Genomic DNA, 144,179 nt, shown 5'->3' with positions numbered 1-144,179 from the left:
AAAAACATGAAGACGACTTTCCTGGCCTGGGATTTTAACTGATGACCTTAAAAATATTCTGCAGTAGATCAAAAATGAAAGAAAGTTATTAATCAACACATGAACATTACCTGATGCTGCTGAAGTGAAGCAGAGCAAAGTTACAGAGGTTTTATTAGAGACACAGCTGAGCGTTTTGCAATTTTGCATAATTTTAAAAAGTTTAAATTTGTTCAGTATTGAACAGCAGAAATGAGGCTCTCTTTTCGGAAGTAAGTAAAAGGAAAAAAACACCAGCCAACAACCATAACAAGTAAGCGAATAATGCAGAAAACAGATTTTTAGACGGGAAACTGTTCTTGAAGTACAGAGAGAGAGAGAGAGCTGTGCATGAAGTGTGATTTTATCATGGTGGAAGCAAAACAGCAAAAGTCAGAGTGAATTCATGAGAACGTTCATCAGAATCAGCGAGCTGTCGGCTTTCAGCCCCGACCGTGTCAGTGCTGTCGGGTGAGAAAGGCGACATCTCACTGATTCTGATGCGTCGGCGGGTCCGAGCTTTGTGTTTACATCTTTGTGCAGAATCCATGTTCCTGCTCTCATTTACTGTTTTAGCTGTTTGGTGGTTGTTGAAATTTTGTGAAGTTTAACTTGAGATTCTGGCATTTCGGGCAAAATAAAATTATATTTAAAAATTGATTCAGGATTTTAATGAATCGATTTTACGTTATCCAAGCCAGAATTGATTTTAATCGATAAATCGATAATCAAAACCTACCCCTACTCTGTAGTGTCCACCAAACCATTGTTGGAGCTTTCTGTTAGAGCTAAACATCCCCAGACCTTTCATGTTCTTCTTGTATTTCTTATCCAGTGTGTAACATGTCATCTGTAAGTTTATTTATGTATTTATGTACCAACCACCAGCAGCCTAGCCTCCAAGCTGAGCCATCAGAGGCTCAGCCACTAGGCCAAGCCCAGACCTCCACCTCTAATTAGCTAGGCTAGGCATTGGGGACATAATGGGACCAAAGAATGGAAACAGTTTCATGGAAGACGAACTGGAAGACATAAAGAGATCACTTAACTTGATGTTACAGGAAATCTCGACAACCTCCAAGGACCAACAGAAAATAATGGACCTGATAAAAAATGTTGAAGAACTGAAAAGACTGAAAGATGAAAAAGACAAACTAATATCCTTGGTGGAAAACTCGGGTAGCCAACATGGGACAATACTCCAGGATAAATGATGTAATAATTACTGGTTTGGACATCAACACATATGACAGAGCAGTGGCTTCAGTGGGGGAGCCCACAGAGTCAGAGTTAGACTCCACTGAAGGGATTATAGAGCTAAATAGGCCACCCTCTAACCCATGAAGAAAAACAAAGGCTGAGGGTTTTTGAACAGAAAGCAGAAAATGCTGTACTAAAGCAAGGGAGAAAACTGAACGAGACTAACATACTCATCAACGCCCATCTTACAAAAAAAAAAAAAAAGCTGACATCACAAGAAAAACAAACAAGAACAGGATCCGAGCAGCATGAATATAAAACTGTAAGATATACATCAAATAAATGGATACCAGAAGAAGATGAACATGAACTGGGCAGGTCCAAGTAAAAGTACAACTCAATATGAATAATTTCATGTGCGTTCACTGACATACTTCAGGATTCAGCTCTAATTATCCTCGCTCATTAATAGTGAAGACATGAAAATAAATGCATTACGAGAACTGGAAATTTTTTGGACCCATTGTCAGCGACCACAAGATGTCCTGGGTGATATCTATCGAGACGGCAACTTTTTCAATCATATCAACAATAGCTGTATTTATTACTAGGAAAAGCAGCTAAATGAAATTACAAATACAGATCAGATGCTGTCAAAAAGTAAAAGTCTTTATGCCAACTTTGATCATATTAAAGATTTTTAAGACCCTGTTTAGGATTATAGCCATCTCAGAAACCTGGATTAATGACATGAGACACATGAGATGTAAATCCAGAACAGTAATGAAAAAAAATTGTGGTGGTGGTTGGGGGGGGGGGGGGCACTCTATGTTTAACAACTAAAATTATAATGGACAAAAGACAGAATATGATTCTAAGTTGCATTTATGGAGCACCTGGATATGAACATTTTCAAAGATGGAGGAAATGTACAGAAAAACTAGTCCTGAGGTAACTAGTCCTCTGCGGGAAACACAAACCAACCCAAGGTTTTTAAACACGATCTTTAGTTTAATCTTATTTCCAAAAAACCCATGAGAATAATTTCATACTGTGCAACTTTAATAGACAACATCTTTACAAATGTCATTAGACACAGTTCAGTAGTGCTATACTAATAAATGATATTATTTGTTTCAGTGGAGGCGTAGGCATGAAACTAATGAGGCCAAAATGTATACAAGCTGTTTATAAACAAGCAGAAGGAACAATTACAGCATTATGAGACAATTTAATACTTTCAGACTAGGACGAGGTCTATAGAGAGACAGACGTGGATATAGCCTACAATAAATATATAGAGCTATTTAAATTATTACACAATAAAAATGACCTAATTCAAATGATTAATACAAATAATAAATATAAAAATGGTCCATATTTAATCAAAGGGCTACAAGCTGTGTGTGAAAAGAAAAGCAATCTTTATGGAAATGTTATCAAATTAAAAAACTAAAATTCTACAAAAACAATTGAACTGTCACGGCTGCGGCGGCAGACGTGTGGAGGGTGTGAGAGAGGACCCAGATGCTGGCACTGGCTTGGACGGGAGCTTTATTTACACACACCGGCGGCACAAACAGAAACACAGCGAGCAAAAACAAAACTTAAAGGTGACCTAAACTGGGAATGACTAACAAAACGAACCTGAACAGGCGACTCTAGGAGAAAACGCAGGGAAGAAACACAGACCCAGAGACGTGGGCTTTACACAGAGACATGACTACACTAGAGGGGATACACAGGCAGGGATGACACAGAACCGAGGGAGTGCAGAATTAACACTGGGAGGTCAAATAACAAAACTGAAATAGTAAAGGAGATTAAACTCTCCTTTACTAAAAAGATTGATACTTGACAATAAAATCAGACATGTACAATACAAAGTGTCCAAAGGTATCTCAGTCATGAACAAAATTCACTCTATGCTCTTTATTGTTCTCTAATTCTTCCATATCTTGCACTGAAATAATTATAAAAATACACTAAATTCACTTTTCATACTACAAAAGGGGCAGTTCTCATTTTTACAATTAAATTAAAACTTCATGACCTGGTTAATTACAGTAAAGCACAGATACTGTTTAGAGCTCAAAGTAATCTATTGCCAGTCTAAATCTTTTCAACCACAGAGATGGGGGCTACAGTATGAAGGGGACTGAAAATTTTAAAGTGCACGTGGTAAGGACTACTAGGAAAGGTTTGTGTGTGTCTATGTGTGGGGTTATATTGTTGAGTGGGTTAGGGGCTCAGCACAAGCATCGTCCAAATATCCACAAACTTAAATCAGTGTATAAGCTTGTGTTTTCATGCAGTACAGGGATGAGAGCAGCATTAAGCTACATTATTGTTCTTAAACAGTGTTTTAAATAGTCAGGAAGGAGCAGCACAACCACATGACTGAGCTTTAAATATGTGAATGGGGTGGGACTACATGTCCCACTCCTTTTTGACTGCCGTGCTCTGTTTTGTATATATGTACACAAATCCTCGAAATAAACCATCAATCAATCAGTCAGTATTTTTATTGTTATTACCTGTTTGAATTTTTTTCGTGTTTAGGTTCATTAATGTTTGTTCATTTTTATTCTCCCTTGTCTCCCCTGAAACACTCATGAAAATATGATCTGTTTGTGTGGTATGATACAAACTGTCCCACTTTTACAGTCCAAATGTAGAATTGAATGAATTCCAACAGGAAGGGCGTTTCATGTGACACGTGTTGGAGACATTACCTGCTCTGTTTCTAACATAAATAGGTACTTTTCGTAACTTTCATACTTAGAAAATATTATTCTAACAGGTTTCCCGCGTCAGTGTGGTTTGAGCACAGTCACCTGACCAGGTGAAGTTGTTGGAGCGTTTGAAGTCGTCCTGATCAGATAATCGACTGTGTGATCAGCTGGCTGTTAGTAAACAACACAGAGGATAGATGGAGGTGAGACGGCAACATGGGTGCAACCAAACCTGCAAGACCTACAGACGAAGACAGAGAACGCAGTTAAAAACACAGAAAAGACATGAAAGACATACCAGGAAGGGATAGTGAAAGAAATCCTTCCTGTCTGTAATTCAGTTTCCTGATGTTGAACGCGATGACGTAAAGATGTCACAGGAAAAGAGAAGCGTGGTGCTGAGAAGGTCCAGCTGCTTTCACACACTCTGTTTCATTATGTGCAGCTGGATGTTGCTGACATCAGTCAGGTGTGAAGAGACTACAGCGCAGTCGACATAAGACTTTGTTACCAGATCTTAAATCTCAGAAACAGTCCATTTCTGTCACTCACCCACACAGAGCTATCCTCCACAATATGAGAGCAGCTGGTTTATTTGGTTTCATACATGTTAATGAAGTCATGTTAACAGTGTTTCAGCTGTGCTTTTAACAAAAACATCAGAGTCCCCCAAAGCAGGAATTTAGGCCCTTTTTGAAGGTTTGTTTCCATGAACAGTCTCGTTTCCTTTCAGAAAGCACACTTCTTTTTTATTCCTCTGCTAGAGGAACTAAAAAGGCAGAGGTGAAGGCCGGATCTTATTATGTCTGCAGATACTTCAGGGTCACTTCACTCAGGTAGGAACCTTCCTGAGAAAAAAGGACCACTCGACCACAACCTGTCCTCCATCCTTATGTCCTTTCTACCTGGTGTGTAGTTGGAGTTAATGAGGCGATGGAAACAGACAACAAGCAGAGAGTGTTTGATCCAAACAGGACGAACGTTCCCCAAGGTAACCTGAGACGCACCTGGACGCTCACCTGTCCTCACGCTGTTGGCTGTAAACACAGGAGGTGCGAAGGTGTCACTTTCTCCTGCAGTGTGACTGAGGAGGACGTCGTTAAACTCCCATGGTGCACAGCGGTCGGAAGATGCTGAACTATCTGCCCTTTCTGATGGGGGTCTGTTCCGTGGATCAATGCAAACACTGACTGCCAATAACAGGAAGTGATTAGCTGTTGATGTAGAAAATGTAGCCATGAATAAAGTCTGCGTTCACCTTCACGATGGACCATCTCATCCTGACCAAAGTCAGCCAAGCAGGAACCTTCATGCTGACGTTGTTGATCTGGAACCAACTGGAGGTTAATTTCTCTGCAGACTTCAGACTTTAGAGTTTTTGTAGGTTACCTTTTTTATTTTCTAGCCTTTGATACGTTTTTCATTTCCTCATGTCTTCATCTGCATATGAATAACTTTGTTTTATCACTCTATTTTATTTTACAGTGATTCCTGAGATTAGGGACCAAACAGGTTTTAATTTTCTCAAATATATTTTTGGATTTTTCAAAAACATAATTGTTACACAAAGTTTTGGGTGTTTCACCATGTTTTGGTCTCCCAGGTGTAACATTTTTTTTTTTAAACTTATGTTTTTGCTGGAGAAGTGCAAGGTTTTTGTCAACACCATCAGAGACAAACAAATGCAAAAATATATATTTTAAATTAAGTTGTTTCAGCTATTTTGACTGTGAGCACTGTTCTATTGTTTATGCACATATGTTTTCAAACTAATTATACTATGTTTAAAAGTAAGATTGTTTTGGCTTTTTATTATTAGTGTTACAGTCATACATATTTTCAGAAGCTTGTATTTAATCTCTAAAAGAAACAATCATATTTAGCAGCATGCAAATGACACATTTATTGAGAAAATTACATATTTTTATTGGAAGATCATGAGGGAGGAAAATATGTGGTTCTTCAAAAGAGAAAAATAAACAAGAAAATCCATATTATGGAGTTGAGAAGGTGTTGACGGTGGTGACACAAATCCGACGGTGGTGAAACAAGATATTATTTCTTTCAAAATGACCATTAAAGTTTAACAACTTATGTAATATCACAAGACACTTCATAACAATTCTGTTTTTGCACATGTCAAGTTCTACATCTTAATAGTTCACCAGCAAGTAGCTGCCTGCTCCTTGATTCCTCAGAATTAATGTCTAAATTACTCTGTGGTTGTGTGTTTATACCCCGCTGTACTTTCTCTCCTTTTTTCCTTCGATGTCTCGAGTCTCCCTGTGCTTGTTTCCAAAACCTTCTCTTCTGCCTTTTTTCTCTTTCTTTCAGATCACTGATGTTCTTTATTTTTCCCTCTTTCATTCTAGTTCTCCATCTTTGGCTTTCCTTGATGAGGAACTCTTTCTTCAACTCAGGCTGGCTGTTAATTTTTTTCTCCTTTTTTGATCCTCTCTTTCGTTCCTCTACTGACAGCTTCCCCTTTGGCATTCTAGCCTGAAATGTACCATTTTGTAATTACTATAATTTTTCTGAACCATATGCATTTATACAGATTAAGGATGAATATTCACAACACAATTGTATTAAGCAACAGAGATGCTATCCAGTCTTTAAGTCTGACGTCATTAGCTGTTTCCAGGTCCAAACTCCGCTGCAGATCCCAAAGTCAAAGGAACTCTGCGGCATCACTGAGAGTTACAAACTGTCTAAATTCTTTCATCTTTAATAAAATGATCAGTGTGGCTGAGTTAGAAGTTAGCTCGCTGGTTTCCTCCTACATTCCAACATAAATGGAGACAGAAAACTAAAGAGCAGTGACTTTTGTCGGGTTACTGAAGTTGGGCTAGCTGGTATATAATGATGTGCTACGTGATCGGTAGCGACACAGCTATGTTAGCATAACATAAACACAGTGAAGCTGAAGGATGAACGCTAACTTTTTTCCACTCGATAAAAGGTAATGCAAGGGTTTCTGATTATTGTGCCGACAGTGATCACTGACTGTTTTTAGGGGCTTGTTCAGATTAAATAGAACACAATAAAAAGCATTAAAACATTTTAACAACACAACAGGCTTAATAAACACAGAGTAGTTTGGGCCTGGAAGCAGGATTCATACATTAACACTTAAAGACCAGCTCTCGGGGCAGAGATAGCAGTAGATGCCACATAATCGGAAGGTTGGACGTTCAAATCCAACGAACAGAGGCTATCCTGGATTGGTAGCTGCCCACTGCATCACTGAGTGAATGGGTTAAATGCAGAGAACTAAGCAGTTTCCTACAGGATTAATAAAGTATACATAAACAATGAGATTCAAGATAAGGCAAATTCGATAATATTCGACACATCTGTAAAGCAGAAATATCAGTAAAATACACAGAAAGTAATATAACTGGAATATTAATAAAAAACAACTTAATATGAATGAATGAATGATGAATAGCACACTTTCTGTCAACACCATTAGAAAAAGGATCAACACCGTCAGACAAAAATCCTGATGGTGTTGACATCTGATGATGTTGACAAAATACCCGACTTTCTCTCATAACACATGTTTTTCTGACAGAAGCCATCTTGTTTTTCATCATTTGCTTATGGTCTCAACAATCTACCTAAATGAAGCTCTTTTTACAAAAAAAAAAATAAAATCTTGGATTACATCGACTTTGGTGTTGGCGCACTATGGATGTGACACAGAGTTTTATCAGAAAGGTATGCAATAAATGAAATAAAATTAAAAAAAACTTATCAGAGCAGTGACCTCATGGCATGTGTATCAAACAGGAAGTGGTAAAGGGGTCCTCAGAGTGTAAGCTGCCCACAATAATTCCTGATTTTTTTGTACTTTTAAAAAAATCTGATGGTATTGACAAAAACTCTGGACACGATTTTAATCACTTAAAAAATATGTAAAAATAAATTTTCAATTGCATATTTTGATATTATATAAGGTATTGACTTAAATACTTAGTGACGAGAGCCATGATGTTTAATTTTACATTACTTTAAAAATTTTTTCTGTATTTTAATATTATCACACCTGCTTCTGGACAATGGAGTTTTAAGGTACTGGTGATCTATTGTACCATTTAAAATAAATATATATGTATAAAAAATGCAAAATCATACTTTTGTTGTATAAAAATTGCATTGGTTTGTCTTTTAGTCAGTTGGGTTAACACTTGTATGCATATTTTTAACCCCAAAATTGGGTTTTATCTGGCGGACATGTTTTGTCCCTTATCTCAAGAATCACTGTTTAACACTGTGGTTTATTGGACTTGCTCTTCTGTTTCTCTTTCACATTTATTGATTTCATTGATTATTATGAAATGTTGTTAAATTGTCTGGGTTTTACTTCTTTACTGTATTAATACAATAATTAGATTTTATGTATAACTTTATTCCTGCATATTATTTTATAATATATAGTTAATTTAGGCTTTAAAGTCATTTTGTCCTGCTTATGAACAAATCAGCTACAACGGTGGTCAGCGTTTTGTAAGTGTGGTGTAACACAAAAATTTAGACTTCCACTAAACAGGGTATTTTTTGTTGTTGCAATTTTTATACATATCTTTACATATACACCTTAATGCTGCACTCTGTATATAATCACTGTGACAGTGTTTCAAAAACTTGCACTTTAAATTCTTTACAACCACATATAAGCTACAAGACCTACAAAGCACTGTTTTACTGTTTTTCTTACTATTACTTTCTTTTAGTTGTGTGAAGGGAACCTGCAAAGTAATAATTTCATTGCTCTGCATAACCGTTTGTGTTTTGCAGTGTACATGACAATAAACTTCTTGAATCTTAATTATGTGCTTAACAGCTGTACTTACATGCATGTTCAACACAACACTTTGTCAAAGTACAGAAAGAAAAGGATATACTATAGGTTACAGTGTATATCTGCCTAGAGACATATGAGAATAATACTATTATTTATGTCTCATTTTCATTACAACTAAAACATATTTAAAAAGTATCACAATACATAACCATAAATACCAAGCTGTATGAGGAAGTGATTCCTTTTATTCTTACACATCTTACACATTTTACATTTATAATAAATGTGGACCTTAAAGGCGTATGCATTTGTGTTTATTCTCACTGAAAAGGCAGAAGAAACGTAAAAAAATTAAAAGTGAGTTATTAAAATCAGGTTTCAGTCTCAAATCTTCAGATTGTGTTAAGACCTCTGAAAATGTGTCTGCTCTCAAATATGAAAGAAAAGGAGAACCAGGAGAAGAAGAAGGAGGAGGAGATGAAAAGGTGAAGTGGAGGTAAGCAGGTGGCCTGTAAGCACTGAGACAAAACAAGAGGGCATTAGGAGGAGAGGGAGAGAAGTGAAGGAGCTGAGAGTGAAGATGAAAGCTGAGCTGAGAGAAAACAACAGGAGCTCAAGTACAGAGGAGGGAAAACCAGGAGGAGTGATGAACTGCAGATCTTTTGGTTCACAAGGACCAGAAACTCTGACGATAATTTGCAACTCAAAACCTGAGCTGCAATGTGAGCAACAAGGCCAAAAAGCTGAGCATTAATGTGATCAAAAAGGCCAGAAACCTGAGCAACAACGCAGAAACAACATTTGTCCAGACACCTTGTTGTGCTTGTTCTTGGTCTTTCATACAGACAGTTTTGTTCATACTGTATTCTCTTTCATATCCAGATATAATAACATAATAATAAAACAGTTTCTTTACAGTTTTAACCTCAAAAACTTAACGAAATTCTACAAAGTTGATTCTGTAAATTTTCAGTTGGAGAAACATTTAGTTGTTCGTCCTTCAGTAGCTCGACCATGCATGGAGACATTTGGCGACCTTGTTAAATGTGACATTACTGTCCACAGATTTCTGACCCCGTGCTTATTTTGATATCATTATTATTTGATATCGTCTGCATAGTTTTGGCCCAGCCGATTTTAATTCTGTGTTCTCTAACTGGAGTGTTGTTTGGATTGATCCCAGGAGGATGTTTGCTCCTGTTGTTGTCTGTCCTGTGGATAATGTTTTACATCATGTTTTTAATTCTTTTCTTAGTTTTGATTCTTTAGTGTTTATGCTTACTGGGGGCGACTGTGGTTCAGGGGGTTGGGAAGCTCAACCGAAAGGTTGCTGGTTCGATCCCCAGCTCTGTCTGTCTTGGTCGTTGTGTCCTTGGGCAAGACACTTCACCCGACTGGTGATGGCCAGAGGGGCTGATGGCGTGATATGGCAGCCTCGCTTCTGTCAGTCTGCCCCAGGGCAGCTGTGGCTACAACTGTAGCTTGCCTCCACCAGTGTGTGAATGAATAGTGGAATTATAAAGCGCTTTGAGGGTCTCGAAAAGCGCTATATAAATGCAATCCATTATTATTATTGTCAAACTTTAAACATATTTTTTAGACATTCTTTTCTTCTGTCACTGAACACAAACCTGAGCATTAAAATGTTTTTAAATAAAATAAAATTAAAAAAAAAAAATTAACAACAGTCAAATAAATAAATAAATAAATAAATAAATAAAGGTTCTTCAGATGAATTTTCCTGTTGAAAGAACCCCCCCACCCCCTACCCTCCTAATTTGGTTGGAGATGAAAGGAGCAGAGTGATGGAGCTAAAGGGCCACGGACATCAGCTGGTTCTCCTGAGTTAAAATCCCTAAAATCCCTCAGGAGCTGAAACACACATCTTCATCCTCCTCTGCTATCCATTAAGCCCGTTCCCCAGCAGACTGGTTATGTAAGGTCCTGATGGGCCACTCTGTTTTTACTGTGAATGCACGTAGCTCAGTGACACATTGTGTAAGTTCTTGCTCAGTGAGGAAACAAAATGACCATGTTTAACTTGAGCTGTGTTACATTCAGTCACCTGCGTGCCATACTCAGCGTTCAAAGCCATTATATTCATGTTTAGTTCATGGTATTAGATCAGATATAGCTGGAACAGCTACATTTGTAAAATGTGATGTCACTGTCCCTGACCTTTGATCTTTGTCTGATTAGTGTTAGTGTTACTGTATTGAACTGTTTATATCAACCCGACACTTCCTGTGTTATTTTCAAACTAAAAGTCTTTTGTTAGGCCTTCATTGTTAAATGGAAAAAAATGATTTATTTGAAGATCTGCAGTAAATATGATTATCTGTGATCACGATATTAACCCCATGTTCCACGACAGCAGAGAATGCCCAAGAAGCCATCCTACAGGTCAACAAGAGGAGGTCTACACATACAGGTGGAGACGTGGAGATGGTGCAGAGGACAGTGCAGATGGTCAAACGGGTGACGATGTGGCTGACTTTACAGTTTACTGGCTGCATCATTTTAACACTGAATCAGTAACTGGAAACCTGTGGGTACATAACTGAGCTGTTCACACCATGTCCTCTTTCCTGGGAAACCAAGCGAGTATTTAAACGTGTAGAAAGGAGTTAACATACAGACTAATGGAAACATCCATGCACCCATTCTCTGGAGCCTGTGCTTCTAGCTGCCAGAGGGCCAGAGGTGGATGGAACAGAGTTATGATTTGATGAGGAGGAACTGTGTTCCCGACAGGATTCACACTGACAGAAAGCAAATAGATGAAGTGTTTGTCCCTCAGTGTTTGTCTCCCCCTGATGGTCGCTGTCTGCAGGCGCATTCAAATCATCTAAGGCAGTGGTCGCCAAACCCTGGGCCATGGACCGGTTTATGGTTTTCAGGGTTTTTACTCATTTTTATTGTTAATACTTATTGTTTTTATCATTACCTCAGCTTCCCTGTGTCTTTTCCCGTGTGTTACATATATATATATATATATATATATATATATATATATATATATATATATATATGTATATGTGTGTGTGTGTGTGTGTGTGTGTACTTTTTGGTACCGGTACTGGTTTTATTTTGTTGTATTTATCTGCAACACCTTAAAGACCGGTCTGTAAAAATATTGTCGGACTTAAACCAGTCCGTGCCGCAAAAAAGGTTGGGGACCGCGGATCTAAAGCACATCAAACTGGACAAAAAACAGATGATACTTGCAGTTACTGAATGAAAAATAACAAACTGAAATATTATTTATTTATTTTAAAAACATTTAAAAAACATGTGGTAAACTAAGCTACTTTTAGTCTTTACATGATCGTGTGACTCAGTTTGGCCAGAGTGTTTAAGAGCGTTTAATCACTAAAGCCCACTGTGTATAGAGACTAGACTTTATTGCTTTGTGCTTTTAACACATGCTGTGTTTGTGTAGTAAATTCTGGTCTAAGCTCTTAAAAATATCCCTGACAAATTATAAGAAAATCTAAAAGTGCTGAAACAACCAAAACAAAAGTCTAATAAAACAAAAAGGGATACAGGATATAAAAGTATAATAAGCTGTAGTTTTTCTGCTGGGCTCTGTCTCCTCCTCGTCCACCCATTTCTCTGGATAAATGGACCACTGGGACATAGTTGCTGAGAGCAGATACCAGGAGTACATCACCACATTTAAAATCAGCATGTGGTCCATCTGGAAAAATGTACTTTTTAAGCAAGTAACCACCTGGGAGTTGGCACATGGCTGCCACTAGAGGGGGCTGTGAAGTGACCCACAGAAAAGGCCTGTGCTGTCAGCTGTTTGTTTCTCACCCAAAGGGAGGGAGTATTTCATTGGTTCTGTGTCTGGCAGAAGTGTAGGGTCAAGGGCATAGATTTGGTTTTGGCATTGGTGGGGACGGATGATTCAGCCACCGAACCCTGCCCTGTTTCTTTTTCTTTTTTCTTTTTGTCTTTGCTTCTTGATAATAAAAAAAAAGGAGAAACATACTTGCTTACATATGCTATTCTACATGCTTTTAAACCATTTAAAATTACAATTCATAGTTTTATATGTGAATTATATAATGTTATATTGCTATTAAACAAATGACTAAGTATTTTAGACTTTAGTTTACTTCAGCCATATTCCATATATATCAGGTATCATACAAAAATAAAAATAGCTTCAAATAAGTCATTACAATAAAAGAATATGACTTTAAGGACTTAACAACATTACTTCAGTTACACCAATATCTGTTATACTTTGGCACTAAGGGAACACTGAATGACCTGGTGGGTTTTGTCCATAAAACTACTCATCTAAGATTACCGCAAAGTAAAAGATCTCTCAGCAAAATTATGCAACATTTTAGGCACTATTGCCCCTATCAACTCAGTGAGCTGGGATTTCTTATTCTAAACATGAACTACTGTTACAGCAACAGACATGGACTACTGGTGCCCACACTACAACCAATGTCCACTATGTGAAGGAGCCAAACACATGCCTGCTCCTCTCGTTAACTGAGATAAACTGCTGATATATTTGTTTTACATCTATACTGTCCAGTCTCTCCTGGTGGACATGGCAACACGTTATTCATAGTTACATACAATTTTAGACTGATGTGGGCCAAAGCCTAAAACGATGTGCCCGGGATTCTCCCGGAAAAATCAGGAGGGTTGGTATGTATGGCCTAGCATAGCCTGTAACGTTATTATGACGGACACATTTCATGAGTGAACTTGACTTTAGGTGACTTACAGGTTTCTTTGAAAAATACTTTCTTATATCCAGGTTCTTCCTTTTTTGCTGCCATCCTCCTCTCCTCCCTGCAGGTCCTCGCAGCGCAGGATTGCCGCTGCTAAAATTAAACAGAGCTCCCTGAAAGGCACAGCCAATCACATTGGCCATATTTGTCACATGAGGACTCCAGTAGAGAAGTAATTTAACTCTTTCTGCACCGCTGGGTGAATGAGACGTTGACAGATCGTTTTTTTCTTTCTATCGGTTTTGTTTTTCTTTACTCGAAGAGATCAAATTATTGGTGGGGACAATTCAATAATCGCTGGATATTGGTGGGGACATGTCCCTTCCGTCCATGCCAAATCTACGCCCTTGTGTAGGGTCCACGGTGTGAAGGTAGATACCAACAACAGCTTGAGCTGATTGAATTTAGGTGAAAAACAGGTCAGAGTCACACCAAATGTCATGAGGTGGAATGGACAAGTTAACTTGGTGTTTTTAATCATCTTGCATGTGTTGTTGTGTTTGTGTTTTGCTATTTTAATGTTAAGTGTTTTTATTTTTCCACTATTGAATGCTTTGACTATACTTATTGTTGACTTGTCCCCAGTGTTGGGAAGGTTACTTTTAAAATGTATTCCACTACAGATTACAGATTACATGGCCCAAAATGTATTTTGTAATGTATTCTGTTACGTTACTCAATGAGAGTAAGGTTTTCTTAATACTTTGGATTACTTAATATATTATCATGCTTTTTCCAACTACATGAATGTACTATTGCTGTGTGATTTATTACTATTACTGAAGGTTACTCGCCATACCAACTAGATTTTTAAATCTTAATATAAATAAGTAACAGTAGGGAGACATTAGTTTCAGTTTCAGTTTGAGTCTTATTTGTCACATGCAAGTTAGCACAGGGTCAACATTGCAATGAAATTTATTTGACGAGCAGCAGACAGTCACTCAGCAGTATAGTAAGTAAAAAATAGTAAAAGCAAAATGATTATAACATATAGTAAAAAGGAAAAAGTTAACAGGCTCTCTCATATATATATATATATATATATATATATATATATATGACTCGCCCCTGTGGGCGGTCAATCCTTCAAGCTCGGGTCCTCTACCAGAGGCCTGGGAGGACTGCGCTCTTCTGGTCAGAGATCTCCGCTGTTGTTCCCAGGATCTGCTGGAGCCACTCGCCTAGCTTGGGAGTCACTGCACCTAGTGCTCCGATTACCACTGGGACCACCGTCACCTTCACCCTCCACATCTTCTCGAGCTCTTCTCTGAGCCCTTGGTATTTCTCCAGCTTCTCGTGTCCCTTCTTCCTGATGTTGCTGTCATTCGGAACCGCTACATCGATCACTACGGCCGTCTTCTCATGTTTGTCTACCACCACTATGTCCGGTTGGTTAGCCACCACCATTTTGTCCGTCTGTATCTGGAAGTCCCACAGGATCTTAGCTCGGTCATTCTCCACCACCCTTGGGGGCATCTCCCATTTTGACCTTGGCACTTCCAGGCCATATTCGGCACAGATGTTTCTGTATACTATGCCGGCCACTTGGTTATGGCGTTCCATGTATGCCCTGCCTGCTAGCATCTTGCACCCTGCTGTTATGTGCTGGATTGTCTCAGGGGCATCTTTACACAGCCTGCACCTGGGGTCTTGCCTGGTGTGATAGACCCCAGCCTCTATGGATCTTGTACTCAGAGCTTGTTCTTGTGCTGCCATGATTAGTGCCTCTGTGCTGTCTTTCAGTCCAGCTTTGTCCAGCCACTGGTAGGATTTCTGGATATCAGCCACCTCCTCTATCTGCCGGTGGTACATACCATGCAGGGGCCTGTCCTTCCGTGATGGTTCCTCACCTTTGTCAGATTATAATATTATTTTATGCCATGTTAGACCCTTAATTAAAGATGGTGAATTATTATGTAGTTTTAGTTTGCATTATTCTCCTGAATTAGAAGAAGGTGATAACTATTGCATTTGTTAAACTGATTTGCATTACATTAGACTGCTGATTTATTGTGAATGAATGATATTGTTTTATGATGCATTATACTGCTGAGTTATGAGAAATACTGTTTGCAGAAAGTCATCGCCTTATTTGTCTGATTAGAAGAGAACAGAACACACTGGAGTTTTCTGCCCCATCTCAGCAGGAGCAGATAAACAGGGAGCCAAGGTTGTAGCTTAGGCACTGTGTGAGAGAAAGAATGTGAATGTTTAGGCTTTTATGATTAGGTGGGGCCACTAGAGGCTATAAGAGTTTGATCAATGCTCCACCATTTTGAGATCTGATGCTGTCTGCGTACGGTGTCCATCTCCCACGCGTGTGATCATTAAAATCATCGTTTGACTCAACCTGGCCGGACCAGTGTTGTTATTGTGGTTTTTCCTCTTGTATCCATCCCCAATATTTGAATCCATAACACCTTCCTCCACTTTCTTGGGTTTCTGCTGCCTGAGGTATTCACTGAGCACGCTGTCAGTTGGGGCCATCTTCGTGATGTATTCGTGGATGTTCGTTGTCTCATCCTGGACTGTGGTGCTGACACTCACGAGTCCCCGGCCCCTTTCCTTCTGCTTAGCGTACAGCCTCAGGGTGCTGGACTTGGGGTGAAACCCTCCATGCATGGTAAGGAGCTTTCTTGTCTTGATGTCAGTGGCTTCTATCTCCTCCTTTGGCCAGCCTATTACCCCAGCAGGGTACCTGATCACGGGCAGGGCGTAGGTGTTGATAGCCCGGATCTTGTTCTTACCGTTCAGCTGACTCCTCAGGACTTGCCTGACCCTCTGCAGGTACTTGGTGGTTGCAGCTTTCCTAGCGGCCTCTTCATGGTTCCCATTCGCCTGCGGGATCCCCAGGTTCTTGTAACTGTCCTCTATGTCTGCAATGTTGCCTTCTGGTAGCTCAATCCCCTCAGTTCTGACTACCTTCCCTCTCTTTGTTATCATCCGACTACACTTCTCCAGCCCGAATGACATCCCGATGTCATTGCTGTATATCCTGGTAGTGTGGATCAGTGAATCGATGTCTCGTTCACTCTTGGCATACAGCTTGATGTCATCCATGTACAGGAGGTGGCTGACAACTGCTCCATTCCGTAGTCGGTATCCGTAGCCAGTCTTGTTAATGACCTCACTGAGGGGGTTAAGGCCTATGCAGAACAGCAGTGGGGACAGAGCATCTCCTTGGTAGATCCCGCACTTGATGGTGACTTGTGCTATGGGCTTGAGGTTGGCCTCCAGTGTTGTCCGCCACATTCCCATTGAGTTCCTGATGAAGGCTCTCAGGGTCCTGTTGTTCTTGTATAGTTCTAGGCATTCCAGGATCCAGCTGTGGGGCATTGAGTCATAGGCCTTCTTGTAATCAATCCAGGCAGTGCACAGGTTGGTCAGTCTGGTCCTGCAGTCTCGGCTGACTGCTTGGTCTGCCAGTAGCTGGTGTTTTGCACCTCTGGTATTCTTGCCCATCCCTTTCTGTGCCCCGCTCATGTATTGACCCATGTGCCTGTTCATCTTAGCCGCTATGATGCCTGACAGGAGCTTCCACGTGGTGCTGAGGCAGGTTATTGGTCGGTAGTTGGAGGGGACCGGTCCCTTCTGGGGGTCCTTGAGAATCAGGACCGTCCGGCCTTCGGTTAGCCATTCCAGGTGTCTCTCGTCAACTAGCAGCTGGTTCATTTGTGCTGCCAGGCGCTCGTGGAGTGCTGTCAGCTTCTTCAGCTAGTAGGCGTGAACCATGTCAGGGCCTGGTGCTGTCCAACTCTTCATACTGGAGACCCTTTCTTGGATATCTGCCACTGTGATGGTTACTGGACCCTGTTCGGGGAGGTCGCTGTGGTCTGCCCTCAGATCCACTAGCCACTGAGCATTGCCATTATGGGTTGCGTCCTTCTCCCATATGCTCTTCCAGTATTGCTCCGTCTCCAGCCTTGGTGGTGCCTTGGTCATATTGTTCCCCTGCCACTGAGAGTACACCTTGGCTGGTTCCGTGGAGAACAGCTGGTTTATTCTCTTGCCTTCTACATATATATATATATATATATATATTCGTCTTGCAATCGGAAGGTTGCTGGTTCAAGCCTCGGCTCGGACAGTCTTGGTCGTTGTGTCCTTGGGCAAGACACTTCACCTACTGCCTACTGGTGATGGCCAGAGGGGCCGACGGCGCGATAGTACAGTATTGCACGGAGTAAGGTTTTTATTTGTTTAAATACTAATAAGAGTGAAGTGACCAGCGCAAAGTGTACAGTGTACCTGTGAAGCTGCAGGGTAGCTTCTGAGTGCGTCCTGTGGAGTGCGTTGTGTGTGTTTAATTGTTGTGGTTGAGGTGTCGTATGGCTTGATGGTAGAAACTGTTTTTAAGTCTTGTAGTCCGAGCAGACAGACTCCTGTAACATCTGCCAGATGGAAACAAGGAGAAGAGCTGATGTGCTGGGTGGCTGTGGTCCTTGATGATGCTGTGGGCTCTACGGAGGCATCGCTGGAGATAAATGTCCTGAATGGCAGGAAGCCTCATGCCAGTGATGTGCTCTGCTGCCTTCACCACCCTCTGTAGTGATTTACGGCTGCTGGCAGAGCAACTTCCGTACCAAAATGTAATGCAGCTCGTCAGCAAGCTCTCAATTGCACACCTGTAGAAATTTGAGGTGATGTTAGCATTCATGCCAAACTTCCTCAGCCTCCTCAGGAAGTAGAGTCGCTGGCGAGCTTTCCTGATAGCGGTGTCTGTGTGAAGGGTCCAGGAGAGATCCTTGGTGATATTGACTCCAAGGAATTTGAAGCTGCTGACCCCTTTGACCTTGACACCGTTGATGTGGATGGGCTGGTGTTCCCTGACTGGTCGTTTCCGGTAGTCCACTATCATTTCTCTAGTTTTGCTGATTTTGAGAGACAGGTTATTTTCCAGGCACCACTCGTACAGTGCCATCACCTCCTCTCTATAGGCTGTCTCATTATTGCCTGTGATGAGGCCTATAATGGTTGTGTCATCCGCAAACTTGATGATGATGTTGGACTCATGTTTAGCAACACAGTCGTGTGAGAACAGAGAATAAAGGAGGGGGCTAAGCACACAACCCTGTGGTGTACCTGTGTTTAGGATGAGTGGTGAGGAGGTGTGCTCACCAACTCTCACCACCTGGGGCCTGTTTGTGAGGAAGTTTAGAATCCATCTGCAGACTGGTGTTCCCAGCCCAAGGTCGACGAGCTACGAGGCAAGTTTTGAGGGGATGATGGTGTTAAATGCCGAGCTGTAGTCGATGAAGAGCATCCGTGCATATGTATTCCCTTTTTCCAGGTGAGTGAGGGTGGTGTGCGTTGCCAGGGCGATGGCATCCTCTGTGGCTCTGTTTGTCCGATAGGCAAACTGAAGAGGGTCCAGTGTGTCAGGGAGGGAGGAGCAGATGTGACCTTTGACCAGCCGCTCCAGGCACTTCATGATGACGGATGTCAGTGCAACAGGGTGGTAGTCATTCAGACAAGAGACCATTGATTTTTGGGGAACAGGAATGATGGTGGATGTTTTGAGGGACGTGGGGACCACTGACTGCCTCAGGGAGAGGTTGAAGATGTTGGTGAACACCTCTACCAGCTGGTCGGCACACGCTCTGAGAAGCCGGCCTGGGATGCTGTCTGATCCCGGAGCTTTGTGAGGATTGACCTTTTTGAAAGACCATCTCACAGCTTCTGTTTTCAGAGTTAAAGTTACAGCCTCACTGTCCTCCTGAGGGTAGAGGATCTGCTCTCTGTTATCTGCATCAAAACGAGCATAGAAGTTGTTGAGCTCATCTGCGAGAGATGCTGCTTTATATGCATCAGCATCCCCGGAGTTAAAGGCAGAGGTCCGCACTTTTAGCTTGGCACGAATGTCTTTATTCACCCAGGGTTTCTGATTTGGATATATGTGCACGGTGGTTTTAGTGATGGTATCATCCATGCACTTTCCAATATATCCAATGACAGAGTCTGTGAGTTCATTGATGTTGCCATCAGCTGCATCCACAAATATCTGCCAGTCAGTTGTGTCAAAGCAGTCCAGTAGGACCTGAAGACCTGAGAACTGAACGGAACTCCCTCGGGAGGTAAAAAGGCCTGACTTTAATGGTCAGCAGCTCGAGGCTCTGAGAACAGTACGTTTTTAAGATACACACATCTCTAGCCCACAAAGAGTTAACCATAAAGCACACCCCTCCTCCCCTTTTCTTGCCTGAGTCCTTCGTTCGGTCTCCCCGATAAACAGAAAATCCATCCAGCGTGATGGCGCAGCCTTCTGTGAAGGCCAGAACACAGCAGTTTCTGATGTCTTTTTAATGTTTAATCCGTGCACACAGCTCATCAAGTTTGTTCTCCAGAGACTTAAGATTCGCCAGCAGAATGTTGGGCAGAGGTGGCTTGTTGTTTATCTGTCGGGTTCGGCTCAAAAGCATGTTTGCCCCTCTTTGCTTTCCCTCTGCGTCGCACGAGTAAACAAAGGATCCCAGGCAGCAGAGCGTCCCCGGTGTCAAAACCTGCTGTAAAGTCCGAACTGGCTGACGAATGTAGCTCCAAAAGGGTTTGTCTGTCATACCGAGTATATGATAGCGCTGTGCACACAGAAATAGCAAGCAGTACAAAATTAATAATAATAATAAAAAAATAATTAAAAAAAATAAAACAAAATAAGGAAATTTTTGCTGTGATGACTTGGAGCTCTCGTCGGTGCGGCTAACTTACGGCGCAACTGGAAGTTGTACTGTTGTTATATACAAAATATGAGTAACTGTGATACATATATATAATAACCTTAACTGTTATATTTTCCTATTGCCTTGGCTCCCCCACTGCTCAGTGTTGGGAATAAATAATTTTTCAGTGCTTCAATAATGCTATGCTTTTTTATTAATATGTGTTATAAAGTTATATAGTGTAGTATTAAGTGGACACAGCCCTGAAAAATAAAGGCATGAGACCATGTGTCCTTGGGGAGTAGAAAGCTGCAGACTCTCTTTTACACTTGTCTGGGAAAATGCAGATAAGAGGGGACCATCTCTAGTGGAAAGTTACTGAGACACTGTTGTTTAGACTAGAATGAGAGAGCTTCTGTAATAAAACTGTTAGGGCACACCACCATTTGGAGATCTGTGGCAGCGTGTCATCTCGATTCTAGAGGTAATAAAATGTTAAATGGTCTACTGAGCAGTGTGTTGTCTTCCATTGGATGCCTCTGAGGAATCAAAAGAACTCGGTGAAGTGTTGATATTTACATCAGTCTGTTTTTTGAAGGGTTTTCCTTCTCAGAATAACACCTACTGTCCACATATATCTGTCAAAATCAATAAAAACTTTATATTAGCTAGCCTAAGGAGCTTGGAAAGAAAAGCATCTGGACTTCTTTAAGTTGCTTGAAGATGTTTCACCTCTCATCCGAGAAGCTTCTTCAGTTCTAGACACCTGTCTTCAAGCAACTTAAAGAAGTCCAGACACTTTTCTTTCCAAGCTCTTTAGACTACGATGACCTGGATAAAAGTTTTAGTATTGCACCCGCCATTCGGGGGAGTTCTGCTATTGAATGCTCTTGTTTCTTTCGTGTGTTTTGTTGTATATCTTTATAATCTAATTTTTATATCTTATATCTTATATCTTTTATACTGATGATTACTAAAAAAAAAAAAAGTAATACAAAAACTCATAATTTTTAGCATTTTTTAGGTAGTTTGAATCTTCTGAATCAGTAGATCTCCATGTGCTGGTCTGAATCTTTATGTGAGCTCAGTCTATTTTAGACAGTCAGCAATCCCAGTACTGAACTTTAGAACTGGGTACAGTAGTTACTCAGCGTGAGTAAATTACTCCTATCAGGTCTCTGAGCCTGCTTGATCTGTTCCCAGGACATGGCTCGATCAGAATCACAGCAGCAGATTCCTAGACCTGGATTGGTGTTTGGGTTTGTGCATGTGAATGGAAACCTTAGACACTGCTACACTGTTGAGTAAAATATTTGGATCGATTGGATTTAGCTTGTTAAGTTTGCATTATCAGAGTTCAACCAAAAAGAAAGAAAATAGTCGGTGATGTTTTCAAGTATTTTTCTAATTATGTTTTAATAAAGATATTAATTGATCATTACCATCGCTAAATGTTTAATACACACCTGCATCTGCTTCATGTTTATTTTATTTTCTATTTTTAAATGTAGATCAAAAATAGAAATGACATTTGTGTAAAATATATTCTGTGTGTTGGTTTGTTGCATTTGAATAATGCAGACAGTATTTGGTGGGTTTACAACAGCAGAGGGAGACAGAGTTTAAACACAAACACCTCTTTCTGTGTCCAGGACTGCAGCAGAAACAGCTTTAAACTAGCTAACAGGAACACGCTTCAAACATGTCGTTCAGTTTCCCATTTACTGTATATGCTGTGCCACGGGTCATCCTGTCATCTAAGACCAGGGTCCAAGGTTCCACAATAAACTCTGATTTATTTTACACAATCAGATCATCAAATGAAAAGATCAAATAAAAAGCTTTTACTGTGACTTAGCTGCTTCAGCTTCAATGTTTATGGGTTATTGTAGATAAAGATAGATTTTTATGGTGCGATTCAAAGCTCAGGAAGTGCAGAAACAGCTCAGCAGTTAGTGACAGAGGAACTCTGAAATTCATCTTGACTTAAATATTGACACCACATGTATACTGAAGCTCAACAAACTCAGCAGATCCAGAAATATCTACCCAGAGTCCAGCATGTAGGGGCTGAGTGAAGGTGGTCTGGACTCTGTGAATGAGAGTCATGGTTTCAGAGACACTGTAGAAGCACAGAATACCATCACTGTGATCGAGGTACACCCCAACTCTGGAGCACTGAGGAACTGAGAGGAAAGTAACAATGTTGTTGTGCCGGAACTTATAACTATTGCAGTCACACTCTAATGACCAGGATTTGTCATTGTATCCAAATTCACTATCACTTCCTGTTCTGCTAATACACTTGTATGCGACAGCTATTGAAACAAATCTTTTCCATTTCACCTCCCAGTAACAACAACCAGTCAGAATCTCTCTGCTCAGAACCTGAGCGCACTCTCTAAATCTCTCTGGATTATCTGAATATGACAGTATGGTATACCCAAATGTTACTCTCCTGTGCCTCTCAGATAATAACAGCTCTCTGTGTGCTGTGTTTGGGTCCATGGTGATTATCTTTGAATACTGGAGGAACTCAGCTCTGGTTGTGGGCTCTACTGGTGACAGAAAAGATTGTGGTGGTGGCACCAACCGTGGTTGTTGATTCACCAAAGTTCTGGACTCTGTTGGAGGCTGGAGGGATGGTGGTGGTGGTGGTGGAACCAAGTGCATTTGTTGCTTGACTAAAGTCTTGTGCTGCTCTGGTCTCAGCAAAGTCTCCCCCTTCAGTCAGTGAGACCTCAAACCAGTCCTGACTCAGGATGCGCTGCAGTTTATTTACAAGCTCTGCCACAGCTGCCATCACCTCTTGGAAGTAGCTCTGAGGATGGATGTTGATGCTGACTGAATGTGTGGATTCACTGAGTCCTGACAGTAAGTCGTAGCTGAGGAGAAACTGGCCATGATCCTCTGTTCGTGAGAGCTGCTCCAGTTCAGCATCTCTCCTTCGGAGGTCAGTTACCTCCTGCTGGAGCTTTTTCTGAAGCTCTTTGGCCCGGCTCAGTTCAGTTTGTTGCTGGAATCTGATCTCCTGCTGCACGTCAGAGCTTCTTTTCTCCACTAATTGGTGCAATTGGTTGAACATGATCTGGGTGTCCCTCATGGCCTTATCAGCAGAGCTATCGATGGCCTCCATCTGCTGCTGAAGGAGCTTCATGTGTTTTTCTCTGTCCTGGATTCTTTGCTGGATTTTTTGCCATCTCGGCCCGAGCTCTTTCTGCCTCTTGGCCCTCTCTGCTATTGCTGACACTGTGTCGTGGCCACTATGTTCCTGCATAGCACAGACAGAGCAGATGCACTGCTGATCGCTGCAACAGAAGATCTCTTTCACTTTACTGTGAACAGAGCACAAGTTCTCCTGGAGCTTTGCCAAGGCTTCCACCAGCTTGTGTCTCTGAAAATTTGATGATTCATAGTGAGGTTGAAGGTGAAACTCACAGTAAGAGGCCATGCACTGCAGACAGGATTTGGAGGCTTTAAGCTTTCTTTCTGTGCACACGTCACAGGCCACATCTCCAGGTTCAGCATAATGCTGAGGATGAGGAGCAGCTTGGAGTACATCTTTCTTCAGCTCCTCCACTAACTCTGCTAACATGGTGTTCTTCCCCAAGACTGGCCTCAACATGAAGGCTTGTCTGCACTGAGGACAAGTGTAGGATTCCTTCTGATCCTCTGCATCCCAGTGGCTCCAAATACAGGTCTTACAGAAACTGTGTCCACAGGAAGTAGTCACTGGTTTGTTCAGTAGATCCAAACAGATTGAACAGGAAAACCTCTCCTTGTCAAGCTGAAGTCCTCGCTCAGCCATTTTCTCCTTTTTACAGCAGACAAAATGTGAGTCTGTTCCCTGTGCTCTGGTTTAGATATGCAGTGGACAGGACTGTTCAGCACCTCATCACAGCAAACAGATGTAGGATCTCTGAGAGAAAACGGCACCAATAAGTTTACAGCAAGGGGAGTAAACAGAATTTATTGCCTTCCAGTAAGAGGAGCGGCTTCAGCTCTGACTGTTAATAATAAACTTGTACTGAAAAAGTTTCTAGACAGATTTCTTTGTGTAGCAAACTAAGAAATCATTCTTAAAAACATAGTGCTCTAATCTGGTCAGGAACTGATGTAAATTTCAAGCACTGAATAGTGGTGTTGGGTAGGGAAAAGATTTTATTGCACCTTAGAGACAACCTTTGCTCAGTATCATTAGAGGACTAACGTCATGATGAATGTTAAAAAAGTGACATTGGAATAACTCTGACCCTTTCATTCTGGTGCAGTTATAGATAGACTGACTATTGCCTTATTGTCTGGTACCCGTACTCTCAAACCATACAGGACACCTGAAGGAATGCAGTTCTACAAGCTGTCAGTCTACAAGCACACGTGGAAAGTCCCATGCAACTCCAGGTGACTTCCTCACAATATTCCACCCAGGATAATATCGACAGTATCAATTCATGTTGAATGACTGTCATCCACATCTTTATGTGGTGGATGGTGATAGAACCATATACATAGTGTGTATGGGTCAACCAGCATGCAGTCTGTTTCAGTTGCACCTGCTTTTTCCTCCTTACCTTCTTTTTTGTCTTAAATTTGGTATTTTAGAGTGTTTGTTTGTTTTAATACCTTTCTTTTTTCTTTCTCCAAGATGGTGGCACTGACTGCTGCAGTGGCTCACGGCTCTCCATCTCAGTACTCCTTTCTTTTGCTTCGCTTGTACATCTTTCTTGTTTGTTTGTGCACTATTAGCCACAAAAGCCACAAAAGTTCATAGCTAAGGAGGCTGGCTGTTCACAGAGTGCTGTGTCCAAGCATATCAATGGAAAGTCTAATGTAAGGGCAAAATGTGGCAGGAGAAGACACACCAGCAGAAGAGATGACTGTGGCCTTCAGTGGATTAGCATACATAAAGTTCAAGAATCTGGCAGAGATCCAGAAAGAGTGGAATGAGGCAGCAGTCAAAGCTTCAAAACCACTTCTGAGCCTGAGCCAACGCAGGAAGCAACTCAATTGGGCCAAGAGAGAAGATGGACTGGACTGTTGGCCAGTGGTCAAAGGTCCTCTTTTCCGATGAAAGTAAAGTGTGCCTTTCATTCAGGAATCAAGGTCCAAGTGTTTGGAAGAAGACAGGTGAGAAACAGAACCCAAGCTGCTTGAGGTCCAGTGTGAAATATCCACAGTCAGTCATGATTTCGGGTGCAATGTCCGGTGCAGGTGTTGGTAAACTCCTTTCTTAAATCCAAGGTCACCGCAACAGTGAACCAGAATGTTTTAGAGGGCTTCATGATTCCTTCTGCTGAGGATCTGTATGGAGATGCAGATTTCATCTTCCAGTAGGACCTGGCCTCTCCCCCTACTGCCAGAAGCACCAAAACTTGGTTTGGTTGCCATGCCATCCCAGTGCTTGACTGGCCAGCCAACTCGCCAGACCTAAACCCCACTGAGAATCTATGGGGTATCAAGAGGAAAATGAGGTCCACCAGACCCAAAAACAAAGAAGAGCTGACAGCAAGCATCAAAGAAATCTGGGCTTCCATAACTACCAGGCAGTGCCACAGGCTGATTGCCTCAACGCCACAGTGCATTGAAGCAGTGATTAAGGCGAAGGGATTCCCAACCAAGTATTGAAGATTGATATATCATTTTGAAAATACCACATTTTGATTGATTTGATGTCATCCTAATTTCTTTCTTTTTTTTCCTGTAAAAACTGAGAAGTAAATGTTGATGTCTTCACAGTATTCTAACTTTTTGAAATCCTGTTTTCGTTGGTTTGGGCTGGAAGCCCAAATTATATACAAATAAACAAATAAGTACTTAAAATCGTTTAAGTTGTGGGCCCTGAATCTATAATCTATGAAAGTTTAACATTTTGAATGGAATTATGGAAATAAATGAACTTTTCCATGATATTCTAAATTTTTTGGAAAGGGTTTGTATATTCCAATGTAAACACGGCACTCTCTATCCTGCTGAACACCATTAACGAACCGCAGCAGGCCTACCCGGACGGTGTTCACATAGTTGCAGGTGACTTTAATAAGGCCGACATAAAGACTGTCCTACCAAATTTTTATAAGCATGTCAAATGTCCCACCAGGGGAGAGAACACCCTAGGTCATCTTTACTCCAACATTAAGCATGCATATAGAGCTATACCCCCTCCCCCACCTCGGCAGTCCAACCACCTGTCCCTCCTGCTCTCACCAAACCACACCCCCCTCAGACGCAGTGCCAGGCCCACCACAAAAACTGTTACAACCTGGCCTGAAAATGCTCTCTCCAAACTACAGGACCACTTCACACAGACAGACTGGGACATAGTTGAACACCAGGATCAGACTCTTTCACAGGATCAGTACTGGACTATATCAAGTTCTTCACGTGCTTCATCCGAAGCACACTTTCTGTGTACTCACTACCTAATTTATAGCCAAAGTATTCACTCACTGTCTCTGTACTGTTTCGCTAGCTTAGCTTAGCTCGTAGCCGACTCGTTAGCACCATGGCTACTTCACCTGTCCCTCCTGCACTTTCTTGCTCATTGTGTCAGATGTTTAGTTACTCCTCGGCCTCCTTTAGCAGTAATGATATCTGCAACAAATGTAGCATATTTGCAGCTCTGGAGGCCAGGATTACTGAATTGGAGACTCGGCTTCGCACCCTTCATTCACCCGTAGCTAGCCAGGCCCCTGTAGCTGGTGCAGCCGAAGATAGCGTAGGCCCCGCTAGCTGTTCCCCGGCAGACCCCAAGCAGCTGGGGAAAGAGGGCGGCTGGGTCACGGTGAGGAGGAAGCATAGTCCTAAACAGAAGCCCCAGGTACACCACCAACCCGTTCATGTGTCTAACCATTTTTCCCCACTCGGTGACACACCCGCCGGGGGTCAAACTCTGGTAATTGGTGATTCTGTTCTCAGACATGTGAAGCTAGAGACACCGGCAACCATAGTCAATTGTCTTCCAGGGGCCAGAGCAGGCGACATTGAAGGAAATTTAAAACTGCTGGCTAAGGGTAAACGTAAATTCAGTAAAATCATAATTCACGTCGGCAGTAATGACACCCGGTTACGCCAATCGGAGGTCACTAAAATCAATATTGAATCGATGTGCAACTTTGCTAAAACAATGTCGGACTCTGTAGTTTTCTCTGGTCCCCTCCCCAATCAGACCAGGAGTGACATGTTTAGCCGCATGTTCTCCTTAAATTGCTGGCTGTCTGAGTGGTGTCCCAGAAACGATGTGGGCTTCATAGATAATTGGCAAACCTTCTGGAGGAAACCTGGTCTTGTTAGGAGAGACGGCATCCATCCCACTTTGGATGGAGCAGCTCTCATTTCTAGAAATATGGACAAATTTATTAAACCCCCCAAAATATGACTATCCAGAGTTGGGACCAGGAAGCAGAGTTGCAGTCTTACACGCCTCTCTGCAGATTCTCTCCTCCTGCTACCCCCCCAAAAGCCCATCTCCATAGAAACTGTGTTAGCTTCCAAAAAGACAAAAAACAAACTAAAAACCAGCAACAAACAACTTAAACATAAACAATTACAAAGAAAGAACAGTACAGTATCCACATCTGAACCAAAGAGTAAAACAGTGAAATGTGGATTATTAAATATTAGGTCTCTCTCCTCCAAGTCTCTGTTAGTACATGACTTAATAATTGATCAACAAATTGATTTACTCTGCCTTACAGAAACCTGGTTGCAGCAGGATGATTATGTTAGTTTAAATGAATCAACACCCCCGAGTCATTCTAACTACCAGAAACCTCGAAGCACAGGCCGAGGGGGCGGTGTGGCAGCAATTTTTCACACCAGCCTATTAATTAATGAAAGACCAAGATAGACTTTTAATTCATTTGAAAGCCTGATGCTTAACATTGTCCACCCCAGCTGTGAAACTCAGAAACCAGTCTTACTTGTTATCATCTATCGTCCACCTGGGCCTTACACAGAGTTTCTGTCTGATTTCTCAGACTTTATATCTAATTTAGTTCTGAGCTCAAATAAAATAATTATTGTGGGTGATTTTAACATCCATGTAGATGCTAAAAATGACAGCCTCAACATGGCATTTAGTCTGTTATTAGACTCAATCGGCTTCTCTCAAAATGTAAAAGAACCCACCCACCACTTTAATCACACTCTAGATCTTGTTTTAACATATGGCATAGAAACTGAACATTTAACAGTGTTTCCTGAAAACCCTCTCCTGTCTGATCATTTCCTGATAACATTTACATTTACAATAATTGATTACACAGCGGTGGAGAGTAGATTTTATCAAAGTAGATGTCTTTCTGAAAGCGCTGTAACTAAGTTTAAGAATATAATCCACCCACTGTTATCATCTTCAATGCCCTGTACCAACACAGAGCAGAGCAGCTATCTGAACGCTACCCCAACAGAGGTCGATTATCTTGTTAATAATTTCACCTACTCACTACGTACGACTCTGGATACTGTAGCTCCAGTGAAAACTAAGGTCTCTAATCAGAAGTACCTGACTCCGTGGTATAATTCTCAAACACGTACCCTAAAGCAGATGACTCGTAATCTGGAGAGGAAATGGCGTGTCACAAATTTAGAGGATCATCATTTAGCCTGGAGAAATAGTTTGCTGCTTTATAAGAAAGCCCTCCGCAAAGCCAGAACATCTTACTATTCATCACTGATTGAAGAAAATAAGAACAACCCCAGGTTTCTCTTCAGCACTGTAGCCAGGCTGACAAAGAGTCAGAGCTCTGTTGAGCCAACCATCCCTTTAACGTTAACTAGTAATGACTTCATGAACTTCTTCACAAATAAAATTTTTATCATTAGAGAAAAAATTACCAGTAATCATCCCACAGATGTAATATTATCTACAGCTACTCTTAGTACCATTGATGTTAAGTTAGACTCTTTTTCTCCAATTGATCTTTCTGAGTTAACTTCAATAATTACTTCCTCCAAACCATCAACGTGTCTTTTAGACCCCATTCCTACAAAACTGCTCAAAGAAGTCCTGCCATTAATTAATTCTTCGATCTTAAATATGATCAACCTATCTCTAATAATCGGCTATGTACCACAGGCCTTCAAGCTGGCTGTAGTTAAACCTTTACTCAAAAAGCCATCTCTAGACCCAGCAGTCTTAGCTAATTATAGGCCAATCTCCAACCTTCCTTTCATATCAAAAATCCTTGAAAGAGTAGTTGTCAAACAGCTAACAGATCATCTGCAGAGGAATGGTTTATTTGAAGAGTTTCAGTCAGGTTTCAGAGCTCATCACAGCACAGAAACAGCTTTAGTGAAGGTTACAAATGATCTTCTTATGGCCTCTGACAGTGGACTCATCTCTGTGCTTGTCCTGCTAGACCTCAGTGCAGCGTTCGATACTGTTGACCATAATATCCTATTAGAGCGATTAGAACATGCTGTAGGTATTACAGGTACTGCACTGCAGTGGTTTGTATCATATCTATCTAATAGACTCCAATTTGTGCATGTAAATGGAGAGTCCTCTTCACACACTGAGGTTAATTATGGAGTTCCACAGGGTTCAGTGCTAGGACCAATTCTGTTTACATTATACATGCTTCCCTTAGGCAGCATCATTAGAAGACATAGCATACATTTTCACTGCTATGCCGATGACACCCAGCTCTATCTGTCCATGAAGCCAGATAACACACACCAATTAGTTAAACTGCAGGAATGTCTTAAAGACATAAAGACCTGGATGGCCGCTAACTTTCTGCTTCTTAATTCAGATAAAACTGAGGTTATTGTACTCGGCCCTGAAAATCTTAGAAATATGGTATCTAACCAGATTCATACTCTGGATGGCATTACCTTGGCCTCCAGTAACGCTGTGAGGAACCTTGGAGTCATTTTTGACCAGGACATGTCCTTCAACGGACATATTAAACAAATATGTAAGACTGCTTTCTTCCATTTGCGCAACATCTCTAAAATTAGAAATATCCTGTCTCAGAGTGACGCTGAAAAACTAGTTCATGCATTTATTACTTCCAGGCTGGACTACTGTAATTCATTATTATCAGGATGTCCAAAAAACTCCCTGAAAAGCCTTCAGCTAATCCAAAATGCTGCAGCAAGAGTCCTGACAGGGACTAGAAAGAGAGAGCATATTTCTCCTGTTTTGGCTTCCCTTCATTGGCTTCCTGTTAAATCCAGAATTGAATTCAAAATCCTGCTCCTCACATACAAGGTCTTAAACAATCAGGCCCCATCTTATCTTAATGACCTTGTAGTACCATATCACCCTATTAGAGCACTTCGCTCTCGCTCTGCAGGCCTACTTGTTGTTCCTAGAGTATTTAAAAGTAGAATGGGAGGCAGAGCCTTCAGTTTTCAGGCCCCTCTTCTGTGAAACCAGCTTCCAGTTTGGATTCGGGAGACAGACACTATCTCTACTTTTAAGATTAGGCTTAAAACTTTCCTTTTTGCTAAAGCATATAGTTAGGGCTGGACCAGGTGACCCTGAATCCTCCCTTAGTTATGCTGCAATAGACGTAGGCTGCCGGGGATTCCCATGATGCATTGAGTTTTTCCTTTCCAGTCACCTTTCTCACTCACTATGTATTAATAGACCTCTCTGCATTGAATCATATCTGTTATTAACCTCTGTCTCTCTTCCACAGCATGTCTTTTATCCTGTCTTCCTTCTCTCACCCCAACCGGTCGCAGCAGATGGCCGCCCCTCCCTGAGCCTGGTTCTGCCGGAGGTTTCTTCCTGTTAAAAGGGAGTTTTTCCTTCCCACTGTCGCCAAAGTGCTTGCTCATAGGGGGTCATATGATTGTTGGGTTTTTCTCTGTATCTATGAAGCGCCTTGAGGCGACTTTTGTTGTGATTTGGTGCTATATAAATAAAATTGAATTTAATTGAATTGAAAAAGTTCCTTATTGGAAATGTGACTGTGGACAAAAGAATTTGGGTTTTCCCAAACCAAAAACCCTGGATGACCAGCCCCCTCAAAGCCCACAAAATCGCCTTCAGTTCAAGTGACATAGCTCTGTACAGGGCTGTTCAAGCTGATCTGACCCTCATGCTGGTAATCATGAAATACTTCAAGAGACTAGTCCTGCAGCACATCAAGGACTACCTCCTCCCAGACTTCCACCCCTACCAGTTAACATACCGTGCAAACAGATCCACAGAAGACGCCATCGCCATAGCCCTCTACTCTGTGCTGAATCACCTTGAACAGCGGCAAAGCTATGTCCAAATGCTCTTTGTGGACTACAGCTCAGCCTTCAACACAATCATCCCGGACATCCTCATTACCCAACTGGCCACTCTTGGCCTTCCTCCTCTCACATGTGCCTGGATAAAGGACTTTCTTACAAACCAGCCCCAGACTGTAAGGCTCCGCCCTCATCACTCCTCCACTCGCACACTGAGCACCGATGTTCACCGATGAAAACACCCTACCTATCAAGCTGTGCTATTTGTTGTTACTGTGCATGCACACAACTCAAAACGGCCATGTTTCTGGTGTTAATAGTACACACCTATTATTTGATCCTACCCCGATCCCGTGCCAATCTCGTGCGTGCGAAAAAAGGTTTGTATTAAAAGTTTTACTTCTTTATTACAGTTGATAATTGTTTTCTTTAAGCTGTTGTCAATTTCTTAACTTTTCAAGCTAACATGCATTTTGTATTTTGTGCACAAATACTTATATTTTGAGTCTCAATCGAAGTCATATTCCAAGTCTTGATTTAGTGCTTCTAAGCTTCTGTAAGCTGGCGTACAGCGTAAACCTTCTCAATTAATTTAGGTCCTCCTGTAGTTAGTGGACACCACGCTCCGTTGTTATTTAGAAGGAAGTAATATTGCACCACATACTTGTTAATTGAGTGATAACGTTGTTTAATCGTTCTATTGTCCAGTAATGTCCTTATCAGGTTAGAGTGTGTGCTTCCAATTTAAATAGTGCTTTTCAAACACTTTATGATAAGACCTTTCTTAAAGTCTACCTAGAATATAAATGCAAAAAATATGAGGAAAACATGTAACAACTTCTAATAAAAGCAGCTGTCCAAAGCGGAAAACCAAAGCGGTCATTGTTGACTTCAGGAGGCACAGCACTGACATAGCCCCCCTTTACATCAACGGGGAGTGTGGAGAGGGTCCACTTTCTGGTTCCTTGGCATCAATAAAACGTGAAAATAAAAGGCATTGTATTATATTCATTGAGGAATTGGACCATGATGCAGCAGCTACACACAGCACATCTTGATGCATGTCAGGGTTCCTGGGTGTTCACCCAGGGTTTTCAGTTTCATGTTCAGTTTATTCACCTGTTCACATTTCATGTTTGCTTCCTGTGTGTTATTAGTTCAGTTATGTTCAGCTTTCTTCTCACCGGTCCCTAATCATCATAATTAGCCAGTGTATTTAAACCCTCGGTTTCTCTCTGTTCAGCGTCGTGTCATTGATGTTGATGTTAATGTGGTCTACTCTGTACTTGTGTTCCGTTCAGCCAGTCATCCTATGTTCGGTTCACCTGCTCATGATAATAAACACGAGCCTTCACCTACCTGTGAGTCCAGCATTTGCGTCCTCCTTTTCTCACCCACACAGCAACCACTGACCCCGTGTTGTGGACCCAGCGGACTCGGAACATTTTGAGCGGCAGGAGGCAGCGCTCCTTTGCTGGACAAAGGCGCTTAGGGCAAAACAGCAGCTCTTCGCAAGGCCGTCTTCGCAGGGACTCGTCTGGCTCTGGGCAGGCCTCGGGGACGCCGCATTCTTCCGCCTGCTGCCTCTCCTGCATCGGAGCATTCACCGCGGAGAGTGGGCGTCACTGGCCAATCTTCGGCCACTCACTCTCTCGCCGCTTCGCTCCTCGCTTGCCCGCCATCCGCTTCACTCCCCAGCCTCTCCGCCATGGCACAGCGACTCTGCCTCCCCCCTCAGCTCAACGGAGGCTCCCGCGCCAGAGGCTCAGCTGTTTACCCCGCCCGCTTCCTCTTCCCAGAGAAAGCGGCGCTGACGCCGCCATAAACTGGACTCTGCTGACCAAATCCCCATGGTGAGTGAAGACTGTTTTTCTCCTGCTTCTCTGAACATAAAAAACAATACACTCACCGCCGATCCCTTCGGTGCTTCTCTACTGGACGATGACATAGACTGGGAAAACTGTTTCTGTTCAGCTCCCTCTGAGCTGGGATTTATGAAGAACAATCACTGCACTTCAACACCTCCAAAGACTTAAGTTAAAGACTGCGGCAGAAGGGCCAAAACAATTTCTGATAAATCTGTTATTACGGTTCCTGTGTATGTAAACCCTAGGTCTGCTCATTCCAAGACTGTTTTATCTGAGCCTGCTCTTTCATTGACCGGTGTTCCTGCTCCAAGGGCAGCTCGGGCCCGGCTTTTCTCCGCACCTGTTTCAGTTCCTCGGGTGGGGAAAGCAGAGGTTCAGCTGGTCCCTACTCGGGCTCCCAGGCCGGCTGAGGCACTGTCAGTCCCTGCACCCGTACCAGCTCCTCGGGTGGGGACGGCAGCTCCATTGATGGAGAATTGATTGAAAGAGTTACTGAATTTCGTTTTTTGGGTGTAATAGTAGATGAAAATTTGACGTGGAAATCTCATATTGAGTATATTAGAAAGAAGATGGTTAAAAGCATTTATATTTTGGGAAATGTAAGAGATTTATTAGATTATAAAACAATGCGCATTTTATATTTTTCATTGTTTTTCTCATATTTTAGTTACTGTGTTGAAGTTTGGGGGAATACATATGAGAATACTATAAAACCTCTAAACTTATTACAGAAGAAAGTGATACGAATGATTCATAATGTTAAATATAGAGAACATACAAATAAATTATTTATAAAATCAAAATTATTAAAATTAGGAGATTTAGTGAAATTACGGACACTATTAATTATGTTTAAGGCTAAAAATAATATTTTGCCCTTTAAGTTACAAAGAGTATTTTTAATGTGTTCAGGGGGAGAAGATAGCAGAAGGAAATTTTATTTTAAGCATCAGTTAGCTAGGACTACACAAAGATTAATGAGTCCAACGGTTAGGGGTATACGACTGTGGAACTCTCTTCATTATAATTTAAAGAATTGTATAAGTTTACATTGTTTTAAAAAGTGTTACATGCTTAAAACGATAACTCAATATGAAGAATGCGAATGAAATTGGAGTTCATTGAAAAAGGATCCATTATAATTTTTTGTTTTATTTATGTTAATTTTATTTTTCTCCTTGTTACTATGTGGCGTGGTATATTCTGATTGTAAATTTGTTGTTTGGTTTGGGTTAGGACCGGAGATAAATGTTAATATTAGTTTGTTCCCTGATTTTTGGTGCCCACTTGTAATATAAGTTGGATTGTAGATAGGGGGCAGGGTTTAATAAGAATATTTTCTTCTTCCTGCTCCTTTTCACACATGGTTGTAGTGCTTTACTGATAGAAAGTGTGGTTGGTTTGTTTGATCTGTTGTACCAAGTGTGAAATAAATAAATAAATGAAATGAAAATCTAAGAATGTACCAGACTGTACCACATGGCTGTTTACGGTCCTCATTCTGCCATTCCCAAAGCTGTCATAGCCCGGTTACAGACTCAGCAATGAAGTCACTTGGGTGCTATCTCGGGTGACTTCAACCATGTCACCTTGGACAATACCCTGCCAAAGCTCACACAGTATGTAGCCTGTCCCACCAGGAGGGAGAGAAACTTAGATCTACTGTATGCTAATGTCAAAGATGGATACAGCTCCTCCTCCCTCTCCCCACTGACTAGGTCAGATCACAACCTGACTCACCTCATTCCCGCCTATGTGCCGATTGAGATGAGGGAACCTGTGACCACGAGGAGCATTAGGAGGTGGTCAGAGGAGGCCTGAGTGGAACTAAGGGGCTGTTTTGAGGTGCCAGACTGGGAGAAACTTTCTGCACCCACTCCACTGTTCCAGCTCAGACTGTTCATTGCTACCCAAAAAACAAGCTGTGAGTGAGTAAGGACATCAAAGCTCTGATTTGACACTGCAGTGAATGCTCAGACCCCTACAGCCTTACCTGTCATCAGCATGAAATCCACAGCCACACCATAGTCTCTCCCTCTCTCTCCACATTGCACCGTGGCCTCCTATGAAAGTCAAGAACCCCTCCCCCACTTATCACTTTCATCCATGAACAGGATCAAAGACTAATGAGAAACCTCCACTCAGGCATGTCTGTCGGACCAGACGGGGTGAGTCCCCATGTCCTCGAGGCCTGTGCCCTCCAGCTTTGTGGAGTCTTAAATAAACTTTACATGATCAGTCTGCAGAGTCTGCAGAGGGTCCCAGTGATGTGGAAGACAAACTGAGAAGAACACAGGAGCTGGGAGTTGTGCTAATGCTGGCCTAACAGTACTGCCCTGAAGCTGGTGCTTTTTGCCTCGCTTGAACAGCTGCAGATTTTAAGGCTACATCTGATGTGAACGTGAATGTAAGCAGAAAGCTTGACAAGATCCAAGTTGAAGTTGTAAACCAAGAAGTACACATTGATGAGCTTGAAACAAATGTATTCATATTAGTTAATTTAGTTCAGCCTGTTATTGTTTTCTTTGACATGAGATGAAATTCATCAGCAACAACTACAGTAGTATTTACCTGCTTGAAACCATTGAGACAGTTAGGAAAAAAAACCCTGAGATCTTTAAAAACACAATTAAGTTGTGGACAGTTGACTGACTCAACAAAGAAGCAGGAGGCGAAAGCTTCATAAAAAAAACCCACTTATTTATTTGGTATACACCAACACACAGCCGCAGCATTTCAGCCGACAGCTACACACACAACAACAACAACCTCAGGTCTGCACACTCTTTATGCAGGGGAGACTTGATGAGCTAATGGAGCTCCGATCTGTCTCAGCCTCCCCTGCAGCCGCGCCCAAGCCACACCCAGCAACAGATATAAATTACAAGGACCCAGGGATTAATTCAGGATATAAACAAGAACAACAAAGAAAATCCAGGATTGTTTGTATCAGTGTTGGGCAAGTTACTTTGAAAACATAAGTAATTATAGTTACTAGTTACTTCTTCAAAAAACTCAGTTAGTAACTGAGTTACAATATTCTAAAAGTAATTAATTACTTGAAAAGTAACTATTGGGTTACTTCAGAAAAAACGTTTAACCCTCTGGGGTCCAGGGTATAATTGGCCATTTTTAACCACTTTTGATTTGACCTCTACATTTTACCTTTAAAAGCTATTTACTTTACCTTGTTTGGTATCATCCTTTTCAGCACAACCTCACGTGTCGGAATTCACAGTTATGTTTTCATTTTGACATACTGTATTAACACAATTGATCTAAAATCAGACAAAAAAAACATAAAATCAGAGTAGAAAAAGTTATTTTTTTACTGTAACAACCACAAACATGTTTAATGAATCATATTTCATAACTTTAAATGCAAATATAACATGTCAATTTAAAATCCTATGCACAAGTTTTGCAAACAACAACGTTATTTGCATGTTCTGCATTCATTAAGATGCCACACAAATTATTTGTGCCACTCCAAAGAAATAATTTCTGTCCACTATAAAGGAGAACATCTCAGCTTGATACCTGCAGGTCTGACAGCAGCAGGTGTATCACTCCTGTTTCTACCTGGAGACAGCAGTCACCTCATTGTTCTGACACACAACACAAAACTATCCACAACACTACACACTAACTACACAAGACACAACTACACACTCCAAACACGCTAAACGTCACAAATCTCTCATATCTCAAAACTCACTCTCTCTCTTTTTCTGCTGTATTTGAAAAGTGCTATACAAATACAGGCCATTTACCATTTACCATTATCTCTCTCTCTCTCGCTCTCTCTCTTTCCATCACTCCTAAACCTTCCCCTGTTTTTTTTTGTTTGTTTGCTTTTTGTGGGTCATAAGCAGAGAGTGCTTGCTAGCGCTGTCCTTAGACAGTATTCGTGACGAAACTATTGAGGAAAAAAAACGCTGCGTATATATTGTTTATTATGACTCTGGTTTTACGTGGCCTATCAACACAATTTAAAAACTGGTATATATCACCTTTTTGCTTTGTCTTTAAGTGGTCATGTGATCGGCTTACCACGACTAGTTTATTCTTCCTCAGTCAAACAGCAGCACTCATGCGATTGTTTTGCCCCTTTAGCTCCAGGTGTTGTACTAGACAGTGATTGTGATTGCCGTTCGCGGGAGCGCACGCAACTGCTTAAAGCTGTAGCATCCAGATTACTTACAGCTACTTCTGTGCAACTGATATAAGATGCGGTAAGCTGAACACAGCATCAACCATCTGTTTGTTGAAAAATAGTAACGGACCGCATTTTCTTGTTAGTAACTGTAACGGCGTTGTAATGATAGGAATAGTAGTTAGTTAGATTACTTGTTACTGAAAAAAGTAACGCCGTTACTTGTAACGCCGTTATTCCCATCACTGGTTTGTACACACATATATATTGAGGGAAGGGGAAACATCTATGAAAAAGTGCCCGTAAACAATCAAGGCGATCACAAGTAAAACTCAAAGAAAGACAACAGATAATCAACTACTAAAGTAAAACAGGAAATAACTGAAAAGAAAACTATAAAGCACAATGATAAGAAACTGAACATGATACAAAAGGAACACTGGGAAAAGTAAACACAAATGTCAAATTCCATAAACACTAAACAGTAACTAGAACCTAAATATGACAAAAACTAAAGGCTCAAGATACTAGAATATAAATAAAAACTCCGACCTAATAGTCAAAAAATAATAAGACAGTGGTATCAAAAAGAAAAAGACAACATTTTCAGAACTCACAAATAAAAATCATGTAACAGTATGCTAGCAGTACAGCTGTAATAAGCCCTTTCACAACGGTTCAGCATAATGAATGTAGCAGTATAAGTGGACGTCTTTCTTTGCATAGACCACTTACAGAAATGTTGTGCTTGTTCTCTTAAAACATAAGATTTCCTCCTTAAATACTTGACTTTAAGTTATTATTTGACTTCAAAGATTTCATTCACACTTGAAACTATTTTCGACCAATCTCAGCATCCTTTTCTTTAATCATGCAGCTTCATTTGAAGCTTTTCATATATTTTAGTATTCATATCAACATCTAATTAGATCCATAGCATTACATTTTAACCTCAACTCAAGTCAAGTCAAGTCAAGTTGGCTTTATTGTCACTTCAACCATATACAGTTAGTACACAGTGAAGCGAAACAGCGTTCCTCCAGGAACCAAGGTGCTACATGCAACATAAATTTACAACATAAATTAACAGAAAACACTAAACTAGCTAACTAAGAGGCCTAGTTAGCTGGCTAGCAGAGACAAGACAGACTGACCTAACATAAATTACAACATAAATTAACAAAAACAAAAAACAAAAAACTAACTATCTAACTACCTAAGGAAGACTTTTTTTTTTTTTTGTTATCAGACAGCAGACAACAAAGTTTATGTTGAAACATAAACTGATTATGTAAAACAACCAACATTAATTTGCATTTCAGTAAATACTACAGCAAGCACCTGGCAAAAAGGTAAAAACTGATTACGAGGTTGTAAATTAGCAAGTAATGCAGTGCAATGTACACATCCATGTGTGCCTTTTAATTTATCCTTCATTTGAGCAGTGTACTTGTAATCACACCACAATCTTTCCACTGTTACGTCTGTTGTCTTGTAAGGTGTCTGGGTGAATAAGAATAAGAGTGAATAAGTAAAGAAAAGTAAAGAAACCTGCTGCAACAACAGCAGAAGGACTGAACAACTACAAGAATGGGCAACTTTTGTATATTATCAAGTATATGTATATTATATTAGAAGTATCAAACACTAAGAATTTATCATACTTTACACAATGTACCTGGTGGGACTGGTACCTAACCTAAAGTTAGCATAATTAGTATAGTAACTGCAGAATTTGAAAACTAACTCATTCTAACACCCTGTGTCAGAATTTGTGTCCTTTGTCTAATTTGTTGCCTTTAGTACCTTTTGATCCTTGCTCTTCGCCACATGAGTAATAGTGAACTTCTGTGGGATAATCAGATGTGTTGAAACACTAACATTAATGGCATCAATTTTCCCACAGACAGACCACAGCGTGGAAAAAGCCTTGCCAATCATTTACATGCCAGTTTTTGGAAAAAGGTTCATTGTAGTCTACAGTAAATTTGGACCACTTTTGATGTAAATGTACACCACAGTCAGAACCTGGCCTAGATCTTGATTTAGGAACTGATGAAGAAAAAAAAAAGAATACAGGAAGTGTAATTTGATATAGTTACACTGCCACAACCCTAGAACACAGTGCTATTTTCAGCAATTGCACACTCCAGCTTCTTAATCAACCAAAGACCCAGACAGAGCTTTCCTTTAGTTGAAAGCCTGATGATTAGCCTTGTCCACCCCAGCTATAAAACTCAGGAAACCAGTGTTATTCGTTATCATCTATCAGCCACCTGGGCCTTACACAGAATTTCTGTCTGATTTCTCAGACTTTTTATCTAATTTAGTGCTCAGCTCAGATAAAATAATTAGTGGGTTGCAAAAGTATTCGCCCCCCTTGAACTTTTCCACATTTTGTCACATTACAGCCACAGACATGAATCAATTTTATTGGAATTCCATGTGAAAGACCAATACAAAGTGGTGTACACGTGAGAAGTGGAATGAAAATCATACATGATTCCAAACATTTTTTACAAATAAATAACTGCAAAGTGGGGTGTGCGTAATTATTCAGCCCCCTGAGTCAATACTTTGTAGAACCACCTTTTGCTGCAATACCAGCTTTGCACATCTAGAGACTGAAATCCTTGTGGCAAAGTGGCACACCACTTTGTATTGGTCTTTCACATGGAATTCCAATAAAATTGATTCATCTTTGTGGCTGTAATGTGACAAAATGTGGAAAAGTTCAAGGTGGCCGAATACTTTTGCAAGCCACTGTAATGTGGGTGATTTTAACATCCATGTAGATGCTAAAAATGACACATTCCAGATCTTGTTTTAACATATGGCATAGAAAATGAACATTTAAGAATTTTTCTTGAAAACCCTCTCTTGTCTAGTTATTTCCAGATAACATTTAAATTGCCTTGGTAAATCATGCACTTGATGGTGACCTGTGTAATCGGCTTGAAGTTGTTCTGCATTGTTGTAAACAACATTACCACTGAATTCCTGATGAAAGCTCTTAGGGTCCTGTTGATGTTGTATAGTTCTACGCATTCCACTATCGATGTGCATGGTGTTGAGTTTTCCACTCTGGTGTTTCTGCTAATTCCTATCTCTGCCTTTATTGAGCCATACGCCTGTTCATCTTAGCCACTATGATGCCCGACAGGAGCTTCCATGTGGTACTGAAAATCTGAGGCAGGTTATTGGCTGGTAGTTGGATGGGACAGATCCCTTCTGAGGACCCTTGGGGATCAGGACTGTCCACTGTTCGATTAGCTTTTATGGTTGCGTTTAACCATTAGCAGCTACTCTGTGTTGGATGTCTACAACTGTGATGTTACTGGATCCTGTTCAGGGACCTTGCTGTAATCTTCTCCCAGCTCTACTAGCCACAGTGCATTGTTGTTATGGGTTGCATCCTTCTCCCATTAGGTCTTCCAGTATTGTTATGTCTCCAGCCTTGGTGGGGCTGTTCTCATATTGTTCATCTGACACTGAGAGTACACCTTGGATGGTTCAGTGGAGAACATCTTGTTTATTATAATGTCTTCTATCTCTCTGGTTTACCATTTCAAGTGAATGAGTCTTTGCTTGGCAGTTTCTAAGGCCTCTGGTATTGGCAGCTTGCTGTACCTAGCATTCCTTTTTACATCACATCTTTGTGCAGCTCTGATAGTTGGTTAACTGCCCTCCATGCTACATTGATCTTGGCCTCTAGTTTCATTCTCCATTAAAAGTACTGCTTTTTATCTTGTAGCCAAGCATAGTAGTGATCACTGCCAACAAGGTGTAGGGTGTAGTTGGTCACGGTAGGGATTTCCCCATAATGTTGCATTCACATCTTCTTATAGACCTTACGACTGTAGTTCACTGAATCAAATGAAAGCCTTTATAAATTTAAATAAAGACATCAAATGACTATCTAAGGGAAGGAAGACAAAATAAAATAAGTAATTCTAGGATGTTTGAATATGAACTCAGGGTGGTGATAGGCAGCTTAATGAAGGATGTCTCCTCCTCCATACTCCAGGTTCATGTAAACCTGTATGGATCAAAACAACAAATTACTTTTGGGTCAACTCAGAAATTATTCAAAATAAACATTTGACTAACGACTTTCTGTTGGTGGCTAGTTTTGAAATCTGTCCAAAATAGGCAAGTCTATTACTTTACTGACCTGACCAGAGTCTTTAATGAAGTGCCTTCAGAAACCCAAACATCAGCTTCAGTTCTTCATCAGTTTTCTTTAACTTGTTCAAACTCAGGTCTAGCACTCTTAGGGGACATTGGGTCGAGTTAAGAGCTAAGGACAGATAATCGCAGCCTTTATCTGTAATCTGACAGTCCTTTATCCTGTAGAAGGAAAGATTTTTATTGAACAGTGACTGCTGTTTTTTATAGTCTCCACATAGGGAAATTAGATATTATACCTTAGAGTCTTAAGTCTAGAGTTTTGAGTCCACAGTCCAATCGACAGAAGCTTTACTCCTGAATCTTGTAGTTTGTTGTGACTCAGGTCTAGCTCTCTCAGATAGGTGGGATTCGACTTTAAAGCTGAAGCCAAAGAAGCACAGCCATTTTCCATAATCAGACAGTCCTTCAGCCTATGGAAATATTAAAAAAAAAATACAATAAAGCGGCCCCTCGCTATAATGCAGTTCAACTTTCATGCCCTCACTCTTTCGTGGATTTTTTGTGCAATTTTGCATACTTTTTTTTTAAACAGCGCATTGTGTTCTGCGACGTGATTGACTATAGATCACTGTCAATCAATCTCATTCCGCGTCTCCTGTACAGTACAGAATGCGTTATGCTTGTCAAATGTACATAAATCTTTGATCGCTAGCAGTGTGACTCTGAAGTACCGTACTGTATATTTGTAGGTTTTCTCTCCAACAAACACAACAATGTCGACGAAACATTTTGCACCATCAAAGGCACCTGTGGTAGCACCCAAAAGGCAGAGGAAGATGATAACTATCAAACACAAAGTAGGACTTCTGGACATGTTAAAGGAAGGTAGAAGTTACCGTATTTTTCAGACCATAAGGCACACTGGAGTATAAGACGAAACAAAAACAGTCAGATAAGTCAAACTTTACTCAATTCATTCTTCTTGCTTCCTCTACTTCCCTACCATTGATTCATTAATGTTGAATTCTCTCTCAGCTACACTCTTCCCATCTTCTGGAAATGAAAACAGGGATTGAGCTTTTGTTTAATTCTATAATACTGGACCTATTCTTCTACGATGGTTTGAACTTTGAGAATGTTTAAACAAGAGAGAAAAGAGTGAAAATGGTCATGCCTGTCTGAGAAGTGTGTAGGGATTTTACAGCATTACAACATCTATAATAATTGTAAGAAATAAAGCTGACTACTTTGCAGGCTACTTTTAGAATGTAACTCCCGGGATAAATGAGGGACCATTGTAATGGATTGCGCAGCAGTAGGTGATATATATATATATATATATATATATATATGCAAAATAATTATTCCTGAGATTCAGACTCTACAAATAATTATTCCTGGGATTCAGACTCTACAAAAGGAGAAATTAGATTTTTTACCTTAAAGTCTTCAGGCTACAATTTCGACTCTCCAGCCCAGCAGACAGAAGCTTTACTCCTGAGTCATGCAATTTGTTGTGGCTCAAGTCTAGCTCTGTCAGACAGGAAGAGACTGACTTCAGAACTGAGCCCAGAAATGTACAGCAGCTTCCTGGTAGTTCACAGTGAGTAAGTCTGAAATTACAGTACATTTATTTACAATTCAGTCACAGATTTTACATGTAATGTTACTGGCAGTGGTCCTGACTTTTTTAATTGTCTGGTGAGTCTGAGGATAGTCAAGTCACTGCAGAACAATTTGAAGAATTATTATTAATTCTTTACATTTAGAATTATTGAATAAAGGTTACTATAAAGGAAAATTAAACCTAGATTACTTTGGATGAGATTATAGATATGTGACACTGTCAAACACAGACCTCAAGGTTTCCAGTCTACATTTTGGACTTTCTAGTCCAGCTGAAAGCTGCTCCACTCCTGATTCCTGTAGCTCGTTTCGACTCAGGTCCAACTCTTTCAGATAGCACAAATTGTACTTCAGAGCTGAGCCTAAATGAACACAGCTGATCTCTGACAAACTGCAGGACTTTAATCTGAGTTTATAAAAGAAAAAAAAAAGGAAAAAATATCAAAAACACAACAACAAATTTTTCTAAGTAAATATTTTTCAAAAAGGTTCTTTTGACATGAAATCTCACCAGATATCGATAACAACCCATCCAATTCACACATGAAAAGATACCAAAACTGAAAATCTTGTATGGTATCTAACTAGATTCTTACTCTGGATGGTATTAACTGTGCTTCCAGTAATGCTATGAGGAACCTTGGATTCATTTTTGACCAGGATATGTCCTTCAATGCACATACTAAAGAAATATTTAGGACTGCTTTCTTAACAGGCCCCTTATCTTATCTTAATGAGCTTATATTACAGAGAGACAGAGCCTTTCAGTCTGTGGCACCAAGGCTGTGGAACAGTCTACCTCTAGAACTACGTTTGGTTGACTCTGTGGAATCCTTTAAAAAACAGTTAAAAACTTTACTGTTTAAACAAGCTTTCTGTTGACCAATGCTTTTTACATTTTTATATTTTTAATTTACATTTAAACTCTATATTGTGTATATGGTGCATTTTGCTATTTATCGTACTGTTTATTTTAATCTCTGTGTGCAGCGCTTTGTGACTACCTGTCTATGAAAAGCGCTTAATAAATAAACTTACTTACTTATATTACCATATCAACCCATTAGAGCACTTCGCTCTCACACTGCAGGCTTACTTGTTGTTCATAGAGTATTTAAAAGTAGAATGGGAGGCAGAGCCTTCAGTTTTCAGGCCCCTCTTCTGTGGAACCAGCTTCCAGTTTGGATTCAGGAGACAGACACTATCTGTACTTTTAAGATTAGGCTTCAAAATTTCCTTGGTTTTCCTTTTGCTAAAGCATATAGTTAGAGCTGGATCAGGTGACCCTGAATCCTCCATTAGTTATGCTGCAATAGGTGTAGGCTGCTGGAGGATTTCCATGCTGCACTGGGTGTTTCTTCTGGACTCACCCTTCTCTCTCCCAATATGTGTTAATAGACCTATCTGCATTGAATAATTAGTTTTTATAAATTTCTGGCTCTCTTCCACAGCATGTCTGTAAAGTCTTTCTTCCCTTTCCCCAACCAGTTGCAGAAGGTGATTCTTTTGCTGTTGAAAGGGACTTTTTCGTTTATACTGTCACCAACATGTTCGTTTAGGGGGTTATATGATTGTTGGGTTTTTTTCCCCTCTGCATGTATTATTGTAGGTTCTAGCTTACAATATAAAACTCTTGTTTTGATTTGGTGCTGTGTAAATAAAACTGCATTGAATTGAATTGCATGTGTTTATTATTATTTGTTTGTTTATTTATTTATGTTAAGGTTAAATCTTTATTTTTTCCAACTTTCTTCTTGTTTGATGCTTTTGGGCAATTTGAAAAAACTGTGAATAATACTTTACATTAAAGCCAACCAGCTATTGTCAACTAATACATTCATATGATAGAGTCTTCCAAAAAGACACAAACTTTTGCCAGCATGTCCATCAAATTCCAGGCTTTTGGTTTTGGGTATACAGTACCTCTTAGTTACCATTTTAGAAATCAAATAAAATTATTTCATGCATATCATTAAAAAAATATCTAAATATTGTTTCAGACCTCAAAGTCTCTAGTCTCCAGTCAGGACTCTGTAATCCAGCAGAAAGTCCTGCCACTCCTACATCATGCAGGTTGTTTCTGCTCAGGTCCAGTTCTCTCAGGTGGGAGGGGTTAGACTTCAGCGCTGAGACCAGAGAATCACAACTGATCTCTGTTAGTCCACAGTTAGCAAGTCTGTTGTTACAGAATAATACCAAGCAGAAAAGGTTAAAATTATTATCATGTAAAATTACTCAAATATGCTTCACTGATCAGTAATAGAAGTTGATCTATATATTGTAACAAATGTACAACAAATAAATTGAGGACTTTTTTTGTATATTTGCCTGCACAATTTCAAGAAGAATACTACTCACAGCACAAAAAGTAATGTATTTTCAAACCAAAACTAGAAACTATTAAAAGTAATTTGAAGTGCATCCAGAAAATATTCACAGGGCTTTACTTTTTCCAGCAGTGCAGTCGGTTTTGGGGGCATTGCCAGGAGAGGATGGTAGACAGCTGGTAACCTTGGTTTAATCATGCCTGCCCTATTTAAGCAGTACGCCGGGACTCAAATGAGTGGAGAGTTGGAGGAGAGAACCAGCAGCAGCAATGACAGCAACAATGTGCTGGTGGTGGCAACATCACCTAGCAGCCACCCACACAGTGGTTGCTGCGGCTGTTGCCCTTGCCGGTGGGAGGGGGCCCAGGTAGCAGCTCTCAGCTTCCCTGTGACACCGAGGATATCCTTTGAGTAAGTGTACTGAGCAAGGTTGGTCAAGGGAGGTCAAGAGCTAGTAACCATTGTTCAATCATGCCTTCCCTGTTTAAGCAGCACGCCAAGACTCAGGAGTAGAGTGTGGGAGGAGACGAGCAGCAGCAGCAATGACAGCAACAACAACGTGCCGGTTGTGGAAACATCATGTTTTCGACATTTCTGTGGTTTTTCTGCAGCAGTGGCTACAGGACCACTCTGTGAGCCAGAAACCAGACGTAAACCCAATTTCAGATCTGAAAATGGCCGTGCAGTGATGCTACCCATCTAACCTGATGTTGCTTGAGAGGTTCTACAATGAAGAATGTGAGAAACTACTCAAAAATAAGCGTGCCAAGCTTGTAACATTATACCCAAGAGGGCCTGAGGCTGTAATTGCTGCCAAAGGTGCTTCAACAAAGTATATAGAATTTTGAGGTGAAAAAATGAATTTAATCACTTTTGGAATGTAAGATGACAAAATGTGCAAGTGAAGCACTGTGAATACTTTCTGGATACACTATGTTTTAAAATTGAAAGTCGTAAACACAGGTTTCCACACAGCCCCAAATCACCACTAAAAAGTTATTTGTGACTAAAAGTTGTGATTTATGAGGTTCAAAAGGCAAAATTAAACTAACAACAGTGTTTTAAGTCGACAGTTTGGACTCTCCAGTCCAGTAGACAGCTGCTTCAGTCTTGAATCCTGCAGTTTACTTCCTGTCAGGTCAAGCTCCGTCAGGTGGGAGGGGTCAGACTTCAGGGCAGAGGCCACAACTTTGTAGTGAGTCTCTGACAGCCAACATTCAGAAAGTCTGAGATTGAAGAAACAATGGAAGTCAGGGATTTATCATAAATACTAAGGACAGAAAACAAAAATGGCAATCACTGTAAATGGAAAGTTAAAAAAGTGCACTGTGGAGCACTCATAGCTGTTGAGTCATATTTATCTCATGGAAGACCAAAGTGAGTGGATGTCAACGGACACCTACCTACCCACTGTGGCCTCTCACGGTCATGTTTGTTAGTGCATTAATAATAAAAAATACACATTATAAAGGATAAGTGGAAGAGAATGAATGGATGGAACATCATAAAGGTAATTGAGCTATAGAAAGATAAATACGTTATCCCACAATGAACAGCAATTAAAGGTAAAGTGCCACAAGTGGCTGGTAAGGGCCTTATACTACAATAGAATAGAATAGAATAGCCAACTTATTATCATTTAGTGCATACACCGGTTACTGCAGGTTACAACGAAATTTCAGTGCATTTATGTGCAATTAATATGCACAGCAACTATGAGATCGTGATGAAAAACAAAGAAGAGTAAATAAGTTATGAAATAACAAAGTTTGTTAAAAATCAGTCAAAGGAAAGCAGACATTGTGAAGGATTTGTCTTGGGACACATGAGGCTGAGAGAATCTTTTTACTTTCATATGCTAAAAATACAATATGTATTATATGCTGTCCCTTTCAGTGAAAAGAAAGCAATCTAACCATTCAAACAGACAGACACCATGTCCAGCTGGTTAGCCACAGGATCTCTGCTCGTCATTCTCAACCACCTTTGGGGATGTATCCCATTTTGAACTAAGAAATTGCCAAGCAAAGACTTCAAAGACCAAGTAAAGACTAAGGCCTCAGGTATGGGAAGCTTGCTATACTTCTTAGGCATCCCTGTCTTCATCACACCTTTCTGCAGCACTAGTAGTTGGCTAACTTCCCTTTGTGTTGCCTTTATCTTGGCCTCTAGTCTCTTACTCCATGGAGAGTACCGCTCCTTGTGGCTGTTGATCTTGTAGCCAAGCATCTCAGTGATCACTGCTGCCGTGGTGTAGATTAACTGGTTGGTTTTGGTGATGGTCGCTGTAGGATTTTTTAGTAGACCTTCAAAGGACACTTCCTACAGTCTTGGTAATCAGCCATGGAGGGCCCAGGTTTCCAGCTTAGTTATAATCCTGCTCTCACACTCAACACCTTCAATGCCCAGATGTTCTTGGGACTTGGTACCCAATCTCAGAGGGTGGGGATAATGACATCGCCCCGCTTACTTGACATCCTGGCTCCCCCTTGCCAGGTGTTAAAGATTCCATAGGTCCCACATACTCTTCATGTTATATCTTCCTATTCTCATCCCTTGACCCCTTTATGCTTACTTGTTCCAGTAGCCCACTTCTGATCACCGTGTCCTGGTTCCTGGACACCTGACATGTAACTTGTTAACCCAGGCAATATCCAAGCCAGGCTTCAGTTATATATATATCTCACACATATCCGAGATAGGCTTGGGAATTAGAGGGGCCTAGCCTGGGGACCCTTACTGGATACATATGCTCTAGTCAAGAGTCCGACCCCCACTGCTTTATTTATTTATTTTTCTTAATCAGAATCAGAAAAAGAATACTTTATTAATCCCAAAGGAAATTAAAGGTTACAGCAGGCAGCTCGCTAATGGCGCATGCACACTTACAAAGGAACCTTCTGACCAAACTTTACTCAAACATCACATTGGGAAGACATGTCAGAGAGGTAGGCTAATAGGAAAAAACAACAAAAATACATAACATGAGGTCAGAAGAGGAGAAAAAAAAAAACTCCACTCAGACTGAGCTCCTAATGGGAGAACAGTTTGAGAACAGAAAAAAAACACCCCAGCACAAACAGCACATAACTGTCAATACACCATAGAAACACAAGACGGGCAACAGGGGTGGGTAAGGGTAAGAGACAGCCAGTGTAGACAGTGCATCCGGTCCTGCAGCATGTCTGCACTGGTCCAGTTGACCCGCCATCTGCCCCGGGAGGGAACCAAAGCATGGGAGGAGGCGTTGGATTCGGGGAAGTGGGGGTGATAGTGAGGGTGTATCAGTATCAGTGTACATGTTTTGTTCGTGTGCGTGTATCCCATGCTCAGCTGAGAGAAAGTGTCACCACGCCCGGTTAAGCGAAGGTCAACAGTCTCCAGTGGACCCAGGTGGCCTTGAAGGAGGTACAAAGAGTTCTGACAACAATCCTGTTATCATGGAGAATTTTGTTGTTCTAGTCAGCTTCGACCTTGGCAAGCCTTCAGCTGGCGCCATTGGGATAGTTGCATGAGTGAAGATGGTGAATGTTTGGGTTTAGTGCGAACAACTGCATCCAATTTTTTACAGTTGGTCTAATGTCCATCACTGGTCCCCAATTCTCTCAATTCCCGTTGTTCTTCTCCAAGATCTTATCCATATTGCATTCAAAACACAGTCTGAGTACTCACAGCCCTGCCAATCGTCTATCATGTTGGCCAGCCTTATGGGATTTTGAACAGCTGTAGCCACTTCTTGTTCTTCAATAAGCCAGGTCCGTGCCAGCTCCAGTCAGCCAGAAATCTGTTATTGTGGTTCCGCATTGGTAGATGTCCTCCATCGAGAGTGTCGCCAGACACACGACGCAACCGACCATCGAGTATCCGGCAGCAAACGTGTCTGCAGGACAATCGGACTCTCCCAAGCCCAGGAGAGTGTCAATTCTGTTACGGGACCAGTTGATCAAATCCATAATTCTTTAGATTTTAGAGAACAAGACTGAGAAAGTCCTTGAGGGATAGAGTTAGACGAGACTAGACAAAGACATAGAAGCAGCAGCAGGGAAGATAACAGAGGGAGAGGGTGGAAGATGCGTCCGCCTCCTCCGAGAGCCAAGAAGGGCATTAAATTTAGTGCCAAGATAAGGTTACGAGGAAAAAGGACAAGAAGGAAGTATCTGAAGCAAACAACCAACTCAAGGGAACCAACTGACAGAGATGCTCACTAGGCTGTTCAACCTCTCCCTGACTCATGCCATTGTTCCCTCCTTTCTGAAGGCCTCCACCATCATTTCCACTATGCCCAAAAAGTCTAGAATAGACAGCTTCAATGACTAAACATCGACAGCCCTCACATCTGTGGTCATGAAGTGTTTCAGCACATAGTTTCTCAGCAAATCAGAGTCTGCCTACCACCCTTGCTTAACCTCCACCCGTTTGTGCACAGAGCAAATTGGTCTATGGAGAATGCCATCACCATCACAGAGCACTGAGCCATTGGGAGAAAAGAGGAGTTACATGAGAATGGACTAAAATTCAGTGTTCAACACCATAATCCCAGACATCCTTATCAAACTGGACCATCTTCAGATCCCCTGGCCACTTTTGCCATGTCCTGAGGAAGAATAACCTGGACCAGAAGCTGCTGCTGGCCTTCTACCGGTCCTCAGTGGAGATCATGCTCTCCTACTGCCTGGGTGTTTGGTACACAGGGACAACAGCTGAGAACATGAAGGCTCCACAGAAGGTAATTAATACCCTCTAAAAAAAAAAAAATCATTGGCTGCCATCTGCCACCCCTGGAACCCATCGCCAGATCCTCCTGTCTCAGGAAAACCAGGGCCATCACATATGTCCCCTTACATCCCGCCCATCACCTGTTTGACCCACTGGCCTTTGGTGAGCGCTTCCAGACTCACAAACAGCTTCTTCCCCTGGCCCATTCGGACTGTAAACAACACTACTAAAGAAAACTTCACAGAGCAAAGCACAACATTCAACTACTCGTTAGCCTCAAGACAAAAACAAAAAACATAACAAGTAATTTACAAAAACAAATTAATAGAAAGGCTGATCAATTCTAAAACAACATTCTTTGGACACATGAAAGTCAGATCAACCTCCAAGATAATGGATGGAAGAACAAAAGATGGAGCAGACACCTCTAAATGTCAAAAATGACACCACAACAGAACTGTCAGATAGAGCAGGGCGATATGGCCAAAAATATTTATCACGATATATATTTGAAAATTTGCGATAACGATATAACTGACAATATAATTGATGCAAGACAAAATACAACTCCACAACTTTACTAGCGCAAAAAAAAAAAAAACCATCCATTTATTTTCACTTAAACAAGCAGCTGTTTTTTTTATGTGCATTAAAGCTATATAAAAATTTAACAGTGAAAATGCATATTCCTTGCTGAAAGTTTAACCAAAAGGCATTTCCAGTAGAAATGGGCTGACATATCCTGAGCATAACCATATATAATATCCACTGAAGTTAAAAAGAGGTGCTTTGCTACATTAAACTGCAGTGTGCCAAATAAAAAAGGTCAAATATGTATTTTTCAGACCATAAGGTGCACGGGATTATAAGACACATTAAGGGAAACAAAGCAGTCAGATAAATCAAACTTTATTCAACTCATTCTTCTTGCTTCCTCCACTTCTGTACTATTGATTCATTAATGCTGTATTCTATCACAGCTGCTCTATTCCCATGTTGCAGTATATTAATGACTAACTTCGTAATGTGGATGGATTATCTCAGTTGTTCTCCTGACTGAAGTTTGGTCCGTTTACAGCATCCTGCCGTGCGATTGCATTTGTCCCTAACCACCAGGAACCCTCACGTTAACTTTTATCGAGGGGAAAAGTGTTAGCGTTGATTCCTCCAGCTTCACTGTTTATGTTATGCTAACACAGCTGTGTCGCTAGCGATCACGTAGCACATCATTATATACCAGCTAGCCCAACTTCAGTAACCCTACAAACGTCACTGCTGTTTAGTTTCCTGTCTTCATGTATGTTGGAAGTGATAGCAGAGCAGTACGTTTGAATTTTTTCAGAAATCTCTCAGTCAGAACATGCTTTATCATGCTTAGGTAACTAGCGAAACTAGTGAGCTAACTTCCGCTAGCTTCCTGCTAACTTCTAACTCCGTCAAATGTAATAAATTCTTTTTTCATGGATGCCTGGATGTTAAACTTCATAGTTACACCTGGTAAAGCAGCAATGCTGATCGTTTTATTAAAGATGAAAGAATTTAGACAGTTTTTAACTCTCAGTGATGCTGCAGTGTTCGTTTGACTTTGGGACCTGAAGGGAAAGGAGTTTAGGACCCAGATCACTCCCAGATTTACGAGCATCTTAGTCCAACAAATACGGCAATAACGACGGCCCGCTTGCGTGTTCTACAAAGAAAAATGTGCTTTGGTGGGTATCTGACGGACAAACACCAAATCACTTCCACATCACTGAAGTTGCACCATTTTTACAAACCAATTCTGGTTCATCCGTTTCACTCAATCGGCCATCTGCGTATGAAAACAAAGGCACTGCGCATGCGCGTTTTACCCATATTCTATCGCGATATTTTATTTTCTTATCATTGCCTAACATTGTATTGGTATTACCGTGAACGGTATAATATGGCCCAGCCCTACTGTCAGATGTACAGGAAGATATTACTCTCCCAGTCACTAACATGTACCAAAGCTTCACAAGACACATAGACAGTGACCTAAAATATTGTGTAAACTCAACAGACCCAGGAGGAATATAAAACCCGTTTATGTGAAGCCTATGCAGCTGCATGTCACGGCTGAAGAGCAAACCAAAGGCAGGAGGAAATCCATTCTATACTCCACAGGTTCAGATTTCAATTATTCCAAAGAGCTTTAACAAAATTCCTTATTTACCATTAAGAAAAGAAGATTTTGTATGAAAATGACCAAAAAAAACTTTTCAACGTTTTTGTTGAAACTTCAAATTAAAGCTCAGAATCTGAAATTATCACACTATTTTCATTTTAAATAAATTTAGTGTGAAGAGACCAAACCATAAAGATGTGTCACCATTCACATACTTCTAGACCTTAGAGTATATATATCAGACAGCTGATGGCATCTTTACAGTTTTTAGGATGATATTAACATCTGGACTCACCGAGCCTTCCTGCAGTTTCTCACAGCCGGAATAAGCCTTAGTCTACCCTCCCACGATGTGTTGTATTCATCCAGGTCAAACTCATCCAGAACCTCCTCTGTCATCTGTAGCATGTAGGCCAGAGCTGAGCAGTGGATCTCAGAGAGTTTCTTCTCTGATCTGTTCTCTGACTTTAGGAAATCCAGGATTTCCTGATGTACTGAGAGGTCATTCATCTCCATCAGACAGTGGAAGATGTTGATGATTCTGTCAGGAGAAATAAACTTAGCTTTCATCTCCTTCAAGTTGTTAATGATTCTCTCAATAACTTCTGGACTGTTCTCTGTCTGACCCAGCAGACCACATAATATTATTTGGTTGGACTCCAGACATAGGCCATACAGGAAGCGGACAAACAGGTCCAGGTGGCCATTTTTACTCTGAAGAGATTTGTTTAGGCCCATGTGCAAAAAGTCAGCTACAGATGTGTAATACAAGTCTTCATCATAATCCTCATCATCATCTTCCTCCTCTTCATTCATTTCATCTTCCAGGAAGTCCTCCAGCACCTCCGTCTTCCTGTTAGTGAAACAGTGGAACATGTAGACAGCAGCCAGAAACTCCTGAATGCTCAGATGAACAAAGCAGTAGACTGGTTTCTGGAAGATCACACACTCTCTTTTGAAGATCTCTGTACAAACTCCTGAGTACACCGAGGCCTCTGTCACATCCAGACCACACTGCTCCAGGTCTTCTTGGTAGAACATGATGTTTCCTTTCTCCAGATGTTCAAACGCCAGCCTCCCCAGCCTCAGAAGAACTTCCCTGTCAGCCTCCATCAGTTCCTGTGGACTCGTCTCATGTCCCTCGTGGTACTTGTTCTTCTTCCTCTTTGTCTGAACCAGCAGGAAGTGTGAGTACATGTCAGTCAGGGTCTTGGGCAGCTCTCCTCTCTGCTCTGTAGTCAACATGTGCTCCAGAACTGTAGCAGTGATCCAGCAGAAGACTGGGATACTACACATGATGTGGAGGCTCCTGGATGTCTTCATGTGGGAGATGATTCTGCTGGACAGCTCTTCATCTCTGAATCTCCTCCTGAAGTACTCCTCCTTCTGGGCGCCAGTGAAGCCTCGTACTTCTGTTAGCCTGTCAACACTTGTAGGAGGGATCTGATTGGCTGCTGCAGGTCGGGAAGTTATCCAGACGAGAGCCGAGGGAAGCAGATTCCCCTGGATGAGGTTTGTCAGCAGCTGGCTGACTGATGACTTCTGTGTGACATCAGACAGCAGCTTCCTGTTGGTGAAATCCAATGAAAGTCTGCTTTCATCCAGGCCGTCAAAGATGAACAAAAGCTGAGAGACAGCCAGCTTCTCTGCTGTGACCTTCTGTAATGTTGGATGGAAAACATGGAGCAGCTCCAGAAGACTGTACTGCTCATCTGTGATCAGGTTCAGCTCCCTGAATGAAAGCAGAACCACCACACTGACATGTTGGTTCTCCAAGCCCTCTGCCCAGTCCAGAGTGAACTTCTGCACTGAGAAGGTTTTTCCAACACCAGCCACGCCGTTGGTCAGAACCACTCTGATGGGTCTCTGTTGGTCAGGTAAGGCTTTAAAGATGTCCTGGCACCTGATTGGAGTGTCATGGAGGGCGTCCATCTTGGAAGCTGTCTCCAGCTGCCTCACCTCATGTTGGGTATGAACCTCTTCACTCTGTCCCTCTGTGATGTAGAGCTCAGTGTAGATCCTGTTGAGGAGGGTTCCACTTCCTTCAGTCACACATTCTCATCTCCTCCTCAGACTGATCTTATGTTCATCTAAAACCTCCTGCAGACCAACATCTGCTGAAAGACGTGATAATATTTAAGACCAAAAAGGAAGAAAACTTTAATGTTTGAAAAATCTATTAGTAGACAGATGTTCAATCTTACTATGTATACAGCTCCTCTGTCCAGTTGACTGCAGTCCATTGCTCGATCTTTCTCCATTATGGGGACAGGAGTCATCTTCTGTGTGTCCACAGCTAGTAGAAACTGGATGTTTCAGGACATCCTGACACAAAGCACACATAGGCAGCTGCTGACCCTCACCATCAGGACTCCTGTTATTGTCTCTGTGAAAATTCAGGAAAAATAAAAACTATGTCCAGATGAACAGAATCAAATTTTAGGGATTCACTTACCTGGATGATGAGCATGCATCAGTATGTTTTATATAGTATTGCCAAATGTAATAATGCACTTTTATTTAATCTAAGATAGCACACATAAGCTCTGACATATTTAAGTGATTCTCACAATAGTTACTATTCTTCAATCAGTCCAGGGCTAACTGGAAGCTCTTGGTGGCACTGTCACTTGGGGTTCGCTCTCTCTGCGGTAGAGTGTCACTTCCTGTTCCACCCACTGGGGGTCAAACTCTTGTAATTGCCGATTCTGTTCTCAGACATGTGAAGCTAGAGACACCAGCAACCATAGACAATTGTCTTCCAAGGGCCAGAGCAGGCAACATTGAGGAAAATTTAAAACTGCTGGCTAAGGGTATACGTAAATTCAGTAAAATTATGATTCACGGCGGCAGTAATGACACCTGGATGTGGGCTCCATAGATAATTGGCAAACCTTCTGGATGAAACTTGCTCTTGTTAGGAGAGACGGCATCCATCCCACTTTGGATGGAGCAGCTCTCATTTCTAGAAATATGGACAAATTTATTAAACCCACCATTTGATTGAACATAAAAAAAAAAAAAATCACAAAGAAAGAACAATACAGTATCCACATCTGAACCAAAGAGTAAAACAGTGAAATGTGGATTATTAAATATTAGGTCTCTCTCCTCCAAGTCTCTGTTAGTACATGACTTAATAATTGATCAACAAATCGATTTACTCTGCCTTACAGAAACCTGGTTGCAGCAGGATGATTATGTTAGTTTAAATGAATCAACTCCCCCGAGTCATTCTAACTATTGTGGCAGCAGTTTTTCACACCAGCCTATTAATCAACCAAAGACCCAGACAGACTTTTAATTAATTTGAAAGCCTGATGCTTAGCCTCGTCCACCCCAGCTGTGAAACTCAGAAACCAGTCTTACTTGTTATCATCTATCGTCCACCTGGGCCTTACACAGAGATTCTGTCTGATTTCTCAGACTTTTTATCTGATTTAGTTCTCAGCTCAGATAAAATAATTATTATGGGTGATTTCAACATTCATGTAGATGCTAAAAATGACAGCCTCAACATGGCATTTAATCTGTTATTAGACTCAATTGGCTTCTCTCAAAATGTAAAAGAACCCACCCACCACTTTAATCACACTCTAGATCTTGTTTTAACATATGGCATAGAAACTGAACATTTAACAGTGTTTCCTGAAAACCCTCTCCTGTCTGATCGTTTTCTGATAACATTTACATTTACAATAATTGATTACACAGAAGTGGGGAGTAGACTTTATCACAGTAGATGTCTTTCTGAAAGCGCTGTAACTAAGTTTAAGAATATAATCCACCCACTGTTATCATCTTCAATGCCCTGTACCAACACAGAGCAGAGCAGCTACCTGAACGCTAACAGAGGTCCATCATCTTGTTATTAATTTTACCTCCTCACTACGTACGACTCATCCCATGTGTGCCTATGTTCAGTTCAGCCAGCCTTTCAGTCGCTTCGGTCAGTCAGCCACCTCACGTTCTATTCATTCTTCTGTCTTCTACAATAAATCATCAGTCCTCACCTACCAGCGAGTCCTGTGTTTGGGTTCTCTCTTCCTCGCCTTCACACACAACAACCTGACAGTACATAGGGACAATGATTCTAACCAGAATGTTCAATTTTGAATTTATTATTTCTTCAGATCTCTTGCCACCTTTTTCCAAGCCAGTTCTTGTGTAAATTTGCTGTTTGTTCTAACGTCCTAATGACACCCAGTTTATGCACCAGTGGATGATGAGAGTCCAACCTTAATTCCGGTTGGGTATTGAAGCAGATGGCCGCTTGAAAGTTTCGGCTCCTTGCCAGTTGTAAATAATCCCCTTGGAAGAATATTCAGACACAAAGAACAGTATCTAAACTTGACATGGATGGGGATAAACAAAAAAAGACTAAAGGTAAACCAAGCTCGGGACGAGAAAGGGGAGAGTTAGTCGAGGAAACTCGCAGAGGTGAGGAGAATAATGGCGATGCTAAGTGGAGGCGGTTAGCCCATTCATGCTAGCTATCTACGATGAGATTCGGGCTCTGAGGTCGGCCCTTAAAAGTGACATGAGTGAGTTTCGACTTTCTTTTCGTAATGACATGAAAAAGGAACTGAACGAGTTCAGAGGAGAAATCAACAAGAAACTTCAAGAAACTACAAGGGAGCTAGAGGCTACCACGGCAAGGGTAGAGGAGGCAGAACAGCGGATAACCGTGACTGAAGAATGGGACAGGAGGCACTCGCCAGGAAACCCTGCATACAAAGCTAACCGAGTTGGAAGCACACTCACGCTGGAATAATCTCTGCATACACGGAGTACCGGACGGATCAGAGGGCCCCGATCTGATAAAGTTTGTAACGAAGCTGATAAAAGCTCAAGTCGGCCCGCCAGTTGCGGAAATAAACCTCGGAATCCAGCGCTGCCACCGGGCACTTGCCCCAAAGCCTGTGAACTCGCTCCGCCTAGATCACTGGTACTGTGCTTCCTGGAATATAGAATAAAAGGATTTACTTTGACCAAGATTATCCACAAGACATCCTTAAGAAAAGAAAGGCGTACCTGGGGATCCTGAGAGAGCTTAAAGCCAAAGGAATCCACTTCCAAATGCCACATCCAGCTAAGCTGAGGGTGTTCTTCGACAGCGGCACCAAACTCTACGGGAATGCGACAGACACGGCCAACGATCTGAAGAAGAGAGGATTCTGCCTGGATGATATCAAGGAACCAGGCTCCACGGCACCGAAACAGCAGAGACTAGCAATGTGGGAGAGGGCCGGCGCAGATCGCCGCAGACAGGCGGTGGACCAGCAGCGGATAAGAGAGAAGCTACAGAGCTTCCATCGGGCCCCACCGGGAGCATCCGACTCTTGTGACTGAAATCAAGAGGGTCATTACGTCTCCACTGGAGCTTTAAAGTGAGGCATCCTGCTCTCATGCAGAGAGGAGGACTTCATATTACTCCTTAGTAAATCTACCAAGAATTTGACAACTGTTTTGCTCAGGACTGTTTAAGCTGAATTCTATATTTAAGAATTAAATATTTTATTGTTACTATTTCAACCAGTTCATCAAGCGCTCCAATTACGAGCCTGCCTAAAGTGATTATTTTACTTTTATTTTTACCTGAGAAGGAATACACTTAGGCTTTTGAGTGCTCAAATGACATGTGTTCCTCTGCTCTCCATATATTCTGTGAAGAGTCTTTTTGCAATTACTCCCTGAGCTTGTTAAAGAAGGAACTTTATACCGGTTGGGTAACCCTGGCTTCAAAGAAGGATACTGGTGCTGGGTATTTTCCCTGACACTGATGAGAGGCCCTCGACTGGCACGAGGATTTCCTCTCAACTTGAGGTTTCACCTGAACTTCGGATTTGGAAGTCTTTGGTTTTGTTTTTTCGGTTTACTTGTTCATTGTTCTTGTTCATTTTCTGGTTAGCATGGGTGATGTTGCACAAAGGTACACAGACTGAAAAAGTTATATGCATCATCAGGAAAATAAAATAACGACGCTAAATGTAAAAAGGCTACATAATCCGATTAAAAGGAGTAAAATAATAGCTAAAATGAAACGTGAGAAGCTGCAGGTAATCTTTTGGCAGGAGACACATCTATCTTTTTTAGAACATGAAAAATTAAAAAAATTTGGATTCCAAAATACCTATTACTCGTCTCATAAATCAGGCCACAAAAGAGGAGTAGCCATACTGATCCCCAATGCTGTTAACTTTGAATTCTATTTAGAGGTAATGGACAAAGAAGGGAGGTTCATTTTGGAAACGGGTAAATTAGAAGAGGAGGAAGTAACATTATTCAATGTATATGCCCCGCCAGGAAGCTCCAAATCTTTTTATGAGAAGTTATTCGATCTAGTGGTCTTGAAAACACGAGGAGTTCTTATTTTGGTGGCGACCTTAATGTTCAACTCCAACCAAAACTGGATGCATCCAACCACCGGAAAAGAAAAGTTCGAATGCCATTAGGGTCCAACATGTTTACAGAACTGGGTTTGATTGATGTGTGGAGAGCCTCTCATCCAGGGGAAAAACAATTTACCTATTATTTTGCTCGCCGTTCTGTATATACTCGAATTGACTACTTTTTTATGTATAAATCATACTGGCATAAGGTTGAAGATTGTAAAATAGGGGTCAGAGATTTATCTGATCATTCATGTGTGTACCTAACCCTGCACCGTACTCGTACTAAACAACGGAAAAATACACTTTGGAGACTCAACACCAGTATTTTGAATGAGAAATCAGTACTAACACAAATCCAACAGGAATTTGAAACATATCTACAAAATAATGACAATGGTGAGGTGTCTCCAAATATTCTACGGGACGCAGCAAAAGCCGTCATTAGAGGTAAGATTATTGCCCTCACAGCTCATTGGAAAAAGAAAACCAGAAAAGACTTGAGAAGCTACAGGAGGAATTGAAATCATTAGAGACTAGACACACTGAACAAAAAGATCCCCAGATATTATTGAGAATGAATAAAATCAAACAAGATATAAATGGCATATATGATGAGGAAATTGAAGAAAAAAAAACTTAAATTTACTAAACAAAAGTATTATGAAACAGGACCTAGGGCGATGAAGCTTCTTTCATGGAGGTTACGAAAACAACAGGAAAAGAACAGAATTCATAAAATCAGGAACCCTGAGTCACAAATTATTTGCAGTAAACTAGACGATATTCAACAGGCATTTGAACAATATTGCAAAGACCTATATACCCAACCTCCTATAGCAGAAATTACAATGATAGATGCCTTTCTAAATTCACCAGACCTACCATCTATAGGAGAATTACAAAATAAAAAACTCATGGCTGAGATAACGGCAGAAGAACTGAATAAAGCTATTTCAAGGTTGAAGGCGAATAACGCACCAGGCACAGACGGTTATCCATCCGAATGGTATAAAGCATGTAGAACACAAATAACACCAGTGCTGCTTAATTGCTTTAATCATACATTAAGAACAGGAGTAGCCCCACAATCTTGGAAAGAAGCAGCTATCTCAATTATCCCAAAAGAAGACAAAGATGAAAAAGAATGCAGATCATATAGGCCAATATCCGTCCTTAATGTGGACTATAAATTATTTGCTTCAATATTATCTAAGAGACTGGAATCAATTATTCCGGAGCTGATAGACTTAGATCAGACAGGCTTTGTTTCAAATAGACCGACTCGAGATAACTTAAGGAGAACATTACAAGTGATGAACCACAAAACATAGGAAATATTAGTGTAATGTTGATTAGCATAGATGCCAAAAAGGCTTTTGACTCGGTGGGTTGGGAATATCTATTTAGGGTACTAGCAAGAGTCGGATTCAAAGATGGCTTCATTAAATGCCTATGTTGGAGAGGCTGTGGCTCGCCCATGGCAAACCATTTCCATGTCTTCTGGGCCTGACCAAGAATCCAGCCATATTGGGGGAGGTGGCCATTTAGATAAACAAAATAATCAGGATAAAAATGGACTATTCATTTGTTACCTTGTATCTTGGCAAGATACCTAAGACACTTCCACATAAAGATAATTATTTATTGAAAATACTTTTGGCCAGCAGCAGAAAGGCCATAACCCGAAGATGGCTAAAGGCCAATCCTCCAACTCTGGCCCAGTGGCATGGGATAGTGAAAGAAATTTTTGGAATGGAGAGGCTTACGTTTGTCCTTAGACTGGAGCTGGAGAAATTCAAGAAGCTCTGGGAAAAATAGATTGTGTATACCCTTTGTACGGAATAATTATAAATGACCATGATGTGTGTAGATATTAATGTTGTGACTGTATATAGCATCCATGCTGACCTTATGTTTTGTATTCTCATACTGTAAATAAATAAATAAAAAGTAAAAAAAAAAAAACTTAAATACTGATCTATATGTGTAGGTTTACGGTACATATCAGCTTTTAGATGTCCCCCATTACTGATGGAAATCTCACAGTCTAAGAAGGCTAACCTGACACTTTTCGTATCCTCCCTGGTTAATTTAATGTGTCGGTCCACCGGAGTTAATCAGGGGTCAACCCTGAATGTGGTATGTGGTACGTCCTTAGATTTGATTTTCACCCAGGTGTCATCCACAAATCTGAACCAATGGCTTGGTGGTGTTCCAGGGTGGGATAGCAAAGCCCTCTTTTCCACTTCTTCCATGTACAAGTTGGCCCCAACGTTATGCCCTTGTATATGGAATATGTGGAATTAAGACACAGTTCCAAAAGCAAACACACTTGGTCGATGCTGAGAGTGGTCCTGTTGCTGAGGTTGGGGTCATCCAGTAATCTCTTACTAACTACCTCCAACGCGGAAGTGAAGAGAGATGTAACGTCGTACGAGACCATGGTTTCATCTGCCTCCACACTCAAAAAACAGATTCAGGTCCTTTCAAAGAACACATCCAAATTTTGTTAGTTGTTCACAAATGTAATTAAAAAATACCAAATTAATTTGATTTTCTTTGTGTAAACTTAAAATTACTCTAAACCAGCAGAGGCTGATTCTGAACACAAAATGAATGAGTTTGTTGGGGCACTGGGGGTAGGGGTAGTACATTTTTGCACATGCGCATTTGTATACTGAAAGAAAAAAATTCAAGCCGCTCTTTAAGCTGAAACAATTTTTTTTTTAAATCTCATCCAACATAAATGTAGCACTCCAGCATTACGGCAATTATTGTTCGTGTGGTGAACCTAAATTATTTTCTCTCAAAATGGTCTTTGTTACAAGAACACAAAGTTATTGAGTTACACAACGGTCCGCCCTCTTCAAAAATTTTGCGCTCTTTCAGGATCACCTAAAGGAATGCTGCTGCTCTTGGCCTCTCTGTACTTTTTGGATAAAACTACACCTTCAAGTAAGGTAACATATTAATTTTTCATATAACCAATTGTGTATTTCTCTATGAGCTGAATGTAGAGTATTGCTATTTATCAAAGAAGCTTGTAACAGTTGTTTTTTGCTAACATTCTCTTCTCTGCTGGAATATTATTTTTTTGACAAAATAGACTGGTCTTTTCAAAAGTGCCTTGTTTTAGAGGAGAAATTATGTAGCCACCAACTTTTAAGAATTCGGAGCTTGTCCTAGCTTAGTAGCAGCTAGCCAGCGGCCATGTGCTCAGTGAAAGATGATGTCCTAAGGCTAACTTCATTCTTACTGTTTTCTTTTTATAATCTAATAATGTGGCATTCTGTGTTTATTATTATATAATGCCATATTCTAGTATAAATTATTGTTTTGAGGTGTCTTTAACAGCAATGCGTAGTTTACTGAGGGTGCTACCAAAAGTGAACCATGTGGCCGTAAGAGTAACTGCAGTCAGCACAATGCACACTCGTCTTCTTTGGACTGATTTATGCACTTGAGTTAAGCTATCCAAATGACCACAAGTACACTTTGGAGTTTTGTCAGAAGATTTGAATGAATCTGGATGGCCAAAGGCTCAGCGCAAAGATGCAGCAAATTAAAATCTTCATTTTTATTTGCTGCAGGAGTCTTGTTTTCTTAGGCAAACAAGACCCCAGCACAAAAGTTGATTTTGGCCTTTTTATCTCTTTTTTTTCACGATGATGAACATCCTATTGTCAGTGATGTAACCTTTAATCTATACTAATATAGATGGATAAAAGGACTGTGGGAATTTAGCTCAAAAAAAGTTTAATGATTGTAACCAGCATTTCCTTTTTTAATTGTGTTTGGGATTTTCAAAGACACAAAACAAATGTTGACAACTTTGGTGTCTTCCAGTGTTTTAAAGTTGGTGTTCCCGTTTTTATAAGCTTGTAAAAGTTTGAATGTCATTGGTTTTAGAGAAGTAAAGCTGAGAGTTTTTTCTTATTAAAATACCTCCCCTTTCGTAACACAAAAATGTTCTTAATGAAAACCTTTTATATATACATTATATTTGTATTCAAGTATTGTTGGGTTGTTTAAAATGTTCAGTGACTGGCATACTATGGTAGGAATTGTAATGTTTAGCAAGTTATCATTGCAAATTTGCTGAAAAGCTACCTGCAAGTGTCACTGTAAATATATACAACGATTGAGTTGAGTTAGTTAAACTTAAAAAAACATTTTAATGCAAAGACAATCTAGCTCAAATGAATGACATTGTATTGAGTTGAACCAACCAAAACCTTTCACATCTTATTAACGTATCTAAAACATTGTGTTTGACTGACTCAGTTTAATTAAATTGTCATGATGTATGTAGATTTGGTTGAACCAAAATATATGTATTACGTGGAAAACCTGCCATCAATCAAATTAAGTTTATCCAATGACACATTTTTATTAGTGCATAATGACATCTCTCACCTTCTCAACAAAATCCAAAGTGTTCTGGATGTGGTGTTCAGAGCTGCCCACCAGCGGGTTGAGGATCGAAGCCAGAAAGCCATTGTTTCCTCTTAGAGATGTTATAGGTGACTAAGTTGATCATACAGACAATCGGGCTTAAAGGTATATGTATATATGTAGATATATATGTATCTTCGGTAAACCATACAGGGAGTGCAGAATTATTAGGCAAATGAGTATTTTGTCCACATCATCCTCTTCATGCATGTTGTCTTACTCCAAGCTGTATAGGCTCAAAAGCCTACTACCAATTAAGCATATTAGGTGATGTGCATCTCTGTAATGAGAAGGGGTGTGGTCTAATGACATCAACACCCTATATCAGGTGTGCATAATTATTAGGCAACGTCCTTTCCTTTGGCAAAATGGGTCAAAAGAAGGACTTGACAGGCTCAGAAAAGTCAAAAATAGTGAGATATCTTGCAGAGGGATGCAGCAATCTCAAAATTGCAAAGCTTCTGAAGCATGATCATCGAACAATCAAGCGTTTCATTCAAAATAGTCAACAGGGTCGCAAGAAGCGTGTGGAAAAACCAAGGCGCAAAATAACTGCCCGTGAACTGAGAAAAGTCAAGCGTGCAGCTGCCAAGATGCCACTTGCCACCAGTTTGGCCATATTTCAGAGCTGCAACATCACTGGAGTGCTCAAGAGCACAAGGTGTGCAATACTCAGAGACATGGCCAAGGTAAGAAAGGCTGAAAGACGACCACCACTGAACAAGACACACAAGCTGAAACGTCAAGACTGGGCCAAGAAATATCTCAAGACTGATTTTTCTAAGGTTTTATGGACTGATGAAATGAGAGTGAGTCTTGATGGGCCAGATGGATGGGCCCGTGGCTGGATTGGTAAAGGGCAGAGAGCTCCAGTCCGACTCAGATGCCAGCAAGGTGGAGGTGGAGTACTGGTTTGGGGTGGTATCATCAAAGATGAGCTTGTGGGGCCTTTTCGGGTTGAGGATGGAGTCAAGCTCAACTCCCAGTCCTACTGCCAGTTTCTGGAAGACACCTTCTTCAAGCAGTGGTACAGGAAGAAGTCTGCATCCTTCAAGAAAAACATGATTTTCATGCAGGACAATGCTCCATCACACGCGTCCAAGTACTCCACAGCGTGGCTGGCAAGAAAGGGTATAAAAGAAGAAAAACTAATGACATGGCCACCTTGTTCACCTGATCTGAACCCCATTGAGAACCTGTGGTCCATCATCAAATGTGAGATTTACAAGGAGGGAAAACAGTACACCTCTCTGCACAGTGTCTGGGAGGCTGTGGTTGCTGCTGCACGCAATGTTGATGGTGAACAGATCAAAACACTGACAGAATCCATGGATGGCAGGCTTTTGAGTGTCCTTGCAAAGAAAGGTGGCTATATTGGTCGCTGATTTGTTTTTGTTTTGTTTTTGAATGTCAGAAATGTATATTTGTGAATGTGGAGATGTTATATTGGTTTCACTGGTAAAAATAAATAATTGAAATGGGTATATATTTGTTTTTTGTTAAGTTGCCTAATAATTATGCACAGTAATAGTCACCTGCACACACAGATATCCCCCTAAAATAGCTAAAACTAAAAACAAACTAAAAACTACTTCCAAAAACATTCAGCTTTGATATTAATGAGTTTTTTGGGTTCATTGAGAACATGGTTGTTGTTCAATAATAAAATTATTCCTCAAAAATACAACTTGCCTAATAATTCTGCACTCCCTGTACAGACTTGGTGTAGCTTCCCCTGCGTATAACCTGTGGTATGAGATCAATCAATAGGATTGTCTTGTTCTAACTGCTTCAGACAGTCTATCACCCTCTTCCTGTAACCACTTCCTGGGTCTCGTTTCAGGGGCTCTTAAGTATTTTTGTGTCTGAGCAGTGACAACATTTTCTCATGATAGTCTTCCTGGGATGTTCACGGCTTGGGAAATTTTTTTGTAGCCTAAGCCTGCTTTAATTTTCTCAATAACTTTATACCTGACCTGTCTGGTGTGTTCTTTGGACTTCATGGTGTTGTTGCTCCCAATATTCTCTTAGGCTGTGTCCCAATTCAGGGTCTGCACGCTTGAAGTACGCATTTTGAGTGCGATTACATCACCGCCACGCGACGACGGCTGTCCCAATCCAAAGTGTACTTCAAATGCATACTCCAAATGCACCGTCGATTTCCCCAAATATCAAGCGTGGTCCGGTGCATGCTTCGTGGTCCCATATATCCCACAATTCATCGCGCGGCAGTGGCTGTAGATAATTTTGCCGCAAAATACGGCAGAAGGGAGCGGCCGAAGAGTGAACTCTCAAAAGTAAGTACTGAATATGATGTCACTTGCATATGTGCAAATGTTTAATAACGAAGAACATTAAAACATTACTGTTGGCCACATGTCGGCAAAGTTATGTGACATTAGTGATGTTTGTACTTTCAGCGTTAACTTGGTTTTAAAGCCTTCATATATATACATATATATATATACACATATACATATATATATATATATATATGTGTATGTATATATATATACATATACATATACATATATATGTGTATATGTGTGTATATATGTATATATATATATATATGTATGTATATGTGTGTATATATGTATATGTATATGTGTGTATATATGTATATATATATATATATGTATATGTGTGTATATATATATGTATATATATATATATATGTATATGTGTGTATATATATATGTATATATATATATATATATATATATATATATATGTATATACATATATATATGTGTAATCTGACAATACATATAATATTGGCCATATTATATTTACATTACCACAGTGAGATGATTTTAGTCTCATGAACAACATTAGCTAATTGTTATTTACTAACTAATCTTAAATGACTGTTCAGCACAGAAATGAAGCCCAATAATCATGTTTTACAGTCCTGTGGTCTCAGCCTCAGATACTCAACTAATCAAAGTGATGCCATGACAAAAATGAATGACCAACAAAACATTTTTTCTCCTTCATTTCTGTAAATCAAAGCTGTATGTAACGCTCGTAGTATCATGGTTGCTAGGCAACCTGAACAGCACATGAAGGCTAGACCGTCCCATTTCACAAGCCTCTCACTTCCGCACTTCTTGTACTTATAGTACGCACCGTACGTAGTACGCGTAGTGTGCGTACTTCAAGCGTGCAGACCCTGAATTGGGACACAGCCTTAGACAACCTCTGTGGCCGTCACAAAGCAGCTGTATTTGTACTGACATTAGATTACACACAGGTGCACTCTATTTAGTCATTAGCACTCATCAGGCAATGTCTATGGGCAACTGACTGCACTCAGACCAAATGGGCTGAATAATTATGCACACCCCACTTATTTAGTTATTTATTTGTAAAAAATGTTTGGAATCATGTATGATTTTCGTTCCACTTCTCACGTGTACACCACTTTGTGTTGGTCTTTCACGTGGAATTCCAATCAAATTGATTCATGTTTGTGGCTGTAATGTGACAAAATGTGGAAAAGTTCAAGGGGGCCGAATACTTTTGCAAGCCATTGTATGCTCTCTCTTTCTAGTCCCTGTCAGGACTCTTGCTGCAGCATTTTGGATTAACTGAAGGCTTTTCAGGGAGTTTTTAGGACTTCCTGATAATAATGAATTACAGTCGTCCAGCCTGGAAGTAATAAATGCATGAACTAGTTTTTCAGTGTCACTCTGAGACAGAATATTTCTAATTTTAGAGATGTTGCGCAACCAGAAGAAAGCAGTCCTACATATTTGTTTCCACATGTTGTCCAACATCTGTAGATGAAATTAGTTGGTGATTGCATATTATTTTCAACATTTTCCATAGTTACCGACTCAGGTTTTTACAAATGTTCAGGATGTTGAAAATTAATACAGGATAATACAGAGAGGCTTATGATGAAATTCACTTGTCAAATTCAGTCTGAACTGTCTGATTTGGACTTGAACAGCAGGTCAATGCCTTTTCTCTAAGCAGTGCCAGAAGAAAGTAAATGCTTTAGGTTGAACTTTTTTCGCTGCAGTTAAATTTTGATTAATATGTTCATATTGTAATTTACAGTACGAAATTCATACATGCTGTTTTTGGAAGCCACTTTGCTTTTCTGTTTGACTAAACTCTACTTTCTTAGGACAGGCGTTTGCAACCCTAACGCTCGTGTGTGTCATGGGCCTGGGTCGGTGACCCAGCGCCTTGAGTTTGTGATTATTATTTTCTAGTTATTCGGATTTGTATTGGTTGTTGGGGTTTGGTTGTCGTGTTTATTTTCCCTACCTGTGTCTCCCTCTGTGCTCTGTACAGGTCCCCGAGTTTTGTGTTGTAAAACAGTCTGGGTGTTTTCTGTTTTACTTTGTAGGTCTGTCTCGTTATACCCATTAGTTCCAGCTGTGCCCCCTCCTGTGTGCCATTTCCTGATTACCTGGTGTGTGTATTTATAGTTGGTGTCTGCCTGTGCTCCTCGTCGCGTCGTCTGTGTTTCTCTGTGAATCTCCCGTGTAGTCTACATTATTCCATGTTTCTTCGTGTCTCTCTGCTCCTCGCCCCATGTCCTCCATTTTGTATTAGTTTTCCCAGTTTAGGTTTATGTTCGGTTCTGCCCACACCTTGGTTTTGTGCACTGTAAATAAAACCCACTTGCACCTCCGCCATTGTCTGCTATTGGATCCTCCTTTCTCACCCTCCACACGACTGCCGCCCCAGCCGTGACAGTGTGAATGCGTAAGTGCTTCTGCAGCCATGACAAAAAGGGTTTCAAATTTCCATCACTGCTAATAGCAGCTGCAGCCAGAAAATACCTTTGACCCCACAGAATCAGTCATTGAACTTTTTTTTTTTTTTCACAAAAAGACAAAAGATGATGTACGCACAGTGTTTGGGATTAACGGAATGCATCAACCGGCGTTACGTATTTAGAATACAAAATATAATAATAATAATGGATTGGATTTATATAGCGCTTTTCAAGGCACCCAAAGCGCTTTACAATACCACTATTCATTCACTCTCGCATTCACACACTGGTGGAGGCAAGCTACGGTTGTAGCCACAGCTGCCCTGGGGCAGACTGACAGACGCGAGGCTGCTATATCGCACCATCGGCCCCTCTGGCCAACACCAGTAGGTGGTAGGTGAAGTGTCTTGCCCAAGGACACAACGACCAGGACAGAGAGTACGGGGATCGAGCCGGCGACCTTCCAGTTACAGATGTGCTTCCCAACCCCCTGAGCCACGGTCGCCCCATAGACATAGATATGAGTAACAGTGTTACAAGCATCGTCCTAAAGAATGTAGCCTGATGGGCAGTGTAGTCCGTGCTGCAGGGAGAATGGACTGCCATACCCGTTATGTGTCTGTGAGCGAGGGAGGGAGAAAAATCTTGTTTTTCCTCTGAAACAATAAGTTCCGTTGGAGCAGCCTTTAAACGCCTCTCTCTGTCTCTCGCTAGCAAAGTTGACCCAGACAACAAAGCAAAGCTAGTTTTCAGCTACGAGCCCGACACGAACCCGACATATTAGCTAGAGGTCCTTTTACTACGGTTCGGAGCTGCGGACCTGTTTTATATACGCACGGAATAGTTTTCTATACTTTCTATAAAGTGCAGCCTTACCTAATGTCCACCCTACTGTTACTCATTTATATTAAGATTTAAACATCTAGTTGGTGTTGGTATGGCTAGTAACCTTCAGTAATAGTAATAAATCACACAGCAATAGGACATTCATGTAGTTGTAAAAAGCATGATAATATATTAAGTAATCCAAAGTATTCAGAATACGTTACAAAATACATTTTGGAGCATGTAATCTGTAATCTGTAGTGGAATACATTTTTAAAGTAACCTTCCGAACACTGTATACGCAGAGAGAGTGAGTGAGTGAGTGTGTGTGTGTGTGTGTGTGTGTGTGTGTCAAAAACACTTACTTTGGTTCAGCACTGAAGTATGGAGGTTCTTCTTTGGAACAATCGCTCTTCACTGCAACATAGCTGCATCCTGGAAACTCTGCTGGTCCCTCCTCTTTCTTCACATCATTTATTTTCATCTTCCCTGAGTCAGCCTGAGAGGGAAACCGACTGTGAGTGCCAAACAGAAAGTCTCTGATGCTAACAGGTGGGGCTCTGTGATTGGTCCACTTGAAGTGACTGAACCAATGAATAAAGAGCAGGGTTTGTTTATCTTCACCCAACAGCTGCCTGTCTCCTGTCCAATCACTGATGCAGGATTCCTCAGCCCACTGAGATCTTTGTGAATACAGAAACTGTCATCTGTTTCACTAAACAACAGTTTTAGCCCCTCCCCTTTTTAGAAAGCTTTCTTCTAATTTGCTGACCTCACAGAGGGGTTAAACACAAAGTGCCTCTGCGTGACACTAAACATATGAAAGACTGTGAGTCTGTAAAGCAGTCTGATCTTTGAGCTCACAGGCAATCCTGGGTTTTCTTACTGATTACGTATAACACTGAGCTCCTTATTAGAAGCTCTGGACATGTTTGATATGAACAGAAAACAGGAGAAGAACAGATCCACAGAGACTCACACAGTCAAGTTTGATGTTGGTGCCAGGAGCTGACGACATCACTGATAAAAATCTGCTGTTAAACATGAGCGAAGGAGGGGTGTGATATCGACGGTGGGTGTGTGTGTGTGTGTGTGTGTGTGTGTGTGTGTGTGTGTGTGAAATAAAAAGAAAGCTGAGAAAACACTAACCTGCGTCCTCTAAGCTCATGTGGCAGCTCCCTTTATTTCCAGGAAGTGATTCAAATATGTGTTCGAACAGTTAGAGCATGGGGGAGGGGCCATCAACAGCAGGAGGAGGCGGAGGTAACCAGGCAGTGTTTGTATTAGTGGCACAGACACACTCGAGCATTCCTTCAAAGGTTGACGGTTATCAATAAAAACTCCTTTTCTCTTCAGGGCGCGGATGTGTTGTTTCAGCCATCAAAAGCTGTTTTTAATATTTTGGCACCAGTACATTTCTCTGAAATCTTACTTTTAGGAGTAAAAGGAAGAAGGTGTGATTGATTGCATGTTTGTGAAAAAGAGAACAGCAGACTGATACACTGCATATTGTTTTACTGGCATAGAAAATCATGTCATATCGTAACATTTGGATCCGATGGAAAAGAGATCAGAACCTCAAACAGGACAGACTTATTTTACTTACTTTTATTCACCCACTCGTATAACCAAACACCAACAAAGTACAAAACATGGGAATAAACACATTAAACCTCATCTTTATATAAATTAGTAGGGATGGGTACCGGTATCCGGTGCCACGATGGCACCGGTTCTGACATAAACGGTAGTAACCAGACCGAAAAGCAGCGCACATTTCGGTGCTTTATTTCGGTGCTTTTTTTTCCTAAGCTGTGATACACTTTAGATTCTAGCCAATCATTTTACGTTTCCGAGGATAGTAGGCGGGTCCAGGTACGTACGTTCTTTTAGAGCAGAGCTACAGATTAAAAATGACCAAGGCGAAGCGGTCAAAAGTCTGGCTGTACTTCACAGCAAAAGATGCAAACTCAGCAGCCTGCAACAAGTGCTTTAAGGCGATACTGTGATACTGTCAAAGGAGGTAACTCCTCGAATCTGATGAAACACCTGGCGACATATAGCATTTTGTTAAAAGCCGAGAAATACGCCGTATTTGATAGCTTGCTGCGAGACCTCACACCGAGCGCATCTACTGCGGGTGTGGTGCCTGTTAGCAACATCCCCCAAGAACCCGAAGAGGAGAGTCCTGGCCCCTAGCCCTGCCAGTGTAGCAGAAATGATGAGGATGATGATGGCAGCAGCAGCCGTTCTTCTCTGCGTGAGTAGCTTAATGTTGTTCGTGTGTAATTTACGTTGAGTAGGCTCACCACGTTATTACATTAATGCATGTAAGGTGAACTAGCAAACATCATCATAGCTACACGCGGCTGTCTTCTTGTTTGATGGCAGATGCTCCCTTCACCCTGGCCAAAAAAGCTAAAATGACCAAAGAAAAAGTGGAAAACAGCTAAACATGAGAGGTTTTTGGACAAAGTTTGTTTTTTCCATTGTTTAAGGACTGCTTCCAGCCAAGAGTGATGCCATATATGCCCCATAGCTGCAGAAAAGGCTAACATTGTTATCTTTTTACAAAAAAACAGCTGAACATGAGAGGTTTTAGGACCAATTTTCTGTTCTCCATTCTTTAAGCACCGGTTTGAGCACCGTTTAAGCACCGGCACCGTTTCAAAAGTACCGGTTTGGCACCGGTATCGGATAAAACCTAAACGATACCCATCCCTATAAATTAGTATAAACAATTTGTGATCATTTGCATAATGAATGCATATTTGTTTCATGAGTACCATCACCACGGGAGAAGAAGAATGGAAAGGCATTAAACAAGAAAAAAACTAATAGAAAGTACACTAAAAAGATGTACACGCCCTGTACTACCATTGTTTTTGTCAATGGTGACCATTCATCCATAAATCTGTTTAGCAGTAATTTTTCCCATAATTCCCGATCTGCCCTCAACCTCTCCAACAAACAGCACCGAGCAGGGCAGAGATGATTGAGACACATAACAAAACGTACCTCAAAGTTTATAAAACATATACACTTCACGCAACAAACACAGCAGTACTGTTCATCCAAAATACTTTACCTGTTCATCTGTTTAGAGGCAGTCACCCTCTACAAAGTAGGCAATAGAAAGAACATATATGTCTTTGTATTTTCCATCTTTTTCTACAGACATTAAAAAGTTTGTACAGAGTGTCTGTATCTTTGCCAACTCTGCTCTGATGAAATTTCAGATTAATTTTTCAGATGTGACAGTGGGATTGTGAAAAAACCTTGGATATCAATGAAGCTCCGCCTCCTTCAGTTTCCTGTACTTCAGGTTAGTCGAACAGAGCTCCTGTTGCTTGTTGAGGAGTCATCAAGATCAGGTATTGTGGAGAGCAGGGAAATTATTTTACTGCTATTGTCCAGATTAATAATATAATTTACAGTATTGATAGTGCATTCAGATGTTTAAACATTTTGGTACCCAATTAGCCTTTATTACAGGTGCAGTTATAACCACTTTAAACTGTTGAGTTGAATCTATAATCTTAAATGCTTTTGAATGCTTGTTAGACTCTTAAGTGTGTATGTGCTGATTTTGTTGATTCTGAGTACACTCTGTCCAAAGTCAGAGTGACAGGAAACTGCAGGGTTGCAGAGCGTGCTTTTGCAGAAGTGAAACCGAAAGCAGAGTCTAAGTGCAGGTTATTCTGAGGAGCTGGTTAGACGAGGCTATGTGAATAACTAGGTTATTCAAATTGTCTTTTATACTTTTATATTCTTTGATTAAGCTTTTAGTAGAGGTTCTTGATTATAACATCTATTCAATATAGTACATATAGTTTCAGTTAGGTTATTATACATAAGGATGAGCCTCTGTTCTGGTGAGAGGTCAGGAGCTAGTCGGCGAGGTGAAATAGGGTGCAATTGTGGTTAGCACACAGACACACACACACACACACACTCAGTTAGAGAGAATCATTTATAGGTGAGAGGTTAGCCATGTCTGTTTGTAACTGTGAAATTGTCTCTGCTAAAAGAGGAACAGTTTCTTGTTATCTCTACAAAAAAGAGGAACAGTGTCTTGCAGGATGAGTGTCTTGTGACGAGAACTGGAAGTCAAAAGGTTGACAGGAGACATCTGCTATGAAGATAGAAGACAATGTTCTTTTTAAACTGTGTTAAAAGTCATTGTGGTTTTGATGTGACCTATGTATGAAGTGTATCTGTGACGCATGAGGGGGCATCAGTAAAGTCAAACCCTGATGGTATAAAAAATCTGTTTATGTTTTGAGTAGTCGGAGATCAGCCCTGTCTGCGAACGGAACTGGTCTTCCCACGCGTGTATTTCATTAAAATCAATTGTTTGACCAAGCTCTTGGACCCCGGTTGTTTGTACTCTCCTTCCTCAATATTTAAAGAAGAGTTTTTTCATTGTCATCAGAGAGTTTTATGCTAACAGTCACAGTTAACATTTGAAAAGACAAATGTTCATTTACATTGAACTTGTTTTCATAATCTAGCTGAATAGACGTTCATTTTCATGGTTCAACTGTAGAAAATGTCCTTTAGTGTTGGTGAAAGATGTTTGGGATGAAGATTAGAGGACATAACATTAAACTGAAGCTATAAAATCCTAACATGTGAAAAAGTATATACCATGTGTGTAAGAACACTTATTGAGACATTATACTTTGTAAGTATTTCAAAATCTGCCATGAAACTGTTGGAAAAACCAAAAAAGTGTATTAAAAAAAAGTATTTATATTAAAGTCTTTTTTTTTTCTTTTTTTTTCCTTGCCTGTCCCGTTTGGCTCTTTTGCCATCAGAATTATTGTCTAAAGGCGAAGAAAACTGCCCAACGGATTTACTTTACCAAATGGACCGTCCCAGCCTTGCCGTAATGGTCTATTTGATTCACCTTTTATTGTTTATTTTATTTTATTTTCACTTGTTAAATACAGACTTGACTGGGGAAAAGAAAGGGGAGAAAGAAAGGGAAAGAAAAACAGCAGGGAAGAGGGATGGGGATAAAGGGCAAAAAACAAAAAACAACAAAATAAGCAGACAAAAAATACATATATCAATCACCTGGATCACCTGTTGAGAGAGAAAAAAGAGAAAGCAAGCAGAAGAAAAAAAAAAGAGCAACATAATAAACAATATCACAATGATCTCTGGGAATGTAACAGTAAATATTAAATATTAAACATTATTGTGCAGCACGTAAGATCGACAGCGCACAGTGTGCTTTGAGGTAGGAGCCAAAAAGAGTGTAGTTTGTGTGTGTGAGTCCCCGTGTGTACACCTGTGAGCATGACCGCGCTTGTATTTAAAAGGTTCCTTCATGTAATGATCTGCTAGGGGGTGTGGGAAGCCGCAGCCCCGTCCTCCAGGGCATGAAGCCGGTATGGGGGAGATCAAGACTCCAGACATCCAGAGGCCCTCAAAACACAAGAGACCAAGGAAGACCAACAGAGGGGCAGCCGCGCCACTATCCCAGAAAGAGCTGAGGAGAGCCCCAGATGAGGGATCACTTGGAGGGCCTGAGATGTCCCTAGAGGGGTGGCGTCTGATACCCAACCTGACATATAGACACAGACATACAGGCACACACAGATACAAACATCCATTCCCACCCTCATGCTCTCATATGCAATTACTCAACACTCACCCAACGTGGAGACAGACATAAAGAGACTGTACACACAATCACACTCCCCAAGCGTACTCCAAGCCCCAGGTCTGGGGGGGGGGGCAGAGAACGGGGTCGTGTGAAGACTCCAAACCTCCCTCAGCCCGCTCATATGTAGTGTTGATGCATGTGTGTTCTAAGGCAGCGGTCCCCAACCTTTTTTGCGCCACGGACCAGTTTATGCCCGACAATATTTTCACGGACCGGCCTTTAAGGTGTCGTGGATAAATACAACAAAATAAAACTAGTACCGGTACCGAAAAAAGAAGATTTATTCATAACACACGTGAAAAGACCCAGGAAAACCGAGTTAACGATAAAAACGATAACAAAATAACGCCGAAAACCGATAAAAACCCTGAAAACCATACATTTCACGCCTGAACCTCAACTCTCGCGGCCCTGTACCAAACGACTCACGGACCGGTACCGGTCCGAGGCCCGGGGGTTGGGGACCGCTGTTCTAAGGTGCATTTAAAACCCAGGAGGGCATGAAGCTACCTGCCAGAGAGCAGCAGGTAAGCGCATAGCCCCTCCTGATAGCCCTCGATGTTTACATGTATTTAAAATTGAGAGGTGGGCAACGACGCCAGGGGTGAGGTTGTACACCCTGATGGTCTTTTGGATACCGTGCAGTGTGCCTACCCCCAAGATCCTATATGTATGTGTAATGAGAGTGTGAGTAATGTGAATGTCTAAGTTGTGAGATAAAATTGAGGCACAGGCAGCCAGAAGGGGACAGAGGGGGGGGATGCCTCTCCTGCACCCTGTTGACACACCTTTACCCCAAGGCCCTGCATGTGTGGGTGATTGTGGTGGAGCGAGAAGAGGGAGGCAGCTGGAGATGGGGAGGGAAAGAAGGGAGGGGCACAGAGCCCGGGACAGCCCACCCGACCCCACCACAGAGAAAACTGCACCCACCCCATCATCCACTCATCTTCCAGACTACACAAGACAATAGATGCCCAGGCTGAGTTCTTCCTCCACCTCTCCTATATCTCCCCCTCCTGCAGAGTGAGTTCCTGAAGAGAGGAGACCTCCTGCAACATGTAACAGCCTCCCCCACCAGTTGAAGAGCCCCCCAGGTGGCTAGATGCACAGATGTGAGAAAAATGTATATTCCTTACTGTTGGGGGGAAGGGAGCGCCATGCATCGCAAAGACCAAAGTCGCTCATATACTGTTTGATTATATTGGTGGACTTCCAATTACGCTGAGTTCCTGCTGTGTTGAGCCTATCCATTTCTTCATTTAGTCCAAGGTTGAGGTCGCCTCCAAGAACAAGTGTGCCATCTAAGTGTTCAGAGAGTGCACTGAAAAAAAGTAAGTAAGTAAGTAAACTTTATTTATTAAGCACTTTTCACAGACAGACAATCACAAAGCGCTGTACACAAATATTAAAATATTAAAATAAACAATAAAATCAATAGACATTATATACAATGTAAAAGATCAAATGAAAATAATGTAAAAAATATAAAATATGTAGATCAACAAAAGGCTTGTTTGAAAGAATGAGGTATCATCAACATTTGGACCATATACACTTACAATACATAGCTTTTTATCACGTACAGATAGTTTAATGATTAAGAATCTGCCCTCTGGATCTGTAACTGTATTGAGTACTGTGAAATTAATATTTATATGGATCAAAATTGCTACTCCCCTTTGTCTAGAATTATAACAAGCTGAGAACACATTAGGAAACTCAGGTGTTTTAAGTTCATTCGAACCTCTAAGAGGTCTGTGGGTCTCTTGTAAAAGGACAACGTCTGCCTGTAGTTTTTTGAGTTGGTTAAATATTTTTAACCTCTTTTCTCTGGAGCCAGCTCCAATTATATTCCATGTAACAAACCTTAGTGCGCCCATAGATGTCTGTGTATAACTAGGGGTGTACTCTGTGTGCGTCACTTAGACAGGTGGAGAGAATACATCACTTGTTCATAAATAAAGAGAAGGAGAGAGAGAAAAAATTTGTGTCGAGATGCTCCCTGAGTCTGACTATGTGTGTGCATATTTACTAATATGAGTAGGCTTGTCTTAAGTGTGTGTATCCTATAAGTCTGTGTGCGCTGTCTGACTGACGTAAATGTGCTGCCGTTGAGCGCATGATTGTGCGTGATCGTGCGGTGCGTATAATGTCGAAATAAAGGATGTTGTTTGTGGATGAGTCTGGAAGCAGGTGATCGAAGCAGTGAAAGAAAGTAAAAAAGAGAGAAACCAAGGACAAAGGTGAGCAGCATAAAAACAAGAGGGGGGAAAAGAGAGAGAAAAAAAACGAGAAGAAAAAACCCGGAAACATTCCAATCAAACCGTTGACGGAGAGTGACGGTGTAAATTCTGCTATGATATCACACTTAAGATGCAATATGATACTGGTAAGTTAAACAGATGTTAATGCAAGTTAGTGTGAGTGAATATGAAAAGGGTGTAGCGGATTCTTATCTGGTGTGAAGTTAATACAGCCACGGAGTGATGTCGGGGTCGCGGTGGAGCTGTCCGTCCACGTAGAGCCGGTCCACAGCGAGGACAGCACGGGAGCCCTTCTGGATGAAGCCGTGTCGGATTGAGAAGAGGACCCTGCGTCGTTCCAGGATCTCTTTTGGGAACTGGTCGTTCACGCTGAAGTCCGTTCCTTTTAATTCCCTGCCGCGACTTTTCACCTGTTCCTTTTGTTTGAAGTGGCCGAATTTGGCCACAATAGGATGTGGTCTCCCAGTCGCAGCCCGCATTGGGCCGATGTGATGCACTCTATCAAAGGCAATGTTCTTCACCATGTCCTTCGGCAGCTTCAGGTGGGTTTTGATGAAGCTTTTCACCGTAGTCTCCGCGTCCTCTCCAGCGGCTTCTGGAATACCAGAAAATACCAGATTATCATGCATGCCACGAGCTTGTAGATCAATAGCTGTCTCTTTTATTTTTTTATTTTTTCTATTTAGCTGGGTAACATTGTCTGTGAGACATTTCACCGACTCCCTTAGCGTGGCATTTTCAGCAGCGAGCGTTTCCACCTGCTGCTGGCTGAACTCCAGGGATTCTCACAAGGATTTAAATTCCTGGTGAAGAATCTCCACCAAGGACAGCCTTGCATCGAAACTGGACAATCGCTTGTCGATTGACTCCAGTATGTCGGCAATATCTTTGTCGGCTGGCGATGTTGTGCCGGTGGAATCTGCCGGGTGACATCTTTTCGACGACAGCGTCTCAGATTTGGCCGGGGAAGATGAACTCTGAGCCTTCTTCATTACGAGATCCTGGACGCGCTGATCAATGTAATCTTGGAGAGCCTCTAAACTCTCCCCGCTGTTCTCCAGGGTGTTGGAGATGATTTAGACAAATATCGTTAGTTATAAGACAATTGATAAGTGTATTTGGTAATACTGATGCTTAAAGGAATTTGTTCAATTCTAAACTACCATTCGCTTTAATTTTCCGCCAAAATCTCCGGCGTCTGACGTCAGTTTCAACATGAGTCGCTTCCCTTGTCCGTCACTTCCGTCACTTACCTCAGGATCTCACTCCCTCCCATTCCTAAATATGTGTGCGACTGAGAGTTTGGAAAAATGTGACTGAAATATGTGAATTGTTTTTCTGTATTTGTTTGTGTCTGTATTGTGAAAAGATGGCGCTGGTGAGGTCGGCTGCTGTCACAACTGCTCCGACCACCTTTTCTTTGTTTTTGTTTTTTAAGTTAGTTTCCAGCGTTTTTAAATCGGCAAAATCATCACCATTGGGTACATTAGGTATGACAGTGACACTCTTGTTTCTATTGGTATACAATGTACTCACAATTCGAAGATTTTAACTCCGGATCCGAGCTGGCCGAGTGAGATCTTGAGGGAGAACAAAGGACGAGACGCGAAGCGGCGGCCTCGAGGGAAACAAGCCGGCATCAGGAACAGGCTGAGAGCTCGTGCACACTGCACACCTCTGCCTAGCATCCTGCTTGCCAATGTCCAGTCACTGGAGAACAAGCTTGATGACCTCAGGGCCAGGATAACGTTCCAGAGAGACATTCGGGACTGCAATCTCCTCTGCTTCACCGAGACATGGCTGAACCCAGCGGTGCCGGACCACACCATCCAGCTGGCCGAGTTCTTCTCGGTTCACCGCATGGACAGGACACGGGACTCGGGGAGGTCAAGGGGAGGCGGCGTGTGTTTAATGTTGAACAACAATTGGTGCAACAGTGCGAACGCTGTTCCTCTCACACGCTCCTGCACACCAAATCTGGAACTACTGTCCATCATGTGTCGTCCTTTTTATCTACCTCGAGAGTTTACATCGGTCAATATAAGTGCCGTTTATATTCCACCACAAGCAGACACGGTCACCGCCTTATGCGAGCTGCAGGAGGCACTCACACAGCACCAGACACAACACTGGGACGCTGCGCTTATTGTGACGGGGGACTTTAATAGTGCCAACCTCAAACGCGCAGCGCCGAACTTTCATCAACATATCACCTGCCCCACCAGAGGTGAAAGGACACTGGACCACTGCTACACTACGGTCAAGGATGGCTACAAGGCACAATCTCGCCCTCCGTTTGGCAAATCCGATCACGCCGCCATCTTCCTCATGCCAAAATATAAACAAAGGCTGAAACAGGAAGTTCCGGTTCAGAGGAAGGTCGCGCGCTGGACGGACCAATCGGTGGCCGCGTTACAGGACGCACTCGACGACGCAGACTGGGACATGTTCAGAAACAGCTCCGATGATGACGTCAACGTGTTTACGGAAGCGGTTGTGGGATTCATCGGGAAACTAGTGGATGATACTGTGGAGACAAAGACTATAACAACGTTTCCCAACCAGAAGCCGTGGGTGGATAAAACCATCTGCGACGCTCTGAGATCCCGCACCGCTGCCTACAACACAGGACTCACGACGGGGGACATGGACCCGTACAAAGCCGTGTCATATGACGTGCGGAAGGCGGTGAAAGAGGCGAAGCAGCGCTACGGGAGGAAACTAGAGTCACAACTCCAACAGAGTGACTCTAGGAGCCTGTGGCGGGGACTAAGGACAATAACGGATTATAAAGCACCAACAACCGGTATGACGAACGCAGACGTGACTCTGGCAGACGAGCTGAACACCTTCTATGCTCGCTTTGAGGCTGCAGCTAAGGACTCCAATGATGCTAGTGCTAGCGGTGCAAACGGCTGCAGACAGGAAGATACTGCCAACACCGGAAACGTGCTCGTCATCTCCGAGCATGACGTGAGGAAAGCCTTCAAGAGAGTGAACACCAGGAAAGCAGCAGGACCAGACGGCATCCCAGGTCGTATCCTCAGAGACTGCGCATACCAGTTAGCTCCTGTGTTCACTGAGATATTCAACATCTCTTTATCTCAGTCGGTGATCCCCACATGCTTCAAGGAGTCCATCATTGTTCCTGTCCCGAAGAAACCCCACCCTGCTTCTCTCAATGACTATCGCCCTGTAGCCCTCACCTCAGTAGTGATGAAGTGCTTTGAACGCCTGGTCAGAGACTTCATCATTTCTTCACTACCAGACACACTGGACCCACTACAGTTCGCTTACCGTCCAAATCGTTCCACAGACGATGTCATCTCTCATCTCCTCCACACATCACTTACTCACTTGGACACTAGAAGGGGGAATTATGTTAAAATGCTCTTCATAGACTACAGCTCTGCATTTAATACCATAATTCCCTCCACACTCACCACCAAACTGGAGCACCTGGGACTCAGCTCATCTATGTGTCAGTGGATCTCCAACTTCCTAACTGGCAGACCACAGGCAGTAAGGATGGGCGGACATGTCTCACCCTCCACCACTCTCAGCACTGGAGCCCCCCAGGGGTGTGTTCTGAGCCCCCTGCTGTACTCTTTGTACACATATGACTGTGTGGCCACTACCAGCTCCACCACCATCATCAAGTTTGCTGACGACACCGTCGTGGTGGGCCTGATCTCTGACAACAACGAGACGCCCTACCTGAAGGAGATTAGGAATCTGGAGAACTGGTGCCAGAGGAACAGCCTCCTTCTAAACGTCAGTAAGACAAAGGAGTTCATAGTGGACTTCAGCACTAAACAGGAGAGGAACTACCAGACCCCCGTCATCAACGAGTGCCCAGTGGAGAGAGTGGACAGCTTCAAATACCTCGGAGTTCACATCACGCAGGACCTGTCATGGTCCTGTCACATCAACACCGTGGTGAAAAAGGCCCGACAGCGTCTCTACCACCTCAGATGCTTGAGAGACTTCCAACTGCCCTCCAAGGTGCTCAGGAACTTTTACTCCTGCACCATAGAGAGCATCCTGACGGGAAACATCTTAACCTGGTTCGGGAACAGCACCATGCAGGACAGACGAGTTTTACAGAGGGTTGTGCGATCAGCTGAGCGCACCATCCGCTCCGAGCTCCCTGACCTGCACTCAATCTACAGCAGGCGGTGCTGGACCAAGGCCAGGAAGATCGTGAAGGACCTCAGCCATCCCAACAACAGACTGTTTTCTCTGTTGAGATCAGGAAAGCGATTCCGCTCCCTGAAGACCAACACAGAGAGACTGAGGAGGAGCTTCTTCCCGCAGGCGATACGGTCTCTCAATCACACCACCACACAGTACTGACCCACACATATGGTTCTTACACACACACTGAACATTCTGGACATTGTTTTCACTTCATCACTTAAATCACTTTAAGCATATTTGCACTGCACAAGACACTTACAAATGTGGATTGCACAACGTGGACATTATATTTCTTCATTTCCATTTAATACTTGTACAGCTGCTGTTATTGTGTATATATATTTATATTTCTTCATACATTCTTATATATTTCTATACTGTGTATTGTGTATTTTGTTGTACAGTTATTTTATTTTCAACTTTAATTTATATATTTTATCTTATTCTTTCCCAGTTAAATTTAGCCTTCATTCTAATTTGTGTTGTACAGTTATTTCATTTTTAACTTTAATTTTTATATTTTATTTTATTTTATTTTATTCCTTCCTAGTTAAATTTTCCCTTTTTAATTTTCATATTTATTTCCTATCTTATTCATAAACTTTTCATTTTTCTTTAGGTCACGAGCAGTTGTGTAAGCATTTCACTGCATATCATACTGTGTATGACTGTGTATGTGACAAATAAAATTTGAATTTGAATTTGATTTCAATAATCACACACATTGACCAGCAGGTTACAGTAAACTCTTCCACCCCACATGACATTTACTATAAACTCAAACCTGCCCAAGGACTACACCTAAACTATTCAACAGAATACTCAATCAAATGAGTAGTATGACTACAATCTACAGATACTTAAATCACAAAAATAATTTATTATACTTTTGTAAATTATACAGGATACTTTTTGTCATCAGCACACACTCCTCTATCTACTGGGGTGCCCCAGGGATCTGTCCTCGGGCCCCTCCTTTTCATCATTTACCTTCTTCCACTCGGACACATTTTTTGTAAATATAACATTCAGTTCCACTGCTATGCCGATGACACCCAGCTTCACCTCTCTACCAAACCCGATTCTACTCTTCCTCCACCCTCCTTTACCCTCTGCTTAGCTGAACTCAATTCCTGGTTCTCCTCCAACTTCCTTAAACTCAACAGCAATAAATCAGAACTTCTCCTGGTCGGCACTAAACGATTGCTATCCAGAATTAACAACTTCTCTCTCACTATCAATAATTCGCTGGTCCCTATCTCTCCCTCTGTGAAAAGCTTGGGTTTCATTCTCGACAGTACATTATCCTTTAATTCACATATCAATAATGTCACACGTGCAGCATATTTTCAACTCCGTAATATCAATCGCCTCCGCCCCTTCCTCACTCCTCATGCCACTGCCATTCTTGTCCATAATCTATATATATATAACAAGCTCCAACGTGTCCAGAATTCTGCTGCCCCTTATTATTACTAGGACTTCCTCTACCCACCACATCTCCCCAATCCTGAAGCAGCTTCACTGGCTCCCGGTTAAATTTCGCATCCATTTTAAAATAATCCTTTATACATTTAAGGCTATTCATTCTCTCTCTCCACCATACCTCTCCGATTTAATACAGATGAACTTCCCATCCCGGTGCCTCAGATCTTCATCTTCTCTTTCTCTCTCTGTTCCTTCCGCTCGTCTGATTACAATGTGGGGCAGGGCTTTTAGTTGCTCTGCCCCTTGACTCTGGAATTCCTTACCCCCTGACCTCAGAAATATTAGTTCATCCCCTTTTTTAAGTCCACCCTCAATACTCATCTGTTTAAAATTGCTTATGTTTAAACCTCTGTATGCTCTTAACTTTTATCTGTTATTCTTATTATTGTGTATATTTCCAGTTTTTGTGTTTTTATCTATTGTACAGTGTCCTTGGGTGCTTTGAAAGGTGCTATTTTTAAATAAAATGTATTATTATTATTATTATTATTATTATTAAGTAAGGACTTGAATGTTGTCTCTGATAGTATATAACAAGTTGACAAATGGCACACTTCTACTTGTCCGTGTCTAAGAGTCTGAGGTAACAAAGGCAGTAATGAGCCTGTTTGTGTTTCTACAGTAGTAATGGTCACTTTGAAGTTTCTTGGGCTGGTTTTCATCTTTTCTTTGTGTTCATGAAGACACTAAAAGAAAGATATTATGTGTGCCTTCATTAGGATAAGGTTAGGGTTAGTGCGTGGGACTGTGGCCTCCATTTTATATTGTTAACTGGTGATTATATCTGAAAGACTGTGTCTATCAGATTATTTGACAGAGTAACAAGAAAATCATTTATTAAATAGTGTAATGCAGCGGTCCCCAACCACACGGCCTCGCACGGGTACTGGGCCATGAGAGTTGAGGCTCGGGTGTAAAATTTATGGTTTTCAGGGTTTTTATCATTAACTCGGTTTCCCTGGGTCTTTTCCCGTATGTTATGAATAAATCTTCATTGTTTTTGTTACCGGTACTGGTTTTATTTTGTTGTATTTATCCACGACACCTTGAAGGCCACCCATGAAAATATTGTCAGATACAAACCGGTCCGTGGTGCAAAAAAGTTTGGGGACCGCTGGTGTAATGAATTACTTTCTCCAACAAGTTAAACAACGTGATGCATTACTTTTAAGAAAAGTAATGAGCAATGTATAATCCCCTACTTTTTTTGAGTAATGACCCCACACTAAGAATACATAAATACACTCAAAACGTCTTTCTGGTGTTTCAGGACATGTGATGAGTTCACCGCAGCAGCTGTACTGCTCACTGTAGGATGAAGAGCATCAGCTCAAAGTTGGATTAAAACCAGAAGATCACTGATACTAAGTGAAAATGGCTGAGCAAGGATTTAAGTTGGATGAAGAAAAGTTCCTCTGTTCAATCTGTTTGGATCTACTGAACAAACCAGTGACTACTTCCTGCGGCCACAGTTTCTGTAAGAGCTGTATTAGGAGCCACTGGGATGCAGAGGATCAGAAGAGATCCTATACTTGTCCTCAGTGCAGACAGGCCTCCATGTCAAGGCCAATCTTGGGGAAGAACACCATGTTAGCAGAGTTAGTAGAGGAGCTGAAGAAAAATGTACTCCATGCTGCTCCTCATCCTCAACATTATGCTGAACCTGGAGATGTGGCCTGTGACATGTGCACAGAGAGAAAGCTTAAAGCCTCCAAATCCTGTATGCAGTGCATAGCCTCTTACTGTGAGTTTCACCTTCAACCTCACTATGAATCACCAAATTTTCAGAGACACAAGCTGGTGGAAGCCTTGGCAAAGCTCCAGGAGAACTTGTGCTCTGTTCACAGTAAAGTGAAAGAGATCTTCTGTTGCAGCGATCAGCAGTGCATCTGCTCCGTCTGTGCTATGGAGGAACATAGTGGCCACGACACAGTGTCAGCAATAGCAGAGAGGGCCGAGAGGCAGAAAGAGCTCGGGCCGAGATGGCAAAAAATCCAGCAAAGAATCCAGGACAGAGAAAAACACATGAAGCTCCTTCAGCAGCAGATGGAGGCCATCGATAGCTCTGCTCATAAGGCCATGAGGGACACCCAGACCATGTTCAACCAATTGCACCGATTAGTGGAGAAAAGAAGCTCTGACGTGCAGCAGCAGATCAGATTCCAGCAACAAACTGAACTGAGCCGGGCCAAAGAGCTTCAGAAAAAGCTCCAGCAGGAGGTAACTGACCTCAGAAGGAGAGATGCTGAACTGGAGCAGCTCTCACGTACAGAGGATCATGGCCAGTTTCTCCTCAGCTACGCCTTACTGTCAGGACTCAGTGAATCCACACATTCAGCCAGCATCAACATCCATCCTCAGAGCTACTTCCAAGAGGTGACGGCAGCTGTGGCAGTGCTTGTAAATAAACTGCAGCGCATCCTGAGTCAGGACTGGTCTGAGGTCTCACTGACTGAAGGGGAGCCTTTGCTGAGACCAGAACAGCACAAGACTTTAGTCAAGCAACAAATGCACTTGGTGCCGCCACCACCACCACCACCATCCCTCCAGCCTCCAACAGAGTGCATAACTTTGGTGAATCAACAACCATGGTTGGTGCCACCACCACCACCGTCCCTCCAGCCTCCAACAGAGTCCAGAATTTTGGTGAATCAACAACCATGGTTGGTGCCACCACCACCACCGTCCCTCCAGCCTCCAACAGAGTCCAAAACTTTAGTGAAACAGCAATCATGTTTGCCACCACCACCACCATCCCTCCAGCCTCCAACAGAGTCCATAATTTTGGTGAATCAACAACCATGGTTGGTGCCACCACCACCACCGTCCCTCCAGCCTCCAACAGAGTCCAGAACTTTAGTGAAACAGCAATCATGTTTGCCACCACCACCATCCCTCCAGCCTCCAACAGAGTCCAGAATTTTGGTGAATCAACAACCATGGTTGGTGCCACCACCACCACCACCACTGTCCCTCCAGCCTCCAACAGAGTCCAGAACTTTAGTGAAACAGCAATCATGTTTGCCACCACCACCACCATCCCTCCAGCCTCCAACAGAGTCCAGTATTTTGGTGAATCAACAACCATGGTTGGTGCCACCACCAACACCACCACCGTCCCTCCAGCCTCCAACAGAGTCCAGAACTTTAGTGAAACAGCAATCATGTTTGCCACCACCACCACCACCATCCCCTCAGCCTCCAACAGAGTCCAGAATTTTGGTGACTCAACAACCATGGTTGGTGCCACCACCACCACCACCACCGTCCCTCCAGCCTCCAACAGAGTCCAAAACTTTAGTGAAACAGCAATCATGTTTGCCACCACCACCACCGTCCCTCCAGCCTCCAACAAAGTCCAGAACTTTGGTGAATCAACAACCATGGTTGGTGCCACCACCACCACCGTCCCTCCAGCCTCCAACAGAGTCCAAAACCTTAGTGAAACAGCAACCATGTTTGTTGCCACCACCATTGCCATGTATCCAAACACTAGATGAACTCAAGACTTTAATGAAACAACAATTGCACCTGGCACCAAAACCACCACCTCCTCCAACACCATCTCTACAACCATCAGCAGAATCCAAAACCTTTACGAACCAACAACCATGTCTGGTCCTGCCAGGAGAGTCTAAGACTTTAGTTAAACTACAACCACGTTTGGTGCTACCGCCACCATCTTTACAACTACCAGCAGAGTCCAAGAGTTTAGTTAGACAACAACCATGCTTGGTACTGCCATCACCACTTCTCCAGTCACCAGTAGAGCCCAAGACGAGAGATGAGTTCTTACAGTATTCTCAGCACATCACTCTGGATCCAAACACAGTGAACAAAGGGCTTGAACTATCTGAGGGGAACCGGAAGGTGACATGGATAAATAAAATACAGTCATATCCTGATCATGCAGACAGATTTAGAGATAGTTTTCAAGTTATGAGCAGAGAGAGTCTGACTGGTCGGTGTTACTGGGAGGTCAAGAGGACTAGGCCTGTTTCAGTAGCAGTGGCATACGGAAGTATCAGTAGAACAGGAAGCGGAAGTGTATTTGGAGACAATGACAAGTCTTGGGCAACATATTGTTGCTTGAGTAAATATGAATTCAAACATAACAGTATCATTACTTTCCTCTCAGGTCTTCGGTCTTCCACAGTCGGTGTGTACCTGGATCACTGTGCAGGCATTCTGTCTTTCTTCAGTGTCTCTGAAACCATGACTCTCCTCCACAGAGTTCAGACTACCTTCACTCAGCCTTTGCACGCTGGACTCTGGGTTGGTTTTGGATCCTCTGCTGACTTGGTTTCAACTTCAGTAGTTTGAAACTGTCAAAAAGGCAACATGTGACTCTGTGATTTATTTCAGAGTCAGATTTAGACTTTTCCCTGTTGTTCACTTTTGAACTTCCTGTCTAACACATAACTTCCTATAAATTCAATTTTACTTATATAGCAACAATACGCACCAATTGTGTGTGTGGGGCTGTCAAAATGGAGTTTATGCTCTCACGATTCTTCCCCGTATGAATGACTGTGTGGACTATGTCGGCAACCCTAACTCCTAAGTCCCACTAATCACCTGCACATGTGCTTTTGTTACACTGGACAGTTTAGAGTGATGCCATTTGGATTGTGAAATGCACCAGCCACATTACAGCGTCTAATGTTGTGTGGGGAATCAGTATTTGGGAAGTGCATTTGCATGACATTGTGGTCTACTCATCCATCTACCTGGACTCAATATGTCAAAACCATCAGGGAAATTTTCACTCGATTAGCTGCTGCCTCTCTGATGTTTAGTCAAAGGTGAATTTGGTAAAGCTGTAGTTACGTATCTCGGTAAACAGGTAGGGCAAGGGCAAATCATTCCAGCAGCTGCTAAAGTGCAAGCAATAATAATGAATTGGATTTATATAGTGCTTTTCAAGGCACCCAAAGCGCTTTACAATGCCACTATTCATTCACTCTCACATTCACACACTGGTGGAGGCAGCTACGGTTGTAGCTACAGCTGCCCTGGGGCAGACTGACAGAAGCAAGGCTGCCATATCGCGCCATCGGCCCCTCTGGCCAACACCAGTAGGCGGTAGGGTAAAGTGTCTTGCCCAAGGACACAACGACCGGGACAGAGAGCCCGGGGATCAAACCGGCGACCTTCCAGTTACAGATACGCTTCCCAACCCCCTGAGCCACGGTCGCCCAACAAATAGTGGATTTCACAGCTCCAGAAGCGATTCTTGGGTATGGCTAGTTATTACCAGGCATTCTGTAAAAACGTTTCTGTTTTTGTAGCCCCACTAAGCAGTCTCACCAGTCCCAAGGCCCCCGTCTTGTGGTCCGATGAGTGTCGCGCTGCTTTTGAAGCAGCCAAAGCTCTCCTCTGCAGTGCCTCTGTGCTTGCTGCTCCAGATTTTGCATGTCGGTTCAAGCTGGAAGTGGATGCCAGTGCATTAGGGGCGAGTGCAGTACTACCACAGGAGGACGAGCGTTGTGTTCACCATCTGATTTGTTATTTTTCAAAATAGATTCAAGAAGCATCAACTGCATTACTGCATGATTGAACAAGAGGCCCTAGCTTTACTGCTAGCACTACAACATTTTGAAGTGTACCTCAGCTCCAGCCCTATCCAACCATTGTGTTTTCAGACCACAATCATCTTGTGTTGCTGTCTCGTATGCAGAACAGCAACCAACGCCTTATCCGCTGGTCTTTGTGACTCCAAGACTTCAACATTGAAATCTGCTTTGAGAAAGTTTCAGAGAACATCAAAGAAGACGCTCTCCCTAGGGTGTAAAATAAACTCTTTTTATAGGGGGAAATGTTTATTTTTGGGGGTGGGGGAAATGTTATGACCCAGGATCATGGGTTTATATGTGTGTGTGTTTATATGTCTGACTCCCACCAGAGGATGTGGTTGTGGGTTTTTCTCTCTCCTCCCTCCTAGGGGCTTCTTGATGGAGAAAGGTGCCTGCTGAGTGGTTGGATTGAATTCTTTCCTATTCCCGGATTGAACAATTGTTTGGACAGCAAGCTCTTAACCACCAGATGACAGCCACCTCATCCCTCTCCCCTGTCCTCCACCAACCAACAAACAGCCTGTGTATCTGATTGTTGCTTTGAGTGTTTCTGTGTGAAAATCTTACAGTTTGTTAACAGTTTGTTAGTCTGTATAAGTCGATTTGTGTGTCTGGTGATATGAAGGCTAAATGAATTTGGGACCTTCTGCTTGTTATTTTGTCATTGCTCAGTGCCAAAGTCAATAAATGGTTCCATACCATTTGAAATTGCCATTTGGGTTTTAGCTTTTTCGTGGGCGGATTTGGAGTGGGTCACATTTCTTGTTAACCCCAGGTTACCCATTGGCCAAGGATGTCACACCTTCCACTGAGACCATTTCTGATGAGGTTTCAGTTTCAGTAGATGGTCAGCTGAAGGCCCACATGGATCCCTCACGTCCTATATCTTTTTTGGATTTCCTCTCATTATTGTTGAGGACACTGTACGTTTGGCTAAGATATGCCAAACCTTTGAGGAATAATAAAAATATGTTATGTTTGCCAAACTGTGTCATTTTTAGCATTTTTAATCAATTCAACCAAAGAAACAGGAACAATCATGTTTTCGTGACATGGTGAAAAAGTGCTAAAACATACCATTTCTTTGCTAACACTGGTTCATCCATGGAGCCTTTGTTGGTCTTATCAAATTGTTTATGTATGACACTATGACACCTCTGCTCTGTGGATATCTGAATGGATATCATTTTGCGTTATGGCGACCATAATGCCAAAATGGTTGGCGTTATGGTTGCTGACCTCTAGGAGCTCTCCCCATGTGAGAGAACTCTTTGTCCTCCTCCTGTGTTTCTGTGTTACAACCCTCTCAATAGCAAAGTGTTATGTGGGATGAGATAGAACAGCTGGATTCCTGCAACACTCCCTGACAACAGCAGCATTAGAGCCTCCACGTCCTTTGCATTCATTCTTCTCATCACATGAAGGTTCTTTATTTTGTGAGGCCTAGTGTCTGTAGCTTGGTTTGTATTAAATTCTTTTGTGTGTAGAATAATAAATTCATGAAATCTGAATTAGAATACTTTAATCCCTAAGGAAATTAGGTGGGTTACAGTTGCTCCAAGAAAGTAACAGACTAAACTATTTAAATTGTCATGATACGCTGTGTGCAGGCAAGAATTGGACCCAAATGCAAGCTCACGGAAAACGAAACTCAACTCAAACTGAAGCTTTATTTACTGAGGAAGGCCGAAGGTGATACAAAACTTAAACTGGGAAATACTAACTCACGGAGAGACACAGGGAAAGTCACACAGCTTGAGGAAGGACAAGACACAGAACTGAGGGAGACACCGACATAAATACACAGAAGGATAATGAGGAACGTGGGAGCACAAGGGAAACACAGGTGACACTGATAGTCTTAATGAGACAGGGCAGGAGCAAACACACAACGTGACGTACACTGAGACTATCAAAGTAAAACAGGAAGTACGCAGAGATGCAGACTGTAGGGGAAGAGAGAGAACACAGGGAGAGCACAGATATATCAGTTCGGGGAAAACACGAGGAGAAACGAGGCATGGGAACTCACAGATACACAGAAGGGGACACAGGGGATAAATACACAAGGGGAAATCAAATAAACTAACTGAATAACCTAGGAACCATGGAGTAAATAATGAACAAAATACTTATTTATTTTAATCAGCCTGTCTCAGTTATTTTAACTCTAAGTATCACAAAGTAATTTGGTAACATCTGGACTGACGAGTTTACTGTCAGCATTGTAATCGCTAGTTTAAAGGCTGTAGGCTGCAGCCGTTGCTCTAACACTGTATAAATGTAACAGGGCTCAGTGCTGGTTCTAATAGTCTGAGCTGCTTCCAGCTTTATTTGTGAAGAGCACAGCAGCTTACAAAACACGTAGCTAGCTCGTACAGCTGCGACGTAAAATTTTCATAAGCTAAGATGACCTTAAAATAACGGGGCTACATGCGGTGATGCTAGCGTTAGCCATGTTAGCACGTTACCTTCAACAGTCAGAGGTTGAGCTCTCCGTTTCGCTGCAGGGTCCCTTCATTCTTCACATATCCGTGTCGAGCCAAGTGTAAATCCCGAGGCTGAACGGCCTTTGTACAAGCACACACGCTTCTTAGCAGGGCAAAGCTATGAGCTAGAAAAATCCAGGCTGGCAGCCTGTGTCTGATCAACCAATCAGAGAGCTCCTTACATCCCACAGTGTGGCTAATTTGAATAGCAGCAGGATTTTTAAAATGAAGTTGTTAATCCAACTGCTAATCCAACTGCTAATCCACATGTTAATCCCTGAGCGAACAGGAAACGGAAATGGATTTTGAAATGCAGTTTATTAAAGTGCAATTCGAAAAAGATTTTTGAAATGAAGTTTATTAAAGTGGAATTTGAAAATGTTTTTTGAAATGAAGACTTAAAAAGCATTTTAAAAATCAGTTTATTAAATTGGAATTCAAAAATGAACAAATGCAGATTTTGTTCTACAATTCATTATTTAAGCACAGAATTCTTTATTTCGATGCACGCGGCTCTTGTGGTCCTCCACAGTAGAAATGTGAGATAACAAGAAACTAAAACAATCTTCTAGTTTGTTTTTCTGAACTTGTAGAAATGTCACATGCATATGTGGTTATGCAGGTACAGATTTATTTAAATATAACCAGTCCATATATTGGTCAACTGTGACAGTTGAACTCTACCTCACTGAGTAAGAAGACTAGTTAGAACCTGAGCAGAGGGTTAACATATGATGTCAGTATTATCTAAAGGTCTTTGGAAGAGCTATAAAAGGGGGAAATGCAGTACCAAGTTCTGCATAATCAATACAGTTAAAAGAAATATCCAGTTCAATAAATTCAGATGAGCAGAAATATGACAGGAAGTGTCAGTGAATGAGTCCTAAGCACAGGGATAAGAACCACTAGCTGATCGTATTCATCTGGATCTTGTTTGATGATGTAAGATCAGAACATGAGGACTAACTGGGCTGAGCCTGTTTCCTGAGCATCGTTTACTCTGCAGGTAAAACTACCACATGCTGAGGTATGGATCACAAGTTTGGTGATGTCAACCAGAAGAACATGATCACATGGTGAAGCCTGGGGAAACTGGTCGGAGGGTTAATAGGTGCTGGACCTTACTGTCCAGTCCACTTATCAGTGCTGGCAGTCATGTGTGAACCTCTTCAGGGATTCAAAGTTACTTCTCTTTAAGAAAAATTTTACTAGTCTACATACATCGATTTGGACACATGACAGGTGTCTGCTCAGTCATCTCAGTCACCTGCCCCTGTTCCAAGCCCACAGGTTGTTTAAGAACAACAAAAGCCCCGCCTCGCACAAATCACTGGGGTGGTTATAAGTCCATTCTGCAGCTCTAAGGTAGTTTAAAAACTCCTGCTCCCTATTCAACACTAAAATGTATTGAAAAAGTTCTAAATCCATTTCTTATGTTGTTACAAGCTACCCTGCTCTCAGGTAGTTAAAAAGTGCACCGAGCCCGCCCTCCAGCACCTCCTTCACTGGTTTTAGCAGCGGGTTGTGGACAATGTGAAGTCCTTTATCCAGAGGATGGCAAGCAAGCTTCTCCAGCCGGGACAGCTGGTGCATCTCCTGAAAGTAACCATTGTGTTTATCACCAATAAAGTCATCACTATTATCATTATCATCATCAGTATCATCGAAGTCATCACCATGTGTTACGGCTGTGGCCATAAGAACACTGTGTGGGCTGTTTTGTTCTGTGTCTCTTTACTGTGTTTAAGACTCTTTGCAGGTCCCTCCCCTAATGAAGAGTTGTGAGCAGCTGATTGGACCATGGAACAGGTGACCACGTTCAAAAAGCCACTCTGACAGCTCCCGAGAGAGAGAGAGAGAGAGTGGAGCGAGCGAGCGAGTAGCTTGGCAGCCGACGCGGTCCTGACCCTGGTTTCCAGCCTATACTTTTACAGTGTATTTGTGTGAGCGTGATCTGTGAGAGCCGCTCCTGGTGCATTAACTTAGTGCTTAGGCACCCTTAGGCTGAAGCGGAAGGGGTGAGCCGCCTTTTTCTTTGGAACAGTTTTCTCCTGTTTTCCGGGTTAGGGAGCGAGGGTTAGTATTGTCGTTTGTTTGTTCTGTTTCTTTCTTTAGTTAGTTTTCTGGTGGGACTTAGTTGGTTTTGTTTATTATTTTGGCCTGGGTTCACCCTGGAGCTATGCTTCATTACCTTCAATAAAATCACCTTTTTTTTACTCACAACTGGTTTTGGATGTTTGACTTGGGAACCAGGGCGGGTATTTGTCTCTCTCTCCTCCAACCTTATGTGCGTCTCTACACGCCTAGACTAGGGGCGTAACACCATGCTTCCAGCACCACTATCACCATTATTAGTAATATTATCACAGACTTGTGAAAGAGACTGAAGGTTATGGAGAGACAGACAGACATACATCTTATGATTCATTATACCTAACCCTTTACATGGTGTTAGGGTCCAGGTTTAATATCGGAAAGAAATAGCTGTGCAGTGTTAGCAGTGCCATGAATACGTTCATTTAAAAATCTGCATCTTGCATTTTTTCAGGTTACCTTTGTCTAATATTAACATTTGTTTAAATAAAGACGTCAGTGTGTCCTTAGAAAGGTGGGGAAATAAAGAACGGAGCAAACACGTTTTTCATGGCATTGAACTTGAAATACATGTGAGAATTAAGCGTTAGCGTGAGAAATGCTGTTGTGTGAATGGGGATATGTATACAGACTAGAGATGGCACGACACCACTTTTTTATGTCCGATACCGATATCATGAATTTGGATATCTGCCGATACCGATATGAATCCGATATAGTGTATTTTTTTAATCAATAAAACTGTTTTTTTAATATCTTGCTGCATTTTGTATAAGTTCATACTCAAGTTTAAAAAACAAAACACTAAAGCTATTCTGTTATACCTGTATGCAAAAAATACACTGCACCCAAAATATTTCATAGTCCAGCAATACTGATCAACTCAATAAATTTAAACCTGCACCATCCTCCCTATTCTGGTATTTTAAAGAGTACTTAGCAGAAATATTAAACAACCTAACTAATAGGGTTGCCAACTCCTAGCAAAAAAAAATAGGGAAAAGTTAGACATTTGAAATAAGAATAAGAAAGGAAAGTAGAAACGTAGAAAAAGATCCTGGTGTAGAAAGTAATATTAAATAAATTCTATCAACAGCTGATCAAGGTTAAACGTGCTGCTGTTGTTCACCCGCTGGTTTCCTCTTTCTGGTGCAAAGTGGGCGCAAAACAAAGAAGAGAGACGGACTCGCGACAGAAAAGCCGATCAGCTGATCATTGATCAGTTTCATGATTGAAGTAGCAGCAGGAGAGGGAGAGAGAGGCAGTCGCTCCATATATCGGTTGATAAGCTTAAGGTGGGAATGCTTTACATGTTTGTTTACATGTTTGGTAGCGAGACTCCAAATACTCAACCAGACCACGGACAGGTCTCGCACGCCACAGCCGCTCTATCACGTTACGCATACTGCTCCGACGTGCTAAGGTTATGAGCTGAGTTACGCCATGTCGCAAGTTTTGTGAGGTGCTTTTTTGATATTTAATGGTTCAGATTACATTTTTTGTTTCTCTCCAATATCCGATCCAGTAATTTAGGTCAGTATCGGACCGATACCGATGTAATATCGGATCAGTCCATTTCTAATAGAGACACGCTTGAAAGCAGTAGAGTGGACCAAAAAGTTGACACGACATGCAGAGAGAGTCTTTTTCCTTTTTCTGAGAAAGACTGCCTGTGAGCTCACCTTTCACGTAGCCATGCTTCATACAGTTCTAGGGTAATGCGCACAGGGCAGGGTGAAATAAACTAGAGTTAGAATAAATTAATGGTGAAAGTGTTGAACTAATTTTCATTGATAATTTCTGTTAGCATCTGTTAGCAGGTTTAAAGACAGGCAGGCTGATCACACAGCTTTAATGTGAAGCCTGGATTGGAGCCCTGTACTGGAGACGCCAGGGTACCAGTTGTCATCAATATCATAGTCACCATCATCTCTGAAGATATCGATGACCATTACTATCAAAATGATTAGAGTCATCATCATCATCCTTCACCAGTGGAGCTGTTTACCTGTGGAACATCCTTGATGTCGTTAAAGTCGAGATTCAGTAACTCCAACCTGAAATCAAATCAAATACAAATGTGATACAAACACGCCACTCCAGTGGGGCAGCGTTACGTGGATTTGGTTACCTGGTGATGTGGTTACCTGGTGAGGCAGCAGAGGGCCTTGGGCAATGAGTGGATGCTGTTTCCCTCCACAATGAGAATTCTGAGCTCCACCAGAGCCTGAATGTTCTCTGCCAGGTTCTCTAGACGGTTACAGGCCAAGTGAAGGAACACCTGGGGATTTTAAACACATTAGCTAATCCTCTCTGAATCTTCTACAGGTAGTTGTACTAAATAACCAGACTACTTATTCCAGAGTTTAACACAGGTAAACATACACAGCATTTCGATCTTGTGATATTAGCCCCACATGAACATACCAGAGCCTTCATGTTGTAGACACAGCCCGGGATGTGAGTGATGAGGTTGTGACTGAGGTTGAGCTTCCTCAATTGGGTCAGATTAGAGAGAGAAGCCGGCAGCGATGACAGCTGGTTGTTGGCTAAACTCAGCACCTAGAACAGGTGGTTTAGATAACCACATATATTACTCCTGTTTTCCACTGCAAATCCAGTAAGCCTCAGAATAAGTGGATCAAAAATACCGTTGTCTTATTTTTAGGTGTATCCAAAATCTTGTGTTGCACTGTTTAGCTCCAAACCAAAAGCAAAGCAAACTTTGTGCTATTTTAAGGGAAAAGACTTACTGGAAAATATAGTGTAATCCTCACTTTAAGTTTCTTTGTGACAAAACTTTGTTCTAAAAATAATCATTAAAATTTTGAATATAAGAGCTTCATCTAAAGGTCTGAAATTGTATTTAAGCTCTAATTCAAGGCAGTAAATGAATTCAGCTTATGCACAAGTTCAATAAGGAAGATTTGTAATCACTCATCTGCTTGTTTTTACATGACTACCGCTTTCCCACACTGTCAATACTGACATCATTATTCTAATCCAATCATCTTCTCGCCCGCCTTCTTTGAGCCAATCAGCTTCTCGTGGTTTAAATCTGTGCTCGCTGTCATTCTTCCTTTCAGACTCTCTTCCGAGCATCCCACCTTCCTCCCATATCCACCTCAGATACCTCAGCCAGAGCTCTATTCACGCCTCAGTCTTCATCTTCACCACCAGTATCTAGACTCCTGTTCTAAATCCTGTCATCGCTGCGATTCAGTTTTGCTATGATAATCGCCAAATACATCCATTTCTCTATCTCAATAGAACATGTTCAATTCTTCCAAGTGATTTCTCCTTATTGAAATACAATAACAAAATTATCAAATTTGATTCAATAGATTCCCTGCTGGCACAATACCCTGACCAGGTTTTTAAGCCAGGATCAGAGCTTACTGCCACATTCCTTTGATAGCTAAGGACCTTTAACTGACAATCATCTGTTCTGTTGTTTCCTAAAGGTCTCTTTATTATTTTGTATTCAGTGGCCTTGTTTCTGTTTATGCCATGGTTTCGGACATATTGGGTTTGCTTTGTTTTTAATTTCCTCTCTTCCTTATTAAGGACAAAACCATCTAGGTCAGAAGGAGTTCAGGACCAGCAGGATGGTAAGCATGCAGGAGCAGAGGGGCATGGACAAAATGAGAAAGAGCAACAAGCTGAGATGATAGCTGGCACTTCAGCACATTCATTTCATGTGCCAAGCTGCATATGATGTGCTACCCAGTCCAGCAAATCTGCACATCTGTGACAAGAGTGAGCACCAACATGTCTTCTATGCCCAAAGGAGAATATCCTAAAAAGCCTTTTAGGAGGGCCACTACCTCTGGCCAAATGCCAGGACCAGTTGCTGAAGTGTGTGGTAAATGCATTTTGAGTGCAGATCTGCAGCCAAAGGAAAATCTCCTTTGTTAGGGCTGGAGAGAAGCCTCAGCTAAACTCTTGACCATAGGAGATGAACTCCAGTCCTCGAGAGCCAGTATCCTGAAACTTTTCCACGTGTCCCTGCTGCAACGCACCTCAATAAAATTAATAGGTCATTAGCAAGACTCTAGCAAGACACTATAGACCTCTCTAAAGTACCAAGAACATGTAAATCAGTGCCAGTGGAGCAGCTTGAGAAAAAAAAAAAGGGGTAGGCCATCACATCTGCCACTGAAGCCGCAGAAAGAGCCTGCAGGTAGATTTGGATCAAAAGGATGGGTCCTCACTTCATGACCTCAGGAAACATCACTGATGATGTGTCCCCTGTGTATGCATCTACAAACCGCTTCTCTGTCATTTTGGATGTGTGACAATCCAGGATCAAGTGAATGAGACCCAAGTCACACAGACCTAGAAACTATTCTATGGCAATCATCTGTCGTGAGGGAAAATGAGTATTCCCCACATGGTTGGCAAAAATATCTGCATAATACCCACAATCTAAATGGAAATGAGAGACTTTTCCGCAAATACTGTCCAGCTATTCTTCAACCAATCGTGGAACAGACACAAAATGGAAAATAGGGTCCCCTTCTAAGTAAAAGTTACCCCTTTTTTAAATATAGTGGCTGCAGTTCTGACAAACAACTTTTATTTTGAAGGCAAACGTTCCCCATTTCTGGTTGAAAATTATGCACTACTGAGTATTTGCAGGCAACAAGGAAAACTACAGACAACTATAGCAACCAGAGCAAAACATGAGGAGCTTTTTGTATCAGCCACACTATAAATGTGGCCAATCTTTCCTCCAGTTGCTGAACAGAAACCACACCCCACAAACACCATCTGAACCCAAACTATTTAGTGCATCTTAGTGCATCAAGTGCATCAAGTGCATCAAGTGACGAAACGTTTCTCCCACTGAAAACGCTATGTCCAGATGAACAGAATCAACTTTTGGAGATTTATTTACCTGGATGAATGAGCATGCATGAAAACGTCAAGCATATTTACCTGCTAAAATAAAACCTGCACAACATTTTAAAGAGCTGTTTTCAGGAGCAGTGATCACAGTAGCAATGTCAGTAGCACTAAAGTGAGAAGCTGAAGAATTTTCAGCAGTACCTCCAGCTGTGTGCAGGCGCCCAGCTCTTCAGGAACCTCTTTAAGTCTGTTTCTGTAGGCAAATAAAACTCGGAGTTTCCTCAGCTGACCGATCTCTGGTGGCAAATTGCTCAGCTGCACACACACAACACACAAATAACACCAGGAACAAGCATCTTACTATAAATATAAGCAAATAGATATAAGAGAAGCCATTCCAGGAAAATAAAGTGAAAGATGTTAGAATTCAACTCTTCACAAAGTGCCCTGAAATCCAGATTGAAATATAGAATAATTATAGACACAGGGTGTCACGGTTCTGGGTCAGTTTGACCCAGTATTTTGAGTTGTTATGTTTTGGTGTGTTTTTGCATTTTGGATTCTTTTCTTATTATGATGATAATGATGATTATGACTCTATGTTTCAGTTATTCTTGTTTAGGGATTAGTCCGTAGGTTTTGTGTTCTCATGTTTATTGCAGGTTTAGTTCAGTGTCTAGTCTGTCTCTCAGTGTCGTGTCTGCGTCTTTTTTTTAGTGGTGTCTTGTTTCCTGTTTTACTCTGAAGGTTCATGTTCCTGTCTTATGTCAGTGTTTCTAGCTTTGTTCCCCCTGTCTCATTAGGTCTTATTCCTCCCAGCTGTGTTCCCCTTCTGTTTCTAATTCCTTGATGACTTCCTCAGTGTATTTAAGCCCAGTGTGTCTTTGTGTCAGTGTCGCGTCGTCTGTTAACATTCCTGTCATTCTAGCTACACGGCCTGAGTCATAGTTTTTCAGTCTCTGTTCTGGTCATGTTCATAGTAATCTGCTCCTGTCATGTTCTCATAGCCTTTCATGTACCAGTCCAGAAGACTGTCCTTTGCTTTTTCATGTCATGTGCATAGCTCTTAGTTACAGTCCAAGTCAGAGTCTTAGTTTTTCTTAGTCTTTAGTTGTTTCCCAGTTTAGGCCCTTTGTTTAGGTCATTGCCATAGTTTATGTTTGGTTCTTTTTGCTTTACTGTTTACCGGCCCTAATAAAGGTTCACTTTAAGTTCAGTAAACGTTTTGCCTCCTTCGTCTGTGTCCGCACCTGGGTCCTCCAAACACCCTCCTCACGGTCTGCCCTCGCAGACCGTGACACAGGGAAAATAAAACTCTGAATAAGAGACTTTATCAAGTGTTGAGAGCTGAAAATTTCCTATTTACAAAACATTTCACAAACAGGTTTAGCTCACAGGTTAAGCAAGTCTAACAGAATATGACAGAAACAGCCTGCCATGCATGCTGGCACTACTCAGGGCTCATTATGCTGCTGAAGGTTGAAGGAGGGTGGAGGCAGAAACTGGATCCTGGTAGATTTCAGTGGGGATTAGAACTTTTATTTATCCAGGACACTGAGCAGCTGCACAGGAGGAGGAGGCAGAAGGAGGGATGGAAGGAGGTCAGTACCTCGCTCATAGGTACACTACATGACTTTTACTTTAAATTAAGACTCTGATGCTGCTAATAGGTCATTCCACTGATTGAGCACATGAACATCAATATGCTCTCACTGGTGAGCTCGTGAAAACACCTGGATAACACCTCCTGTTACTGAGTAAAAGATTTGGATGTTTATCAGGCTTCAGCAAGGGACTCTCATGGTCCATCAAGGGAAATGTAGGATCTAGTGTTTGTGGAATAGTATACCTGTCCTCTCCCCTGCAACACCTGTTCTCTAATAAGATGATATAATTTCATGGAAGAGCTGTTTTTAAAATCACTGCATTAAACGGTTTAACAGGGTTCATGAGTGTTTCCTTAGTTTTTTTGTACAATAAAGGGTTACTGTTGATCAACATGAGAGATAAATATCTATGTGTGTCGTGTTACATGAGTGTTTTCTTGTGTAACTTTGTATTTGCTTTCATTTCCATCCTCATATGTTCTACCATAAAATAAACATCTGGTTTATAAAAATTTTAGCATCATACGTTTGAATTATTCTATAACCATGTGGGATTCAGTCTTTGAATGAATCCTGACAAACTCCTGCGATGTCATATGTTTAAACTAAAATGGTTCAGTGGAGGAGGAATGTCAGGTATCAGGTGTGTTTACCTGGTTACCCCACAGATTGAGGACCACCAGGTTAGACAGCAGAGCCAGCTGAGAAGGAAGAACAGTCAGGCTGTTGAGAGACAAATTCAGCTTGTCCAACTCCAACAACTCCCACAGTTCATCTGGAACCTCCTGTAGAGTGAAACAGAAAAGGAAGCTGCTGCTTTCCACTCAGAATTCACCACACAGCTGGAAAAGTTCTCACAGCACTGTTCTTTAGTGTACATATTTAATCAGCCCTCCCTAATGTATTTTTTTACATCACAAAAGACAGAAAATGCAGCTGACATGTGGAAAGCCTGATGTTTGAATGCTCCTAAATGTTGCTCAATGCTTAATCATTTAAAATAATAATTAATATTTCAACCAGTTACAAATAATATGCCCTAAATGTCCTCTCCTGTTCAAGCCAGCTCATATTTTCATTGTTTAAAAGTCATCAGTATTTATTAACATGAGCCCAAAACATGTTGTGCTGTACTGTGTAAGGAGAAAATGCCCATCGTTTCATCACATGGTGTGATTACTGTGTGAAAAGTCACTGATAAATGTCACGCTGGCACTGATCTAATGCTTGTTCATAAATGTGCCAGTGTTCATTTTGACAGATGAAGAAGTTAAGAAGAAGTTAAATATTTAAACTTGGGTCAATGTCACATGAAACAAATCTACAGTAGTCAAAAGTTTTAGAACAGCCGAATTTTTGTCCAGTTCAATCATTCAAGTCCAATGAAAAGCTGAAATTGTACAAAGGTAAGTGGTGAACTGTCAGAGGTTAAACAAAGGTAAGATTACCCAAAACTGAAAAATAATGTGCATTTCAGAATTATCCAAAAAAGGCCTTTTTCAGGGAACACAACATGGGTTAACAGTTTAAAGCTGTTCTGCAGTAATGGAGGTTGATCAGGCGATGAAAGCTGGTGCTACTAACTCCTACAGGTGGTTCTGGATTACTTACAGCCCCCTCTGTCTGCATAAAAGCAGTGTTAGACCACACTGCGGTACCATACCCTCGTCTCTCTGCTGTTTGTGCTAATGGAAGCTCAAGGTGGAGGCGACCGTTGGTTGAAGACTGAATGGGGCTGGCTATATATTGGGACCACCCTGACGCTTGCTACCTTTAATAAAATATTTGATTGTTGTAAAACCACAAACCCTTGGCAGCGTTGATCTTTCCTTGGGAGCAGGGAGTGGGGCCGTTATTCGTTTTGAGGTTTTTTTTGGTTGCCTCTGGGTTCCCCCCAGGTGGGGATGTAACAAGTTCATGATTTCTTTTTTAATTCCAACTGCTTGTTTGTACTATGCTTTCATTTCAGAGTGCAAAGAGACATTAAAATGTATAATTTTTAATAAAAAACTTCTAAAACTTTTGACCTGAGTGTATATAACAGGAATCTCATCACGTGTTGCGCAGTATTCAAAACTATAGTTAGTGGGTGAGGTTTCAATTGGCTCTGTGTTACCAGTGGTATTCAGTTCAATTCAATTCAGTTTTATTTATATAGTGCCAAATCACAGCAAAAGTTGCCTCAAGGCGCTTTATATTTGAAACTAAAATCTCTGCAGTGATTCAAAGAAAACAATCCTAAGTGGATTTGCACTTGCTCATAGGCAGCAAGAGTTGGAAAGCAAACAAAGGAGTTTAAATAAGTGAAGATTTATTAAGGCTGTAATGAGGAACCAGATGCTGTCATATCTGATCATATCTGAATAATTTACTGCGTTCCCAGAAGGATGAAAGAGGTGTTGATCACAGTGCAGGCTGATGATGGAGCTTCAACCTGCATCTGAGATAACACTTGGATCTTGGATCTCACAGGGCTAAACTCTGAATGTACAAGTGTAGACACCAGGATGTGTGCTTGTACATTATTAACTGAAACCACAGAGATGGCAGCAGTGGCCATTTGTACCTAAAAGCAGGTGTTGCTGTCATACCTTCAGACCTCGGCGAGCCAGGCTCAGAACATTGTATCCAAACTGTTTGACGGTGAATCTTCGTATTCTGTCTGCTGATGTCAAACTGTCTTCCCTCCCTTCGCTCCTCCTCTTCTCCTCCTTCATCTCTTCTGTACACACTATTCCTCCCATCTCCCACGTTCCTTGTTCACAGAGTTCAGAGAACACAGCTGATTAGTTTTCAAAAACTCAACCAGCTGTGTGGTGATGAAACCACATGTTTCTCTGCTGTGGGACAGATGTTACATGTGATTGTGTTCAGAGGCCAGAACCTCTTGTCTAGGTGTTGTTCTAATGTTTCAAATTAATTTCTACAATACAGATGTTGTGATGTGATGTTCAGGTATCTTTTTTTCCTAACAGGCCACAGATCAACAGATGTGATCAAGGTTGAAGACAGCTGTTTTTCCAGTGTCTTTCCAGATGTTTAGTGTCCAGATGTTTTTCTGCTTTTCAGAAGTTTCTTAAATGTCCTCTCTCGTCTCTGGGACCAGTCAGTTGCATTTCTCGCCTCCTGTAGGTTAGAAACAGATTTAAAATCCACACACAGTGGGCAAGATCGCATTTCACGTGTCACCAATTTTCTAAGTAAATATATTTCTGAAGGTGCTGCTGACATGAAATTATCACCTGATGTTGGTAACAACCCATCCAATCCTCACATGCAAAGAAATCAAACCACAGATGTCCATAGATTATGTGTAATAATGAGAAATGACACAATACTTGAAGAAAAAAACCCATTACAGACACTTTGATAGCCTACCTCACATCTGGACATGTTTCAGCAACGCAGAGCAGAAGGATCAATGCCTATTGGCAAATTCATGGCATAAACAAGCGGCTGTTTATCTGGCACTGACAGAGAGACGGACATCAAGCTTGAGAAAAGGAAGGAAGTCTATTTAAGGAAGAATGCACACACACACGCACACACACACACACACACACAGCTGCTCCTGTCAGTCTGCTGCACACTCTCTGACACCAAACTCCATAATCAGGTCATTTCCAAAACAACCATGTGAAACTAAATGCAAAGAGTCTAGTTCCACCTACATGTAACAGCTGAATGTGACTCTGCATTCCTACAAATGAGTTAAATGTTAATTTATTGTTAACAAAAGTAAGAGAGTCCTCTACCTTGTCTCTACATCACCTCTGTCCTCCTGGCTGTGACCCACATATGAATCTTAATGTTCCACGAAGGATGATGTGTTAGGAGGACAGAGCAGAAAAGAGACAGCCACAGAAAATCAAGAGCGTAATAATTCTAACTAGCACATATCAATATTTGGATCCAGGCCTTAACTACACTGTAAAAGAAAATTGTAATATAAAAGTATTTTACTGTGTATTTTACAGTTTTGTACTGTTCTTCTAGAATATCATCAAATTCACATAAATAGACTGTGATTTTAAATTTCAAATGTAAAATAACGTAAAAATCACTGTAAATGTAATAAAACATAATTTTCTTGTTTTTTAAATGTATTTGTCTGTTGTCAAAGGAAAATTGTTTTTATATAATGTGATCAGCTCCATGAAATGTGCTTTTTATTGATCACTAAGCAATCTACATGTCTACATGACTTTTCACCTTATAACTTTTGTGATGAACTTATTCAGCTACTAACCGCTTCCTGTTTTCAGAGAACAGTTAGATGTAGAGAAGAGAAACGTCAGCTCTTTCCGAGAACATGCAGATGTAGAAAAGGGAAAAACCTGTTGCTCTGAGTGACGTTGTTATTTTTGTACACACACACACACACACACACACACACACACACACACACAGAAAAGTATAAATAAAGAACGCAGACAGTGATGAGACGCAGGTCGCAGGTCGTGCGTCTATGACTGCCCTCGCGAGTAAAAGACAACTGCAGTGTTTGTGTTTTCTAACTGGTGGCCGGTTCGAGCCCTGGCTGGGACACTCTCGGCCGTTGTGTCCTTGGGCAAGACACTTCACCTAACACCTACTGGTGATGGCCAGAGGGGAATTATAAAGTGGAATTTTAAAGCGCTTTGAGGGTCTCATAAAGCGCTATATGAATGCAATCCATTTGTCATGGGCCTGGCTCTGTGACCCAGGGATCATGTGTTCTTTTTTGAGTATTTTTTTGAGAATATTATGAGTTTTATTTGTCTTTCTTAATCATTTATGGTTGTGGTGTGATCTGCTCCTCGTTCCTCGTTTCCCTGTGTGTTGTTGTGTCAGTTTTGCTGCCCCACCAGGTCTGGAGAGTCCCTGCCTTGGAGCCAGCCACACCTGTGATAATAACTCACCTGTTGCTGATCTGCCTAATCAAGGGGCTCTACTTAAGAGAGCAGTGGAGCAGCAGTCGGCGTGGGATTGTTAAACTAGAAATACAGTTAGTGCGGAGCTCGTGTTTTCAATGCTTTCTTGTTGGAATGGTTAACGTGTTTAGTCGGCCAGTGGATGGGGCAGTACTCATTGTGGCATCTCTTGTTTTCAGGGTGATTACGGAAACGTGTGGAGGGAGCAGTACACAGTTGAACACAGGCACCAAGGAGGACGAAGCACAACCACGCATCACAGAGAGGAATCACGGCACGGGGAATTGGGAAAGCACACACTGTGGACTGTTGGCACTGTTCTGTTAAATAAACTCACTTTCTCCATTCTAAAAGTCCAGCATTTGGGTTCTCCTCAGCCAACCCTGACACCATTATTATTTAAACCAACTGTTAACTGCATATTTCTATACATTTAAGTATTATTATTCGTATTGCCGCATTCATTGACCTTGTTTATAGGTAATTTTATTGTTCAATCACATTAAAATGTTCCTAATTTAATGTTTAAAAGCACTTGAAAAAGGCAAAATCACATGTAAAATTAGGGCAACAAACTGTATTGTCATTACTGAAAATAACCGTATTTCTATGAGAAAGTTATTTTATGGTATTTTCCGCCCCAGCTGCCGGAATATTACTGTTTTTTTAGGATTTCTTTTTTTACGGTCTACTCTGAATCTGTGATCTGTCTGCAACCACATTTAAAAAGTAACTTAAAATGCATTTAGTTAATTTCTAGAGTGTAAAAGTGATTTTAGCATCCCCTTTATTAAATATAAACATTATCTCATAGATAGAATAGAATAGCCCTTTCTTGTCATTGTACATGTACAACAAAATGTTGAGGTTTAAATTTATCATCTTAAATGTTTATATGCTGATTATATTGCTTTATATAAGAAAGGCCTAACTCTGAGTACACTCTGTGCCAAAAAGTGCTGACAGGAAACTGCATGCTTTTGCAGAAGCGTGCTTTTGCAGCTAGAAAGTGAAACCATCTAGGCTGTTTGATCGAAACTTAAAGTGTGGTATGACGTAGAGAGCAAGTATATAAATAACTAGGCTTTCGTTTGTGCTTCAGTGCTGGGGTTGTGTGTTTTGTCTTAAGGTCTCCATATCTGGATATGTAAAATAAAGATCATTTTTTAAAGTAAAAGGACCACTTTTGAGCCGTGTCTTTCTTGGCCCTAAAGAATCCAAAAGAACCGAATTTAATATGGGTGCTCCACTGTCCTGCTCTCCTTGTGTGTATACGCTACACTATTCAGCAGTAGCCTAACTCCACTTGAAATAACGTGCGAAGTCAGGATGTAGCGTCTAACTCCTTTTAATTAGTAAGTATTTCACAGTAAGTTGTTAAGTTGTTGCACAGCAACAAGAATCACTGTAGTTGCCTTGGACAACTCCTCATCATTTATTTATCATCATCATTTATTTATTTATATAGCACTTTGAAAACACACCTGGTAGACCAAAGTGCTGTACAATACTAATATGCACATAGCAATAAAACCAGACATAGCAATAAAATTAAAAAACAATAAAAAAAATATCAGTTACCCACAGAGTTAAAAGCCAGGGAATAAAAATAGGTTTTTAATAAAGACTTAAAAACTGGCACTGATGTAGCCTGTCTCATATGGAGAGGAAGGTTATTCCAAAGCATCGGCGCGGCAACAGAGAACGCTCGGTCTCCTCTAAGTTTCAGCCGTGACTTTGGGACCGAAAGCAGCAACTGCTCAGCTGACCGAAGGGAACGAGGGGGGACGTGGGGCTTCAACAAGTCAGACAAATAAACAGGTGCCAGACCATTTAGAGATTTAAAAACCAATAAAAGGACTTTAAAACGGATCCTGAATTCAATTGGAAGCCAGTGTAAAGAGGCCAAAATCGGAGTGATGTGATCAAATTTTCTTCTGCCAGTTAAAAATCGTGCCACAGCATTTTGCACTAATTGCAAGCGTGACAAAGTGCCCTGCCCAACCCCTATTAAAAGAGGATTGCAATAATCTAAACGTGAGGAAATAAAGGCATGAATAACACTTTCCAAGTCACGCTTGAAAAAGAAAGGGCTTAACCTTTGATAAACGTCTGAGGTGATAAAATGCTGATTTTACCACCCCATTTACATGGTCATCAAAGGTAAGTGCAGAATCAATTTTAACTCTGAGATTTGTGATCGAACTCTTTGGTTGGGAAGTCAAAGCTGCAAGATCAACATCCAGAGTATGAGAAGAACGATTTGGGCCAAATAAAATTGCTTCTGTCTTCCGATCATTAAAATTTAAAAAGTTTTTTGCCATCCATGCTTTGACATCAGTAAGGCAGTCAAGCAGAGGTCCAGTTGGGAGACTATCAGAATGACTAAAAGGTAAATAAAGCTGGCAGTCATCTGCGTATAGATGGAATGGCACTTTATGCTTTCGGAAAATCGTGCCAAGATGCAAAAGGTACAATGAAAACAATAACGGCCCAAGAATAGATCCCCGTGGAACACCCCAAAGCAGAGGGGCCACAGAGGATGAAGCCAACCCCAACTTAACACAAAAGGTCCTATTTAAGAGATAGGACTTTAACCACAAAAGTGCCGAACCAGAAATTCCCACACAGTGCTGTAAGCGGGAGATCAGCAAATCGTGATCCACAGTGTCAAATGCAGCGGTCATGTCCAACAAGACCAGCACTGCATATTTACCACGGTCTGTCGCTATCAGGATGTCATTCATAACTTTTACGAGGGCTGTCTCCGTACTGTGGAATGGCTTAAAGCCGGACTGAAAGATTTCTGAAAATTTAGAGTCATTCAAGTAGTCCATCAACTGAGTATAAACAACCCTTTCCAGAATCTTACTAAGAAAGGGAAGCTTAGAGATGGGTCTAAAATTTGATATGACTGAACTGTCTAAGCCTGGTTTCTTAAGTAAAGGATGTATGACTGCATGCTTAAATTCCCTAGGTACTTGACCAGACAAAAGACTAGTATTAATAATGTTCAGAATGTGTGGTCCGATGATAGGAAATACCTTTTTAAGAAAACGGGGAGGAACAACATCATTTGGAGAGCCACACGGTTTAGCATTCAACACAAGTTTCTCTAAATCAGATAAAACAATTGGTAGAAAAGCAGAGAACAGACTTGAGCAAGAACCATGCATGGCTGGGTCAGCAATAGGTAGAGTCGGAGGTCTCAAACTAGCAACCTTTTCCACAAAATAATTAAGAAACTTATTGCACATAGCCGCAGAAGAGTGCAAAAGAATATAGCCTTCCGGATTAACTACAGGATTTATAGTGTTATATAGAACACGAGGGTTATGCGAGCTGGCAGCAATAAGTTGAGAAAAATAGGAGTGCTTGGCAGCCTTTACTGCTCTCTGATAGACTTTCCAGCTAGTCTTAAAAGCTTCCATAGAGACACACAGCCTATCTTTTTTCCACCGTCTTTCACATCTTCTACATTCTTTTCTAGCGGCTCTGGTAAAATCAGTTAGCCAAGGACTAGCCTTTGGCTTGCATTGTCTGAATATAAAAGGAGCGACAGCATCGAGGACAGATTTACAAGCAGAATCCAAACAAGAAACTAATCCATCTGAGATGGACAACTCAGGAGGATAAGAAATACAGGGAGTGCAGAATTATTAGGCAAGTTGTATTTTTGAGGAATAATTTTATTATTGAACAACAACCATGTTCTCAATGAACCCACAAAACTCATTAATATCAAAGCTGAATGTTTTTGGAAGTAGTTTTTAGTTTGTTTTTAGTTTTAGCTATTTTAGGGGGATATCTGTGTGTGCAGGTGACTATTACTGTGCATAATTATTAGGCAACTTAACAAAAAACAAATATATACCCATTTCAATGATTTATTTTTACCTATGAAACAAATATAACATCTCCACATTCACAAATATACATTTCTGACATTCAAAAACAAAACAAAAACAAATCAGCGACCAATATAGCCACCTTTCTTTGCAAGGACACTCAAAAGCCTGCCATCCATGGATTCTGTCAGTGTTTTGATCTGTTCACCATCAACATTGCGTGCAGCAGCAACCACAGCCTCCCAGACACTGTTCAGAGAGGTGTACTGTTTTCCCTCCTTGTAAATCTCACATTTGATGATGGATCACAGGTTCTCAATGGGGTTCAGATCAGGTGAACAAGGAGGCCATGTCATTAGTTTTTCTTCTTTTATACCCTTTCTTGCCAGCCACGCTGTGGAGTACTTGGACGCGTGTGATGGAGCATTGTCCTGCATGAAAATCATGTTTTTCTTGAAGGATGCAGACTTCTTCCTGTACCACTGCTTGAAGGTGTCTTCCAGAAACTGGCAGTAGGACTGGGAGTTGAGCTTGACTCCATCCTCAACCCGAAAAGGCCCCACAAGCTCATCTTTGATGATACCAGCCCAAACCAGTACTCCACCTCCACCTTGCTGGCGTCTGAGTCGGACTGGAGCTCTCTGCCCTTTACCAATCCAGCCACGGGCCCATCCATCTGGCCCATCAAGACTCACTCTCATTTCATCAGTCCATAAAACCTTAGAAAAATCAGTCTTGAGATATTTCTTGGCCCAGTCTTGACGTTTCAGCTTGTGTGTCTTGTTCAGTGGTGGTCGTCTTTCAGCCTTTCTTACCTTGGCCATGTCTCTGAGTATTGCACACCTTGTGCTTTTGGGCACTCCAGTGATGTTGCAGCTCTGAAATATGGCCAAACTGGTGGCAAGTGGCATGTTGGCAGCTGCACGCTTGACTTTTCTCAGTTCATGGGCAGTTATTTTGCGCCTTGGTTTTTCCACCCTGTTGACTATTTTGAATGAAACGCTTGATTGTTCGATGATCACGCTTCAGAAGCTTTGCAATTTTGAGACTGCTGCATCCCTCTGCAAGATATCTCACTATTTTTGACTTTTCTGAGCCTGTCAAGTCCTTCTTTTGACTCATTTTGCCAAAGGAAAGACGTTGCCTAATAATTATGCACACCTGATATAGGGTGTTGATGTCATTAGACCACACCCCTTCTCATTACAGAGATGCACATCACCTAATATGCTTAATTGGTAGTAGGCTTTTGAGCCTATACAGCTTGGAGTAAGACAACATGCATGAAGAGGATGATGTGGACAAAATACTCATTTGCCTAATAATTCTGCACTCCCTGTAAATTGGTCAAACAATATGGAAAACCGCTCGGCGGTATCTGAGCCAAAAGCACGATAACATCGAGCAGGTGCAGCACGCTTAAGAACAGGATTAAAAAGAACAATATCACACAAAATAGGCATATGGTCAGAGAACACCGCATCCTCGACAAGTACGTTTTGGACAGATAAACCATGTGAGAGGTTTATCTGTCGTCAGCTGTGAGAGGTTTACGGCACCAATGCCAACCATTACATCCGTTGGTTCCTTGGCTGCTTGCCTTAAAAGAACAAACGACATGGATGAGTGTTGCAACTCCTCTCCGTATAGACTTCCAGAAAGAGAATTTCGTGAATCTCTCACAACCCAGCAACTTGTCCTTTTGACTCGTAACACAGGTTGTAACTTGTGGTCGTATCTCAACATCTGCGTCTGGGTTGATAAGCTCAAAGGTCTCATGTTGCTCGCTGCTTGGCTGTGATTTGTATAGAAATGTTGGACCCGTGAACCAGTTGGTTCTGGTGAGCTGTGAGGCTTGAACGGACCTAGAAGCATGGTCAGCTGGGTTATGCTCCGTAGGTACATACCTACACTGATTCGGTTGTGTGGACTGGCGGATTCTCTGAACCCTGTTGTGGACATACACATAGAAACATTTGGACTGATTATGAATGTAGCCCAGCACCAGTTTACTGTCACAGTAGAAGGTGACCGCATCAATTTGGTTATCGATCTCTTGAACGATAAACTCAGCAATTTCTACGGCTAGCACTGCCGCACACAGCTCCAGTCTTGGTATGGTAATAATAATAATAATAATGGATTGGATTTATATAGCACTTTTCAAGGCACCCAAAGCGCTTTACAATGGCACTATTCATTCACTCTCACATTCACACACTGGTGGAGGCAAGCTACGGTTGTAGCCACAGCTGCCCTGGGGCAGACTGACAGAAGCGAGGCTGCCATATCGCGCCATCGGCCCCTCTGGCCAACACCAGTAGGCGGTAGGGTAAAGTGTCTTGCCCAAGAACACAACGACCAGGACGGAGAGCCTGGGGATCGAACCGGCGACCTTCCGGTTACAGATGCGCTTCCCAACCCCCTGAGCCACGTTCGCCCAGGTTCAAACCCACATGAACCTGCTCATTTGCATCTGTTGTCTTGAGGTACGCCACCGCACCAATCACTTTGGTCGAAGCGTCTGAAAAGATGCATATCTCTTTACGACTGGCATTGGAACAGGAGGTGGTGGTATACGCTCGAGGGATTTGAAGATGTTGCACTTCTTAAAGCGAATTTTTCCATGTCTCCCAAACCTTACCTTTGTCCTGAGGGAGTGGACTGTCCCAGTCGGTTCCATCTAAGGTCAACTCTCTCAGCAACAACTTGCCTTGAACGGTCACAGGAGCGACGAAGCCGAGAGGGTCAAAAAGACTGTTTATGGTGGAGAGAATCCCACGTCGTATGAATGGCTTGTCACTGACTGACACTTGGAAGGTGAATGTGTCCCTTTTAACATCCCAACTCAATCCAAGGCTTCGCTGTGTGGGTACTGCGCTTCCATCCAAGTAAAGATCTTTAATGCCCTTAGCATGATCTCCTGCAGGGGAGGCTTTCAAGATGTCAACGCTGTTGGACAATGCTGTTCTCCTTCCTTTGCAGCTCTTCTGAGACAGTATATTGCCACAGCTGGAGAAGGACTGTTGAGGAATACGTGAAAACTCATCCTGTATTCAACAATGTCTTTGCTGGGATCATTATCTCTATACCACAGAAAGCGTAAGTAGTCTTGGTGGTCTTCTCTCACGACAAAACAATGAAACATCTGTTCGATGTCAGCCATGATTGCTACTCACTCTCTCCTGAAACGAATAAGGACTCCCATTAGACTGTTATTCAAGTCTGGTCCGTTGAGTAGCACGTTGTTCAGCGAGATGCCATTGCATTGTGCGCTTGAGTTGAAAACAACTCTGATTTGGTCGGGTTTCCTGGGATGACAGACCCCAAACATCGGCAAATACCAGCACTCTTTACCTTTAGGGAGTGGAGGCGCTGGTTCTGCGTGATTGTTGTAGAAGATCTTGTGCACACTCTAGTGTGCGCAGTAATGAGAAGAGGCGGGTCATTGCTTGCTCACGATTGTTGGGCAAAGGTGGTCTGGGGGGCCTGAAGGGAAGAGGAGCCACCCAACTATTTGACTCGTCCTGAAAAACCTAATCACCCATTATCTGCAGAAACTGTTCGTCCTCTATGGAGAAGGCACGCTTGTCATCATCCGCTGTTCTTGCAAAGACTGTGTTGCCGAGTGAGTCATCGTCCATTGTAGTGCTATGGCAACTGTGTGAGAGTCCCTTGACTTGACTGGAGTTGACCGTTTGCTTGAGATGGATGTGGCTCGTACAAGGTCTGAACAATGATGGTCTTCCGTCTTCCAGTATGTTCGTTTTATAACAGTGGACAATGGGCTTATGAACCTTTCCCAAACACACATCACCTAATAAGACACATCCAAGGTCAAGCCTTTGATCGAAGGGTGCATCACCAGGACCGTTGATCTGCTGCCTCACCTTGTGAACCTGGAGAATGTCTCTCCCAAGCAAAAGCAGGATCTTGGCATCATTATCAAGAGGCGGGATTTTGCTAGCAAGGCTCTTGAGGTGCAGGTGATGGAGGGCAGCTTCAGGTGTCGGTATTGCATCACGATTATCTGGTAAGTCGTCACATTCGATCAGTGTTGGTAGCACAAGGCTAACTTCACCATTTACTGCTTCGATTTGATAGCCATTTGCTCTCCTGCCGGAGGTTGTGGCTAAGCCAGCACAAGTTTTCAGGATGTAGGGGTATGAGCCAACTTCGATTCCGAATAAGTTGAAGAACTCTGACCTGGCTAGAGACTTGTTGCTCTGGTCATCGAGCATAGCATACATTTTGATGGCTTGTTGTGGGCACTCTTTAGGGTAAACCTTAACAAGACATATCTTGGAACAAGATTTTGACCTGGCGCAATCGCCACAAACTTCAGTGCACAGAGGGCTTGCAACTGGTTCTGGGATGGTGTCCTCTTTTTCCGGCTCCCCGCCGTCACCTGTTGGGGGACTTGAGGCCTTGGTGGACAGTTGTGGTGGACCAGGATGAAGAGCTGTGATGTGCTTGTCACTGTTGCACGATGGGTTTGATGCCACGGGCGGTATCCAGGTAAGCTAAGCTGGGCAAGTAGCCATCCTCTTTTGCTGAAAGTAATTCCATCAATAGATCTCCAAGATCCCTTAACCTGTAATTGTCCTTGTTTGTTATTTTAGGAAAGCTGTCCAACTTCCTAAAGAGAGCACTTTCGATGACTTCTGGAGCACCGTAGCATTCATCGAGCCTGTCCCAGACCATTTTGAGTAAAGTATTTGGGTTGTCAATATGAACTGCTGTTAGGCACTTGACATATGCAGAAGATTCCTTCCCAAGCCATTTTGAAAGTAAATCCAGCTGTTGACATGCAGTAAGGTCCAAACCCTTAAGCTGTTCTCATCTTTCTGGCCTCTTTAATTATCTTGAAATTACATTGTCAGAAAAAGAAAAAGTGTTCTAAAAAATCTGGTTGGATTAAAATACATAAAAATCATGTTTAAACAACGAAACATTTTGATGGGTATAATTTCTGTGGAAACTGAATCCAGAAACGACTGTGTTGAGTCTGTTCCTTCCCACTCCCTACAAGGCCACCTGGGTTGGCTGGAAGACTGTTTACTTAGCCTGGCGGGGGGAAGGACACTGTCTCAGCTGAACTATGGACACGCACACACATACATATACTGATACTGATAAGCACTCACCGACGCATCACCCTCCCTATCCAACGCCACCTCCAACGCTTACCTCCCCCATGATGTGGACATCGGGTCAGCTGGAGGCGCAGTCGAAGATTGCAGCAGTCCCAGATCAGATGTACACACTGGAACACTTTCCCATGTTGCTTGTCTGTGTTTATTGTGTTATGGTGTGTTGATACCTGTGCATTCATGTATTATCCTTTTGTGTTGCACATTTCGATGTTTTTTTCCTCGTTACCTGGCCTGACCTGTCTCCCCAGTGTGATGTTTGTATTGTATGTACGGTTGGCAAGGTCTGTCATCTCGGTTGTGGGCAAAAGACCTGCAACTGACAGATAAAGGCTATCTCATCTCATATCTTAATGGTATTGGAGAAGGCAGATTTCCATGCTCTGTATGACTCTGGATGATTGTCAAAGTGGGTTAAGCCAGCGCACATGAGCTCTTTTCGTGCCAGGTACTTCGCCATGTCCATCATCACTGAAGAGTCTGGAGGGTGTGTATGAGAAGTGTTGGGATACTAAGGAAAAGTTAGCTCTGGTTTAGGGTAGGGCCTATTGCTCTTTTTTTCTTGCAGGAGTTCCTCACTGTTAACTTGGAGGCGACCATTTATGTCTGGCTGAGCTGATGGGGTAGAGGTGTGAGCGGTTTGGTATGCATGCGTTAGAATAGAATAGAATAGAATTCAACTTTATTGTCATTGCACATGTCACAGGTACAGGGCAACGAACTGCAGTTTGTATCCATCCAGAAGTGCTTTAGCCATGATATAGATATATTACAATATATATTAGCAATAATATAGATATGTAAGTATATTACAGAAATGGGTTTATTATGGTATGTAATATGTACACGGTATGAAGTATGTTATGAATATGCTATAACTATAAGCATGTACAAGCTATGAACAGGATATAAATATGAAAAAAAAACTATACAGAATATGAAATAAAGAACTATACAGAAATATGAGATATACAGCTATACAGAAATGGGAACTATGCAAGTTGTACAACAACCTTGGAACTTGGTTGTGGCTGGAAAGGTGTGGGCCATGAGTCTTTCACGATATACTCATCTTTAATGATGTACTTAGCCGATGGTGGAGGGCTCTTCTCGATGGGATGCTCTGATATTGAGAGATTGACTGGTTCATTGCGTTGGTTAAGCTGCATAGTTTGGTCTCTGATATAGTCGCTTACACGTTCATGTGTACTCTGCACCATAACTGGGAGACTTTTCCAACTAGGATGTGCTTCAACCTGTATCTCTGCTGCTGCTTCCAAAACTTCTGCTTGTGCAATTGTGGCTGCAACTTCCTTTTCCAGATTTAAGGCTTCGAGATTAGCTTCTAATCTTGCTTTGTCGACTTTAATGCTGATCTCTCTCTGTGCGAAGGCAACACGTGCACGAGCAGCTTCTGCCCTGGCTCTCGCGTGTGCTGCTGCTGCACTGACATTTGATCTACTTGAATATCTGGAAACTGAACCAGTGCTTTTAACTGATGCTCCGTCTTGAGGAGGCTTTGGTTCCTTAGGTCTTGCACCTTCGGGGTGTTCTTCGTCCATGTTTGTTGACATAGCTTGCTGTCGTAGAGTTGTTTTGCCAGCTGCTAACCGTCTTTTTACTGTCCTGCTCTCCTTGTGTGTGTACGCTACACAATTCAGCAGTAGCCTAACTCCACTTGAAATAACGCGCGAAGTCAGGATGTAGCGTCCAACTCCTTTTAATTAGTAAGTATTTCCTCATGGAGTGAAACTGAAATACAAATAACATAGCTAAAATTAACTTAGCATCATTAGCACGACAAAAATAGATTCCAATACACATCCATTAGCGTTAGCACACAACTACTAAAGTTTTCATCTACAGCAATTATTTCCACAAAATATACATAAAATACAATCCTACAATTCAATACAAATTAAAACTTACAGACGGTGGTGTCGATGGCACAAACCAAAGGCAGATGTCGCTGGGTCAAATATCCCCACAATAAAATTAGCTCACTGCAAAGAGCGCCTATATTGCAATAAAATTAAGAGCGGAACATCCACACCAACTTTGCAGGAATAAAATATAAATAGTAAGACATCAGGAGCACATACAAAACAAGACAAAGGCACACACTGGAGAGCAAAGTGCTTGGAGGTAGTGTAAAGGACTTGGTGTGAGTGTGTCAGTGTCCTGAGTGATGAGGGTCACTCAGACCATGGCACAGATTGGTGAGGAGAGGTGAGTTTGTTAGCAGTCTGAATGGCCCAAAGGAAGAAGGGGCATCAGTGACCAACATATTTCCATCACTGTGACTGTGAAAACAATTTACCATTGATCAGTGTGCTTCCCGGTCCACTCTGTTATATTCTGCTAATCTGTCAGATGTGTCATTTTGTTAAACGTGAAGATAGCTGAGTGTCCTGCAGCAAACCAAATCTGCCTGTGGGTCCAATTAAAGGGACCTGAAGCTGTGTTAGTTAAAATTAAAATTCTGGGACACCAGCAGCTTTTTGGTGTAGACAGAAGTTTATTGTGAGAAAGAACAGAATAAAATTGAACATGTAAATACAAATAATGTTGATGGCACCTCTCAACTGACCATCTCCACATAAGATATCCGCAGCGCTTTCACTTCCCTATTGTACAGTTATAGATCAAAAGTTTAATCAGCTTATAACCAATGTCAACCTTCGTTTATCTTTTCATCCTTATTTTTTGTTTTCATTATGATAACACAAGTTGAATCACACCATCATCCTATTACATTACAGTTAAAAGTTGGATTTCACGGTAATTAGTGCAACAGATTATTTTTTTAACATTTTACATGACCTTTCCATCTAATTCTTTGTGCTTGTTGAGGTCTTCTATCTTCAAAAATCTGTGATCTTTCCCATTCACAGGATCTGTACACACAAGCTACTGCTTCTTCAGCCTCTCCATATCATCAGGACACAGCTCACTCTCTGTCAGCATACACAAGTTTATCAGAGCTTCCACCTGCAAATATACATAGACATTTGTGAACATGGGAAACGACTTAATTTTTTTCAGTGGAGGGGGGATATTTAGACATCAGCAGACAAAGTCAAACAAGCCTTCGCTTGACTGAAGGTATGACAGCTCCACCTCCACTTTAGACTCTTTTATTCAGATTGATCATTCTGGCTTCAATAGTCACTTTCCCCAAACCATCATCGACGTAATGCTACAAGACTGCTCCAATAAGTTCTACAGTTAATTAATGTTTCAATCTTAAATATGATTAAGCTATCTGTATCAATAGGTTATGCGCTACAAGCCTTTAAGGTGGCAGTAATTAAACATTACTTACAAAGCTGTCACTTCACCCAGCTATCTACAAAGCTATACAAATATCTCACAATTACATGGGGAAAATCAGCCTCATAGGCTATAGGTTTACAGAAAATAAATGTAAAGCAACATGGGCACACTTAAACCATCCACTGACCTCAGAGTCTTCAGTCCACAATTTGGTTTCTCCACAAGATCACACAGCTGCCTCATGTCTGCATCTTTCAGTTTATTGTCAGTTAAGTCTAGCTCTTTTAGATGTGAGGGGTTGGATTTCAGAGCTGAGGCCAGAGCTGCACAACTGATTTCGGACAAACTGCAGCTATCCAGTCTGAAGAAAGAACATAAATTCATTAGACAAAGTTTCTAAATTAAATTACTCAGTGTTTCATAATCTCTTCCGCACACAAGAAAGTTTAGAGAATATATATATAAATTCAGAAAAAGAAAAATCCAAACAGCACAAGCCAAAATTCTTTAAGAAATGCTTTGAAAAGTGTTGAAAGGTGTATCTCTATGTCTTTTGAGGCTATTGCTATTTTCCTATGAGATACATGTTTTTTTACCTTAAATAACTTAAATGAATATCTTTTCTTTTTTTTTCTTTTTTTTAATTGGCCCAGCTTTGGCCCATGGGACCTCCCTGGGCTCATCCTGAAAGAGCAACATGGATCCACCCTCTTTTGGACCCACCAATCACAAGAGGAGCTATGGGGATCCTCTGCAGAATGAATTAGGCAGTGGTCAGGGGTGAAGTCCCTGGGGTTTTTAATCTAATCCAAAACTGGTTCTAGTGAAATCAATGTCACCTCTCTGCAATAGGTGTAGGCTGCTGGGGGATTCCCATGATTCACTGAGTGTTTCTTCTTCACTCACTATGTGTTAATAGACCTCTCTGCACTGAATCATATCTGTTATTAATCTCTGTCTCTCTTCCACAGCATGTCTTTATCCTGTCTTCCTTCTCTCTCCCCAATCGGTCGCAGCAGATGGCCCTGCCCATCCCTGAGCCTGATTCTGCTGGAGGTTTCTTCCTGTTAAAAGGGAGTTTTTCCTTCCCACTGTCGCCAAAGTGCTTGCTCACAGGACGTCATATGATTATTGGGTTTTTCTCTGTATCTGTTATTGTAGGGTCTAGCTTACAATATAAAGCGCCTTGAGGTGACAGTAGTTGTGATTTTTTCCCTGTCAAGAGGTATTTCTCCATGCCACATTCCCTATCTATTTCATTTTGTTTATTCAGCCCTCTTTGTGTACATACAGTCTTTTGTTTGTTTGTTTTCTATTGTTTTTCATTTCTTTCCTTTTGTTGTTTTGTTATGGCCTCTGTATCTTCCATGCACTATTTAGGTTTGACCTTTGCTGTTTTTCTGTGATTCCTCATATTTAGATTTTTTTATTTATTTATACACTGATGTTTGGTTTTTGCACATCTTTCAACCAGCCAGAAACCATTATTTCTTTAGCTATTTTTGCATTCTGTCATCCGACCTTGCACCTCTAATATATAATATAAGAGATTTATTATAACATGAGCTTTGTGTCACCACAGTCTTCATATCATAAGTTAAAAAAAATTACTTGTCTGACCTCAGAATCTCCAGTCTACAGTGCCGACTCTCCAGAAAACCACAGAGCTGCTTCACTCCTGAATCCTGCAGGTCGTTGTTGTGACTCAGGTCCAGCTCTCTCAGATGGGAGGGGTTGGACTTCAGAGCTGAGCCCAAAGGAGTACAGCTAATCTCTGACAAGCAGCAGCCCATCAATCTGAATTAAGGAAATTATATTGCAGAATGACAAAGACATTTAATATAGGACTAAACATCCAAAAGCATTTTCATTCATTTCATTTTCATTCTTTGTAATCCCTCTGTGTATCCCCAGGTTAGTTTGTTATCTTGGTTTAGGTTTCTGTTATTATGCCTCCCCCATGTCCCTTCTTGTGTTGTCAGTTATGTCTCTGTGTTTTTCCCTTTCTTTTTGTGTGTCGAGGTTGTGTCTCTGCAATCTGTACTTTCAGCCTTATTTTGTCAGTGTCTTGTGTTAAGTTTCTGTTTTATTGTTTTGTAGTACTGAGTTTAATTATACTTTTTCTGGCCTTGTTGTCTCTCTCTGGTTCCATGTTTAGTCAAAATCAGTGTCTGTTTCCCCTTTCCTTGTGCATATCATCTGTTTTCTGTTTTATTCTGATAGCCACTTGTCCTCCATGCATCATGCTCATTTTTGCTTCCCCTGTTTCCTCTCCTGTTTATAATGTCTGTATCTCTAGCTGTCCATTGTTGTGATCTCCCTTATTTCGCCAGCTGTGTGTCCTGTTAGTGTCCAGTGTAGTTTCATTGCTAATATTTCTCAGTGTAAGTTTACTTCAGTTCTTTGTATTTTAGTTGCCTGCAACTGTAGTAATAAAGCTGTTTCAAGAATTCAGGGGTCAGCACTCTGAACAGGCCAGTCAAATTGTTCCACACCAAACTCACTTATCCATGTCTTTATGTGTCTTCGTTTCTGCACTGGTGAACAGTCATGTTGGAGCAGAAAGGGCCATTACCAAACTTTTCCCACAAAATTGGGAGCATAACATTGTCATTGCTTCTTAATTCAGATCAAACTGAGGTTATTGTACTCGGCCCTGAAAATCTTAGAAATATGGTATCTAACCAGATTCTTACTCTGTATGGCATTACCTTGGCCTCCAGTAACACTGTGAGGTACCTTGGAGTCATTTTTGACCAGGATATGTCCTTCAATGCACATATTAAACAAATATGTAAGACTGCGTTCTTCCATTTGCGCAACATCTCTAAAATTAGAAATATCCTGTCTCAGAGTGACGCTGAAAAACTAGTTCATGCATTTATTACTTCCAGGCTGGACTATTGTAATTCATTATTATCAGGAAGTCCAAAAAACTCGCTGAAAAGCCTTCAGCTAATCCAAAATGCTTCAGCAAGAGTACTGACAGGGACTAGAAAGAGAGAGCAGATTTCTCCTGTTTTGGCTTCCTGTTAAATCCAGAATTGAATTAAAAATCCTGCTCCTCACATACAAGGTCTTAAATAATCAGGCCCCATCTTATCTTAATGACCTTGTAGTACCATATCACCCTATTAGAGCACTTCGCTCTCGCTCTGCAGGCCTACTTGTTGTTCCTAGAGTATTTAAAAGTAGAATGGGAGGCAGAGCCTTCAGTTTTCAGGCCCCTCTTCTGTGGAACCAGCTTCCAGTTTGGATTCAGGAGACAGACACTATCTGTACTTTTAAGATTAGGCTTAAAACTTTCCTTTTTGCTAAAGCATATAGTTAGGGCTGGACCAGGTGACCCTGAATCCTCCCTTAGTTATGCTGCAATAGACGTAGGCTGCTGGGGGATTCCCATGATGCATTGAGTTTTTCCTTTCCAGTCACCTTTCTCACTCACTATGTATTAATAGACCTCTCTGCATTGAATCATATCTGTTATTAACCTCTGTCTCTCTTCCACAGCATGTCTTTATCCTGTCTTCCTTCTCTCTCCCCAACCGGTCGCAGCAGATGGCCGCCCCTCCCTGAGCCTGGTTCTGCCAGAGGTTTCTTCCTGTTAAAAGGGAGTTTTTCCCTCCCACTGTCGCCAAAGTGCTTGCTCATAGGGGGTCATATGATTGTTGGGTTTTTCTCTGTATCTATGAGGCGCCTTGAGGCGACTTTTGTTGTGATTTGGCGCTATATAAAAAAAATTGAATTGAATTGAATTGAATTGAATGTCTTGTTATGCTGAAGCATTAAGAGTTCCTTTCACTGAAACAAGGGGAACAATCTCAACTCCTGAAAAACCACTAACCCCACTCTGACTTCATTTGCTGCCATGTTCAATCACTTCCACTTTGTCTTGATGCATGCTCAATCATCTACGTAAGGAAATCCCAAAGAATTGATTCTGTTCATCTGGGCATAGCCTTTTTAGTAGGGATGGGTATCGTTTAGGTTTTATCCGATACCGGTGCCAAACCGGTACTTTTGAAACGGTGCCGGTGCTTAAACGGTGCTCAAACCGGTGCTTAAAAAATGGAGAACACAAAATTGGTCCAGAAACCTCTCATGTTCAGCTGTTTTTTTGTAAAAAGATAACAATGTTAGCCTTTTCTGCAGCTATAGGGCATATATGGTATCACTCTTGGCTGGAAGCAGTGCTTAAACAATGGAAAAAACACAAACTTTGTCCAAAAACCTCTCATGTTTAACTGTTTTCCACTTTTTCTTTGGTCATTTTAGCCTTTTTGGCCAGGGTGAAGGGAGCATCTGCCATCAAACAAGAAGACAGCCGCATGTAGCTATGATGATGTTTGCTAGTTCACCTTACATGCATTAATGTAATAACGTGGTTAGCCTACTCAACGTAAATTACACACGAACAACATTACGCTACTCACACAGAGAAGAACGGCTGCTGCTGCCATCATCATCCGTCATCATTTCTGCTACACTGGCAGGGCTAGGGGCCAGGACTCTCCTCTTCGGGTTTTTGGGGGATGTTGCTAACTCCGGGTCCGATAACAGGCACCACACCCGCAGTAGATGTGCACAGTGTGAGGTCTCGCAGCAAGCTATCAAATACGGCACATTTCTCGGCTTTTAAAAAAAACGCTATGTGTCGCCAGGTGTTTCATCGGATTTGAGGTGTTACCTCCTTTGACAGTATCACAGTATCAGCCTAAAGCACTTGTTGCAGGCTGCTGAGTTTGCATATTTTGCTTTGAAGTACAGCCAGACTTTTGACCGCTTCGCCTTGGGCATTTTTAATCTGTAGCTCTGCTCTAAAAGAACGTACGTACCTGGACCCGCCTACTATCCTCGGAAACGTAAAATGATTGGCTAGAATCTAAAGGGTATCACAGCTCAGGAAAAAAAAAAAAAGCACCGAAATAAAGCACCGAAATGTGCGCTGCATTTCGGTCTGGTTACTACCGTTTATGACAGAACCGGTGCCATGATGGCACCAGATACCGGTACCCATCCCTACTTTTTAGTGACCATTTCACCATCTTACAATGCTGTAACTTCAGCAATTCCCAACTGTCTGTGAATGGTACTCATGGCCAGTGATCCATGGACATGACAATTTAAATACTAGTCATCATGAAACTGACCTCACAGCCCATTGTTCATTCAGTGGTTCTAGTTTGTCATTATGCAAATGTACTGTTTATAAGGTTGGAAACCTGCAGTCAGCTGAGACTGAAGAAGTCACTTGGATGAGTGACGAAATGTTTCTTCCACTGAAAACCCTATGTCCAGATAAACAGAATCGATTTTTAGCACTTTCACTTTGCTATAAGCAACCCATTCTGTAACAAATGTTTACAAAAGCAGTCTTCATGTCTAGGTGTTTGATTTTATACACCTGGGGAACTGGAGGTGATTGGAACACCTGAATTCAATTATTTGGATGGGCTGAATATTGTTAGCAGTATATTGCACGTCAAATTAGCATTTTACACTTTCTGGTGGTATGACTCTGAAGCTGTTATCTCAACAGATAGCTGCAAAGGAAATTTCACTAGCAACAGATTGCACTACATTAAAAATTAATTGTAAATGTTTTTTGTAATTTTTTTTAAAATTACGCTTCCTCCAGAAGTAGAGACTACAATAGTCTTTCCTCAATGAGTCAATGACACACTTCCAGTCCAGTCTATTAATAAGGTGAACACCCAGGTATATGACGCCCTCCACCAAATTTACCATTTCTCCAAGGTTAGAAATGGTGTTCAACTCAGGCTTGGGCCTCCAAAAAAATCTCACCATGTCTTTTTCTTCTTGGCTTTGCTTGGCGTCCACTTCTCTATTCAGTTTTCACGAATGATCTGTCGTATGTCTTGGATAAATCTCATCTTGTAATGTATGCTGATGATTCCACCATGTTTTATTCAGCCAGTGGCAACTCTGAATTGACCAACGTATTGCAACAAGATTTGCTGAACGTGTTTTACTGGCTAAGTAAAATCAACATGATTTTAAACATCTAAAATCTTGACTTCAGTTAGTCAAGAACAAGGCAGCCAGATTAGTGTTAAGGTGTTCAAACTATAGAAATATCTATAACTTTCTTTGCTTTCAAATAAGCTAAATTATACTATGGCTTACTTGTATTTTTTAAGAAAGCAATACTTTTAAAGACACCATATTTTTTTTCCTGCTCAGTTGCAGTATCCAGATGAAATGCATAATCATAGTACATGATTTTTCAACAAAACACAATTTGGTAACTCCTCAACTAAAAAGTTGAAAAAGCAAACTGCCATCGGTCAAGAGAGGTAGCACTCTGGAGCCTAAGACTGGCCAAGCCGAGTTTGTTAAAAAAAAAAAAAAAAGTAATGACGTAAGATGTTAAGGTAACAAGTGTGCAATAGAGGGCAGATGGGGCAGAGTTCATCAATATTGAGACAAAACAGGATGTTTTCCAGAGTAATGGTATCTTCTCCTGGCTCAAACTAAGATTGAAGATGTGCTGTAAAAGTCTGCACAGATGATTAGTGCAGGTCTTCAGGACCTGTGACTTATCCTGTTTGAACCAACAGCTTTGTTCTGGCTTAGTCCCTCCAACTGTCTCTTCATCTCACTGCTAAAAATTGGCAGCCATGCAGAAATAGACAGACTCTGTTTTCTGATGTGTGAGGAGATATTGATGAAATGGTGGTGCATTCTGTGTGGGAGGAACAGAAGTAGGAGAGTGAATTATATATGGCGGCAGTGGAGTTTGGATGGGTCCTAGACTTAAGGTGTTAAACACATTGGCTCTATTTAGGTTTCCCACGGTTTAATAGTTCTTGTTCTGTGATCTTTTTCATTCCTGACCACACATCTCTCGTTTTCCCTGATCTTGTTTTCTGCCTGTTTTTGTAAATAATGTACCACTTTATAATATACCTCCTGTCCCTATAATGGTTTTCTCTTTTTCTTTTTATTGGCTTTACCTACAATGGCCATAATACTATCATAAATACTTCAGAGATTAACCAATAAAAGAATGTGGACTGAAACAGTCAAAATACTCTGGTTTAGTATCATATCAGTCTTCTGTCAGTTTAGTGCCAGCACAACTAAAACACAGTTTCTGACCTCAGAGTCTCCAGTCTACATTGCCGACTCTCCAGAAAACCACACAACTGTTTCATTCCCGAGTCCTGCAGCTTGTTCCCTCTCAGGTCCAGATGTTTAAGATGGGAAGGGTTAGACTTCAGAGCTGCAAACAGGCAGCTGATCTCTGACAAACTGCAGCTCCTCAATCTGAATAAAGCATAGGAAGTATTATCTGTTTAGAGATGAAAAAGATCCAGAATGTAGAAGTTGAACACAGAAGCTGAAAATTAAAATTCTAAATGAAGTATAACAAATACCAAAATATAAACAAAACAATGAGTGAAACAAATTAAAGACTGTATGCTGCTGTTTCACTAAATATGGAAATATTAAGATGATGTTCCTATGAGATATATATGTAAGTATGTGTATATAAAAATAAAGGTGTTGAAATTTCAACTATGCATGGATTTAAATATGTGCAAACACACACACATATACAGTGGGATGCAAAAGTTTGGGCAACCTTGTTAATAGTCATTATTTTCCTGTATAAATCACTGGTTGTTACAATAAAAAAATGTCAGTTAAATATATCATATAGGAGACACACACAGTGATATTTGAGAAGTGAAATGAAGTTTCATGGAGGCCATGGAAAAAGACTTTCAGACTGCCTCAGATAGATTCTGGTGCTCCACCTGCACTGTGTATAGTGCAGGTGGAGCACTGATGACTTCAACTGAGGATATTGTCATACCATGGAAGGAATGCTCCAAATATAGGGGGATCACACATCTCAGCCTCCCTGGGAAAGTCTATGCTGGGGTAGACAACCCTTTCTCTTACTCAAACTTGTGTTATACACTTTCATTTCTGCACAACATAAACAGGGCATCTTACCCCAGTGTTTCCAGTCTACAGTTTCGACCCTCCAGAAAGCCACACAGCTGTTTCACTCCTGAATACTGCAGGTTGTTCTGACTCAGGTACAGCGCTCTCATGTTGGAGGGATTGGACTTCAGTGCTAAGCCCAGACAGCTGATCTCCGATAACCTGCAATTCTCCAGTCTGAATAATAAATGAAAGATTTAAGTTAATTAGTTATGTGCTTGAAATTCTTCAGTGTTTTATAGTTTGCTTGGAGCTGAAAATTCAGATTCAGTTTACAGAAGTCTAGTAAAGTGAAACTTCAAACGGCTGAAGCCTGCAGAATGCCCGCCATTTTTATTCCATGGCTAACAAGCTGTAAGGACTCTCAGCCATGGCACCTAGAACCTGAAAAACAGGGCAGGAAGAGGGAGAGGGGAGAGAGAGAGAGAGAGAGGAGGAAAAAACAGCATTCTCCAACAGGGAGAACCTCCTAGCAACCCACGACCGTAACACCCTCCCCCATAAAAATCCACCTCTAGTAAAACCAGTGCTCTGTGTGGTTCACTGATGTGCCCTGGACAGTGCATCCGCTAATATATTGTCTACCCCTTTTTTATGTCTGATGTCCAAGTTGTATTCCTGAACTAGTAGAGCCCATCTCTAGAAGTAGGAGATTGGATGATTGATGTCATCGGTTCCCTTCTGGAGCCCCCATGGCACTGGCGTCCACCTCCAGGCTGAATGCTCTACTGAAATCTGGGGCAGCCAGCACTGCACAGGAGGGACTTAGCACCATCAAAGACGTGTTGGCACTCAGTGGTCCACTAAAAAGGTTCCTTTGGGCTACAGAGGCGGGTTAGAGGGGCCACCACGGTTGAGAAGTTCCGGCAGAAACACCGATAGTAGCCCACGAGGCCCAGGAACCGCCTAAGTTCCCGCCAGGTGGTAGGAACAGGGTAGTTTACTACCGCCGCCACTTTGGCATTCACAGGGCACACTTAGGGACCGACCCACCAGCAGTCACCCTCCTGTTCTCGGCCAGGATCGGTCACAAAACTGACTCCCCAAGGATCATTCCCCCCCTGCCGAATCTGGGCCCTGGTGAGGACACCAACTGGGAATACCCCAGGAGGGGAGTGTAATGCCTCACCCTCCTCAAGCATCCAACTAGGCTTGTCTACCACCTGGGGAATGTATATTGTCCCCAGCGATATCGACACAAATTCGACACCTGCTACAGGGAACGAATCTCTCACTGCAACATCAAAAAACCCAGAAGCTAACTTTGAACGCACATGGACACAATGTTAAGGTGCCGATATATAAGTCATCCCAATCCCCTGCACTATGACACTGGTATTACAATATGATGTAGCCCCAACCGGCAAAATTCCCGCCAGCAGGAAGGACTGTGATCCACCCATATCTCTCAGTATCCGGACCGGCTTCTGGTCTCCCGGCAGCCCGGTCAAAGAAAACACAACTCAGGGTCACCTACTACCCCCTTTGACACTACTAGGCCCACCCCTTTGGCTGCTGCTGTTTGCGCTAGGCAATCAGAGACTATATGCCCCGGCTTATGACTGTAAAAACCCTGTCTATCTGTTTTAACACCTGACGAGCCTCTAAAGGGCAGAGTTTTCACCACCTGTCCTCCAGTGGACGGTTCAGCCTTATTAAAAATGGCTTTATGCGTCAGGGCAAACTCCTCGGCCAGGACAGCTGCCTCCTGCAATGTAGCCACCTTCTGCTCATTCAGATACATCACCGTCTGCTCAGGAAAACAGTTCTTAAACTCCTCCAGCAATATTAACTCATGCAGTGACTTAAAATGTCACGGTCTGCCGGGGAAAGCCGTGTGGGAATTATTTAGGACCAGTTTACACTGCCGCAGCAGAGGCCAAACCTCTTTGGGCCAGTGCAAGGCTATGGCAATGTGTTCAAACGCATTAAAATATGCCTCTAATTCTGTTTCATTCTTACCCACATCAAATCCTGGAGGGGCAAGAAAAAAATGAATAAACTTGCAACAGCTGAGCTGAAAAACTAAAAGCATCAGGCTCTCTGAGGCCAAAATAACAAACAAAAACACTCCCCCTTCCTATAAACAAAACACGGGGTATAACTTCCCTCAAGAAAAAAAAATACAATACCTGACGTCTCTGGCTGTCCACAAAACAGGAGAAAACTTTGGTCAAACAAAAATGGCAGAGAACCCCTACCAGCCTACACTGCTCTCTCTCACTATCACAGTATTCCAAACGTAGAAAGAAAACAGAAGCGCTATACACACACGGCACTCAGAGCCTCCTATGGCTAACAAGCCATAACGCTACTCAGCCGCGGCACCTGGAACTTCAAAGACAGGAAGAGGGAGAGGGGAGAGAAAGAAGAAAAGAAAAACACAGTGTTCTCAAACAGGGAGAACTTTCTAGCAACCCACGACCGTAACAATTGGCATCCAGTAAAAAGTGACCATTATCCTTTTGGTGTTGACTCTTGACAACTGACCCTTGTCCTGGTCAGACACCAACTAAAGAGAAACACTAACAAATGGAACAGCACTGTCACCTCTTATGTAGCAGGTTTGTCAGACAAATTTTCTCCAATCACTATATCCCAGTGGACCTCAGACCCAGCCACACACTCAGACAAAAACTGGTTTATCAAAAGGACAAAACTCCCAAAAACAAACTAAACAACGTAGTGTATGCTGTGCAGTGAGGAGTGCTCAGACCTCTTCACTGGAGAAACCAAACAGCCCCTCCATAAACACATAGCACAACATAAGGGCAACATTGACAGGAAAAACTACGCTTAACATTTGAACCTAAAGGATAAAGGTCACTCTTTTGAGGATGCTAATGTTCACATTTTGGACAGAGAAGACAGAGTTTGTAAGAGCAGTGAAACAGGATTTACGTGCACTGTGTCTAAAACTCATTGAACAGAGGGAGTGGCTTAAAACTGTCTGCCACATACAATGCAGTTTTGAGATCCCTTCCCAGGTGCCTCAATTCCCACTCACATCTTGTGTCACGTGACCTCAATAGGTAATATGATAGGGAGACAAGGTCTCACAGTGGTTTCACCCAAAACCTTTAGTGCTAATAACCCATGCTGTTGGGGTGGCTGTAGCTCAGGTGGCAGAGCAGGTCAGCCACTAATCAGAAGGTCGGTGGTTCGATCCCAGGCTGCCTCCTGGCTGCATGCCAAATATCCTTGGGTAAGATACTAACCCCATGTTTGCCTACTGGTGGTGGTCAGAGGGCCCGGTGGCGCCTGTGTCCGGCAGCCTCGCCTCTGTCAGTGCGCCCCAGGGCAGCTGTGGCTACAATGTAGCTTGCTATCGCCAGTGTGTGAATGTGTGTGTGAATGGGTGAATGACTGAATGTAGTGTAAAGCGCTTTGGGGTCCTTAAGGACTAGAAAAGCGCTATACAAATGCAGGCCATTTTACCATTATACCTCGGCTTATGTGATGAGGGGCATGAGAGGGTCTATGAACCACTTAAGGGACAGCTCCCACTGGGGTTTAAATAGATACATGGGACTCCACCATTTTGTTTTACAAGAGAAGCATATTGGACGTGAGGTGAAACGTCTTTGCAAAACTTAAAGGAGCCTAGTCACTCCCTTTCAAGCTCCTTAGGTCTCGATGCATGGTAAGGCGCTTGTCTTGATGCCAGTAGCTTCTATCTTCTCCTTTGGCCAGCTTATTATCCTTGCAGGGTCTCTGATGACTAGCAGGATGTAGGTGTTGAATGTTAATCTTCCTGACCCCTCAGCATTTGCTTTACTCTCTGCAGGTATTTGGTGGTCGTGGTTTTCCTTGCAACCCCTTCATGGTTCCTATTTGCCTTTGGGATTCCAAGGTACAAGTAGATGTCCTCAGTGTCTGCTATGTTGCCTTCTAGTAGTGCAGTCCCTTCCATTTTGACTACCTGTCTTCTCTTGGTTACCATCCGACTAAACTTCTCCAGTCCAAATGACATTCCAATATCATTGCTACAGATCCATCCATGTAGAGGAGGTGGCCAATTTTTGATCCATTCTGAAGTTAGTATCCACTATTGTTAATGATCTGACTAATGATCTGGGGTTCACATCTATGCATGACAACAGTGGGGACAGGACATCTCCTTGGTAAATACCACACTGGTGACTTGTGCATTTGTTTTAAAGTTGGTCTCTAGGGTTGTTTTCTGCATATTGACTAGAAAACAGAAGCATCTCATAAATTTAGTCACTAAAATACTGCAAAACCCAAATTGTATAACAGTTTCTTAAACTATCAACAAAGTTTTTTGATTTCCAAAAAAGATTGTAAAAAACTTTTTTCTCCTATAAATTGAACGTCTACACACACACACACACACACACTACATATTCATCTCAGCACAGCTAATACACAGTGTCTGACCTCAGAGTCTCCAGTCTACAATGTGGACTCTCCAGAAAACCACACAGTTGATTCACTCCTGGATCCTGCAGATTGTTTTTACTCAGGTCCAGCTCCCTCAGATGTGCAGGATTAGACTTCAGAGCTGAGCCCAGAAGAGCACAGCTGATCTCTGACAAGCAGCAGTTCCATAAACTGTATATAAATAAAGATGTTAGTTTATTAAACAAAGTTTAATGTTTGAAATCATTTAGTGCTCCATAATCGATCTATAAAAAATAAAAATGCTGAAGTCTAGCTGTTTTCGAACAAAGGAAATATGATGACTTTACTTGTATTTGAGAAACTCTACTCACTACTCACATTAAGTCAATGTATTTCACAGCATATTGTGTTGGAGTATTTTATACACACCCAGTGCAAAATAGGTGTGTATAAAAAAACAATTTTTTCTTCTTAGTTTTTAAATTTTCTTTCACTTCTAAGCTGGAGTACTGTAATTCATTATTATCAGGATGTCCTAGAAACTCCCTGAAAAGCCTTCAGTTAATCCAAAATGCTTCAGCAAGAGTACTGACAGGCAGAGATGGGCAGTAACGCGTTACTGTAATCCGATTACTTTTTTCAAGTAACGAGTAAAGTAAGGGATTACTATTGCAAAAACGGTAATTAGATTACCGTTACTTTCCCCTAGGAATGCTGCGTTACTGCGTTACTAAAACCGTGATTTTTTGCGAGAATGTCTCATGACAGTGACGTAAGCGAGTGCGACGTTCGTGACAACAGCTGTGTGCAGATCAACAATGGATAATTTATCGAGTGCGGGAGAGAGTATGAGCATGCAGCGTTTAAAGCGTGGAAGTACTGACCTTACTTTGAGTTTGATTCCATAAAAAGTGACAAAAACATTAGTGTCTGTTGTGCGTGGGAAGAAAACTTCTTTTTACAGTGAAAAAAAAAACAACCCTAAACTTCCAAGCAAGCACCGAGTGCGCTACGACGTAATGGGAAATTCACAGAGAAACTCTCTGCTTTACAGGTGAAAATAGAGCAAAAGGACCGCTAGTCTTTGATTTTATTTATTTTCTGCTGTGTTTCACTTGCATCTATTTGAAAGAGTGAGCGTTAACACACAAAAAAAATTATTTTATGTGCTGGAATGTGCAGAAAGTAGGTTTAAATATTAAACAAATTTCTTCCAGTCAGAGAATGTTGCATATAATTAAATTTTTGCTTGATGCATAAAGTTAAAAGATTAAAACTAATAAAACAAGTTTTAAAAAGGGACTTTTCCATTTGATTACATTTTGTATGATGGATTATGTAGAAAAAGTAGAATTGGGCTGAAAGATCTATCGCTTTATCACCTATTCAGGTTGTAAATTGTGTTTTTCAAAAGTAACTAACTAAGTAATTAATTACTTTTGAAAATAAGTAATCAGTAAAGTAACGGGATTACTTTTTGGGGGAAGTAATCAGTAATTAGTTACTGATTACTTTTTTCAAATAACTTGACCAACACTGCTGACAGGGACTAGAAAGAGAGAGCAGATTTCTCCTGTATTGGCTTCTCTTCATCGGCTCCCTGTGAAATCCAGAATTGAATCCTCCTCACATATATGTACTTAAATAATCAGGCCCCATCTTATCTTAATGACCTTGTAGTACCACATCACCCTATTAGAGCACTTTGCTCTCACACTGCAGGCTTACTGTTGGTCCTAGAGTATTTAAAAGTAGAATGGGAGGCAGAGCCTTCAGTTTTCAGGCCCCTCTTCTGTGGAACCAGCTTCCAGTTTGGATTCAGAAGACAGACACTATCTCTACTTTTAAGAAGGTCCCGCCCCTTTAACGCCACGCCCCTCCCTGAGCCTGGTTCTGCTGGAGGTTTCTTCCTGTTAAAAGGGAGTTTTTCTTTCACACTGTCACCAGTGTTTGCTCATAGGGGGTCATATGATTATTGTTTTTTTCTCTGTATATAAAGCGCCTTGAGGCAATTGTTATTGTGATTTGGCACTGCATAAATAAATTGAACTGAATAATTTGGGCTGTATTTTATAAATGTGTGAAAAATAAATATTGCCACTAACAACTGATATTTTTACCATGGTAAGTGAACCCACTGGTATTTTTAATTGCAAATAGAAAGCACTGTGGTGAATTTTGCAGCAAAAAGTTGAGACATTTCCTCAGAGTAGGTGTTTGCTGGCATGCAATTTACTTGGTGAGAACTTGGACACATGATCATGCTAAAATATAATTTTCACATCCCCACATTCAGTAGAAGTTCTAATAAAAGCCATTTGTAGACATGTATTCCAGCTCAGCATCTCTTTCAATAGATAAACATTAACATTACCTACATTACAGTTTAAAATTCCAGTGTAACCCAAGTCTGCAGTGCAAAGACTGAGATAAACTATAATTTATTGATGTTACCGTTTCTTGTTTTCTATTTTATCATTAGCATTAGCAAATGCATAAAATTAAAGTGCATTCATAATGAAAGTAGAATTCCACTTGTTACCTCATGAAAAACATACTGTGTGCCATTCATTTCAGTGTTTAATTTATGATTGATAGTTACTGATGACATCTATCAGGTAAAGCATTGTTACATTATATTCATCTCAGTGCTCAGCTAAAACAAGGTGTCTGACCTCAGAGTCTCCAGTCTGCATTTCTGACTCTCCAGAAAACCACAGAGTTTCTCCACTCTTGAATCCCGTAGGTCATTGGAACTCAGCTCCAGCTCTTTCAGATATAAGGAGTTGGACTTCAGAGCTGAGCCCAGAGAATTACAGCTGATTTCTGACAAATTGCAACTCCTTAAACTGAATGAAAAATAGTACACTTAGTTCCACTGACATTAACATGAACTCTCCCTGTGCTGGATAAATCAAAAGTACTGATTTCTGATGTCTAAATTGTGTGCACATTTTGTGAGTGTGCTTAATATTACATGATTTGTTAGATATAAATTATTCATTTTAAAAATTCATCTGATGAGCAGTAAAAAAAAATATCTGTTGCAAATGTTTGTCATGATACATCCATGTATGGACACTGATATATGGACTATACACTAAAATTTATGATGTCATGATGGTGTCCTTGACATTGAGCAAGAAAGATGACATGAAAGAAATTACACAAATCTGCAGTGTTTAAGATCTTACCTGAGACTGTCTAAAGTACAGTGTGTACTCATCAGTCCAGAGGAAAGTAGCTTCATCCCTGAATCTGGCAAACTGGTTTCACTCAGGTCAAGCTCTTTTACATTACTGGATGGGGAGCTGAGGATTGTGGCTAGAGCTTCACAGCTTCTCTCTGAGAGGTTACAACCCCTCAGCCTAAGAAAGAAAAGCAATAATAAACACAGACTTAGAAATAATTCTTACTTTTTAGGAACTTAACTTAAACTTAAATAAATTATTAATAACTCCACCTACAGCACTTTCTTGGAGGCTTTGGCGACTGGAAGCAGCCTCAGAAGAGCCTCCTCTGAATTTGAGTCAGAGTATTTTTTCAGGTCAAACTCGTTCAGATCTTTTTCTGATGACAGTAAGATGAAGACCAGTGCTGACCACTGAGCAGGAGACAGTTTATTTGTGGAGAGACTTCCTGATCTCAGGGACTGTTGGATCTCCTCCACTAGAGAACAATCACTGAGTTCGTTCAGACAGTGGAACAGATTGATGCATTTCTCTGCAGACAGGTTCTCATTGATCTTCTTCTTGATGTACTGGACTATTTCCTGATTATTCTGTGAGATACTTCCTATCTGTGTCAGCAGGCCTTGTGAGGGACTCTCATTGTTCAGCATTGAAAGACCCAGAAGGAAACGGAGGAACAAGTCCAGGTGTCCATTTGGACTCTGTAAGGCCTTCTTCACAGCACTCTTGTAAAACTGTTTAACTGTATGTTTGTTTCTGAAAACTTTAGACAACTGATATGTTTTTTCTTTAAGCAGGTTGACTCCAGAGTTGATGAAGGTCAGATGGACATAAAGAGCAGCCAGAAACTCCTGAACACTCAGATGGGTGAAGAAGAACACCTTGTCCTGGTACAGTCCTCTCTCCTCTTTAAATATGTGTGAGAACATTCCTGAGTACACTGAAGCATCACTGATATCGATGCCACACTCTGTCAGGTCTGATTCATAGAAGATCAGGTTTCCTTTCTGAAGCTGATCAAAGGCGAGTTTTCCCAGATACTCAATCATCTTCTTGATTTCGGGACTCCACCATGAATCTCTGTCAGCTCCACCATTAGACTTGCCCTTCTTCCCTTTGGCTTGTAGCACCAGGAAGTGGCTGTACATATCAGTTAAAGTCTTGGGTAAATCTCTACCCTCACTGGTTTTCAGGAAATTCTCCAGAACTGTAGCAGTGATCCAGCAGAAGACTGGGATGTGGCACATTGTGTGGAGGCTTTGTGATGTCTCAATGTGGGAGATGATCCTGCCAGCCTGCTCCCTATCTCTGAATCTCTTCCTGAAGTACTCCTCCTTCTGTGGGTCAGTAAACCCTCTGATCTCTGTCACCATACAAACACAGTCAGAAGGGATCTGATTGGCTGCTGCAGGTCTTGTGGTTATCCATAGGTGAGCAGAGGGAAGCAATTTCCCCCTGATGAGGTTGGTCAGTAGCACATTCACTGAGGTGGACTCAGTAATATCAGTCAGGATTTTAGTTTTGTGGAAGTCCAGAAAAAGTCGACACTCATCCAGACCATCAAAGATGAACACAACCTTGGAGTCTTCAAAGCTGCAGATTCCTGCTTCTTTGGTTTCAGTAAAGAAGTGATGAACAAGTTCCACCAAGCTGAACTTTTCCTCTTTCAGCACATTCAGCTCTCTGAAAGTGAATGGAAACATGAACTGGATGTCCTGGTTTGTTTTTCCTTCAGCCCAGTCCAGAGTGAACTTGTGTGCTAAGACTGTTTTCCCAATGCCAGCCACTCCCATTGTCAGCACTGTTCTGACTGGTTCATCTCTTCCAGGTGAGGCTCTAAAGATGGCTTCCTGTCTAATTGTTGCTTCTGGTCTGTCTAGTTTCCTGGATGCTGTTTCAATCTGAGTGACTTCATGTTTATTACTGACCTCTGCAGTCCCTCCCTCTATGATGTAGAGCTCTGTGTAGATCTGATTCAGAATTGTTTTGTTTCCTGCTTTAGCAATCCCCTCAAACACACACTGTAACCTCTTCTTCAGATTTGACTTGAACTTGTGCTGACATAATCTCTGAATCTCTGAAAGAAGAAAAAAATATTAAATAATAATAATAACTTTATTTATAAAGCGCTTTCAAACAAAGTGCTGTACAGCTATTTGAAACTAAAAAGATAAATAAATAAAAGCGATACATATCAATACAAGTAAAAAAACACAATACAAGTTAAAAACAGTAAGAATTTAAAAACTAGAAGGCATAGAATCAAGACATGTAAGATAGGGTGAACAAATGTGTCTTCAGCTTAGTTTTAAAAACCTCTACAGAGCATGCCTGTCTACCTAATATCTCAAATCAAATGAGAAGATACTGTACAGAAAATTCATGATCAAGAATCAAGTGTCGTATCATTTAACTTGGCTTTTTCACTCTGCTTTTTCTTTTCATTTCAATTTATTATGATGGCCAAGATTATCAACAGGAAAGTTGTGTCGGGCATGCTGGTACAATTCATCAAGTGTTTATTCACTACCTGGAGTGGTATGTCTGCTAGCCTCTTGACAAAGAGCTGTCTCTGTCCCTCTCTACCTTCTAGATATGCCAGAAAGCCTGAATGACACACCAGAGTGACATACTGCCAAAACTGTTAGTTTTAGCTAGGTCACAGGTCACAGGTATATGACCCTTGACCAAATTTCCCATATGTGGGACTAATAAAGGTTATCTTATCTTATCTTATCTTATCTTATGATTGATTTGGTAACCATATCATCGAATCTGTGGCCACATGTTCTGGACATTCAGGTGAAGAGTAGGAGCTGAGCTGTCAACTGATCAACACCTGAAGTTTTGCAAGGCGCTGCAGTTGCAAGGTAGTTGGTGCCTGTCGTGTGGTAATCCCCAAACTAGATGGTGGACACTGAAGGTGAAGACAGCTATCAAGCTGAAGAAGTCCTGTTGGGCTTGGTTAGCCTGTGGGACTTCAGCAGAGGGTGTGCTCCAGCTACAAGCGAATCACACTTGTCAGACTCTGTGGCAAGGTCTATGTCATGGGATTGGAAAGAGGAGTTCATCCATTAGTGCCTCAGATATGGGAGAAACAATACGGGGGTTTTTTCTGGTCATGGAACACTGGACCAGCTCTTTATCCTCTCAATGACATTTGAGGGTGTCTGGGAGTTTTCCCAGCCAATCTACATGTGTATTGTGGACCTGGAGAAGGAATTCAATGACGTCCCTCGAAGTATCCTGTTGGAGGTTCTTTGTGAAAATGTGTTAGAGTTAGGCAAAATTAAGGTGTTTAGGTATCTCTGGGTATGGTTGGAGTGCTGTGACCGGTTGGAGTGAGAGAACGAAGACAGGATAAAGACATCCCGGCCGAAGAGAGCTAGAGACTATCTGTGAAGGTTCTCAGTCATCCAGGTCATCGTAGTCAAAGGAGCTTGCAAAGAAAAGCGTCTGGACTTCTTTAAGTTGCTTGAAGATGTTTCACCTCTCATCCGAGAAGCTTCTTCAGTTCTAAGGTCAAATGGTGGGGAGTCCCAGATTTAAACCTAGTGGGAGTTTCCCCCCACAGAGGGACAAAAGGACCCCCTGATGATCCTCTAATCGTCTGAGCCAAGGTGTGAAACTGGGTGTGGGTCCAATCAGCCAGGGTTTTGGGTGAGCTCATTGTGAAACCTGGCCCCACCTTATCATGCGAATTCATGAGGTCAGATGGCCCAGGATGTGAGTGGGCGTTAAGGCGTCTGGGGAGGGAACTCAAAACTGGATTATAGATGGCAGACAGTTGGTGTCGTAAACCACCGCCTCTGTTCAAAGATGGTTGCTCACAGTGGACATAGATGGCTTCTTTCACTCCTCTTTCAAACCATCTGTCCTCTCTGTCCAAAATGTGAACATTGGCATCCTCTAAAGAGTGTCCTTTATCCTTAAGATGCAGATGGACTGCTGAGTCTTGTCCTGTGGAGGTGGCTCTTCTATGTTGTGCCATGCGCTTGTGAAGTGGCTGTTTGGTCTCTCCAATGAAGAGGTCTGGGCATTCCTCGCTGCACTGTACAGCATACACCACATTGTTAAGTCTGTGTTTTGGAGTTTTGTCTTTCGGGTGAACCAGTTTTTGTCTGAGCATGTTGCTGGGTCTGAAATGCACCGGGATGTCATGCTTGGACAAAACTCTCCTGAGTTTTTCTGATACACCGGCTACATAGGGGATGACAATGTTGTTGCGTCTGTCCTTCTTATCCTCCCTCGCTGGTGTCTGATCTTCTTTTCTGTGCCTCTTTGCTGACTTTATAAACGCCCATTTAGGATAGCCGCACGTTTTGAGTGCTTCCTTTACATGCGTGTGTTCCTTCTTTTTTCCTTCAGGGTTAGAGGGAACATGTTCTGCCCAGTGGTGTAGGGTCCTAATTACTCCAAGTTTGTGTTCCAGAGGGTGATGGGAGTCAAAGAGGAGGTACTGGTCCGTGTGTGTGGGCTTTCGGTAAACTTCGATGTTGAGGTTGCCATTCTCTTCAATGTGCACAGCACAGTCCAGGAAAGGCAAACAGTTGTCCTTTGTGTCTTCCCTGGTGAACTTGATGTTTTTATCCACAGCGTTAATGTGTGCAGTGAAGGATTCCACTTCTTGTGTCTTGATTTTGACCCAGGTGTCGTCCACATATCTGTACCAGTGGCTGGGTACTCTTCCTTTGAAAGAGCCAAGAGCCTTCCTTTCCACTTCCTCCATGTAAAGGTTGGCTACAATAGGTGACACGGGGGAGCCCATGGCACAGCCATGTTTTTGTCTGTAGAAGCCTTCGTTGTATTTGAAGTATGTTGTGGTAAGGCAGAGGTCTAACAGTGTGCAAATCTGATCGGGTGTGAAGTAAGTGGGGGCTCGTCCGGGATAAATTTTGAATATGGCACAGTTTAGCCTGGGTGATTTTATAGCTAAGCCTGCATTAGACCAGCTTGATGCATGTAGGAAGGAGGATTTATGTGCTGTTGCCACGCATTATGAAATCCCTGTGGCTAAGACCATGAAGAAGAGCGAGTTAAAGTCTCTTGTGGTCAGTGGGTTGGTTGGGAAAGGTGTGTTCCCTTTGGACGCGGACACTAGGGATGCAGCATCGGTCTTTGAAACCTCTGATCAGCCTGAGGTTTGTGCTGAGGAGGGGACAGTGACACCTACTGTGGTCAAACCAGGTGGGGGAAAACCCCCAGCCTCTCTTCCACGGTTTGAGCCCTTCTCTGTCGAATCCAGTAATCCCAGTGTTGGTGCACGTTTAAAGGTACATTTGGCTCGTCTTGAACTTGAAGCCAGAGAAAGGGAACGTACGGCATATAGTTTCTGAGTGTTTGGCTCTTAAACGTAAACAAGTGCCCCAGCAATTAAAACAAGCTAAAGGGGTTGGCCTAGTCAAGTCGCTAAACTGCCCCTCTAATGTGACCACGAGTGAACCTGATAAGTGTTTTAAACCCTTCATTTTTGATGGTTTTGTCTACTTAACAGGGTTTCCTGGGGATCAGAAGCCCGTGAGAATACTAAGGGACACGGGTAGCTCACAATCATTTCTATTGGCCGATGTTTTACCAGTCAGTGATGAGTCATCCTGTAACGTAAGTACAATAGTGCAAGGTATTGGGATGGCCTACATACCAGCACCGTTACATTGTGTTCATGTGCAGTCGTTTTGAGTGCTTCCTTTACATGCGTGTGTTCCTTCTTTTTTCCTTCAGGCTTAGAGGGAACATGTTCTGCCCGGTGGTGTAGGGTCCTAATTACTCCAAGTTTGTGTTCCAGAGGGTGATGGGAGTCAAAGAGGAGGTACTGGTCCGTGTGTGTGGGCTTCCGGTAAACTTCGATGTTGAGGTTGCCATTCTCTTCAATGGCAGATTGAAGACATTAATAACAAGTAGTGATTGATGCGGACATTGTACCAGTCCATCAGAGAGAAATAAGCTTTCTCAGAAAGGTGACTGGCCTCTCCCTCTCAGGCATGTTCCACAGGAATGAGGCCTGGAGCAGACCCAGGACATGCTGTGGAGATTTCATCTCTTCACTAAGCTGGAGGTGATGGCTGGGGAGAGGGAGGTCTGGGTATTGTTGCCTAGGCTGCTACACCAGGGACCCTGCCCAAAGTAACGGTAAGAAGACAGAATAATGTACTGTATGCACTACATTCAATTTTTGTCAGAGAAATCCTCTATTTTAAAATCATATGTTGTTAGTAGGTTTTATACAGTTTTAAATGACATCTAAACCACCCTCCCAATTAGTTTAACCTAATCAAGCAACATATATTTAATTAATATATTTAAAAAGAATACAATCATGTTTAAAAAGGCAGTGATTCAAACTTGCAAACTTGCACTTGTGCATTAACTCATATAGAAAACAAGAACAAATAGATTCAAGGTCATGACTAACTCATCAATAAACATGACAGTAATTTCATTTCTGGTGTTTGGCTGGACCCGCGTGTCTATCAATGCTATGGATGGTTATGACATATGAATCATGTGACCTAATCAATGTTTTTATTGCTTTCTTTCTTAATAACTTTGTAATATCCCACTTATTAATCCTTCCCTGATTTACCTGTGGGTTCTGAGGTTGTGTCTTTCAAATTTTTCAGCAGATCATTTTTGTCAATCTTCACCAAAGCCATTTCAGTAACTTTAACGGTATTGGTTGAGTAGGTCTGGAACATTTGATCGACTGTGTCCAGCCTGTCTGCGTTCTCCAGCCGACTTGTTGGGATTGATGGGAAACCTTCCAGGGCCCCCTTCTGACACAGTATCCACTTGAATTTTTTGAAGTCATCACCTCCCAAGTCCTCCAAGGTCTGCAGAAGGACTTCTTTATGTGTCGCCATCGTTTATCATGTGAAGATTCAACAGGTGTCAGAACTGTAAAAACAGCAATTTTCTGGTTTATCAACGCTCACGGTAATTACAAGTGTTTTAATTCATTCATAGACAACTCAATTTGAAAAGAAACAAAACACAAAAACACACCAGGGCTGTTCCTAGGTATCGCTGATATCATGAGTTAAGAAAGCTGATTTTGCTGTGTGAGTGTGAGAATTTCGGGGTCTTATCAGTTAATTCCAGCTGTGATTAACCCTATAAAGCCAAGCGTGTCGTATTTGATACGTATTTTTGTGTTTTTGGGACTTCTACGTCAACAGCGTGACTTTTTTTTTTTTACCCTCAAAAATGATAGAAATTGATATATATAAATGACTTATATAGCAAATGCAGCACTTGTTTCTCTTTTTGTTTTTGGAGCCATTTAGAGGTGGACTTGCCGGTGTGTGTTGGATCATTGCCTTGCTGTCTTGCAAAAAAAGAAGAAAAAAAAAAAGGTTTGCGGTTAAAAAACGACTAACAAACTACAAGGCACAGAAGGACACAGAGTATATCATATGTCATCTCCAGATAAGAAACTCCATGCAAAGAAAAAAATCCAGATACCTGGATAATTTAGTGTAATGCCATGACTAACCCCTAAACTAATTCAAGATTGTTTAAATTGACTATGTTTGTAATTATATACTTTTGTAAAAGAAAAATTAAGCCAACAAACACTTAAAAATGTTTCAGTGAAAAGTGTGAAATGAAGGGTTACAACAGGATGTTTGAATACAGGATGTTATACACAGAGTTGGCCTAACCACCAACTGATAAGGTTCCTTAGAAGCATGTTGGCTGCTCGACATACAGACTAATAAAAAGTGCAGAAATGTGTCAGGCTCTTTATTCCTGCCTGCATGAAATAAAGGCACGCCTGTACATGGGTTACTCTTACTCTTACTTTTCTTGCTCCGTTTGAGAAACTAGAAGCACTGAGTGTGAAGCAGAAGAAGAATATCTACAGGATTCACACCATTAGCATCAGTTTAGTTTTTATGTACTCACAGAACCCTAAACCTTCAAAGTTATCCGTGCCTTCTCTAAGACATCAGAGCACAAACAAGGCTGGATTAAACCCATCTCTAATGCTTTCGCTCTTTGAAAAAGCTAATGGTTCTGCAGGTCAGAGTGAACTTCTTACTTCTAGGCCCTCAGGGTCATTCACCCTCAGCGCGCAGCGCTGCCTAAGACAGAAGAAGATGACCACAAATGCTGGATGAATCACATAGCAGCCATCAAAGTGAAACCCCTCCCTCAGTGTAACAGTTCCTTCTCAGTCCTCCAATCATGGCCACAGAAAAATGATTTAAATCACAGAACTCTTTAATCTGACATTTGTACTGGAGGAACAAAAAAAGCAAAAATCACATACTCCACATTAGAAAATTACATCACAGAGCAGACTAGAAGAAACAAATATGCCTTATTTTAACCTCATAAAGTAACCCCCACACACGTTAAAACAGAGAGAGGAGTCTACCAATACTAACGTTGTTCCATAAAGATGTTATAAAGTGGGTGATCAAAGTTGTTCAGGCTTCTAACATCTTTAGTGTGCATCTTTCCATCACATCTCCCAGCTTGTCCAGTCTGGCTCTAATTACAGAGCCAGCTTTCCTCACTAGTTTGTCTCCTTGCATCCTTGTTTCTGATGATTCCTTGCCAGCAGACTGCAGCACAGAACAGCACACCTGCTGCCACAGACTTATAGAACATCTGCAGCATTTTACTGCAGATATCAACAGATCTTAGTTCCCTTAACAAAAAAGAAAAGGTGATTTGGCAGTCTAGTTTGTTATCTGGTTGTAAACCTAGATATTTAGATTTTGATATCAACCCTATGTCCACCCCACAAGCGTTCACAGGCTGGAGGGGAGGCCGGAAACTTTGGAAATCTATCATTTCCTTCAACTTACAGGTGTTCAATATGAGGTCATTTTTGGCTTCCCCAAACCGGAGCACCAGTTCACACTTTCTCATCCCTCATCACCCATCGTTACAGAGGATGTGGTCCCAGCTAGTGAATGTGAGACTGCAGTAAAGTGAATGATTGAGGCGTACATGTGAGTTCAGTCCCACCCCTGACTAAAACCTGGGTCTGAAACTCCCTCACTGTACATGTTTGGGTTTCCAAAGAGGTTAAAATGATGAGAAATGGAAGCAAAGACTTCAAATATATGTTACCACATAAAACGTGTTTTGGTTGTTCTATTTGATCACATTTAAAAGTGTCAGTCTCTTTCTCCCCATCGTTACTGTCATTCACGACAGAAGCTGTACTGTCTTAGATCTGCATGTGTCCTTCTTTAATGCCTTTTATTTCCTCCTTCATTCTTATCACATTTACGTTGGAGGAATGCTGGCAGTAACTGATTGGACTATTCTGGCACTTCAACAATTGTAGGAATTGCCTTTTAAACTTCTGCCCTGAACTTATGCACTTTAAGAGGATATAATCACATTCCACACAAAAAGGAACAAAATAAAGGGAAGAGGAGGCTCCCTGGGTGTCCTGCAGGAGCTGCAGACTTATTGTGGTGCTTTTCTTCAGTAATATTACTAATTTACTGTCAATTAATTTTCTATATTCATGATTTTTTTCCCCTTGCACCAAGCTTTAAAATATGGAAGTTTGCAAGCATATATGTGCCTTACACCGTGAGCTGTGGCATAAAGACCAGCAGTAAGTGTTACGTGTGCTGCCACAATGGGTGGTCACAGGACTCTTTCACCCCTGTGTCACCACTGCTCCCATACATATCTGTCAGGCATTTGTTCTATCTGAATATTTTACTCTACTATCAGTCTGAACAAACAGGTCTATTCAATACAAATACTGTTAGAACATGAAGTACAGGGAGTGCAGAATTATTAGGCAAATGAGTATTTTGTCCACTTCATCCTCTTCATGCATGTTGTCTTACTCCAAGCTGTATAGGCTCGAAAGCCTACTACCAATTAAGCATATTAGGTGATGTGCATCGCTGTAATGAGAAGGGGTATGGTCTAATGACATCAACACCCTATATCAGGTGTGCATAATTATTAGGCAACGTCCTTTTCCTTTGGCAAAATGGGTCAAAAGAAGGACTTGACGGGCTCAGAAAAGTCAAAAATAGTGAGATATCTTGCAGAGGGATGCAGCAGTCTCAAAATTGCAAAGCTTCTGAAGCGTGATCATCGAACAATCAAGCGTTTCATTCAAAATAGTCAACAGGGTCGCAAGAAGCGTGTGGAAAAACCAAGGCGCAAAATAACTGCCCATGAACTGAGAAAAGTCAAGCGTGCAGCTGCCAAGATGCCACTTGCCACCAGTTTGGCCATATTTCAGAGCTGCAACATCACTGGAGTGCCCAAAAGCACAAGGTGTGCAATACTCAGAGACATGGCCAAGGTAAGAAAGGCTGAAAGACGACCACCACTGAACAAGACACACAAGCTGAAACGTCAAGACTGGGCCAAGAAATATCTCAAGACTGATTTTTCTAAGGTTTTATGGACTGATGAAATGAGAGTGAGTCTTGATGGGCCAGATGGATGGGCCCGTGGCTGGATTGGTAAAGGGCAGAGAGCTCCAGTCCGACTCAGACGCCAGCAAGGTGGAGGTGGAGTACTGGTTTGGGCTGGTATCATCAAAGATGAGCTTGTGGGGCCTTTTCGGGTTGAGGATGGAGTCAAGCTCAACTCCCAGTCCTACTGCCAGTTTCTGGAAGACACCTTCTTCAAGCAGTGGTACAGGAAGAAGTCTGCATCCTTCAAGAAAAACATGATTTTCATGCAGGACAATGCTCCATCACACGCGTCCAAGTACTCCACAGCGTGGCTGGCAAGAAAGGGTATAAAAGAAGTAAAACTAATGACATGGCCACCTTGTTCACCTGATCTGAACCCCATTGAGAACCTGTGGTCCATCATCAAATGTGAGATTTACAAGGAGGGAAAACAGTACACCTCTCTGAACAGTGTCTGGGAGGTTGTGGTTGCTGCTGCATGCAATGTTGATGGTGAACAGATCAAAACACTGACAGAATCCATGGATGGCAGGCTTTTGAGTGTCCTTGCAAAGAAAGGTGGCTATATTGGTCGCTGATTTGTTTTTGTTTTGTTTTTGAATGTCAGAAATGTATATTTGTGAATGTGGAGATGTTATATTGGTTTCACTGGTAAAAATAAATAATTGAAATGGGTATATATTTGTTTTTTGTTAAGTTGCCTAATAATTATGCACAGTAATAGTCACCTGCACACACAGATATCCCCCTAAAATAGCTAAAACTAAAAACAAACTAAAAACTACTTCCAAAAACATTCAGCTTTGCTATTAATGAGTTTTTTGGGTTCATTGAGAACATGGTTGTTGTTCAATAATAAAATTATTCCTCAAAAATACAACTTGCCTAATAATTCTGCACTCCCTGTATATCACCAGGTCGAAGAATGTGGACCAACACTCACCTTGTTTTTCTGTTCCTGCTCTGTCAGCTGTGAAGTGGAGTCTGAACTGGAAGTCCTAAAGCTTTTCAAAGCTACCTCATATGTGCAGAGTAGCCCCTCCTCTCTGCAGTCACAGGAAGGCACATATTTCCTGACACTTTCAGAGGCCTTTATTCACCAACACCAAACGCTCTCAGACTGTGCAAACTAAAGTGCACACAGAATTATACACACAAGCAGTTTTGTTCTTAGCGCTGTGTGTAGGTTAATGAATCCGAATCATCGGAAACTGCAGGCTTGAAACAGCGATGATGCTTAGAGGAGCCTGCAACACAGAAACCAGGAAAAGCTCAAGGAGGGAGCCAGAAGAGGTCCACCTTTTCCATGAAAATAACAAATAGAATAGAATTCATTAAAATAAACACAGTGTGTAAAATAAATCTTTAATACATCACCAATTTTTAAAGTAGATATATTTCAGTTTCCCGAGGAAAGACTGCAGCATTTGGTACTGCATACGACTGTTCTGCTGGTACAAAGGTACAGTCTCATATAAGATGTGTTTGGTTGGTGGTTTGGTGTGTGAGTGAGGTAAGTAGGCGAGTCGGCCGAAGGCCTGTACAGGTCCAGTAACGGTCTCCTGCAGACTTCTTCTCATAGACCAGGGTTGGCACCGATGGAGGGCAGAAGGAGTGAGTGGAATAGTATGGATGGTAGTGAAGAGGAAGAGATTGGCGGTCAGGGTGAAGAGAATGAGTGGGAAAAGGTTGGAAAGGGGACGGAACGGGAGGGACTGATAGTGAAGGTAATGAAGAGGGAACGAGTTCGAGTATGAATGTAATTGTCAGGTTTGAGGAAGAGGGTGTAAAGAAAATAGATCCACTTAAGCTAACAAGAGCACTTAAGGCACAAGTTGGGGAAATCAAGTATGCTAAGATACTCAGAGATGGAAATTTACTGGTGGGTTGTAACACAGAGGTGCAGGTGGAAAAAGCAAGGAAACTTGTGGGGGTGTGCAAAGTCAAAGTGACGAATACTGCAAGAGAAGGGGAAAGGAGCACTAGTGGAAATAAAGGAGTTATTGTGGGTGTACCATTGAATGTAAATATGAAAGA

General features: G+C 41.7%; 6 protein-coding genes across 9 annotated transcripts; 2 read left to right on the top strand and 4 right to left on the bottom strand.

Moving 5' to 3' along the window:
* Window positions 1-22,603: 22,603 nt before the first annotated feature.
* On the bottom strand, window positions 22,604-26,267 carry LOC146380924 (tripartite motif-containing protein 16-like). The gene has a single exon (XM_084940316.1). The coding sequence runs from the start codon at window positions 23,991-23,993 to the stop codon at window positions 22,722-22,724; it is 1,272 nt and encodes a 423-aa protein (XP_084796442.1). The 5' UTR covers window positions 23,994-26,267; the 3' UTR covers window positions 22,604-22,721.
* Window positions 26,268-38,369: 12,102 nt separating this feature from the next.
* LOC146380923 (protein NLRC3-like) lies at window positions 38,370-69,967 on the bottom strand. Of its 4 annotated transcripts, none has more exons than XM_084940274.1 (11): window positions 69,911-69,967; window positions 69,127-69,260; window positions 54,553-54,734; window positions 52,644-54,465; window positions 46,539-46,712; window positions 45,162-45,335; window positions 43,392-43,565; window positions 42,973-43,146; window positions 41,830-42,003; window positions 41,577-41,752; window positions 38,370-41,441 (listed from the first exon to the last, which is right to left on the bottom strand). In XM_084940274.1, exons 4-10 carry the CDS (start codon window positions 54,278-54,280, stop codon window positions 41,590-41,592), a joined length of 2,670 nt encoding a protein of 889 aa, XP_084796400.1. In that variant the 5' UTR covers window positions 54,281-54,465; window positions 54,553-54,734; window positions 69,127-69,260; window positions 69,911-69,967; the 3' UTR covers window positions 38,370-41,441; window positions 41,577-41,589. The 4 variants fall into 4 exon arrangements, with proteins under 4 accessions (XP_084796400.1, XP_084796401.1, XP_084796398.1 ...); XM_084940275.1 differs by having other exon boundaries at window positions 52,644-54,462; XM_084940272.1 differs by lacking the exons at window positions 38,370-41,441; window positions 41,577-41,752; window positions 54,553-54,734; window positions 69,127-69,260; window positions 69,911-69,967 and having other exon boundaries at window positions 41,817-42,003; window positions 52,644-54,420.
* A 13,797-nt stretch (window positions 69,968-83,764) lies between these two features.
* LOC146380922 (uncharacterized) lies at window positions 83,765-85,890 on the top strand. The gene is made up of 2 exons (XM_084939971.1): window positions 83,765-84,951; window positions 85,023-85,890. Exons 1-2 carry the CDS (start codon window positions 83,765-83,767, stop codon window positions 85,888-85,890), a joined length of 2,055 nt encoding a protein of 684 aa, XP_084796097.1.
* A 13-nt stretch (window positions 85,891-85,903) lies between these two features.
* LOC146380921 (stonustoxin subunit beta-like) lies at window positions 85,904-86,713 on the top strand. Its single transcript, XM_084939970.1, has one exon. The coding sequence runs from the start codon at window positions 85,904-85,906 to the stop codon at window positions 86,711-86,713; it is 810 nt and encodes a 269-aa protein (XP_084796096.1).
* Window positions 86,714-90,881: 4,168 nt separating this feature from the next.
* Window positions 90,882-102,485, bottom strand: LOC146380920 (uncharacterized). Its single transcript, XM_084940329.1, has 8 exons — window positions 102,386-102,485; window positions 101,599-102,133; window positions 99,661-99,792; window positions 97,602-97,715; window positions 94,977-95,111; window positions 94,697-94,830; window positions 94,558-94,606; window positions 90,882-92,051 (listed from the first exon to the last, which is right to left on the bottom strand). Exons 2-8 carry the CDS (start codon window positions 101,749-101,751, stop codon window positions 91,902-91,904), a joined length of 867 nt encoding a protein of 288 aa, XP_084796455.1. The 5' UTR covers window positions 101,752-102,133; window positions 102,386-102,485; the 3' UTR covers window positions 90,882-91,901.
* An 11,473-nt stretch (window positions 102,486-113,958) lies between these two features.
* LOC146380919 (NACHT, LRR and PYD domains-containing protein 3-like) lies at window positions 113,959-143,152 on the bottom strand. The gene is made up of 11 exons (XM_084940269.1): window positions 143,086-143,152; window positions 138,314-138,624; window positions 132,007-133,807; window positions 131,734-131,907; window positions 131,215-131,388; window positions 128,576-128,749; window positions 124,184-124,351; window positions 123,320-123,487; window positions 117,818-117,994; window positions 116,385-116,558; window positions 113,959-115,912 (listed from the first exon to the last, which is right to left on the bottom strand). Exons 2-11 carry the CDS (start codon window positions 138,588-138,590, stop codon window positions 115,900-115,902), a joined length of 3,300 nt encoding a protein of 1,099 aa, XP_084796395.1. The 5' UTR covers window positions 138,591-138,624; window positions 143,086-143,152; the 3' UTR covers window positions 113,959-115,899.
* Window positions 143,153-144,179: the final 1,027 nt, after the last annotated feature.

This window comes from Perissodus microlepis, chromosome 9 (genome assembly GCF_051167445.1).
Source record: "Perissodus microlepis isolate ML-2025 ecotype Zambia chromosome 9, ASM5116744v1, whole genome shotgun sequence".
NCBI lineage: Eukaryota > Metazoa > Chordata > Actinopteri > Cichliformes > Cichlidae > Perissodus > Perissodus microlepis.
The sequence above is the reverse complement of the archived record's forward strand: the minus strand, read 5'-3'. Positions and strand labels throughout refer to the sequence as shown.

Coding starts and splice junctions, on each gene's coding strand:
- LOC146380924 (XM_084940316.1), bottom strand. CDS start 23,993: ATGGCTGAGCGAGGACTTCAGCTTGACAAGGAGAGGTTTTCCTGTTCA.
- LOC146380923 (XM_084940274.1), bottom strand. CDS start 54,280: ATGGACGCCCTCCATGACACTCCAATCAGGTGCCAGGACATCTTTAAA. Junction 45,336..46,538: donor TGTCGACTTAAAACACTGTT/GTTAGTTTAATT, acceptor CTGTAACAACAG/ACTTGCTAACTGTGGACTAA. Junction 43,147..43,391: donor TGTAGACTGGAAACCTTGAG/GTCTGTGTTTGA, acceptor CTGTAATTTCAG/ACTTACTCACTGTGAACTAC.
- LOC146380922 (XM_084939971.1), top strand. CDS start 83,765: ATGGCTGAGCAAGGATTTAAGTTGGATGAAGAAAAGTTCCTCTGTTCA. Junction 84,952..85,022: donor TCCCTCCAGCCTCCAACAGA/GTGCATAACTTT, acceptor AGCCTCCAACAG/AGTCCAGAATTTTGGTGAAT.
- LOC146380921 (XM_084939970.1), top strand. CDS start 85,904: ATGAAACAACAATTGCACCTGGCACCAAAACCACCACCTCCTCCAACA.
- LOC146380920 (XM_084940329.1), bottom strand. CDS start 101,751: ATGGGAGGAATAGTGTGTACAGAAGAGATGAAGGAGGAGAAGAGGAGG. Junction 94,831..94,976: donor TCTACAACATGAAGGCTCTG/GTATGTTCATGT, acceptor TAAAATCCCCAG/GTGTTCCTTCACTTGGCCTG. Junction 94,607..94,696: donor GCCCTCTGCTGCCTCACCAG/GTAACCACATCA, acceptor ATTTGATTTCAG/GTTGGAGTTACTGAATCTCG.
- LOC146380919 (XM_084940269.1), bottom strand. CDS start 138,590: ATGGCGACACATAAAGAAGTCCTTCTGCAGACCTTGGAGGACTTGGGA. Junction 133,808..138,313: donor CACAACCTCAGAACCCACAG/GTAAATCAGGGA, acceptor TTCTTCTTTCAG/AGATTCAGAGATTATGTCAG. Junction 131,908..132,006: donor AAAGCCTCCAAGAAAGTGCT/GTAGGTGGAGTT, acceptor TTTCTTTCTTAG/GCTGAGGGGTTGTAACCTCT.